Raw genomic sequence first — 144,179 nt, forward strand, 5'->3', positions numbered from 1 at the left:
TGGAGAGGGTCCGAGTCCGACCCTTGTCAATTAACTACAGGGGTCCCTCAGGGCTCTGTTCTTGGTCCCCTCCTCTTCTCCCTGTACACAAACTCGCTCGGATCAGTCATTAGCCCGCATGGTTTTTCATACCACTGCTACGCTGACGACACCCAATTAATTCCGTCCTTTCCCCGCTCAGAGACCCAGGTCGTCGCACGCATCTCTGCTTGTCTAGCTGACATCTTTCAGTGGATGTCTGCTCATCACCTCAAGCTCAACCTTGACAAGACTGAACTGCTTTTCCTTCCGGGAAAAGATTGTCCCACTCTTGACCTAACAATCAACATCGGCACCTCTGTTGTTTCCCCGACTCAGACTGCAAGGAATCTGGGTGTGATCCTAGATAACAAACTGTCCTTCACTGCAAACATCGCTGCTACAACCCGCTGCTGCAGATACACGCTTTACAACATCAGGAGGATACGTCCCCAGCTGACCCAGAAAGCCACGCAGGTTCTGGTCCAGGCTCTCGTCACCTCACGCCTAGACTACTGCAACTCCCTCCTGGCTGGTCTACCTGCATGTGCCATCTGACCTCTGCAGCTCATCCAGAATGCAGCGGCTCGTCTGGTCTTCAACCTTCCTAAATGTTCCCACACCACTCCACTCCTCCGCTCCCTTCACTGGCTTCCGGTAACTGCTAGAATCCACTTCAAGACACTGGTACTTGCATACCATGCTGCGAATGGATCTGGCCCTTCCTACATATTGGACATGGTTAAACTGTACACCCCAGCGCGTGCACTTCGCTCTGCATCAGCCAAACGACTCGCTGCGCCCTCGCTGCGAGGGGGACCCAAGTTCCCATCAGCAAAAACACGTGCGTTTGCTATCCTGGCTCCAAAATGGTGGAATGAGCTCCCCATTGACATCAGGACAGCAGAAAGCCTGCACATCTTCCGGCGCAGACTGAAAACTCATCTCTTTCGACTCCACTTCGAGCGAGAGAATTACTAACAAAGAATTACTAACAAAGCACTTATATACTAATAAAGGACTGGCTTATCTATAGCCAGTTGAGTAGCACTTGAAATGTTTGGCTCTATGAAACCTGATGTACTTATTAGGGCCGGGACTCGATTAAAAAAATTAATCTAATTAATTAGAGGCTTTGTAATTAATTAATCGAAATTAATCGCATTTTTAATCACATATAAATATTTGACCTAAGAACAGTGAGAAGCAATTTTTTTTCACATGGATTTTAGTATACCATTAGGCGCATTCACACCGCAGTACTTTTCCCACAAAGGTTCATGAGAACTTAGTTCATGAGAACTCTTTGAACCTGGGGGTGGATTAGGCAAATGAAGCCGCTGACGTCACTTCTTCTTCTTCTGCTTTGGGTTTACTGGCAGGCCGCAAACCACTTCACGGCGTATACTGCCGCCCAAAGTCCCCGGCCGGAAGTCCCCGGAGTTGGGGACTGGCTTCAGTAGAAGCTGCTGGGAGTCCCAGCAGCCTTCCGAGTAAATCGCCAGAACGCCGACACCTCCTCATCTCCACCGCTCCCATGTTTTATTTTGTGTTGCCATAAGTTAGTCTCTCTTTGTTTCTGCGCTGGGCTAATAATGCTAATGCGAGGATAATAAAATGGCGGCTTCACAAAACTTTTTGGGAGTTTTACGGGGCGTGGTTTGCAATCCGCCCAGCCAATCAGAAATATAGCTCTTTTCTCACAAGAGAGCCGTACGAAAGTCCCTGCTCTCTAGCAGCTCTCTGCTCTCTAGCAGGGACTTTCGTGGGGGTAAAAAGGTTCTCATGAACTAATTTTAGTACCGGCTCTTTTTGGTGTGAACGCGATAAAAGAGGCTAACGTCCACGCTAGCTGCTATATGTTTTGCATTGAGGTGATACTTGAGGCTTGATGTGCTGCGGTGATATGCGAATTCCTTTTTGCATAATTTGCACACAACCGTGCTCTTATCGACGCTTCCATCCGTCCGTTTTTTAAAACAACATTTCCCACTGTTGTTCACTGTGGTTTGTTGTTGTCTGAAGTCATGAACGTTAGTTGGTGCTCCAGTATAATCGGTACGCCTGAAACTCATCCAGTGAGAAACGTTCCGCGGTGCAAAAATAAGTGCGATTAAAATGCGTTCATTTTTTTAACGCGTTGATTTTTGTGTAATTAATTAATCTTAATTAACGCGTTAAAGTCCCGGCCCTAGTACTTATATGATTCTGTTTTCTTCAAGGTTGTGTCTTCCTGGTCGAATGTACTTATTGTAAGTCGCTTTGGATAAAAGCGTCAGCTAAATGCAATGTAATGTAATGTCCAGGACAATCACACCGTCACCAAAATCACACTGGTGTTGCCTGTTCCCCTCTAGTTTATGCTCACCAAAGCATTTTACTCTGGGCCTAGCAGGTGAAAAACTAAAGAGGGGCTTCCAAATCCGGCAGAGAAGGTGTTGGTGCTGCCGGATATTAATCAACTGATTAATAAATAAGAAATTGAAGTCAAAGTTTTAGGCATTTTCATTTGAAGCACGCTGTAAATAAGGACTATGAATGAACACATGCAATGTGGAAACACACAAATAGGTTTATTCTCAATACTCATAACTAGCCAATAACAATAGCAACAATAGCCTTCCCCCTAGCGAATGGGGACACACCCCTGAAAGTCCCGCCCACCTGGGATGTTTGTGTCAAAATCTCAAACAAAAAATGAGGGAGCGCAAACGAGAAGAGCTGCAGCGAGAGCAAAAGTCTGATCATTGAGAAAGAAGAAACAAGAACTGAAAACAAAAACCTATGTTAAAACAAAGAAAAAATACTTATAGTTTACATGATTACACAAATGATTTGTTTGCAATTTATAGTTTTATTTTTGAAATTTATTTTATTTTGCTTGACTGCTTTTTTTTTTTTTTTTAAACTCATAGTTTTGCTTTATTCTGAGAAAGTGTTGCTTTATATTTATGATACAAAACTAATCCCATAGTTATCGAGCCTTCATTGTAACAGTCGCGGGTACACTGTGTATTTGCGTGGGGAGTGTTGCAGTATACAATTCCACTGTAGCGACCGGTACCTTAATGGAAAACCCTACATGTTTGAGCACCCTCTATGAAACGTCAAGCTACCCCACAGCACCCCCAAAATAAATCTCTGGCGCCGCCACTGAGCCTGCAACCCCGTTTTGAAGAAATGTGCTGTGCAAAACAGGCTCATTGCAGCCACTAATGCTGTGATAAGACACACTTTTTTTCCAAATATCAGCATTTTCTATCTTTTCATTTTTTTTGCACAGATTGCAAAGTGGCATAGTATTATAACTTATTGTTCTAGCAAAGGGATTGCACAATTGTATTATGTATTTATTTTTTGACCACACAGACTTATGGAGCATTGTTTTATTATCACTGTTCTGGCAAAGTGATTTTTAAAGGAATGCTCACGTTCATATTGATGTATTTTTAATAAATGTTAACTTGGCCCATTACGTGACTATTTGTGTTGTGGGGGGGCCGACTTTTTTTTTTCTCCAAAGGGACAGAACAAGTTTGAGAACCACTGGTCTAGTGACAACATTTACTACGATATTATAGAGTAAATATATATTATAGTAAGTTATATTCAATTGGAGTAAGCTGTGACAGTACAAACAACTGGAATTCAGGTATCCTTCATGTTATAATTGAATTCAATCTGTGTTTAAATGTTGTGCCAGTCAAAAGAAAAAAACGATTTTTAGGAGTTTTCTTCACAGACTGGAGGTCAGAATCATAGGACATACAATGACAGTCTTAAGACACTTCTGTATGAGGCTACCGCCCTCTAGTGTCTGACTGAAAGGATCGCAGGGCACTAAAGACAAGCAGCCAGCTCCAATCACTAAGGAAGGCGGGAGACCACCTGAAAGGCGATGGTCATGTGACCTCACTACATTGTAAACCCTGTACTGTTTCATATCAAAACTATGTTAAAGACACAGCTCATGGCAGTGGTGGGAAGGGAACTAGTAATAATGTATTACGTGCCCTACAGCTTAGAGGAACAACTTTGAGGTTACTTTTAGTAAGTCTATGTAGTGTATGCTACTTTAAACGTCCACTTTATTCAAGAGACAAATATTTAATCCATGACATTCATATGACAGCAATTGTAGACTAAAATGTTACATAACAACATCATACATAAGATACATTACGACTTTTACGTACATATATGCTATGTAGGCCTTAACCTGTCACAAAAGTATAATTCTCCCTTGTGGCATAATAATATCCTAACAGCATGACATAATGTAACAAATGTTCCTTCATTTCAATTTGGAATTACTTCGTATAGGCCTATCTGTACTTTTTTCAAGTATTCTGAATGCCAGAGATTTACTTGTAATTGAATGTATATTTACTTTCATATTTGCCGTCAGAGGACGTCCTTTACCGTTGGCCATGTACGACAACAGTAAAGGACGTGTGTGCATAATATTGTTTTACATTTTAAAAGTAGCCTAGTATTCACAGTGCAGTGTCTAACCGTGGCCAACTGGAAGTACTACTAACCGGTTAGATCGAGGTTAGCTCCGGTGCTACTTCGGCTACTTCCGTGGACCGGTGTTGCCTTTCCTAGCGACCCAGTTTAACATTTCGGCTGCTACGATTGGTCAGCAATCTGAGAGTCTCCTATCCAATTGGTGGAAAGAAACAGGGAGGGACGGATCTTCTTGGCCGATCTTTCGGCTTACATGTTGGAAAAAAGAAAAGACGAATGGAAAAAATTGTAATCCACAAATCGACCATTGCCTAGTACCTCCACGATAAGGTAACATCTGCACACACGAAGAGACATGCTTGTTTGCTTAGCCATATGAACTATACGCCGTTTGAACAACTTCAGGCATTTAACATGAAAAGCAGCCAACAGCAGGATGAGCGATTCTAACGTTAGCCTGCTGCTAGCTAACATAGCTGGCTAACAAGGTAGCTTTTTAGTTTTAAGGTTACCGGGGCAAAACCAGAGCCCACAGTGTGGGCAATGTGACCGAGCAGGTATCGCGTTTGGTTATTTTGACACAGGCAGTCGAAAAGTCGTTTTTTAAAGTGCCCATAAAGATGGTATTTGATAAGCTTCGAAACAGTTGTTGTCGAGCAGTTCTGTCATGTTATTAACCATATAACGGTAAACAAAAGATCTAAAACAATGTATTGTTTGTTATAGTCATTTGTATTCATAATGGTATCCATTTTATTCACACCATTTGGTAAACTGTCTGGTTGCTTGGTACTACTAGCAGCGCTCCATTAGTCTGTTTATGTCCCCGCGCCGCCCCTAAAGGGTTAACACTGGTATGCTCTTATTGTTGTAGCAGTCGTGCATGTTTCATATAGGGAAGGCAATTGTTCTGACTTTAAACCTTAATTAAATATTAGATATGACTGCTACTGCAGTTAATTAATCTCCAATCTTAACATTATTTTAGGTTATAGTTAAAATGAGCTCCCAGCAATTCCCCCGACACGGGCTGCCTGCTTCCGGCGGGGGAGCCCCTCAGATCCCTGCGGCTGGAAACCTGGTGTCCATCAATCAGCAGTCAAATGCAGCAGGTAACTAATCCTCACAGCAATGACCCACCAGTTGCTTAATTTCTGGCAAGGGAAATGCCTATTTAATCTATCATGTTTTCTTAGCAGGTCCAGATGCTGACAGCAGTCGGGATGCTGATAGACAGCAGGATCATCCACCTGCTGGGGGCGGGGGGGCCTTGGCGTTTAGAGATGAGAAGCAGGAGACCATGGTGGTCAGACCCTACCCACAAGTACAGACACACGGCCAGCCACAAGCTGCCCCCCAAACTATGTCCATCCAGCCTGGCACTCCTGTGACTGCGCCTGCCCCCCCTGTGCACCTCCCTCAGGGCCAGCCTGCAGTCCTCACAGAGGGGCAGATGAAGGTGATGTTTACATCTGTAACTGTTCAAAGCTGTAGTATACATGTGAATAGGAAAGTATGTACCACCCTTATTGGGAGATGAAATATAAAAAAATAACCAGATTCGTAGGATTGTTTTTCTTTTATAAACCTACTACTCTATTTTTACTAAATCCGAACGAAGGTCTCAAACTGAGGAACTTTGCAAGCTTATCTTTTAGCTTAATATCACCAATTCATTTAATTTAAAAGGGGCCATGTGCAAACTCTAGCCTTTAAACAATGTTTTAAATAAAAATGTAACATTCTTCTCCTTCAAGATGTTGTTTGATATTCCTTTTATTGATTTCACTCAACATGTTCTAATAATGTTCTTAACACCCTTCAGTGTTAGAATATACCAATTCTTTTTTGTGTCTTTAGGCTGTCCTGAAATCACCAATGCCAAGTCGTCTTATTGCCCCAGCACCAGCTTCAAACCAGGGTCATATCCCCATCCCCCCCAAAGTGCCTGGTCATTTAACTGTCACCATGGAAAGCGGTATGCCTCCATCCCAATCTATTCCTGTGGCAACTATCAGCGGTCAGCAGGTGAGTTCACTGTCCGCAGACTGTGGTGTCTTCATTGTCTCTTTCTTGCTGATGACTAAAGCTGTATGCTTCTTTTATTGTTTTTCAGGGTCACCCTAGCAACTTACACCACCTGATGCCAGCAAGCATTCAAATCATACGGGGCAGTGCCCCTGCTCTGCAGATCGGGACCCCTTCAGTCCCCCCCCAGACGTTCACATCCCATTTACCCCGAGGTATGCATCATTTAATAAAAACGGAATGCCAGGCCTGTTTGTTTATTATACATTTGACATCTTTCTTCATGTCGGTTTAGTTGTAAAAGGTTATGTTAGCATTACGTTTCTTCAAAGATGTACATTCCCAGCTTTAAGGGTATATTTGTGGTAAATCAAATCACAAATGACCTGGCACCTTTTATTCAAGAGGTGAACAAACTTTCAAATAATAAAACAGAACGGCAGATTGAAAAAAATCTTTCCTCATATATTTTTTTATTGCACAGCTCATTGTTACTAAGCATAAAAGTTCCCTCAAAAAATCAACTCCCAGCCATCAACCACACTTTCTTTACTATGTAGATATACACATCATTAAAAGAAATATGTAACATGTTGCCCTATATTGCCAATAGAGTAAAAGGTGGTGGAATGGTGTTCTGATGGGAGTATCCCTTTTCATTTTGTTATACGGTAATACAATACCTCAAAAATCCCAAAACATACCGATATAAATTCTTATATATAGTCTTATTTTGCACCCCTTACATTAAATACATTAGTTGTCCTTTAACTGTTTGTTTCTAGCACTGCATATCCCTTCAATAGTCTCCCTCCTCCCTGTAGGGGCTGCTGCAGCAGCTGTTATGTCCAGTTCCAAAACAGTCCTGCGGCCGGCCACAGGAGCCAGCGCGGGCCCCGGGCCCACAGTGCAACACATCATACACCAGACTATTCAGGTACCTGAACATGTTTGGATTTTATGTTGAAACCCTTTTAGTACATGTTGTGTAATCATATACTTTTCCCACAGTCCCGCCCTGCTGTCACCACATCTACAGCTGTGCTTCCAACTGTGGTGGCCCCCATTTCAGCTACCAGAACCCAGTCACCGGTCATCAGCGCGACAGTCACACACTCCGCAGAGGTGGCCCATGGGTAAGTAGCAGTCCAACAATGTATTGGGGAGGACCTGAGTACAAGTGATGGCGAGATGAAGCCTTATGAAGCTTTGAAGCTTTCCAACCAATTGGTTTGCAAAAGGGCTCATCTCATGAGGCTTAATTTGAACACCAACGTTGGTCAAAGAGTGTAAAACAGGCAGATATGACATCTCAACAGTGTGATCTTTCGTGTACTGTTATCCCAATGAGTAAAGCCTTAGAATAACTCTAAACAATGAACATGAAATCATATTTTCATGTAATCAATTTGTATCAGTATTGTATATATTCCTGTTGAATGATTGTGATTGAAAAGCCTAAGGAGGCTGGTAAACATTATTACTAGGGCTGTCAAACGATTAACATTTTTAATCAGATTAATCACAGCTTAAAAATTAATTAATCATGATTAATCACCATTCGAACTATGTCCAAAATATGCCATTTCTTTATGTATATTGTTGTGGGAATGGAAAGATAAATGAAAGAAGGCGGATATATCCATTTCACATACAGTATCTATGTTTATTATAACATTTTTCTGTGTGTCAAAATGAAAGACAACCCACACACCTATCAATCATCTTGATTTCTATCAACGGGGGAGTACTTCAGGAAAGTCGACAGAGGGGGGGGGGCTAGTGGAGTACTTCGTGACCACAGAGTGTGAACGTTGTGATCAGCTGTTTTAGCGCCGTTCTCCAGTGAAGGGGGGGAGTCTCCCTCCGCAGCCGGTTGGCGTAGTTTTTGCTAGGGGTGGGCGATATGACGATATATATCGTCGTGACGATATATATCGTCGTGACGATATTAGGTCTCCACGATATGCTTTTTCAGAGATATCGTATCTATCGTGATAAAAAAAAATAATAAAAAAAATAAACTGATGTGAAAGACATGCTCTAAAGCTGTCTAGTCAGGATTCAGACAGTATTGCACTTCATTTATTGTCTTGGTTGATTCTGTTGGCTTATATTTTATTTTATTTGCGTGCATATGAAACGCTAACCATTGAGATCATTAAAACTCATTTGAACGCCGATCAAGCCTGAAGCCACAGAGACGGACACCATCCCCTGTCCGGCTAGGGTTAGGGTTAGCCAACACACTCTCACTCCATAATCGTCCAGGAGCGACGTTTGGTCAGTGTCCGTGGCGTCCAGTTGTGACGCTCCTAGGCTCCTTCAGCGTCATAAAGGGACGCAAATAGCTTTCAACTGATTGCAATGTATTCCCATCTGCGGCGGGATTTGACGCTCATGGAAGCACGGCATTCGTTTGTGTCGGCTGCCCTTAAAGGCAATGTGAGCGTCCATTCTCATTGGATAACGGAGAATTGTACACCCGGAAGTAAGTATTCCTCTTACTGTCGATTGATTTTACAGTGATATCTGCATTACTCATTGACTAAAAAACACCAGATTATCCTTGATAATTACACAACATTGATGGTTTAAATTGTGTGCAATGCTTTTGTATTTTTCCCCTTCGATTCGGAGAAACAAATATTTTTTGCGAGTAAAGAGCCGCATTCACACCGCAGGACTTTCCCTGGTACTTTGGTTCTTTAGTTCCGTTAGTACCAATAATGTCGCGTTCACACCGCCGGGACTACTCAGTGCCGGGAACTCTTTTGGCCATTTTCAGTCCCTGCTAGAGAGGTGGTACGAACCTGGTGATAAAAGAGTGCCAATTTCTATTCTATTTCTATTGGCTGGGCGAATTGCAAACCACGCCCCGTTAGACTCTGAATTTGTTTTGTTAGGCAGCCATTTTTTTCCTCGCTACAAAACCACATCCACACCTGAGCGAGTAGTTTCTTTGTACTTTAAAGCAGTTATGACCACACGTACTACAACACCGGAGCGGTGGAATGATGAGGAAGTGTCGGCGCTTCTGGCAATTTACTCAGAGGACGGGATGCAGCAGCTTCTACAGAAAGCAGTTCCCAACTCCAAATGTTTTGAGCGATGTTCGCAAAAGCTACTTGAGCTGGGAATCGTGCACAGTGCACACGGATGCCGGGTAAAAATTAAAAAACTCAGGCAGGACTATAAAAAAATTAAAGACCACAATAATAAGAGTGGTAACGATTTTCTATTGTTATTATATATATATATTAGGGCCGGGACTTTAACGCGTTAATTAAGATTAATTAATTACACAAAAATTAACGCGTTAAAAAAATTAACGCATTTTAATCGCACTTATTTTTGCACCGCGGAACGTTTCTCACTGGATGAGTTTCAGGCGTACCGATTATACTGGAGCACCAACTAACGTTCATGACTTCAGACAACAATAAACCAGTGGGAAATGTTGTTTTAAAAAACGGACGGATGGAAGCGTCGATAAGAGCACGGTTGTGTGCAAATTATGCAAAAAGGAATTCGCATATCACCGCAGCACATCAAGCCTCAAGTATCACCTCAATGCAAAACATATAGCAGCTAGCGTGGAAGCTAGCGTGGACGTTAGCCTCTTTTATCGCGTTCACACCAAAAAGAGCCGGTACTAAAATTAGTTCATGAGAACCTTTTTACCCCCACGAAAGTCCCTGCTAGAGAGCAGAGAGCTGCTAGAGAGCAGGGACTTTCGTACGGCTCTCTTGTGAGAAAAGAGCTATATGTCTGATTGGCTGGGCGGATTGCAAACCACGCCCCGTAAAACTCCCAAAAAGTTTTGTGAAGCCGCCATTTTATTATCCTCGCATTAGCATTATTAGCATTAGCATTAGCCCAGCGCAGAAACGCAGAGAGACTAACTTATGGCAACACAAAATAAAACATGGGAGCGGTGGAGATGAGGAGGTGTTGGCGTTCTGGCGATTTACTCGGAAGGCTTCAGTAGAAGCTGCTGGGAGTCCCAGCAGCTTCTACTGAAGCCAGTCCCCAACTCCGGGGACTTCCGGCCGGGGACTCTGGGCGGCAGTATACGCCGTGAAGTGGTTTGCGGCCTGCCAGTAAACCCAAAGCAGAAGAAGAAGAAGTGACGTCAGCGGCTTCATTTGCCTAATCCACCCCCAGGTTCAAAGAGTTCTCATGAACTAAATTCTCATGAACCTTTGTGGGAAAAGTACTGCGGTGTGAATGCGCCTAATGCCTGGTATACTAAAATCCATGTGAAAAAAATTGCTTCTCACTGTTCTCAGGTCAAATATTTATATGTGATTAAAAATGCGATTAATTTCGATTAATTAATTACAAAGCCTCTAATTAATTAGATTAATTTTTTTAATCGAGTCCCAGCCCTAATATATATATATATATATATATATATATATTGCCACTGTTTTTTAATACTGACACCTAACTTGCACTAAGGTGTGTCTGCTGCTATATATATTGCCACTGTTACATTGTTTTGAAACTACTTACACTTTATTTTACATTTCACACTTTTATTTAACTTCAATGTACATGCATACGACACACCTGGAACAGCGTGATGCCGTTATTGTTATGTCTTGACTATGCAATAAAACAAACAAACTGGCGAAGCTTTATTTATTGTGTCCCACCCCAAATGTGCAGAATAGAAGAATGTGAGAGCAGACAGGTGTCGGTGGTTGAATTTATCTACAATGTTGCAACCTTGTGCAGCAATGGCACGGGCAGAAACACAAGTCTTACACACATAAACACAAGTCATTTATCATGTCATTTGTTTTAGATAAATAAGGGGAAAACACCAAACAAGGGTTAATGTCCTTTTCCAAAATCAGCCTGAGGGGGTAATATATAATAAATACATAAAGATAAAGTCCATTGTTATAATGGGGTATTTTATTTGTAAATTACCCTTATGAACTCCATCATGTCTGAGGTCGGAAAGTAAACAAACGCCTCATACAGCGGGTGGGCTTTATACCCCCTCCCCCCCGTGTAGTTCTTCTTCTCTCGTTTTTTTTTATACTCGCCGTGAAGTGGTTTTGCGGCCTGCCAGTAAACCCAGAGAAGAAGAAGACGAAGTGACGTCAGCGTAATCTTGCCTCAGGGAAAGTACTGCGGTGTGAATGCGATTGGCACTAGCCCCCTGGCGGATTCAGTGCCGTGGTACTTTAGTGCCGGCACTAAAGTACGGCAAGTCCTGCGGTGTGAAAGCGGCTAAGGATGGCAGAAGACACTACACTACCCAGAATCCCCAGCTATCGTTTGGACTACACCATGTGCTCTGTGCTTGTACTGTTAAGTAACTTGAAAAATAACCATAATAACCGACATGAAAAAATATCGTGATATATATCGTCTATCGTGATACTGCTTGAAAAATATCGTGATAATATATTTTTTAATATCGCCCACCCCTAGTTTTGGCACAATTCCGTTGTACAGACCGACGTTAACAGCAGCCTGTCTGTGCACACGGAGACCGACTCTGTCGTTCGGTGATCTAACCGCCTTCTGGAAAAGCTTCACAAGTACGTACGTACGTACGTACGCAAATGCACTTTGTGACACGAGTGACAGACATTACGCATTTCAGATTACGCACAACGCCTGCGTACCAGTTAGTGTACCCCTGTACTACAGCAAAACTATTCTCCGTCGGGACTTCCTACAACAACACCACGCCGTTATCTTGATTCTGATTGGCCAGAAGACATTATCAAAGATGTTCTATTGAGAAGACGATCACTACGTGACAAAAGTTTTCAAAACCGTTTCTGGTCTTCGGTATTTCCAGACAAGTGGCTACTGAAATCAATCTTACTAACTGCTGTCTGTGCAATTCTCGGCGCGAGTTGGCAGACTTTATTTTGCTTACTTTAACATCATTTTTCATGGTGGGGCTAAGCCATTTCTTGGAATGGGTGTAGCCTACCCCAGCCATACCCTGGCGCTGCCACTGGTGGCACGTATGGGGCGGGCCATTCTGCACATGCGTTAAATATTTTAACGCAATTAATTCAAAAAATTAATTACCGCCGTTAACGCGATAATTTTGACAGCATTAATTATTACATTTAGCTGATGCTTTTATAAACAAAAATATATTGACCAGTTGTTGAACCAGGGACCCTGTGGTTGAAAGTCAAAAGCCTTCCAGCTTAGCAACAGCCCATATGCTGGTTCTACCTGAAAACACTGAAGCATTACTTTACACTTAATATACTTTGTCTTACTCTTTGCCAATCAACACGTTCCTGCATTTCTGTTTCTCACTGGTCTTCTCCCTTCTGTCTGTAGTCTCTTTAATTGGGATGTGTAATTTGGTGCCAAACTTGTATTTAAAACCTCGAAACCAATCTAAGTGATGTGTTGACAAACAAACAAACAATCTTCAGGGTGGGTATAAGTGAGGGTCTGAGCTCTCTTAATCCCATTGTGGCACCGGGCCCGGGTACAGGAGGGGTAATATGAGTGTTGTAAAACTGTGAGGTGTCAGTGGTTCAACCGATCTGAAGCAGTCACGCTGTATTGTTGGGCAGCGAGGCTTCTTTTGTCATCGATGACGTCACTGGCCTAAAACGATACAAGCCTCGATACACGCTTCACCAAAATCCTGGATTACTCGAACCACGCTCCGAAGTTTCGGCGCAGTACGTAATATCACTAATGAGTACAGATTATGTTTGTGTAAACACTGTATAAGAGGTTTGTCTGTATTTAATCTGATGACAAAGGGTTGCACAGTATAGTAAGACAACACAGAGATACTTGTGACTTAATGGAAACTTCTATTTTTCTATTGTTCTTTCAATTCTTTAATATCAGCCATGTGTGCTATATTTAGTCTCAATATGGCTCGAGAACTTTATCCAGTGCAGCTTAAAGCATTTTATAAAATAGTATGAATTCAACCTTAATAACTTGCGTATTCATATTGTGTTAATGGGGCAGTAGGTTATTACCTCTGTATACATTTTCTACAAAAAAATGTTTTACCTCAAAACAATGGGTCTTTGTGTGAATCTAACCATTTGAACCACTTCACTTTAAAACTTTATTATATCCTAAACTAACCAACATGTTACTGGCTGTAATAGTGGCAACATAATGTAAAGTCATCATAAGAACAACAGAGCGATGGAGTGTGAAGGGGCACATCTTGAAGGAAATGAAAAGGAACACACTCTGTTCAGTGAGTCCTGGAATGGTGAAAGTGTTCAGTTTATAGCTAAACAGAAGAAAAGTCATTCAAACTGATGACTGTTTGTTTAACATAGAGATCTTTTATCTGACCATGTCTTCATCACTTTTATTGAAAGGTGCCTGAGCCTCAATCTATGCTCTAAAGGGGCTGTCATTTTTTCCCCAGGCGTCCAGGGCTGTCCATTCACCCCCCTCCCCCCACGGTCAGCATTCAGAGGTCTCAGGCATCCCGGGACAACGCCACACGGATCACGCTGCCGTCTCACCCGGCCATTGGATCTCAAAAGCCTCAGCCTCCGCACATGACACAGGTTACTGCTTCTTGATGGCTGTCTGCAAAATATGAATATAAATAATGAAAAGTCATTCAAAACACTGACTGAACTAAAACGTTTGTGTTTCCTACAGAAGCCCATGTTCAGTCCTGTGACACCGGTAGCTGCAGCTACTGTGGCTCCAATAGTTGCCACTAACACTGTGCCATCAACAACCACAATAGGTATTTTATATATGAATTAATACCAGCTATAAAATGTTTTACAAGAAGAACACAATGAAACTTAAATCTGTGCAGTTATTCTTCCACATTTATTAAATAATATTGTCGTCCTAATTTTTTTAGGCTCTGTTCCGCATTCACAAATGAACAGTAACACTATTGTCACCATGACGATGGCATCGCACTCCTCTCATGCTACAGCTGTGACCACCTCGGCCATCCCTGTTGGTAAGAGGATTGTTTGGTATGTGGCGCAGTGGGTTGTGTGTTGATGTTGGGATTAGGGGAGCACAGGTTCAAACCCCACTGCAGTCAGCATGTCGTTGTGTCCCTGAGACACTTCACCCCAAATTGCTCCTGTGGTGATTGTCCTCAGTATTGAGTATGTAAGTCGCTTTGGATAAAAGCATCTAACAAGTGACATGTACTGTAACGTAATGTTTGGTGTCTTGGAATGGAACCCGGCTGTGTGCTTCACAGGCATTATCTTAACGTAAATGAATGAATCGGGTTTTAAACTCATCTTTCTGCTACCTATTCCAGCTAAAGTGGTCCCTCAGCCCATCGCCCACTCTTCATCTCGTGTGCAGCCCGACTACCCCGGAGACAGAGCCAACCTCATCCCCATCCCTGGCCATCGGCCGTCTCCTAACCCCGTCACCATGGAGGCCAGAAGTGACATCAGGTGAGCACACAATGTTGAGCAATTGACACGGTTATACCAGGAAAAATAGACAACCATAACATGGTAGTAGACATCTGATATCCACTTGTTATGTTTGAAAACCTAATGTAAAAAAAAGCTGATTCGAGCCACCACCAGTACTAGAGACGTTTATCCATTAAAAGAGCTCTTTCATCCTTTTTTTGCCATTATTTTATACTGCCATAAGCCACAAATTGTGCTTCTTTTAAGTATTTGGGTCTGGACCAACATGGTCAACCACTCCACTGACGCTGCAATCCCTAGATCCACGCAGATAGAGCGGCTCGGGTAGGTGTGGACAGGAAGAGCAGGTAATGGTGGAAAAAAAACCTAACCATACAACATTTTAGATTGGAAATCAAACTAAGCAAAGATGACAAAAGGATATCAACAGATCATAACTTTGTTAAAGCGACATAGTGAGGGTTCCAATGACATATGCCCCTTTCACACCAACGCGGTTCCAGGGCCGGTTCGGAGCTGGAGCTTGAAAAGCACTGGTTTTTCCTGTTCACACCGCAGCGGAGCCGCCTCTAAGCTCCGGAATCCGGTTAGTTTCAAGCACCAAAAAGTTGTCCGTCTAGAAAACAAGCACCGCTTACGTCGGAGGCAGGGGCAGGGGCAGGGGCAGGGGCATCAGTTTTAATGTTATACCATAGTAATTAATGCTGCAAAGCTGGATATTTTGAGCTTGGCGCATGCAGAGGCTAACAACAGCTAGCTCTAACGCCATCGAATAGGACGTATATTTACCTTCTTTCTCCTACAGAATCGTCGTTGATGATGATGATGATGATTGTAAAGAACTTTTGAATGTAGCATGTAACGACTGTAAAGTTGGTAGTAAAGTCGTCCCATTTCTTCCATTTCGTTTCGACAGAGCAAAACCAAAACGAGTAGCGCTTCAATACAATCGGTCATTGTTGTTGTTGTCGATGTGAGGGGTTTCCGCGCGGTTTGGCTTTATGAAGCAGGCACGCAACGGTTACGTCATGACGCAAACGATGACGCAATGACGCAAACGATGACGCAATGACGCAGCACCAGTCGGGCTCTGAGCGGTGTGAACAGAACGGGAGCTGAACCGGTTCCGAACCAGAAAAACTCTACCACGGAGCTAGAACGGGAAAAGCCTTGGTGTGAAAGGGGCATATAGTGACACTGCCTCCTTTCCCTAACTGCAGGATTATAAATACAATTCTGGCGAGTCTATAGTAAATTGCAGGGGAGAGAAGACACATCGTTTACTTTCTCCGTCTTTATATGTAGATATGACTTTTCTCCGTTAATCTCCGTGACATTGTTTCCATAGCAACAACAACTTCCTGTCAACAGCGCTACCTCTCCTTCAAAATAAAAGCATGTCCACAAATAAGAAGCCAAGCCAAATTACACTTAAGACATATACAACTACAACGAAAGTAACAAACACAATGCGATATCCTTTTCAATTTCAAAGAACACAAATTGGGTTACATTAACAAATAACTATAAAAAAACAATACTGTAGAATAACAAAAAAAATGCCGTGAAGAAACCGAAATACACGTGTTGAAACGGTTCGCTGCTGATTACTACTTAGTTTCCATTATGGATTGTGTGTATGGATTCAGATTGCATTCACTAAAGATTTTTTTTTAAAGTTGTTTTCTTATTATAACTTCTGTATTTAAATATGTGGATTTAGATATATGGAGATTAGTTATAATGAGATTGTAAGTAATTAAGTATTTAAGAGAAAAAATTAAATGTGATAAATATGCATTTACCTGAGTAATAGAGATTCATTCTGCTTGTCTGAATCATTGTGTATGTTTACTTTGAAGGCCGCCTGTGCCCGTGCAGTTCCAGTATTTCCTACCGGCATACTCCTCTTCGTACCCTCTGGCACACACCTACACGCCCATCAGCAGCTCTGTTTCTACCATCCGCCAGTACCCTGGTAAGCTCTGCTAACAATGCTGTTCTACTGGTAACATACACTTTATTATTTGACTTGCCATTTAAATCTTGGACTGTAGCTAAGATGTTGACACAATATTCTGAACTCAGTACTTTAAATGTGGAATGTTTAACATGAGGGTTAAACATGTCACACAAACATCTCACATGACTTCTCCCTCTCAACATAGTTACCCCTCAAGCTCCTAGTTCAGCACTGCCTACCCAGGCTGGAGTAGGCGTGGCGACTACCGTCCATCTGAACCACATGCAGCTGATGGCAGTGGATCGCATCGGTCTCCCATCCGCACAAATCGGCACCCAAGGGATCCAGCCAGCACCAATCACTGCACAGGGCATTCAGCCTACACCTATAGGAGTCCAGGGCCTGCACACGTCCACCCCCATCGGCACGCAGGGACTACAGCAGGGCCCCATGGTCACTCAGCAACAGCAAGCACAGTCTGAAGCAAAACCTGGTGATTACTAAACACACATTGTGGTGCAGGGATGAGTCCTAAACCACAGAATGAGTCAGGATTTTAACACTCCTGGTTCGAATGTCTCAAAGTCAACAGTTCATTTTTACTTGTTTTTTTATGGGTTCCTAAAGTAATGTCTGCCGTTAAAACAAGCTAAGAGATTTGAATGTGTTGTTGCACGTCAGTAAATACCCCACTCTTAAATGTCAACATTAGCAGCCTTTAGCTTAGCGGAAGTCACATGACGTGAAGTGGACTTTGCATTTAAGCTTCAACAATTATAAAAGTGGTGTAAATATCTGCAGTTTATTTCGCTGATCAAAACGTGTAATTATCTTAAACAGATGTTTGCCATGGAGCTTATTTGGGAAATATTCCCAAATCCGATAGAAAATCCCATTGGCTTTTGGAGAGGGAGCACTTGCGATGCTAACTTCCGGGTCAGCCTACAACAATAGGTCATCACTGCACCTCTCTTTACTGCCTCAGTGAAACATCATGGTGTTGATGAGTGCTACACTTGAGATGTTGGCTGCATGTAACGCATGTTTGATTTTCTTCAGGGGTTGTTTTGGCCGATGGCTTTGTAGCCAGCCCCATCAGCAGCACATTCAGCTCCACCCAGCCAGTTGCCACCATGGTGCAGGCACACGCCCAGGCAGGGGTAGGAGGAGCCCCCACCCTGGTCTCCTCCCCGAGACCCAGCATCCTCCGCAAGAAGCCCACTAATGAAGGGTGAGTAGAAGAACAGTACATGAGACGTGTTCAAATCCTAAACCTCTTAACTTTTATTCCCACAGTTCTGTCAGTGCTTATACACTGCATAAAAAACACTTTGTCCATTTTGAATTCAGGCTCCATAATTGTTTGAAGTTAGATGCTTACAAATAATATGTCACATAATGCGTATCTCTTGCCTATTTGCTGAGTCATTACAGACTGTGGTCACCCTAACCCTGACCTAATTATATACCTTTAGATTGCTCTGTATATACTAAACAAGGCTGACCAGTGGCAAACAGTAATTTCATAGCAGGTTGTCGTCAGCATTCAATTATATAAATGACATTTGACAGAAAGTAAAAAAGGATGGCTAAATGTTTTTCTCTTTTACCAAACCACCCCTGCTCATCTTTGTTTCAGGTGTGTTCGTAAGAACCTGATCCCCGCCCAGTCCAGTGACCCAAGTGGAGGCAGAATGGAGAGTGGTGTGAGGGGAGCAGGATCTCCCCGACCTGCAGGGTGAGCCCCCATCACATGTATCCATATTCATGTCCTGTCATTATAAGTTCTGATACGAGTCTAAAACCTTTCTCTCTCAGGTTGAAAGCCAAAGGTGAGGTTCACATGGGGGTGGCCCCCCCTGTCATGGCTACAGTAGAGGCCCTGTCTTCCCAGGGAGGAGAGCAGCATGCTCTGTCCTCCAACGCTCAGCACCTGGCCCAAGCTATCCCCACCCTGCTGGCCCAGCCGGGGCCCGCCCCCCCCCTGCAGCCCTCCACTGTGCTCTCAGCGCTGCCGGCAGCCATGGCTGTGACCCCCCCCGTCGCAGCTTCAATGGCCAACACTGTGGCCTCCCCCACCCAGCCTGCGGCCAGCAGCACTGCAGCCTGTGCTGCTAGCTCCACCTGCCCAGACCTAAAAATCAAGCAGGAGATGGAGAGCATGGACACCTCGCAGCCAGGTGAGCAGCGCACCAGTCTCCGGGGAATGTTTCTCATGGTCCTGTGTTTTTGTAACTGATTGTTTTTATTGAATATTTAAAAAATAATTATGTTATCACTCTTTTATTACACCTTTTTGTAACTTACTTACTTTCAATATATTGTGCAAGTTTATAAATACAAACTGTAAAATAAAAATGACATACGCTACACAGGACAAGGACAAATGAACATGATTTCATAAAAAAATAAAACTTGGTAAGCACATAATTGATTTCTTTTCGATGACAGTGGAAAGGAGGTAATCCATTTTTGCATGCTAAAAATTGCATGAAATAAAAATAATCAAAAAATGAATTCCAGTAAAACTATAAGAAATCCATAAACATAAAACAATCAAAATGTACACAAATAATGGATGTGTTTATCTCTTCCTCTCAGATCCCAATGCAAACTTGTCATCAGCCCCTGGCCTCACCCAGGCCTCCTCCCTCAGTGCTCCTGCCTCCGCTGATCTGATCCCTGGAGCCTCCCCCAGGAAAAAGCCCCGCAAGCAGCAGCATGTCATCTCCACGGAGGAGAGCGAGATGGTGGAGACCAACAGCACCGACGAGGAGAAGGCTCCCGGCAGGCCCATCACCGGCCGGGCGGAGCGGCGCGAGTCTCCTCCCAGAGAATATGTTGGTATGTAACCCCCATGATGACATCACTGATGAAAATGATGATGTGTTATCGGCTCTTGTTCAACACTCGTTTGTCTTGCAGATGAGGAAGGAGTGCGTTATGTTCCAGTGAAGCCCCGCCCTCCTGTCACTCTGCTGCGGCACTACAGGAACCCCTGGAAAGCTGCCTACCACCACTTCCAGAGGTACAGCGACATCCGTGTCAAAGGTCAGTAACTTCCTAGAAAAATGCTTGTGCTCTCGGTTTGTGCAAAGTGTTGAAAGTTCATTATAAACATATAAACTTTAAGAAGTTGTGTTTTTTAAAGTTAGGAATATTCAAAAATACTTACTGTCAATACTCGATTCTCTTATCTTCACAATCACTCATGCAAAGGGGAAATCTTTCATATCTGAAATAAAACCATCTTGTCCTCATATGTGTTAGCTATGTACTTCTGATTGAAGAGAAGAAGAGAAGAAGGCGTTTTTTATTAATCCCCTTGAGGACATTCAGCTTTAAATCTGTTGTTGATATAGAGCAGGGGTCGGCAACCTTTTTGATATGAAGTGCCATTCAAAAAAAATTCTTATCAGCGTGCCGACGATCGTGTATTATCAGCGGGGAAGCAGTGTGTGGACTAGTGTTAATTTCATTGACTAAAACAATGACGAAATATGTTCGTCAACAACCTTTTTTTCCATGACGAAAACGAGACGATGACGAGACGGCACCGACGGCAGTAAACAATAACTGCAACGAAATCATCATCATGCAATATCGTTGACGAAAAGTGACGAGACGAAAATGTAGTTCACTAAATAAAAACTATGCCAAAATCTCTCTTTACTTTCGTTGACGAAAAATGAGGAGACGAAATATTATCAAAGATAACGTTACATCTCTGATAGTCAGTTTTTCTCCCAGCAGTTCCATTTCCGGTGCTGCGGCAGGGCAGCAGCTGTGTGTCCGTGCTGCGCGCGGCGGTACATTTGAATTACACCGGGCAGCGGCACACTGAACTGTCAGGAAGACTCGGGTCTAACTCATGGTCTAACTAACCTTATTTAACAGAAAATAAAATGGCAACAACAGGGCTTGGGAGCAGTGGTCGCACTCGCGTTAACCGAATACCCCCCCGTCAGCGCGAGTGAGTGATAAATTGTGCACTCGACGGGTAATAATGGATTTTGACGGAAATGTTACAATCCTGTCCGTCAAAATGACTGACAACGAACAAGTCTAAAGCCACCACTGCTTGGGAGAAAGAAACGATGTGATATTTGGGCCCATTTTCGCTACAATGAGGCGGAGAAAAAAAGCGAATGCATTGTTTCATCAGAAGGGAAGCAATGTGGCCATAACACAGGTAAAAACACCACAAACCTGAGCAGATACTCTGCAAAGCTTCTTAATCATTCAACCTGTGTTTTTCATCAAATAAGGACAAGATATAATCTTATTTATTTATATTTGCTAAAATGACAAATTATTGGTTTTGGCTAGACTAGTTTGACTGAAATGTTCTATATAATCTGATGACTAAAAAAGACTCAACAGTTTTCATTGACAAAATAATTATTTTTAGTCGACTAAAACTTGACTAAATAAAAACAGGATGAAGGTGACTAAATATGACTAAAACTAAAAAGGAAATTTAACACAGGACTAAGACTAAAACTAAATTAAAACATAGCTGACGAAATTAACACTAGTGTGGACCTGTGCAACTTACATGATGCCGAATTTAACAAACAAATTTAAATAATTAGTTTAAACGGCATAATAATAAGGACGATCATCCGTTCTGTGATTCTCCAGAACACACAGATGGCCAGTCCGCCCCTTTGTAGCATATTATTTCGATGAGAGATGAGCAGATCGCCACTGGGCTTTCAACTAAAGACACAGCCACGCAAAAACTGCGGCATTTGTACAGCTCCTTATGGGTACTGCAATTTGTGAAGTGCGTTCCTCCGTGGTGAAACGATCAGCACTGCACCACGGAGGAAAGCGGCAGAAAGTCACCTGGAGTTAAAGAGAGCGGGGCTGCGCTGCGTGCATGGCTTCCTTCTGCAGGTAACGGGGAGACGCGCTCTGGCGGCGGTCTCGTTCAGGATCCGAAAATACAATTGAAATATTTTGCACACTTATTCCACTTATTCCTAGTGTGCCACTGGTTACGGTGCCGCGTGCCAGGGGTTGCCGACCCCTGATATAGAGTAACAGTTCAATGTGAAAAAAGACACACTTCCTGTGGCTATAAAGGAACTCTCTTTACTTTGTTTTTTGGCAATTGCATTATTAGTGACACTTTAGATATCATGATAAAGGCCCTGGAGAGTCTGTGTGGTTCAGGTACGTGGGACAGTGACACAAGAAAGGTTATATTTTCCTATTAAAAATATGTACACTTCATATCAACAATCCTTTGCTCTTCTAACAGAAGAGAAGAAGGGCAGCCTGCAGGATATGGGCCAACCAGAGAGGAGTGGACATGCCGAGCACAAGGCTGGAAAATCCACCTGTGTGCTGCACAGCTCAGGCAGCTGGTGGAGTGCTGACCCCAGACCTGCAACAACAGAACACTACTGTGCTTGTTGATCCCTCTGGGCACTAATGTCTTTCTCCTCTCTCTGCAGTCGAGTTTGGGAGCATGATGTGTACAGCCGCCTCTCCACCGCTGCAGGAGGGCCTGATCCCACAAAGAAGAGGGCGGGCTCTGATGATGATACTGCACCGGATCAACGAGCTCATACCAGGTAGGGTTGGTTGTTCCTGCAGACATTATCTGCTCAGGGTTGTTGCAGCACATTGCTCATCAAACGGTATCTTTATCAATTAAATGCGAACAAGTTTTAGTTAAACTAAGGTGTGTGTTGTGTGATGTGGGTGTTTGTGTGTTGTGTGGTGTGGTGTGGTGTGTGTGTGGGTGTGTATGTGTAGTGTGTGTGTGTGTGTGTCGTGTGGTGGTGTGTGTGTGTGTGTGTGTGTGTGTGTGGTGTGTGTGTGTGTGTGTTGTGTGGTGTGTGTGTGATGTGTGTGTGGTGTGTGTGTGTGGTGTGTGTGTGTGTGTGTGTGGTGTGTGTGATGTGGTGTGTGTGTGTGGTGTGTGTTGTGTGTGTGTGTGTGTGTGTGTGTGTGTGTGTGTGTGTGTGTGTGTTGTGTGTGTGTTGTGTTGTGTTGTGTGTGTGTGTGTGTGTGTTCAGGGTAACATGCAGGCGCTGTAAGCTGGTGATGGACCAGGTTGACCGAGGCCAGAGACACCATGATGGAAGGTTCTGGACCCACAAGGAGAAAGTGCTGAAGCTGCTCAACAAGAACGGTGCGGCGAAGAAGTCCTCCAAACTGAAGCGCAAAGAGCGGGCGGTAAGCTTGGACCCTCTCCTCTGTCCACAACCATCAGCACCCCCCATCTCTGAAGGGGGGGTGGCCTAACAATTTGGTGCTATGATTTGCTGCATACAATCGCACGCAGCCTCCGATCTGCCTGAGCAGACAGTGACAGGAGGGCGGGAGGAAGCAGACGAGCGCCATCAACAACTGGTTCTCATTCAAGCTCCACACACATGTTGATTGGGGAAGCATTGTAGGCTACATTAGAGTGGCCAACTGGTCCTTTTTTATTTTGTTAAATATTGAAGACCCCCAGAGACCATTTTTACTAACCTAATTCCTGCCTCTCCTTTAAGACAATGTCAGAACAGGCACACCGTGTGTCTTTTAATATATGTCACTTAATGGAGTTGCGGTTTAAAAACAAACAAATTAAAAAGTGATGTAAGTATTTCAGTTAGAGGACCAGCTGAGAGTTATTGAATGGGTCAAATCATTTGGAAAGGAGTCCTCTCATTAGCTGTGTATACAGACTAATCTCACACATGCTCTTTTCATTAAACTGTGCCTTCATTTAGTCAGCTTTCACTGCTTCGCCTATTCTCTGAAAATAGGTTAGTTCATATACTGTGGGTAAACACACTTGAGATTTAAAAAGTACTAGATGTGGCAAATTGAATTGATTTAATGTCCAAAAAATGCTGTTATAGGTTCAAAGAACAAAAGAGTCCTATTATGATTATCTGAATGCTAAAACACAATGCCAACTTAACTTCACATTTTAAACGGCCATGAATCTACTAAGTGGTAAAAACTATATTTTTGATTTGGTGTCAGAGTGAAGTGCTTGAAAGAGAGTGAGTATCCTCGTGTGATCATACTGGTGGATTGAGTTTATGTAAATCACTGTAAATGTGCTTTTGGTTCTTCATTGACATCTTTTCAAATTTTGTACTGAATAAGCATTTTGTGCAGTGTGGCGTGTGCCGCTTCATTTTGTGTAACGATAATGACGTTATGAGATGAAGCACCCTGAAACATCCAGCTATTGTACATTGTTTTTGTCTGTGTAATTATAGTAAAGATACTTAAACAATATGAAAACCAGTGTTAAGTCTTTACCTGTTTTTAACCCCTGTTTATAAAAGTTGCTCTGATGTCAAAAAACAGCCTTCAAATATTTTGTCTTAATATTATTTTCCACTTTTATAATGAAATCTTTTAACCATCTTCAGTCCTGATCATCACGACCAAATATTCATTATTTTCCAGTTTGTTAAAAAAAAAAGGCCTGTTGTTGTTTTTCATTTGAAAATGTGAAGTATCTTCTCAATATGAAATGCCATGTGTTCGAATGTTTCAATGTGGACACTTTCCTCCTTCAGAGTGAGGGTATTTGGGCTGCACACTTTATTCTTCACGTATTAGGAGCCAAGGATCAATTCCCAACATGTGAATGCTTTATGCATTCCCATTTTTCCAAGAAACGATTTAAAAAGCCCAAAATGTCCCCATTGAGACCAAGGGTTAATATTGTACATGTTAAAAAGAGTGGATAAACAGACCACACCTGAGGACCTTAAACCAGTGTTATCAGGGGCATCTTGATGAGCATGCTCACTAACTGGTCTTCACAAGTTATTATATTCTACTGTCATCACATATGAGACAAATGACAAATATAGATTAGTTTGATAGTTATGGGTGTTTATGAGACAATGGGCCACCAACTTTTCCACAGAGAGCACACACACTTAAGTTTAGGCTCTTTGATCCTTTTGTGTCTCAATGGTTGTTTTCATTTGTCATAGTCCTTGTGATTTGGTCTCTGTAGTCTTTTTTGGCTCTTTGTTGTTTTAAGTTTCTGTTTATTTTGAGTCTCTTCCTGGATGGTATTTTCCTAATTGAGGCAAATCTGTATATTTAATGTCTGATTGGTAAATGCTGTCCCATGTGTTTGAGTAGAAGGTATGAGCTGTTTTATGATCACATCCTCCTATCTCCAACGTAATCGCTGTGATAAACAGGAAGTGCATTGGCGGTATCCTGAGGTTCTGTATCAGGAAAAGTGACTTTACTGGTATTTGTGTAATCCACTCTCCCCTTTTAGCGGGAGTTTTTGCACTGTCAACAGAATACACTTATGTCTGGTGTCAGTCATTTCAATATTTCTTAGACAATTAGCAAATCAATCCTTTTTGTCATGTCTAACATTTCATTTTTTGGAAAAATTCTTAATCTTTTAGCCATTTATTCAAAGACAGATATCGTGTTTATTTGATTTATAGTAAATGGCATTACTACTGTAGCATCGTTTTTTTTCCATTGTGAGTGCAGACATGAAATTATCCAGATTAAATAAATGAAGGGGAAGGAACCTGTTTTCTCTTCACGTTATCATCAGATATCTAGATGTGAATGACAGTACCGGTGATAACATCAATTGCTGAGGGTGCTCTGTGATGATATCATGAAGTGAGTCGGCTGGTTGGTGACACTGGTGGCTCTACCTTCTGCAGGTGCAAAGTCAAAAAGCCATAAAGAGGTGTATGCTGGGAAACTGCCTGCTTCCTGCTTCACAGTCATTCAAGGAACAGCTGTCCTCAGATCCGACACTTATTGTTTCGAACAAGGTAACACGGTTATGATGTGTATTTATTTTTGTACTTTTCCATTGTGATCTTTAGAGTGTTAAAATGATAGATCTATGGAAACCGAAAATCGCATTTAAATTGGGTATAATTGGGTTTCTCATGTTCAAGTGTCATGTCCAAATGACAATCGGAGAACCTCCAAACTGCCTTCTAAAAATACAGTTTCGTTGCTATTGTATGTTATCTATGGCTAGTTCTTGTGTTACTGTCACTGGGCTGAATCTTAATAAAGAAGATGACATTTTCACATTCCTTTGCAGTCTTATCCAGGGTTTGCTATGCTGCATTTGAGTAAGGTAAGAACAAGTATCTATGTAATATTTATACATGATCCTAAAATTACTCAGACATTTTGATTGAGAACTAGTAGTCTTTGTCAGCACCAAAATAATTGTTTGTTGCCCCAACTAGGGTGATTTTGTGTGGGTGGACTCCAGTATCGGGGTGCCGATTGGGGCGGAGGTGAAGGTGTCCGACACCGGACAGCTCCGGCTGATCGATGATGAGGGAAAGGTACAAAACCCACTTTTTTTCACTTCCAGAAAATTGAGTTCATGACTTATTATATAATGTAAACCCTTTTGTAACTTTCATACAGGAGCACAAGGTGAGCAAGAAGACGGAGGGCACCGTGCGGCCCATGCACCCCACCTCTGTGAAGGGTGTGGATGACATGATAAGGCTGGGGGACCTGCACGAGGCCGGGCTCCTCAGGAACCTCCTGGTGCGACACAAAGAAGGCACCATCTATGTAGGTTTCTGTTCCCTCTGCACCACCTAGTTTTATGATGTCCATAACCTGCTGTGAAATGCTTACTTGCTGTTATTGGCTCCTCTATTTCAGACTTTGGCCTGTGCTTTATCACAGTGCTGTTTGTCTCCATAGAGACAAATGAGCCTCTGTTGAAAGAGAACATCCCAGTGTTTCTGTTTCCACAAAGCTCAGCAGTGTGTGTTCAGTTATGAATCATTGTGTTGAATAAAAATACTATTGCTAAATCCTGGGGGCAAAATGTACAAAGGCTTTCATCTCTTTGTGTTATAACCCGCGGCGCTTAACACAGCGTTCATGATTTGAATCCGTCCATGAAATTGTTAGATCATATTTAGAACATGCAGATGATGCATTGCGGCCATGACCAAACTGGGGTCCCTGGCTTAATGCTGTGCCTACAACACAGTAACTGGTTTATGCGCATGTACACAAACATATTCCTCTACTGTGTCTAACTTAACCCCCCTCTGTTCTAAGACATACACAGGCTCCATTCTGGTGGCAGTCAACCCTTACCAGCTGCTGCCCATCTACACCACGGAGCAAGTGCACATGTACACAGACCGCCGGCTGGGTGAACTGCCACCACACGTCTTCGCCATCGCAGACAGCTGCTTCTTCAACATGCGCCGCAACAAGAAGAACCAGTGCTGCGTCATCAGGTGGGCTTCAGTCAGACGCTGGTCCTGATCACTAGTTCTGCTTCAAATCATCCATTCATCAAATAAGCCTTCATTTTTAGAAGGGAGACTCACTGAGAGCAGACTCTCTTTTGCAGTGCCCCGTTTACAATACACAAGAAGATAGTGTGAAAATGTATACTTACCTATTATAGACAACATTGTAAAGCGGCCCCATTTGTGAGTCAAATGATGTGGCTGCAATACAAATATGTATTATCACTGATTTCTAAGAGTAAACTGATTGTCTGACAGTTTATGGAACAAACAATTATTGTTTTTTAGAGAAAAGGTATGGTGGATGAATTGATGATACAGATACTCATGTTCACAGCCAACATGACCATGAGATACCATAGAAAAGCTACTGGAGACAAATACAGGATGGCAAGAGCCAAAAAAGCAAGAAAGACATTCACATTAAGATTAAAATGTCAAATGGGCAAAATTCAAATGTAAAATATTCATATTTAACTGTAATTGATAAACGTATTAATGTGAAATGTCCAAAAGTATTTAGAAGATTATTCCATTTGTAAGGTGCAAAGAAATGAAAACTGATTTTCCGAGGGTACCATACATAGTAGGGATATGTAAGAGCACTGCATTGTAGGGTTATTAAGGCTCCTGAAGGCAGGATGGATGTGAAGATTCATTCTTAATTTCAACAGGTAAAGCTTTAGTTGTTGGAGGCAACTTTTAAAGAATTGCAACCATGCCACTGAGCATAAAGTGCTTGCTCATGTGTGTCTGCATATACATTGATTCAACCATTAAAAGCATACAGGGGGGGAAGACAACTTAAATTGATGTTGATAATTTTCAAACAATGTTGACAGGGGTTTAAAACAGACATTTAGCTTGGAAACAGTGAAAGGCATTTTAAAGACGGTAAATAATTTAAATATTGAATAATATTGTTGCCCCAGACTGAGGCCCTGAATAAGCCCTGTTCAATAGCTTCTTCATATTTCCTCTTTGCAATTCATTGCATCTTGTTTGTCGTTCATGTATTCATGTGTATTTTTAAGTACTTGATATGAATGAATCCTATTGTTTTTACTCTAAATATCATTATAAAGTAACGTTTATTTTTCAAAACCTACCTTATTAAATGAATTTCCTCTGCATGTGTCACTTCTGTCTCCCCATCAGTGGAGAGTCAGGAGCAGGGAAGACGGAGAGCACCAAGCTCATGCTGCAGTTCCTGGCTGCAGTGAGCGGACAGCACTCCTGGATCGAGCAGCAGATCCTGGAAGCTAACCCCATCCTGGAGGGTATGGGCAAAAAGTCTGAAACTATAAAACAGTCTTCATAATCTGCTGTTTCGCTTAATCTGCTGTGTTGTTTTCTTCTCAGCCTTTGGTAATGCCAAAACCGTTCGTAACGATAACTCCAGTCGATTTGGAAAGTACATTGACATCAACTTCACCAAGGGGGGGGCCATTGAAGGGGCCCGCGTTGAGCAGTACCTTCTGGAGAAGTCGCGAGTTTGTCGTCAGGTGGAAAAATGTGTTATGAGCAGAATATTTGCAAGAGCAGTAAATTGGGACAGTTCAAATGTTCTTGTGATAAACATGTTGGTCCACATGCAGGCGCCGGAGGAGAGGAACTACCACATATTTTACTACATGCTGATTGGAATGCCAGCCGAGCAGAAGAAGATTCTTTCCCTTGGGAACGCTGCGGAGTACAACTATCTGACCATGGTACTAGAATACTTTGGCAAACTGTGAAATGTTTATATAATTGTGATGGATAGTGAAGATACAAAAGAGCCAGTTAATCTCATATTACAAGATCAAGGTTCAAATCAATCAGTAATTAAGCTGTAAACCATGTGATCATATCCCCAGGGTAAATGCACCAGCTGTGAAGGACGTGATGATGTAAAGGAATACGCCCACTTCCGCTCAGCTCTGAAGATCCTCATGTTCACAGACAATGACTCCTGGGAAGTCTCCAGGCTGCTCGCTGCTATCCTTCACCTCGGCAATGTGGACTACGAGGGTAAAGACAGCACCATACGAGGGGATTAGCACACCAACACACATACTGTATATAGTTGCATTTTTTAGCCATTACTTATATTTGTTTTGCATTCTTTCAGCCACCATAGTAAATAACCTAGAGGGCTGTGACATCCTCCAATCATCCCATTTCAAAATGGCCAGCCAACTTTTGGAGGTATGATTTTTTTTTTATTACAAATCTTAACTAAGGTGCTGAGATGAACTGTTCTTACTGTGATTGCCTCTTACCTCAGGTGGATCCCAAAGCGCTGGAGAAGAGTCTGACTCAGCGCTCCTTCTTGACAGCCAAAGAGAGTGTGACCAAACCTCTGGCCTCGGCCCAGGCGGTGGACTGCAGGGACGCCTTCGTCAAGGTCACATCACTCTTCATCCATGATTTGCAGCAAATTCAGCTTATTTGAACAAAAACTAAACCAACCTTGTGATGATATAATGCTCATACACATTAGAGAACAAAAGTGATGGATGATAAAACTGAGAAACTTTTTAATTCTGTACCACCCTTAGGCAACAATTTAAACCTAATGTGGCCGTTTGAGGACTTCTTATAATAATAATAATAATAATAATAATAATACATGGGACTTTTATAGCGCTTTGACAGAGAATTAAGAGGAGAAAAAAAGACAAGAGAAAAAAAGTAGATAACAAAGAAATACAAAAAGAGATAAACAGAACAAAAAATAGGGGGGAGGGGGGTGGTCAGTGGTTGAATGCAGTGTTGAACAGGTGAGTTTTGAGTGATGTTTTGAATGCTGTGAGGGAGGAAGAATCTCTGATGGATTGGGGTAGTGAGTTCCAGAGGGTGGGTGCAGCAACGGAGAAGGCTCTGCCGCCCCAGGACTTGAGGGTGGTCCGGGTGGGGGGGGACAGGAGGTTGGCAGAGCGGAGTGGGAGTGTGTCTGTGGAGGAGGTCAGTCAGGTAGGATGGGGCCAGGTTATGGAGGGCTTTGTATGTTATCAGGAGGATCTTGTACTGAATTCTCTGGGGGATGGGGAGCCAGTGGAGATGAGAAGCTGGATGTTGTCGGCAAAGCAGTGGAATTGAAGTCCATAACGGCAGATGAAGTGACCAAGGGAAAGCAGGTAGAGGATGAAGAGGAGGGGGCCGAGAACTGAACCTTGAGGGACACCTTGGGGGACACCTTGGGGGAGAGGAGCGGTGGGGGATTTGCAGTTATTGATGTAGATTAACTGGTTTCTGTCAGAGAGGTATGAAGTGAACCAAGAGAGGGCAGTGCCGGTGATGTTGAAAGTGGTTTCAAGACGGGTGAGGAGGATGGAGTGATTGATGGTGTCGAAGGCAGCGCTGAGGTCAAGGAGGATGAGGATGTTGAGGTTACCAGCATCGGAGGAGAGGAGAAGGTCATTTGTAATTTTGAGGAGTGCGGTTTCGGTACTGTGGTTTGAGCGGAAAGATGATGCTTGAGTTGTGACGCTACAGTGCGTTCCAGAACTTTTGACAGAAAGGGTAGGTTCGAGATTGGTCTGAAGTTATTAGGGTTGTCAGGGTTTAGTCCGGGTTTTTTCAGAATAGGGGTGATAGCAGCTATTTTGAGGGATGGTGGGACGGTGCCAGAAGACAGGGAGGAGTTGATTGCTGTAGTGATGAGTGAAGAGAGTGGGAAGGCAGGCCTTAACAAAGCTGGAGGGAATGGGGTCCAGGGTGCAGGTGGCAGTTTTCATTCCTGTGAGGAGATCAGAGAGGTCAGTAGGGGAGACAGGGGAGAACTGGGACAGGGGTTGGCAGGATAAGGGGGGGCAGGTGGCTTGAGGGAGAGCTGGTGTGGTAGTGGTTAAGCTGCTGTAAATGTTGTCTATTTTGCTTTGACATATTTTGAGAAAAGAGCTGCATTTGTCGACTGTGAATGACTGAGAGGTGGTGTCCAGGGGGCTGAGGAGTTTTTTTATTGTGGAGAAGAGTGTTTTGGGGTTTCCGGAGCCAGAGTGGATTAACTGAGAGTAGTAGGTGGTGCGGGCATGGGAGAGGGCATCTTTATATTGCTGTAGGTGGTCTTTGTAGGTTTGAGAATGAATTGTGAGACCTGTTTTATTGCGGAGTCTTTCAAGTTGCCGGGCACGGGTTTTCATCAGACGGAGTTTAGGGGTGAACCAGGGAGCAGAGTGGGTGAAGGAAACTGTTTTGGTTTTTATGGGTGCAAGTTGGTCAAGGCAGGAGGACAGAATGTTGTTGTAGTAGTCAGTGAGATCAGAGGGGCTATAGAGGTCCACAAAGGGAGTGGTGGATATTTTTTCAGAGAGGGAGGATGAGAGCGAGGTAGCTGAAACACAGCTTAATTTACGGAAGTTGATTTTGCGTTTTTGCTTTGGTGGTGGGGTGGGAATGTTGATGGTCATGGTGATGGCTAAGTGGTCGGAGAGGAATAGGTCTGAGCCAGACAGATGGTGAAGGTTTAGTCCAGTCGAGCAAACAAGGTCCAGAATGTGGCCACGGTTATGGGTCGGAAAGTTGACATGTTGAATGAGGTTGAAGCAGTTAAGCATGTCCGTGAAGTCTGTAGTTATTGTAGAGTCAGTGGAGTCCATGTGGATGTTGAAATCACCAAGTAGGAGGACTGAGGTGGAGAAAGAACAGAGCTGGGTCAGAAATTCAGATAAATCAGAGAGGAATGATGGGTTTGGTGTGGGAGGGCGGTAGACAACTGCCAGGAGTGACTGTGTGTGACCAGAGAGTTTAAAAGCCAGGTGTTCAAATGAAGGAGCAGATGAGATGGGGATGAGGCTGGTTTTATTTGAGTATCCATTGGGTGTAGTGAGGTTGAGTGAGAGATAATCCAGAGGTTGTTGCCAGGTTTCTGTCAGACAGAGAAAGTCCAGTTTATTGTCCAGAATGAAGTCGTTGAGAATGTGGCTTTTATTGTTGAGGGACCGGGTATTGAACAGAGTGAGCTTCATATTGCTTTGTGTGGTGAGGATTAACTCAGGTGTCATTGCCAGGGCTTGCAGACAGGGGGAGCGCACGTCTGTATTGTTGTGATGACATAGTCGAAAGGTGGGTGTGCGCTCAGCTGACCAGAGTACAGGGATGGAGTGACCTGTGTGAAAGTAAACAAACTTGCGACCGGAGCCTCTATGGATGTATCTGGTTCGTTTTAGAAGTTCGTGGTTTTTGATGGCAGAGATGCATAACGGTGTGGAATGGTTGTTGAGTTGTAGAAGTCTCGCAGCGGAGTACCTCAATGCCATGCCAGGCAGGAGAGACGGAGCGTTGAGTGGACAGGTGAGCCGGGCAGCCGCTAGCATTAGCAGCTAGCGGGTATCCTGCAGCTTGATGACTGCAGAGATGCAGGCAGCTAGCTCCAGGTAGTCCACGGAAGAGGGGTCCAGGCCAGCCAAAGGCAGGACACGTTTTGAAAAGTCCGGGAATGGGGTGGAGGCAGCGAGAAGCGGCGAGCAAACGACGCCAGCGTCCTCTCACATCCGGGAATTGATGATTACTTCTCAGACTTTACATTCGATATCAGTTATGTTCAGGTCTCTGAAACTCCTTCAATGACAGAAGAGATCATGTCCTCATAGGTGCCTGTAAAATATGTGTTTGTTGGGGTTTTAAACCTTAAGCTTAGTAACTCAACATTACATTATTACATTACATTGCATTTAGCTGACGCTTTTATCCAAAGCGACTTACAATAAGTGCGTTCGACCAACACGATACAAAATCATATAAGTACATCAGGTTTCATAGAGCTAAAACATTTCAAGTGCTACTCAACTGGCTTTTGATAAGCCAGTCCTTTATTAGTATATAAGTGCTTTGTCAGTAATTCTATCGCTCCAAGTGGAGTCGAAAGAGATGAGTTTTCAGTCTCCCCCGAAAGATGTGTAAGCTATCTGCTGTCCTGATTTCAATGGGGAGCTCATTCCACCATTTTGGAGCCAGGATAGCAAACCCACGTGTTTTTGCTGATGAGAACTTGGGTCCCCCTCGCAGTGCGGGTGCAGCGAGCCGTTTGGCCGATGCAGAGTGGAGTGCACGTGCTGGGGTGTAGTTTAACCATGTCCTGGGAGGGCCAGATCCATTCGCAGCATGGTATGCAAGTACCATTGTCTTGAAGTGGATTCTAGCAGTTACCGGAAGCCAGTGAAGGGATACTATGTACATTACATTACATAGCATTTAGCTGAGGCTTCTATCCAAAGCGACTTACAATAAGTGCAATAAAGATTCAAACTAAGGACAACAACATCTGTGCTGACATATTCACTTCAAACAAGCAACATCATTGTAAGTACTGATGCATAAGTAAAACTCTTAAGTGCGTTTTTGTTCCAATTAAGAGCCAGTTAGGATAGCAAAACATCCATCACATTAACAAAAGCAAATGTCCTCAATTTGACTTGTTAATTCATTTACTAACCAGGGGCGGATCTAGACAAATATTCATGGGGTGGCAAGAGGGTGGCAGGAGATTTTGAGGGGTGGCATCCCCTGACAGAAGTATATGCTGATTGAAATCGCAATCATATCAATCAATTAGGGGTGTAACGGTACACGTACCCGTACTGAAATTATCCGGTACGGGCCCTTCGGTTCGGTACACGTGTGTACCGAACGAATATAGCGTTAAACGTAAAAAATTGAGAACAACTTTCTGGAAGTAATCTCAGGTATATATCATAGAGCGACCAAGTCATTTCATTGGACGAGAGGCATACTATGAGAGCTGGTCACAGGGATGAGTTCAAATGTAGTCAGTAATTTGAGGAACTGTCGAAATGGCGAACGCAGATAAAGTTGAGCTGAAAATCCTCCAGCATCATTGAAGTCTCCGGTTTGGGAACATTTTGGTTTCGCAGTTACGTACAAGGATGACGGACAAAGACAGGTGGACCGAACCAAAGCTGTTTGTCGACATTGTTCAACTAACATTGGTTACGCGACTGGCAATACATCACACTCATTTGAAAAGGCATCACCGAACGTGAATATCACCGGTAACAAAAGAAAAAAGACTGAAGTGCAAACCCAACTCCCACTGCATGTAAGCCTCCACCACTCGCAGAGAGTTCAGACCGAGCCAAAGCTATTACAAACGCCAAGTATCCTTATGTTGCCATGTTAGCAAAGCGCTACCTGGCTGTGTCTGCTACCTCTGTCCCTAGAGAGGGTGTTCTCCACAGCAGGAGACATTGTTAGTGCCAGCAGATCTGCCATTTCAGCAAGCAATGTGGACAAGTTCATCTTTCTTTAGAACAACATGAGAATACAATGACAAGCAAGTCCTAATGTCAAGCCGGCTGCTTAGGTACTAGTACAGTTCAAATACAGATTATTTCAGTTCATCGAAATGCTGCACCTTAATGTTTATTTTACTATATTTTGTATTTATTTGAATACATTAGTCAGTTTAATAATAATAAAAACAAAATATTTAATGTTTTGTGATAATTTTTTCTGTTGTACCGAAAACGTACCGAACCGAACCGTGACCTAAAAACGAGGTACGTACCGAACCGAAATGTTTGTGAACCGTTACACCCCTACAATCAATGTTAACTTGGAAAGCCACAATATTAATATTTTAACTCAATCACATAGGTGATATTATTGTGGCACATCAGTAAAGCCTTACTAGGTGGCAAATGTAATTTAATGAATTTTAACTGAACAATAACTGAATGAGTTTGTCTCACTCTTAGACCAGCAGGGGAACCAAAACAGACTGCTGCAATAAGTACATTAATTAACTGTCTCATCGATGTTTGTCTGAATGAATATGATAATATTAACAATCATATTATTCCTATCAGCTGTCAATCACTGTTAATAAATAATAATAATAATAGATTTAATTTGTTAGCGTTTTTACAGGTGCTCAAAGAGGCTTTACAGATATAGTGAAGAACTGTTATGATTCACATATTCATTTATTATTGAATAAACTATATTTTTTGGAGGAGTTAATGATGAATGTTCATCAAGATGCTTGCTCACCCTCCTTCAAATTTGAAAAACAAGTAATTATATCATTATTGATATACAGTTACAACCTTGACTTTACATCAGAAAGAACAAACATTAAAGAAGTGACTAACTGCATCAGTTAGGGTTAAAAAACGTGTATTCAGCTAAAACATAAACATCGCTGCAGTTATTATCCAGTGGAAGGTCCTTACCTACTGGCCTAGTTAAACCAAAGTGGTTACTTTCTGTTGGCTGGGCAGTGTAGTTTTACACACCGTCTTATTTTACTTTCTCAGGACTTAAAACTGTTTTTTGGGGGCAGACCCCCTCAAAGAAAAAATATATATACACGCATACAAGGTCATCATCTTAACAGTTTGTTATTCTCATCGAGTCATCCGTGAGCAGAGCATCAAGTTGGCATGTCTATTACAGCTGAATGCGGCGATTACTATTTTGTTCAGCAAAACGCCTCACAAACGTATTAAGATCAACAGCTGTAGTGCGTTTTGATTCAATGCTCAGTACAGCCAAACTTGACATTCTCTTCTCTGTCATTGTAGACCGCAATTACCTCATTCCTTCAGTGCTTGGGTCCGAAAGGCTTCTTGTTTTGCGCCGTCCCGTTCAAATGAATTCGCCACCAAACATATTTCCACTCTCGCGCCAGGACCGGGGGAGGGGTTACATGACGTGGATCTTGTGCTGCATTCACTTGCACTCGGACATTAGAGACTTTCTCTCATAAATGTCCGATGAGCCACAACTTTTCTTTCAAAACAATGATGCCAACTGGGGTGGCAGCTGGGGTGGCAAGGCTATTATTTAGGGTGGCAGTTGCCACCCCATGCCACCCCGGTAGATCCGCCCCTGTTACTAACCAATGTTAGCATCCTAGTAACATGTAGTATTATTGAATAATGTTAAAACCTGTTAAGCCCCGAGCCTGTTTTTCAGGTGTCAGGCTCGAAAATGACATTCCCAGAACATATGACCATATATTCCCTTCTAAAAGGGTTAAATTAATAATCTTTTTTCTCAAAGCAAGGTTGCATCTGTGAGTTGGATGTAGAAGTGTCAGAATCAATATAGATGTTTTATTTTAAAGTAAATTCAGATTGAACACAGTAAATTGTAAATTATTGTGTCCGTCCAAAAAAAAAAAAAATTACTTATAGTGAAAACCACCCTTGAATGATGGGATGGTAGACTAAAAGCTTTAGGAATCCAAACTACAACATATTGTAACGATCACAAAGGGAGTCAGAAACAGGCTTCAAGTTATTAGGCTTTAATAACTCTTCTTAATCACAGATGCTCACAGGTTCATGCACAGCTTGTGGGTTCAACCTCACACTCATACTAACTCCCACACCTACTCCCATATATAACAGTGTCTACGTCACAACTTCCCCGCCCTCCCCCGTCTGCTCCCCCAACCACAGGCCCGCACCTCGACCAGCATCACTGTGCAGCTCTGTGATTGGCAGAGAGACGGGGGATGCCTGAGTGACACCCTCAGCATCCTATAGGATGCTGAGGGTCGCTACACTATAATAAGTACCCTGTATCAAGATTGATGCAAAACAAGTGAAATTTGACCTTTTTAGAGAGATTTAGCAAAAAAACCCACTTCTGGGGTCATTTGGGTGGATTTTCCATATCTCTGGCCCCCCTTGGTCGATCTTGATGATTGACATCTCTTTCTAACCGTCAGAGCCAATGGAATCGAGGGGAACTCCCACATACACGCACACATTACCAAATAAGGAGTGAGAGTGACGCATAGCCAAAACCGGAAGCTGCGATAACTCTGGTGGCTACCATTAGCAGCTAACTTTTTGTTTACATAAAAATGGAATTATGGATTATACATTTTTTTTTCAAAGCTATAGACACATTATCAACCTATGGATTAACCGATTCAGCCGCGTTTTTTCTCGTTTTAATGCCATTGAACACGTCTTTTGATCAGATTGACAGCTACGGTGAGACGATCTCCCGTAAAACCTCCGTAAAGGTAGTGTTGTGATGTCTGTGTTTGCTTCCCCTGTCGCGAGTTCGGATCTCTCAGTGATGATACTATACCTATATTATCTGTGGAACCTCAGCTTTAATCGGATATCTTGTATGTGCAGCTACGATAAGTAATAAGGGTATCTTTATCTTGACTTCTGTGCCAAAGTGCGTTAGCATTTTTTCGCTCAGGGGTCATTTAGATGCTTCTTATGAGACTTGTGTTTTGTTTTGGTAAAAATGGTTTGTATCGTCAGTTAGCTGAGATTCTTCCCGTTAATCTGGTATAACACATTAATAGGTTCTTAAATATTAAGATGCCCTGAGACCAGAGATGGAGTGTCGATTTTCGGGACTCGTGATCGACTCGGACTCGCGCACTGATTGACGTGACTTGGACTTGGACTCGTGAATTCTCGCGCACGATGACTTGGACTTGGACTCGGACTTGGACTCGTGAATTCTCGCGCACGATGACTTGGACTCGGACTCGTGAATTATCGCGTACGCTGACTTGGACTCGGACTCGTGAATTTCCCCCCCCACGATGACTCGGACTCGACTTGTACATTGACGCTCCGACTCGGACTCAAGCTAATTTTCTCTGGAGTCTGATGTCCTCTATCCTGGCGTGTGCACCTGCGAGGCGAGTTCACGTACTGGGCCCCGCTATTCCAGTCTAAATATGTCTAGAGACACACCCCGCATCGTGCTGTATGCTTTCACACATTCTGCTTCCACATTGGAAAAGAGCAGCGCAAAATGCTCGTTAAGTGGAAACAATATTGAAGAGAAGGCTCCATAACACATTACTCTAAAGGATCCAGTTCAGACATATAGGCTGTCTTGAACACTATCATCAGAGTAACTTGATCTAATCAATAAAGATTCAGCTGATAACACGAAAGCACATGGCTACTTAATGACGTCATTTTGCATGCTAAGTAGCCATGTGCTTTCTGAGGCTAAATCTTTATTAGTAAACCGATTTAACCGGTAAAAGTTCCTTCAAAATAAGATTCCCGATCTTATTACTATCAAAATAAAAGTGCACTATGAAAACTTTACCATAGGAAAATATTGGCATACAAATATAATCACTTCTCTTATTTATATATAATAATAATAATATTAATATTAGTAATAAGCTTTATATTTGTATAGTACTATTACAAGAATTGTAGCCAAACTGGCTTCACTGCAGTTCAATAGACAGATTAGTATAACATGACAGGATAAAAGCAATGTAGAGGAGCAGCTACATTTCAAAACATCAGCGTCAATGTACAAGTCGAGTCCGAGTCATCGTGGGGGAAAAAAATCACGAGTCCGAGTCCAAGTCAGTGTACGCGATAATTCACGAGTCCAAGTCCGAGTCGCGTCAATCAGTGCGTGAGTCCGAGTCGAGTCACGAGTCCCGAAAATTGGCACTCGAGTAGGCCTACTCAATCTCTGGGTTCTTGCCATAATATGGATTACAACAGTAGTCAAATAGGGCTTTCCACTGTGCACTAACTCTACCTCTGCTCAACACAACTGATGGTCTCAAACACATTCAGAAGGCAAGTCATTCCACAAATTGTCATGGACTCTTGACGAGGCACATGTGTTAATTAAAAACCATTCCAGGTTACACCTCATGACGCTGACTGAGAGAAGCCAAGAGTATGCAAAGCTGTCATCAAGGCAAAACGGGGCTACTTTGAAGAATATCAAATAAAAATCGTATTCTGGATTTTGTTTTTACACTTTTTTGTTAACTAGATAATTCCATATATGTTCTGTCATAGTTTTGATGTCTTCAGTATTAATCTACGAAGTAGAATCAAATTAAAATAAACAAAAACCATTGAATGAGAAGGTGTGTCCAAACGTTTGACTGCTGCTGTATATGTTACATATGTGAGGATTTATGCTAATGCTAAATTCATCCTTTTATGTACCTTTGGCAGTCACGACTAGTATTGTATTATCTGTTAGGGTACATGCTACACTAGCTAATATACATTTAGCATTGTAGCAACGTTCAGCATTAAATCATGTTAACATGATAAAGATACATGCTAATATATTGGAATTAATCTACTGTACAATATGCAAATATTTTTGACCAGCTTCTGAGCATGATTTTTAAATAGCCTACCCAAGTTTGGCCTCCTCTTTTCATGGCAGACCTGGCCAAGACAGCAGCTTAAAAAGTCTGGCAACAAGTACTAGAAACCGATAAGCCAGAAATAAAGCTAAAATCCGGCAAAGAGCAGAGTCATTTACCATAGCCTGAAAGCAATAACATAGGAGTTTGAGTCAACATTTATGACATTTCCATATTTTGTGTTGTTTTTTATTAAAGTGATTGTTGTTACGTAAAATATGTAGGTAACATATTCTCTATATTATTTGTCCAGGCTATTTATGGAAGACTTTTCCTTTGGGTTGTGGGCAAAATCAACGCTGCCGTTTACAAGCCAGCTGAGGATTCCAAAGAGGTCCGACAGTCGATAGGCCTGCTCGACATCTTCGGCTTTGAGAACTTCGCCAAAAACAGGTTCACAACAACTCCCATGACATTAGAGTGAGGCTGCATTGTTGAGACAAATTGACTAAATTCCCCCATCGTTCTTTCCTCTTGTGCTGTTTTTTGGACTGTTGGCAGCTTTGAGCAGCTGTGCATCAACTTTGCTAACGAGCAGTTGCAGCAGTTCTTCGTCAGGCACGTTTTCAAGCTGGAGCAGGACGAGTATTCCCGTGAAAACATTGTTTGGCAGCACATCCAATACCAAGACAACCAAAGCACCCTGGACGTGTTGGCCAACAAGTCTCTGAACATGATGGCGCTTATCGATGAGGAGAGTAACTTCCCCAAGGTCTGTATCCTCCTCGTACCTCATCAGATTTTAAAACAGAGCAAATCAGGTTTTACCTTTAATTTGTTGTTATTTTGTAGGGCACAGATGCCACACTGCTCCAAAAGATGAATCAGGTCCATGGTAAAGGGGTCATCTATATTCCCCCCAAGAACAACTATGAGACACAGTTTGGAATCAAACATTTTGCTGGAGAAGTCTTCTATGATTCAAAAGGTACTTTTAGAGCTTTTAGAAGCAGCAAGTCATTCAAGTGCAAGTCCTATGTGATGTTTTTATTGTGTCTGTCTTGCTTTGAGGTTTTCTTGAGAAAAACCGCGACGCCCTCAGCTCAGATCTGATCCAGCTGGTTGAAACCTCCACCAACAAACTCCTCAAACAGGCCTTTCACGATGTGCTGTCTTCCAGTACCATCAAGAGCAGTGTGAACCCCAGGATGATCATCACCTCGGCCAGCAGCAGCCTCCGGGTCAGAGAAGCTTTGAGCTTCAGCAATAGATAAAGTAGTACATTAGTTGATGTAATTACCAACACTATCTGACATTTGTTTGTGTCTGGCAGCAAGCGAGTGATGGCAAGAAGCGTGTGCCGACCCTGACCGGCCAGTTCCGTCAGTCTCTGGATTCCCTCATGAAAACGCTGACTGTGTGCCAGCCATATTTCATACGCTGCATCAAACCCAACGACTTCAAGAGACCCATGGTGAGAAAAGAAGCTGCATTCACTCCAACCAAACCAACATATTTAATTATCTACCAACAGTGAATGAGATGTGCTTCCTGTGTCTCAGCTGTTCGACAGAGAGCTGTGCATGCGCCAGCTCCGTTACTCTGGTATGATGGAGACCATCAGGATCCGGAAAGCTGGATATCCCGTACGATACACATTCGAGGAGTTTTTAATTCGCTACCGTGTGCTTCTCAGAACTTCCCTCTGTGATCCCAAAAAAGTATGTTGGAGGTTTGATCATTTTTATCATCACTTCCTTACACCTTTGCTTATCCTCTCTCTCTGGTTTGAATTATGGATATTTTTGCTCTCACAGGAAAGTAAACAGAAATGCTGTGAAAGCATTTGTGAATCTGTGCTGAGTGGAGAGGGCGACTGGAAGACTGGCAAGACCAAGATATTCCTCAAGGTGCTTATTGTACAGTCTGCTGTTACTGATATGTGTGTGTTGTATGCAACCCAAAACTAATTGCAAAATCTGACCAATGCTGATACCTTATGTTGAATATTTGTAATACATGCTGTGTAGTGTACTGTTTAAGTAATTACAGTTCAGAACAACTAATCCAGCTTTACAAATTCAAATAGATTTTTATTTATATTATTAGAGAAAGCCAAATATAACTTTTAGCTTGGTGTGGCTCCTAAAATGTCAGTGTTTGTATCACAATCATCCAAGACTGGAATGTTTTCCTCAAAACACCTGTTCTTTGTGTTACTAAGTGCAATGTCTAAACAACAAGCAGACGGACATTGAGTGCACATATTCATATCCTGGGGAACAACACAACTTTGCTTTATTTCAGTCCGACAGGTTTATCAAAATATCCGCAAAACTATGTCCCCCACCCCAGCTTCAACTGTTTATTGTTAATTAGCTAATGTTAGAATGTTTGAATCCTACTTACCTAACGGGAACTTATGTATATATATATAGTATATATATTGTAGGAAATAAATATCTCCACCAACAAAAAAATAAAAAAACGTGCTACTGTTTTCTTTCAGGACTTCCATGACACTATACTGGAACTGGAGCGGATGAAAGAACTTAATGAGAAAGCACTTCTGATCCAGAAAGTCCTGAGAGGATACAGATACAGGTTTGGGGAAAAAAGCTTGGAAATGACATTTATATTTTGCTTATGTGACTTGCATCCTCATGTCTGAATGACTCTTTCCCTCTAAAGGAGGGAATACCTGAGGAAAAAGGCAGCTGCTCTTGTCATTCAGAAGCACTGGAGAGGACACAAAGGCCGAAAGCTGTACAAAGTGGTGAGTCACTGTTTCACACATTGCCATCTATTAATAGGAAATGCAGGGAATCATGCGATATCCCCCTTCAATGCTGTTCCAACTCTAGGTCCAGCACGGCTTTGCCAGGCTGCAGGCTCAGGTCCGATCCCGCCAACTTCACTTCCTGTACAAGAAGAAGCGCGAGGCGGCCGTCGTGCTGCAGGCCCGAGTCAGAGGATACCTGGCCAAGAAGGAATGGAAACGCAAGAGAGACGCTGTGATCCTCCTGCAGGCGCACACCAGAGGGGGGCTGGCCAGAAAAGCAGTCAGAAAGATGAAAACAGATGTAAGTTTAACCAGAAGAACTGTGAAGACCCCTCTCTAAGTGACACCTGATGGTGGTCAAAGTCCCTGCTGGTTATCTGTTACAGTTCTCTGATGTCACCCAGCCTCCCTATCAGAGGAGTTCATGTAACCTTTCATCAACACCACGTCATGCTCCAGATGTCCTTCGGCTTATTTTACCACATATTTATTTACATTTAGTAAATGTCAGTATAACAACAATTTGAATTTAAATATGATATGAATATAAAAAATCTACTGGAGTGTAATTATGTATGTACGGTAATATTAATTCCTTAAAGCCATGGATGTGAGTGGCACCTCTGGTACTTTGGTTACTTTGACTGAGCAGGAAGCTTTATCCCTGATCTTCTTTTGTATTCTTTCAGATGTACCTCTCTGCCAAAGAGAAAGAAGAAGAACGGCGGGTAATTTTGGAGAGACAGAAACATTTGGAGGAAGTGCTGAGGCGGAAGAAGGAGATGGAGGCCAAAGCTCAGAATGAGGCCATCACAGACCAGGAGATGGTGGACAGCATTTTTGATTTCCTGCCTGTAGTGGTTGGAGGGCAGGAGGGGCAAGCCCCTGTAGGATTTGAGGTTTGAATAAAAAAAAAAAGGCTTTGCACATTTGGATTTCCTTGTGAAGTCAGTCACTGCATGTCTGTTCTGTTTTCAGAAATTTGAGCTGAAAAAGACAATTACTGAGGAGATAGACATCGACGACGTCCCCATGGAGGAAGATCTTCCCAGAGGCGACGATGATGACGACGACCTGGATGAGTACTCCTTCTCCAAATTTGCCTCTATGTACTTCCAGGGTGCAGCCACCCACACCCACATCCGCCAGAGGCTGCTGCAGCCCCTGCTCTACCACGAAGATCAAGGAGATGTCCTGGTGCTTCCCTTAGACTACGTTAATTCATAATTTCTCTGGTTCTTATACGAGGAACGTCTTTGTTGGCCATCAACTTACCATTGTGTTTCTGTGATGTTACCTTCAGGCTTCCATGACAGTGTGGTGGATCATCCTGAGGTTTTTGGGAGACTTCCCTGAGCCCAAGAAGCAGGTTCGAGGAAGCTCTACGCAGGAGCGCTTCATGCCGCAGGAGCTCATCTCCAGAAAGGACCGACGCCTCAGCCACATGGTCGGCCTGGATCAGGTAGATATCCTGACAGAGAGCAGTATTATGATTTACATTGTGTAAAATCATGTTGTATTAGGGCCATTGTAGGTCAAACTGTTGTTTAAAATGTACAGAACAGTTGGAGGGGGTTAGTTAGAGTCGTTCATTTAGGAGAAAAAAACGTGGATAAAAAAGACCAACTCTGAGATCAAAGGAAGAAATTCACGAGAAAACAATCACACTGACTGCAAAGTTCAATGTGCTTAGGTCCTCCACTGCAAGTGTTTCCTGATCCATTCTTGCACAGTGAATCGGTGTGGTTCCTTGAAACCCTTTTCTTCTTGCAAGTGTTGGCTTTCTTCCTGGAAAGTCTGTGAAATAGTTTTATCTCAGAGTAAATCCACTTTTTCTCTGGAAAATCTATGACTATCACATATATCTTTTTTAATATAACCCTAATGCCCAAATACAAAAATATGAATCTACAATGACTTTCATATACATTGTACAGTTATCATATATTTAAAATGTATTTCCTGTTGAATGTTTTAGAGGGTGCTGAGGAATAAAAATGAAAGGAAGCCTTCCACATTACCCGAGGAACCAGGACAGAACAGGAAGGGCTCCATGTTCACAGACCTGCTGGCCAGGAACAGGAAGCCTTCTGCTATGCCTGCAGAGGCAGCAAACCCCAAGGTGTACACTGTGCCAGAGGGGAGCCCTCGAACCAGGAAGGGTTCCACATTCACTGACCTACTGACCAGAAACAAAAAAGCTTCCACTGCTACAGAAAGTGCACCCCCCACCTCAAGCCTCAGGAAACCTTCCATCATCATGGAGGAGGTGAGGTGTAGGACGAAGAAATATTCTGACTTGCTGTGAAGTTTTATTCTGTCACTTATATACTGAGGGATGTCTTCTTTCTTTCAGTCCGACGATCTGACGGAAGTGTCCAAGCCTCCCACCCTGCAGAGTGTGAAGGAGGACGGGGACCTCATGGAGGGGGAGGGAGAGGGACCCACCCTGGACCGGCCGCTGACCTCACTGGAAAAACTCCACATCATCGTGGGATATGCCATCGTCAGACGTGACCTTAGGTAACAGAAGATCCATTTAAAAGTCACATAAATCCAATATCACCAATAAACTTATATATGGACAATGATTTTCTTTTATTACACATTTACTGAATTGTTAAGTTTGAATGAAGTATTTCCTTATTAAATATGGGCAATCACTTCCAGAACAGTAGTCTGCACATTGAATCACGCCAGGTTCAAAAGTCAAGTTTCATTTTGCTGTCTTTTTTACTAAGGGGGATATATTTGTATTAAAACATAAATAAAAAAACATAGTCAACAGTCATAGAATAGCCATGTTTTTAGGAATACAATGTTGTATAGGCCTGGCTATGAATGATTTATGAACAACTGTTCAAACCTTTAGAATATAGATAGGAGTGACAGTTTGGTGTATGCAAGTGATACTCAAGTGCAGATTGTTGAATCAGCATAGTTTTAGAAAAAAAGTAATTAGAACAGGTTTAAAATAATCTCATTTAGCTTATTAAAAGAGAAATCTACAGAAACAAAGATACAAAGTTGGCAACATAAAGCCCTTGGATGCCTTCTTTCTGCTAGTCTGAAAAAAAGGCATGTAATGAATTCAAAATAGCCCAAACTTACCAGTGATTACAAATGTATGTGCCTAGTGTCTTACCGTAAACTCTCTACTATTACAGTATGTGTTCTGTTGTCTGTCCAGGGATGAGATTTACTGTCAGATCTGCAAGCAGCTTCAAGACAACAACAATCGCAACAGCTACTTCCGCGGCTGGATCCTGCTGTCCCTCTGCCTGGGAGTCTTCCCCCCCAGTGATCGCTTCATTAGGGTAAACACAGATCTCTGATCAGTGTGTAGCATGCTGTGGGATGACTCTCACCTCTTCTCATCTCTTGCCTCGGCAGTATCTGCAGAGCTTCATCCGGTTCGCTCCAGGAGGCTACGCCCCGTACTGTGCAGAGAGGCTGCGGCGCACCTTGCTGAACGGAGTGCGGGGGGAGCCTCCAGCCTGGCTGGAGCTGCAGGTACTGCCACTCCCATAATATGCTCATGCTATTATTTTAAATGTGTTCATATGCATTGCATTTATAGAAATTGTAGAATTAAAATTCACAGCTACAGCAGCCTAGTGTTCTGATCCATTCTCTGAACAGAAGGATTATTCTGAAAAAGTCTTAAATTCCTACGTTTTTTATAAACCAAAAGGTGTTTTAACTAGGATGGTTTTCAAAGTGAGTGGCTTTTTCTAAACACAAATGGCAAAAGTTTCAAAATATGAAATTAAATAAAATTATTTATTTCGCTAGATAACTTTCTGAGAAAAAAAGAAATTAGCCGGGGAATTGTTATGTCTTTGGTCTGGATAGTATTTCAAATCATATACCTTATTTTTACATTTAGTACGTACAGCAGCTGCCCTTACACAGCAAGACTTTGACCCTTTTGCTCATGTGTTTGCTGTGCAAAGGGTTGTGGGTCTGAACAGCCAGAAAACCATTCTAGGTTTCATTCTGCAAACTGCGACTGGATGCAGAAGCAAATTGGAGTGGACCTACGACATGTTTTAAGGGATAAGACATAGTGTGGTTTTATGGGTATTGGACATGCTGAAGGTTTTGTTGTTGTAATGCTTCTTTCGGCCACAAGAGGATGAACTGCACAGCTACCCCTGTTCTAATGTTCCCATTGTAAACCTCGCTGTCAACAGAATGAACTTCACACGCACAGTTTATATCAATGCTGTTTAATCAACATGATTTGTTTGGCTGCTCTGTGATAGGCAACCAAGACAAAGAAGCCCATGATCGTGTCTGTGAACCTGATGGACGGACGCTCCATCAACCTGCCGGTGGACTCCTCCTCCACCTCCAGAGAGATCTGCCAACTGCTCTCCAACAAAATCAAACTCAAAGACACATTTGGCTTTTCTGTCTACGTCGCCTTGTATGAAAAGGTGCGCAGTTCCATCCTCGGGTGTAAATATCCCTGTAGTAGGCGATAAGGAGATCTGCTATTGATGATCTCACCGATTCTTTGTACTTTGTTCTTTACAAGATATTTTATTTATATTTTTTATTTGCCTTTGATAAGGCTCATGTCAGCATAAGACTCATGTCAGCATTAAGTCAAAGTAGCTTATGTAGCGTATGCCCCATAGCTGCTATTCATCCCTTTTCTGCATGTAAATACACTTTACAATGTAAACAGATGGGGTCCATTTGTATTGTAATAAATAATAAAATGACTGGGCCATGGTAGGTGACTAATATTCAGATGAAAAACTCTCTCAGATTAAAGGGGTAATTTTACAAGGAACAACTCATACGTATTTTCTCATTCATTATAATTATTCATTGTAATAAGGTTGATTTAGCCCTTGCAAAGCGAGGACGGTCTTTTGCACTTTCATCTCAGAGAATATTACATTTTTGTGAGTTTTTACTTTTAGATGTAGCTATCAGAGAATATCCAATATTCTTTTGGATATTAAAAATCATTTGGTTTTGAACTTTTTTTCCCCCTTAGAAAGGTCCTACTATGCCACTTCATGTTTTAGTGATTTTAAAATACCTACCAATCCATACCTTAACACGCTGACCTGTCCTGAAGGTGTGGGCTCTGGGCAGCGGCCGGGAGCACGTGATGGACGCCATCTCCCAGTGTGAGCAGGAAGTGAAGAGGAGGGGGGGGCAGGAGCAACACGCTCCCTGGCGGCTCTTCTTCCGCAAGGAGGTTTTCACCCCCTGGCACGACTGCAAAGAGGACAAGATCAGCACAGAGCTCATCTACAAACAGATCATCCACGGCCTCAAGTTCGGAGAGTACCAGAGTAAAAAGGTTGGGGGTTTTATTGATAAGGACTTATTCTGCACATTTTCAGATTCATATCAGTATGTAGTGTCTCTACTGGGACATGTCTCCATGCTTTAATGTTCAAAAAGCTCTTTATTATTCTCATACTGCCTGTGCTGCATCACCTCTTTTCACCCTCTGTCTGAAACCAGAGCCCAGTCTGCTCTGATTGGTTAGCTGCCTGGCTCTGGCAGTTTCAGGCAGGGGGGGAAGAGGGATGATTGCCTTTGTTGTACATTTACATGCGCAAAAACCTATATCACACTCTATAGGAAAGGGAAAACCCCAAAAAGCAGAATAGGGCCTCTTTAAAGTAAGGTCTTCTTCCGGCCTGTACTTTTATTGTGAGATATACATTGGCCTTCAGTAGCGGGCCGTGAATTTCACACCTTGGCCTTCAATAGTGTCCTACCTGAATCATCCACTTTTTAATACCATCATTATTACGTCACTATAGAAACCATCAATATTATACAGAAACGCAGTATAACAGTCTGCATCACAGACAGGTATCTTATGTAGCGAGAATGAATGCCATTACTAAAGCAAGAAACCCATAGCAGAACTGCATCAATATTTACTTAATAAAATGACAAGAAAATATGAAAACATTTCAATTAAAGTCATGATAACAATACGTTTTATTATTTGTACTCAAAATACATCCTCCTTTCTTTCCTCAAGAAGAGTTCAATGATTATCTGAGCATTGACCTGATTGGTCAATACAACAGTTTCATTTCCATTTGTTTTGACTCACTCACAGCACTGTTGATTCTGAAGGCCTCAGTGCAGATCTATTTGACCTAGCAACACATTCTGAGTTAAATAGGATTGGATAAAAGCTCCAACATTAACAACCATTACTGGACTCAGAGAAAGCTATAAAATGAAGAGAATAGACTATTGGAAATAATTTAATACGTGTTAATGAAAATATATTAAAAGGTTATTCAGGGGTTCTGATAGTGTTTAGGCCAGCAGAGAAGTGGCCTAACCACCGATTGACTTGTTTCCCTACATTTCACTTCCACAGGAGGATGATTTGGTTCAGCTCACTGCAAAACATGTGTACATCCAGCATGGCTCTGAGAGCAGTGCAGAACATGTGAAGGAAGCTGTGCAGGACTGCATCAACAGCTCTCTGCTGGAGGCCAAGTCTGAGGCCAAGTGGGTGCAGATGGTCAGCTCTGCTCACGCTCAGGTCAGTCCCTCACAGCACCGGACACACAGTGAGCCTCGCAGCTCTGAGGAGATTTAAAGTTCCAGTCTGCTTTTCTCAACACCCTAGGGTCCTTATGTGAGTTCAAGACAGAAGGCGGACTCTGTGAAGGCGGAGATGGTGGACTACGCCCGGGAGAAGTGGCCCATGTTCTTCTCCCGCTTCTTCGAAGTTGTCAAGCTGTCAGGTAGGAATCATCTCGCTCTTGTTATTGTTGTTCGACAAGCAATGGATAATGTGCAGCCAGCCAGCCTAATAAATATCTTATTTTCTTATTATCCCTTAAGGCGTTTCTTTAGTGTTTCTTTAGTGTTTACTTCCTGTCTCTCTTCTTCTGCTGATTTCTCTGTCCTCTAGCTCGCTGTGTCTTTTTCATTCCTCCTCTTGTGCTGTTTTCCTGTTCTTCTTCTCCTATTCATTTTTTTAATATTCAAATAGTATCAGATGTAAAATAAGTGATTTTAGGCCACTGCTGAAGGTGTTCAATTTACCAGACTTCTTTCTGCTTGAACGTTGATCAGAGCATCCTTAGCAACAGTGTGCTATCCTAGCATAGCATCTGGATAGCAGACCGCAGGATGTCCAAACTGACATAATCGGGTATTCTGTATTGTAATGACTAATAACAGTCTTTTTACTTCATTAATAAAGTAATATGAGTAATAATGTGTCATTGCCTGAAAGCATAGCACTTGCTATCTGTTTCTATCAGGTAAAATACTTTTTTACATTTTCAGGCATTATTATATTTTTACTTCAAGAAATGATTCCAAAGCATTTTCCAACCTGAATCCTGTGTGCCTCTTTGACAGCAGCACATGTGATCATTACTTTGACTGCTTCTGTTGCTTCTCCAGTCATTACACTGAACTTTGAACAAGACTAAGAGTTCAGCTTTATTTTAACCATACTTTATCAAAAACTCTATTTGTTGTTATCTACAAATTACCTTTATTAGTATCTAATGGGGTAAGACTTGCATTCAAAGCTTGTATCAAAAAAGTGTTGGTTGATTTCCTCCATAAAATGTTGAATATGAAAATGTGCAGCTACAGCACATAGTAGCCTCTGTTCGTTCATTATTTTTATTTTGTTATACTGTTGATTGTCATTTTTGTATCTGTTTGTTCATTTATGACAAATAACAAGTAACAAAATAACTTTGCAGTGATACAAAAATTAAATTATGATTCTTCAGAAGGAATGTCACAAAGACACAAAGAGAGTTGTATTTGTTAGTTTTATGTTTTATTACAGTAGAACATTAAAACAGTATAAGTTCCGCACTTTCCTCAGGACCAAGCCACAACACTTTTAATGATCCGCAGTGAAGCTGTTTACCCAGCATGCTCTGAGCAAATGAGCTGTTGTTGTGTTTTGTATCTATGTCAGACTGAAATATAAGAGGATATTGATAATAATAATAGTTACACTCCACCCATGCCCGGCGCCGTGGGAGGGCCAGGCCCTCCCATTTGACATTCTTGCCCTCCCCCAATAAACACGATTTTTATTATTTATAAAAATGTAAAAAAATGTTTTTAATTTTTTTTTGTTATAAATTAACTGTGAACTTTTATGCTGCGATGTATCTGATGTCAGATAGTAACTAAAACAAAAAAATCGCAGGCTACGTCAAATCAATTCATGTGTCTGTTGTGATTTGTGATTCGTCCACATTTAGACCAATCACAGCGTCACACTCTGCCGCCTATTCTGGATTTGTTTATTGTTTATTGTGCATTCTGTAGACTCCCATTTCTGTTTGAATTACAAAATGGACATCAGAAATTGGCTTAAAAGGTCTAAGGATTTATTAAAACGAAATAGCGATGAAAGAACTGCAGCCGATGGTGCTGCTGGCGACCCTGCACCTGCCGTTGCAGCAGCACGCCTTAATGTCACAAGCTTGACCTCGGCAAACCCCGGGGCTGAGTTAGCGAGCCCAAGCCTTGACTCATCAAGGCGGCCGCCACCAACGCTGTCCTCCGAGGCACAGCTCCTTGTGCCCCTACCATCACCACCTGCGTTGCCACACCCTGTACCACACCCGCCAGCATCCTCCTCCTCCGTGCCGGTGCCTCCACTACAGACGCTACCTTGCAGCACATCAACAGGTACTATTGGGCCAGCAACCGCTCAAAGACCAACAGCCCCAGATGATCTTGGGGTTAATAAACCCAAGCAGGTGAAACTGGATCGTTATCCATGGAGATTGTTTTCAGGAAATAAGCCACTTTTGCCGCTGCATGGTACAACAACAGACCACGGCTTGAAGATTCGTTAAAAGCAGACTCAGCCTTTTGTTTCCCCTGTAGACAGTTTAAAGTAAATACGTCTTCATCTGATGCGGCTTTTACTGTCAAAGGTTTTTGCGACTGGAAACACGCATTGCAGACTGATACAGGACTGCTAAGGCATGCCGCATCAAAAGAACACATTTCATGTGTGAGTTTGTGGAGAGGGAGACAGATACGCGATGAAACAAATAAGGAAATGAGTACTTTGGTGCAGATCAGCTGCACGGAGCCTTATTACGAGTCAGCTGTCGTTGATATTCTAGCTTTTTCAGCTGTCAACCAACTCCCTCTCAGAGGTGACCACGATTCACTCCACAGCATGTCCGAGTCAGGCAGTGGGCTCTTCCTATCGCTGTTTGAGTATACGCTGCACAAAGATGCAGAGTTGGCCAAAATAATGGAAAGCATTCCCCACACAGCAACACACACCTCTCACGACATGCACAATGCCATAATAGAGCTAACAGCAGTTCATCGTCTCCGTCTCTACTATTTCTCTCCGAGTGCAACGATGAGGAAGCTCCCATCCTTAACCAGTGTGCCTTGCTCGTGATTTACCAGTGTTTGTGCTGCCACGCACACAATGTTTCAAAAGTAGTTTATTTGTGTATGTATTTGCGATAAGTGTGCGTCTTTGCGCAATGCTGTTGGCCTTGCTGTTTGATATATATATTGTGCCGCAGGCCCGCAGCACGTGACGGTGTTGTGTGCGCTCCCATGAAAATCATATGCCCTCCCTTTAGATTTGTTCTGGCGCCGGGTCTGACTCCACCATTGGGGGTAAGACTCCAATAAAACAGTGGATAAAGAAGGATTGTGAGTCAGGAAGAACATTTCATAGATTTCAGATGTTCTGCTTGTGAACAGCACTTTACACAACAATACATCCCAGCTGTCTTCACGATGAGCTCAGACTCACTGACAAGCTCATATTTATCTCATATAAAATAAACTGTTAGACTTCCAAGACTCAATTCCTTAACATAACTCATCTAGTGGAGTTTCCAGTTTACACCTGTTTGTTTCAGTCTTCACCATGTGGTGCCCCTGAAGCCATGACCTGTCAAATCTAATCACATTTTGTTTCTCCTCACATCAACAAGAGCATTTCCATGTGGCCTGTCTTTTTTGTATAATTTGATTTGGGTGTAGGTATAGTTACATTACATTCAAGATTTCAACATGACACAAGAAATTAATTAGCACCAAAAAATACTTAAATGAGATAATACCAAAGCCCTCAGGATTACAAAAGACCCTCATCACCCCAGCCACAAACTGTTCTGTCTGCTGCCGTCTGGCAGGCGTTACCGCAGCATCCGGCCTAAAACCACCAGACTCTGAGACAGTTTCATCCCACAGGCCAGAAGACTGTTAAACACCTGAACTCTGTAAATAACATCCATAACATTCATCTGGCTGCAACTTATATATACAGTGGGGCAAAAAAGTATTTAGTCAGCCACCAATTGTGCAAGTTCTCCCACTTAAAAAGATGAGAGAGGCCTGTAATTTTCATCCTAGGTATACCTCAACTATGAGAGACAAAATGAGGAAAAAAATCCAGAAAATCACATTGTCTGATTTTTAAAGAATTTATTTGCAAATTATGGTGGAAAATAAGTATTTGGTCAATAAGAAAAGTTCATCTCAATACTTTGTTATATACCCTTTGTTGGCAATGACAGAGGTCAAACATTTTCTGTAAGTCTTCACAAGGTTTTCACACACTGTTGCTGGTATTTTGGCCCATTCCTCCATGCAGATCTCCTCTAGAGCAGTGATGTTTTGGGGCTGTCGCTGGGCAACACGGACTTTCAACTCCCTCCAAAGATTTTCTATGGGGTTGAGATCTGGAGACTGGCTAGGCCACTCCAGGACCTTGAAATGCTTCTTACGAAGCCACTCCTTCGTTGCCCGGGCGGTGTGTTTGGGATCATTGTCATGCTGAAAGACCCAGCCACGTTTCATCTTCAATGCCCTTGCTGATGGAAGGAGGTTGTCACTCAAAATCTCACGATACATGGCCCCATTCATTCTTTCCTTTACACGGATCAGTCGTCCTGGTCCCTTTGCAGAAAAACAGCCCCAAAGCATGATGTTTCCACCCCCATGTTTCACAGTAGGTATGGTGTTCGTTGGATACAACTCAGCATTCTTTCTCCTCCAAACACGTCTAGTTGAGTTTTTACCAAAAAGTTCTATTTTGGTTTCATCTGACCATATGACATTCTCCCAATCCTCTTCTGGATCATCTAAATGCTCTCTAGCAAACTTCAGACGGGCCTGGACATGTACTGGCTTAAGCAGGGGGACACGTCTGGCACTGCAGGATTTGAGTCCCTGGCGGCGTAGTGTGTTACTGATGGTAGCCTTTGTTACTTTGGTCCCAGCTCTCTGCAGGTCATTGACTAGGTCCCCCCGTGTGGTTCTGGGATTTTTGCTCACCGTTCTTGTGATCATTTTGACCCCACGGGGTGAGATCTTGCATGGAGCCCCAGATTGAGGGAGATTATCAGTGGTCTTGTATGTCTTCCATTTTCTAATAATTGCTCCCACAGTTGATTTCTTCACACCAAGCTGCTTACCTATTGCAGATTCAGTCTTCCCAGCCTGGTGCAGGTCTACCATTGTGTTTCTGGTGTCCTTTGACAGCTCTTTGGTCTTGGCCATAGTGGAGTTTGGAGTGTGACTGTTTGAGGTTGTGGACAGGTGTCTTTTATACTGATAACGAGTTCAAACAGGTGCCATTAATACAGTTAACGAGTGGAGGACAGAGGAGGCTCTTAAAGAAGAAGTTACAGGTCTGTGAGAGCCAGAAATCTTGTTTGTTTGTAGGTGACCAAATACTTATTTTACCGAGGAATTTACCAATTAATTCATTAAAAATCCTACAATGTGATTTCCTGGATTCTTTCCCCCCATTCTGTCTCTCATAGTTGAAGTGTACATAGGATGAAAATTACAGGCCTCTCTCATCTTTTTAAGTGGGAGAACATGCACAATTGGTGGCTGACTAAATACTTTTTTGCCCCACCGTATCAATATTCCAATTACTGTATATAGACTAATCTGAACAGTTTCTATCATATTCTGTTTCTATTATATTATATTTTATTTTATTTACTTGTACTATTTTATCTGTGTTATTGTGTTGCACTGTTGGAGGAGCCTGGAACATCAGATTTTCATTGTCATAACTACTAACTAAAAAAAAAGGATATATGAAAAAAAAGATAAATATGTAAGAGAGAAACAGAGTTAATGAAATAGTTGTCATTAAGTTATATTTTATCCCCACTCATGCCCCCCCCCCAGTCCCTACTGTAAAATACATATACAAAGTAGCTTTGATGGCCTAAGAGGACAACAAATATGTGTCAACAAGTTGCCAAGAAATTCAAATCTTAATGTCCTAAAAAGTCTGACTGTCTGTCGTTTCTTATACACTTACTATACGAGCTAGTATGTCAAGCTTTCAGATCATTAAAAACCTAATCTTTGCCAACATTGTTGCTATATGCTTTAACCCAGCCAACATTATAAAAAGTTAAAATGCTGATCTTTCTGATGCTTATCTGTGAAAATGTTTTACTTTTTAGTGTTTTGTTTGATTTTTAGTCAAATATCTTCATGGACTGTTGGTTAGACAAAAGGAATAACTAACCCTGTGCCTGCTGCTTCTCTGGTGAAGGTCCTGCGCTGCCGAAGAGCAAGTTCATTGTGGCCATAAACTGGACTGGTATCACTTTCCTGGACGAGAGAGAGAAGAGGCTGCTGGAGCTCTCCTTCCCCGAAGTCACCGGAGTCCACAGCGTGAGGTAGGGACTGATCAGAGGAGCAGGGAGCTCTCTCCAGATTGTTGAGTCAGTTAAACTGAGCTGTTCCTTGTGTTGTGAATCAGGGAGGGTAAAGCATCCAGCCAGGCCGTGAGTCTGCTGACTCTGAAAGGAGACTTCACCCTGAGCGGAGGCACGGCCGAGGACATGTCCGAGCTGCTCACCATGTTCCTGAGCGGCCTGACCTCGAGGTCTCAGTACGCTGTGACTCTGAAGGAAGCCGACACGCAAGGTCAGAGGTGCACCTTTCTGTCTGTCATGGCCACAACTGAAGTATCCCTTTTAAGGGTCCTTTTAATCAGGAGAGAAGCATTCTGTCAAAGAATATTTGTTCAAATGTGCATTCCTTCTCAATTACTTATTCACTTATTGGTATTTAGTGTTTTCAGGTGGTCCCTTGAGGACTTCAATTTAACATAACACCGTGATATTCTGCTAACTCAAATGTAAATTGTAAAGTGTATATTGTGAGAACAAGCATAATGTAAACTGCCTTCTATTCCGTATACTTATATATTTATATTGTGTATTCAATATACGCTGTGTGTACAATTATTAGGCAAGTGATTATTTTGACCACATCATAATTATATATTGCATATTTTCCAACTCCAAGCTGTAAAAACTTGAATGCTTATTAGATTTAAGATTTGTTTAATGAGGGAGGGTGTGGCCTAAGGAGATCAACACCCTATATATCAATGTGTGCATAATTATTAGGCAGCTTCTTTTCCTCAGGCAAAATGGGCGAAAAATAGATTCAACTGACTTTTGAAAAGTCAAACATTTTAAAAGTATTTCAGAGGGATGCAGCTTGAAATATCTAAGATGTTGGGGCGTGATCACAAAACAATCAACTGTTTTGTTGAAAATAGTCAACAGGGTGGCAAGAAACGTGTTGAGACAAAAAGACTCAAATGAACTGCCAAAGATCTGAGAAGAATCAAACGTGAAGCCACCAGGAAGCCATTATCCTCCAGTGTGGTCATACTCCAGAACTGTGACCTACCTGAGGGCCCAGAAGTCTCAGGTGTTCAGAGACATGGCCAAGGTGAGGGAGGCTGAAACCCCCACTGAACAAGACACATGAGATCAAGACTGGGCCAAGACATATCTGAAGACAGATTTGTCAAAGGTTTTCTGGACTGATGAGATGAGGGTGACTCTGCATGGACCAGATGGATGGGCGGCTGGATCAGTACCGGGCCCAGAGCTCCACTTCCACTCAGACCCCAGCAAGGTGGAGGTGGTGCATGTATTACTAAAGAGGAGCTAGTTTGACCTTTTCAGGTTGAAGAGGTGAGTGTTGACTCAAAATCAACTCCCAACCCTACTGCCAGTTTTTAGAACACACTTTCTTCCATCAGTGGAACAGGAAAAGGTCTGTATCTTTCAGGAAGACCATGATTTTATGAAGGATAATGCTCCATCGCATGCATCAAAGTACTCCACTGTGTGGTTAACCAGTAAGGGCCTTAAAGAGGAATGAATAATTACATGGCCCCCTTCCTCACCTGACCTAAACCCTTCCTCACCTGACCTTAACCCTTCCTCACCTGACCTAAACCCTTACTCACCTGACCTAAACCCTTCCTCACCTGACCTAAACCCTTCCTCACCTGACCTAAACCCTTCCTCACCTGACCTTAACCCTTCCTCATCTGACCTTAACCCTTCCTCACCTGACCTTAACCCTTCCTCACCTGACCTAAACCCTTCCTCACCTGACCTTAACCCTTCCTCACCTGACCTTAACCCTTCCTCACCTGACCTAAACCCTTCCTCACCTGACCTTAACCCTTCCTCACCTGACCTAAACCCTTCCTCACCTGACCTAAACCCTTACTCACCTGACCTAAACCCTTCCTCACCTGACCTTAACCCTTCCTCACCTGACCTAAACCCTTCCTCACCTGACCTAAACCCATCCTCACCTGACCTTAACCCTTCCTCACCTGACCTTAACCCTTCCTCACCTGACCTAAACCCTTCCTCACCTGATCTAAACCCTTCCTCACCTGGCCTAAACCCTTCCTCACCTGACCTCAACCCTTCCTCACCTGACCTAAACCCTTCCTCACCTGACCTAAACCCTTCCTCACCTGACCTAAACCCTTCCTCACCTGGCCTAAACCCCTTCCTCACCTGGCCTAAACCCTTCCTCACCTGACCTAAACCCTTCCTCACCTGACCTAAACCCTTCCTCACCTGACCTAAACCCTTCCTCACCTGACCTAAACCCTTCCTCACCTGACCTAAACCCTTCCTCACCTGACCTAAACCCTTCCTCACCTGACCTTAACCCTTCCTCACCTGACCTAAACCCTTCCTCACCTGACCTAAACCCTTCCTCACCTGACCTAAACCCTTCCTCACCTGACCTAAACCCTTACCTGACCTAAACCCTTCCTCACCTAACCTAAACCCTTACCTGACCTAAACCCTTCCTCACCTGACCTAAACCCTTCCTCACCTGACCTAAACCCTTCCTCACCTGACCTAAACCCTTCCTCACCTGGCCTAAACCCTTCCTCATCTGACCTAAACCCTTCCTCACCTGACCTAAACCCTTCCTCACCTGACCTAAACCCTATTGAGAACGTGTGGGCCCTTCATAAAGGGAGATTTACAGTGAAGGAAACTCCTCTCTGAACAGAGTCTAGGAGGCTGTGGTTGATCGTCAACACAGATCCAGAAACTGACCGACTCCATCAATGGAAGGCTTGTGACTGTCATTGAAGAGAAGAGTGGATATGGGTTCATGTTTTATCTCAGGAAAATGAATTTGTATATGTTGGGTTGTTTGTTTATTATTCTCACTTTAACAGTTGAATACAAACAAGTGAGATGGGAACATTTTCTGTTTTTCCTTTAGTTGCATAATAGTTCTGCACAAAAATAGCTGCCCAATAATTGTGCACACAGTGTATATATACTCTATAGATATATATCCTTCATTATTTAAATGTATATATTCACTATTTTGCATATTTAGTTTATCTTCTACTGCTGATATGTATATCTTAATAGTTTTTTTTAAAGGTATTTATTTATTTACTATTTTATTTATTTATTTTAATTCATGTGCAATGTCTTATCTATGCTGCTGTCACGAAAAATTAATTAAAATCTTATATTATCTTATTAGATATCAAATTGACATATTCTTTGGACTATAATACCACATCTGGATCTTAGGGGGAAGTGTAGGTAGAACAGGAGTCGCAGTAGCATCATTTGTGGCAAAATCTAGTTCACTGAAGAGTGGACGTTTAGAATCAGCTGATAAGAGGCAGCTGGAGGAAAGAGAGAGAGAGAGAGAGAGAATGTAGAATGATAAAACAAAAAGGTAGTTTTCCTGATCAAAGTTATGCTCAGCTTTAATTTTGCTCTTTTGCTAATTGATTCCCGACTTCCATTCTTCTACAGACGACCCCATGTTACTGAGCTTCAAGAAAGGAGAGCTCATTATCATAATCAAAGACGACGAGTTTGCCCAGGAACGTGGCTGGATAAAGGGCCAGAATGAGAGCACAAAACATACCGGCGCCGTCCCCACCGAGGCCATCATAATCCTGCCAACGCTCAGCAAACCCACCAATCAGGTCATGGTATGGAGATGTCAACCTCACTTCCCTGTCAGATGAGTTATTGTCCTCAGATTGTTGTTAAAGTTCTCCTTTGTTTCAGAGCCTCATCAACCTGTCTCCAAACCAAAGGAAAAACATAATGCAGGCAAACCAGAAGGAAACAGGAACCATGGAGAGATTAGCTCCCGCCACGCTGAAAGAGTTCTCCCTGGAGTACTTCAGGTATCTGGAGAAGCCCTCTTTGTTTTGCACACTGGAACAGGAGTGTTTACCCATACTGTACCTTGATCCCACAGGCAGCCCACTAAGGATGTGAACCGTCAGGTGATGTCCAGGAACGCTGCTCCTGAGAGGCTGTGGGCCAACACGAGGGAGCCAATCAGACAGCCCCTCCTCCAGAAGCTGGTGGGCAACCCGGAGCTCAGCCACAAAGCCTGCCTGGCCTTCACTGATATCCTCCACACATATATGAAAAGTAGCATTTCTTACTACGTGTTTTTTTGACCAGTGCACCTTTTGGCATGCAAGTTAAATTGATGAATGTACTATAAGCCTATTTCAGGGCATGGTTCAATTTGTCTACTACCTGACACATGTGTGCCTGAATCCTGCCCACACAGGGAGCAGATCCCCACGGTTTAATCAGGCCTTACAAAGTATCTTCTTTGTATCTGCTTAACCCTAACCACACTCACTTTCGCTCAGTTTTCCAGCCTTCAACAAAATACAGATTTGTTTGTTTTCATTGATTGGGATACGATTTAACATCTAATACATATCATCCAACTGCTATGTTGCACAAAGAGTTTCTAGCTATTGCTAATTTCAACTTTTTTCCTTAGTTGGGATTTAGCATGTACATTACAATATCTTTCAGTATTATATAACCAATGAAGTGCAAACACACTAATAAACACATAATGCAATAAACATACAAATATACCTTGAAATTATACACTAGCCTACATAATATGTATAGCTCTGGTTTGCTTTGGAGCCAACCCTTATCTTCTTGTGTATGATTTTATATCTAAAGATAATTGAATTCATAATTAATGTGGTCCCCCCTGATGGAAAGGCTGTCCAAATGTAGATGTATGATGTGTTATCTTACAGTTTCCATTCGCAATGATCATGCAGTCTTGTTATCTAGACATTGACGAGTTATCTCACTGGTCAATGTCTCGTCTCTGTCTTAAACAAATGATTCAGTTAAGTCAGAGTGTAAAGTGTAGGGGTTCAGGTTGGCCTATAGCACAGGGCCATTCAAACCTAGCTACACTAACTAATATACTAAGCAAAGACCCTACAGCCAAACAATCCCTTCTACTACCTAACAAGCAACAATCTGTAGCATCAGTACCTCACAATATCGTTGAAGTTAACGAAATAGGATGGTTGTTCCTCCTTGACTGCTGTGTACCGATCCTGAAATATATGGGAGATTATCCCACCAAGCAGATGCAGAGTCCCCTGGAGCACACAGACCTGATCTTCAGCCCCGCCACTCAGAACGAGGCCCTGAGGGACGAGATCTACTGCCAGATCATGAAGCAGATGAGCAGCAACAACAACCGGTACGTGTTCCCCCGCTGTCATGGCTCTCTGATTCTTTAAGTGTTCCAAGAAAAGGCTGCATCAGAATTCCTTTATTATTATTATTATTTAAAATGTGTTTGTTACATGGTCGGTCTGTATATGTATTCAGAGCTAGTGAGAAACTGACTTTCAAAATAATAATAATAATTTCTTCTTTTTTTTTCAAATATTTGTATTGCAAACAAGTCATAAACCGGCAAATGACAAGAAGTAAGAACAGTAATAATCAATACAAAACAGTACAGATGTTACAAATAGCAAATGAAGACAATGGGGATCATTACAAAGGACCTCTTTGAAAATAAAATAAAGTGATGTATTGCTCCATATTCACGTCAGGGTTCGTAGAGAGTCCTTGTTTACAGTTTGTTGTTTTTTTTAACCCCCCCACCCACAGGTATGGATGGCCCCAAATAGTAAAATAACTGAATAAGTCAGATAAAATCATAAGTAAAACATAAATAATAATAATAATAATAATAATAATAATAATGAAAAAGAAAGTCGAGAGTCTGTAAGAATCCGGTATAAGGGAAGAAAATAATAGTAAACATTGTCGTCTTGGTGAGGAAAAAAGGTTTCATTAAGAGGGAAAAGGAAATATAGATGAGTGGTCAAGGGCAAAAGACAAAGGGTCATGGTGGAAGAGCAGTAATATGAATGGTCACTTTTATTTAATTGATTTCCTTTCAGAGAGCTACCTGCGACTCAGCGTCAGAAGTGATAGGGAGTTATTTGATAGGGTTATATAGTACGGAAGGATTTCAGAGATCCTTTCAATGAGAATCTTAACTTCTCCATCTGAAGGCATTGTAAGACATCACGTATCCACTGATCATGTGTTGGTGGGGAAGCATGTATCCATTTGAAGAGAATAGAGCGTCTAGCTAATAGAGTGGTGAAGGCAATGACACGGCGTATAGTAATGGGCATATTCTCAGATGGAGGAAGGCCGAACAGTGCAGTCATAGGATTAGGGTCTATCTTTGTGTTAAAGGCCCGCTCAATGGTTCCAAATATGTCAGACCAAAATGTGTCCAACCTCGGGCAAGTCCAGAACATGTGCAGATGGTCAGCTGGGGATTGATTGCATCTGTTGCAGGCATCACTCCGATCCGGGAACATTTTAGCCAGCTTAGCATTAGTAAAGTGAGCTCTGTGGAGCACCTTACACTGGAGTAGGCCATGTCTAGCACAGATAGATGATGTATGGACTAGGATGAGAATGTCACTCCATTGATCCTCGGAAATGTTGCTACCTAGATCACGCTCCCAGAGCTCCTTAAGAGGCACCATAGGGTCCGGACTCAGGGAACCAATCTGACCATAGAGAACTGAAACCAGGCGCTTTTGATCAGGGTCGACTGTGAGAAATGTATCAATTGGCGATTCGGGGGGGCGGTTAGGAAAATGTGGAAATTGCTTTTGGATGAAGTGCCTGATTTGGAAAAAACGGAAGAGATGACTGTTGGGCAAGTTGAATTTGACTGACAGGGACTCAAAGGATGAAAAGACTCCATCCTCGTAAAGGTCATTAAGCGTTGCGAGACCGTTGCGAGACCATTGTTCGACCAAACGCGGAAGGCCATGTCAGTACACGATGGGGGGAATAGGTGATTGTTTGAAATTGGGGCATGAACCGAAGCTCTATGGCTGCTTCTCAGGTCGATTAAATGAAATCCTTGCTTCCCTCACTTGCGTCGTTTCCCTGCGACTAGTCCCTCCCACCAGGGAAGCATGTAGGGACTCAAGGAAACCACGAGAAGCAGGGAAATGAGTTTTAAGAGCAATGGGACGTCCTTTCCTCCGGAGCGTCACGTGAAGCGACGTCCGTTTGTGATGACGCTGCACAGCTGATCGTCTGACAGCAGCTCTGTCCCCGTTATTTCCACACACCCCCCCGCCTCTGTTAGTATATCCAGTCTATGGTTAGTACACATTTACTGACACAAACATTTGTATCATCTGTTGTAGACCCAAATAAATAAAATAAAATAAGAACTAATTCTCAAAAAAGATAAACGCCATTCTTAAAATGTATAAACGAACAATAGTTTGATGCATATTGATTAGAGTGCACAAAATAAATAAAATAATTGAGAGAAGAAAAAGAGATATGTTATCTATCAAAACCCAGTTAGATTAACATTCATTGGATTGCACACTTTGTGTGGATATGTAGCACATTAACATTTTAATAGCACTTAATGACTGACTGAATGGAAATGACAATAAATGAAAATGTAAAACCAAAAAAGCGATCATGAAAATGTTTCCAAAAAATGAAGTAAATGATTTTTGACCACTTTGTTGTTCAGATATATCACATATTTGTAACTAAATGAAACATGAATTGAAACAAAACACGGTATAAACTGAGGAGTGACTCCCGTGAGGTTCATGTATTTTCTTCACTCTGCTCTCATGTCAAGAAGCATCAGATCAGTGCATGCACTGCCTCGTCCAATCAGTGAGCGATACACAGTAAGGGGGCGGGGTGAGTATCTGAGGATTTCATCGAAGGATGGTCTGGTGGTTCCTCGATTATCGCTCCTCCATTATCGCTCCTCGCTCCTCGCTCCTCGCTCCTCCGGCAGAAATAAGAGCCATGGGACGCTACTCAAGATGGCGCAGGCAAATCAACTTCCGGTGAGACCGAGGACCGAGGAGCGAGGAAATGAAAATAGTCGACCTGAGAAGCAGCCTATGTAACCCGTGCTGTTTCCTGAATTGGAGCCAAATGCTTAAGGTGCTAGTAACAATTGGGTTACTCAAATGTTTATGGGTAGCTACAGGGAGCTGAGAACAGATTATAGAGTGCAAAGGAGCAAAAGATGACAGCTCGATATTTACCCATATATATTTTATAGTTAGCCCAATAGAGGAGTTTGTTAATATTAGAGGCCCAGTAATAGTGGCGAAAGTTGGGGAGCGCCAGGTCCTCTTCTGATTTAGGGAGTTGGAGACACAACTTTCTAATATGCGCAGGCTTGTTGTTCCAGATGAACGCATTCAACTGCTTATCAAGATCAGTGAAAAAATATGTATTGATGCTTACTGGGATGTGTTGGAAAAGGTAAAGAAACTTTGGCAGGATGACCATCTTTATAAGGTTTACGCGACCCGCAAGAGACAGGGGGAGGGGGGCCCACCTAGACATATTGGCTTTGCATTTATCTAGTAGAGGCTGAAAGTCTTTAGGGAACAGGTCTTTAAAAGAGTTTGCAACAAACACCCCCAAGTATTTGAACCCCTCCACAGCCCTTTTAAAGGGGAATAGGGATTGGGGAAGTGCCTCTGCCATTTTATTTACAAAAAATACTTTGCTCTTTTGAATGTTTAGTTTGTAACCTGATACACGGCCAAATTGATCTCAAATCGACAGTATGGGGGGGAGAGAGGATAATGGGTTCGAGATCATAAGAAGAAGGTAATCTGCATAGAGAGACAGTTTATGAACCATGCCATGACGCGTAATGCCCTCAAACCTATCATGGCTTCTGAGCCAGATAGCGAGAGGTTCAATGGCTATATTGAACAACAGCGGCAAAAGAGGACACCCCTGGCGAGTACCACGTTGGAGAGAGAAAGGGGGAGATCGAATGCCATTAGTGTGTACAGAGGCAGATGGAGAGGCATATTGGAGTTTAATCCAGGAAATAAATTGCGAATCGAAACCAAATGTATCAAGACTAGAAAATAGGAAACCCCACTCAACCCTATCGAAGGCCTTCTCTGCGTCAAGTGTCACTATGACTTCGGGGGTGTTAGAGGAAGGAGAGAAAATTATATTGAGAATTTAAAAAAGAGTGTCTCCCCACCATAAATCATTTATTTTTTAAATGAAATGTAAATGAGCGATACAATGATTTTCGGCGTTAATGAATCCTAGGATCTGTATTATGATGAAGATCTTTGCCAATCAATGCCTTTACTCATGATTTAAGTAAATAAAGCCTCATGTGACCATTGATTTATTTCATTAATGTTTATTTGAAAGGCAGTTGATCAAAGTGTTAGGACCATGTTAGGACCCATTCTGTTACTATGGCGATTGTTTTGTTATTGACAATATTTTTTATTTATTTTTTATATATTAAAATGATCATAACAGCAAGAATATTTGACATGAAATATCTGACAGATGAATTGATCATTAAAGTACCTAAAGGCTTTTCCATCCCTAGCAAACTTGAATAAGATTAAACCAAGATTATAGAAAATACAATCGTGACTGGTGAATGAAAGAAACTTAAACTTGTATTCCTTTGTGTATTTTTATTTATTAAGAAAGAAGGAAGTAAAAACAGTAACAAATTCCAGGAGTAGAACCCTCCAATGTTTCAGTGTTTGTGAATGGTGTTGAATGGCAACCCACTGGTCCTCCGCTCCACAGTGTCCCACATGTTTTCATCCTGTTGCTTGCTCCCCCCCCCCAGGTTCAGCATGGAGCAGGGCTGGCAGCTGCTGTGGCTCTGCTGCGGGATGTTCCCCCCCTCCCAGGCCCTTCTGAGGCACACTCAGAGGTTCCTGGAGTCGCGGCGCAGAGAGGCCCTGGCCCCCGACTGCCTGCAGCGGCTGCAGAGCTCCCTCAGGTCAGCAGCGCTAACACACTCACAGCAACATGTCTTCACGAGTCTCAGAGCAGTGTGTACACTATGAAGGGTGTGTGATGTCAGGCAGCATGCAAACAGTTACAGGATGGAGGATTGTACAGCTAGTGTGCTTGTAGAAAAGAGGCAGTTGCAACATGCCAGCCCTCGTTAGCAGCCACCATGAAGTGCATATCACCACGCTGAGAACAAGGAAATGTCAAGCTGACCGCATGTTCCTAATCTCTCATGAGTTATTGGTACGGAAGCCTTGAGAGGCAAGTGACTGAAAAAATCTTGTCTGAGTCTGATCTACGTACTTTCCTCTTCTGTGCCTACTACTTAAGAACAGTTGGGGAAAAAATGTCCATGATAGTCTTTCCAAGTTATTGAGCACTTTGTATCTATAAACAGGTTAGGGTTTTACCAGGTTAGGCTTTTCTTAATTGTCTTAAGATACTTTTCATCTGTGAAAACAGTTATTCTAAATAGGGCTGAAGCCGTCATGTTTTTGAACTTTTACATGCACAAAAGTTTTTTTCACCGAGCAAAAAACCTTTTTTTTGCTAGTTTTCTCAAATAAGAAATTAAAGTAATGTTTCACAGACAAAAGACAATAATTAAGGAATTTATAAGGATTGTCCTAGAAGTATCCTTTTTATACCTATAAAAATCATGCAAAATGCACTTTTTGATGTCTTTTATACATAAATATGTGTCCCCGCCCGGTGTGTCAGGGAACTCACAAAGGGTCAGAAAACAAAACCCTCTCTCTTTTCCTCCGTACCCACATCTCTAAAAACGGGGGTACAACGGAGCTGATCCAGATTTGCTGCCGATATGACGTAATATCAGAAATGTGGGCTGGCTTTTCGCCCACGGCCAAATCAGAAACATCGCTATCAGAAACAATGCCCGACTGTTTTGGACGTACTATTGTTTACATTAGTAAGCATCGCTCACACTCAGAGCCAACCTGTACTGGAGAGAGTATGTGTAAAAAAGCAGGAAATAAAAAGCTACTCTCCTTGTGGTAAACCCGCAAGAAAAGAAGCATTTGAGCTCCATACTGTTTCAGAAATAATCCTTGAAGTGGTTTGGAACATGATGTGGCGTTTAATCACGGCAGCTTTTAGCTGCATCTGAGCAGAGCAGACAGCTCGTCACATAACTCAGTGTGCCTGCTGCTCAAAAGGGGGCGGGCCTGCAGAGTATCAGCCATTCTCTAACAGGGCTGAAATAGAGGGATGAATAAAATGCATGATCTGTTTGGTATTTTGAGCAAAACACATCACAGATATGTTTTTAATATATCTGAAACCCATAAAATATGCCTAAAAATAGCATGATAGGAGATCTTAAAGTTATAACCAAAGAAGAGAAAACCATTTAGATCAGACTCACCTGCCTCTCAGGGCTTCCATGTAGAGGTACTCCTAGGACTTCATGTATGTGAATATATACAGACCACTTTTGTCTTGTTTTGTTTGAATGCATGTTGCGGTTTAAGAATTTTCATGCATTGATGTTCACATTCAACGTTAAATGCCACTGTGTGTTGCATGGCCTCTATAATACATTTGATTCAAATTCTTTATAATGTTCATCATCTCAACAGGCTCTAAGAGAAATACCAAAGAGCAGCACATTTGAATGATCAAGTGTGTGCTCTGTGGCTACACAATGATAAAGTTAATTCAATAGTAAATTAGTAAATAAACAGTGTGTGTCTGTTGTCCTTGTATAGGATGGAGCCGAGGAAGCTCCCACCACACCAGGTGGAGGTAGATGCCGTCCAACAAAACAGCACTCAGATCTTCCACAAAATCCACTTCCCCAACGACACAGAGGAGGTAACACACCTCTCGTGCAAAGTTACAAGGGAATATCCTGGTCAAATATTCCATCAGTAACATCTTGACTCCTGTCATCTCTCTCCAGATATTTGAGGTAGCCACCAACACCAGGATCAGGGATCTGATCCAGAACATTACCAAGAAGCTCAGTCTGGCTTCTGCGGACGGCTTCAGCATATTTGTCAAAACACATGACAAGGTTCATCTGTCATTTCTCAGCCCTGATCGTGATATTTTGTCTCTTTTACAAAATGCTATGCCATCTTTCATGACCTGTTTTATTTAACAAAGTCTGAAATTGTGTTCATTTCAGGTTCTCAGTTTGAATGACACAGACTACTTCTTTGACAGTCTGAGACAAATCACTGACTGGTCCAAGAAAGCCAAGACGATCAAAGAGGGTATACACATGTTCAGATGGGAGTGCCTTTAGACTTGTGATGGTTCTTTGTATTTACCTGTGAAAACCTCTTTGTGTGTGTGCCTGTGTGTGTCCTGCAGGTGGGCCTGTCAACATACCCTACCTTGTGTTCTTCATGAGGAAGTTGTGGTTTAATATAATCCCTGGCAGAGACACAGAGGCTGATGTTATCTTCCATTTCCCTCAGGTAATTTGAATGATGCGGCTCAACCTGCCACCATCACATTTTCCGGATTAGTTTTTCCACCTAATATGAAAGCCAAATATTTCCAATTGGACCGTACGATATATACGTAGGATCTTTATTTTGAAGAGTGTGAATGGAATACAGTAATACAGCAAAAACACCTATAATTGTTTTAATTAAATGCGCCGGACATACAAGGCATATCTAAAGGCGTCATGCTACTACGTTTTACAAGATACATTTCTTTTATTTAAAGCTCCTTGGATACAAACAATCAGTCATCGATCAGTGTATCAAAGAACCAAAGCAGGCAACGCTAGTCCATGGCCACAACCAACAAAAATGCTGGTTGCAAAAATAAATGCTGAGTCAGTGGTATTGAAATACAAGCTACAGAAAAAATTATGTGAGCGGGCACTTTATTGATTTCTGGTGAAAATTCCTCCGTTTTTTCTTTTGAAATATATAGCAGAATAACAAAAATATGTCCCCTATTTGTTAATATCGTTCAGCTGTACTTCCATGTAGACAATTCTATCAGACCGATACATGAGATGGTATCAATATTAGTACCAGACCACCCTGGTTTCTGACCTCTATAAACCTTACAGATTCAAAGTTATCAATTGTACAATGTTGTGAATAGTCTGTGGTTGTGAGTAGCAACTTGGCTGAAGGTGAAACTTGGGCCCAGATCTGTGGTGAAATATTTTAAAACCGACTTTTTATCCTCCAGGAGCTACCAAAGTACCTGAGAGGTTACCATGTTAGCACCAAAGAGGAAATGCTCAACGTTGCCGCTCTGCTCTTCAGGATAAAGTTCAGCAACGACAAGAGCCAGTTTGTCTCCATCCCAAAGGTCCTGAAGGAGCTGGTCCCTGCAGACCAGCTGAAGGCCATGTCCGAAAATGAGTGGAAGAAGGTATGAGGAGCCTCTGCTGTACAGTTTAAAGGACTTTCTTCTTTATTGTTGTTTACATTGACTGACCAAAACTAACAACTACAAATCCACACGACCAGGCTAGTGGCTTATTGTGTCTTTAGTTCATAATCTGAGTGGAAGACAGCGAACTCATTGCCAATGCTAACATGCACATGTCCTTAGAGGGCAAACATATACGTACAAATACTGCCATATCATTATATATTATACAGTACGATTTACACTTTATTAAGGAAAATCTTTAACCATCTTAAATTTAAAAATGTCAAGTTTTTGGACCCAGTTTAAATGCCAGTTTGTTTGCATAATGCCAATGTTGTTTTCTAATAACCAAAATCAACATAAAACTGTTAAGGTTTACTTACATCTCCAGGGTTTTTTCCGTCCGAGCTATGCTGATGAGCAACAACATTTATCTTGAGGCATGTTATTTTTTATGTGCATACAACCAGGAGAAAAGCCAACGTTTGAAAATGCATAGTAAAAAAAAAAAGAATAGAATGTATTATTTTATGCTGTAATGGCCGTGGGATCCAAATATTTGGTTTTAATGGATTTCAATGAGGACAGTTTTGTCCTTGTCTGTAGTTTTTGGAAAACAATGGAGCTCTATGTTACAGAGAAAGATGATATATACAGGCTTGGGATACTCAGACAGTTATATAGAGCATCACCAAACCTGTTCTTAACATGTATCATCTGAACAATAACACCATTATGCCATGCCTGTGACCCCCCCCCCCCCCCCCCCGGGCGTTGTAAAATCATTAACCTCATTCAAAGTAGTTCAACTACTTCTACTAAATGAGTGTTTTTTCACACTGCGATGTAAGTAATTTGTATTTATTTTCAGAGTATTGTCGCATCTTTTAACAAACAAGTGGGTTTGACTGCTGAAGAAGCGAAGGTGGCGTTCCTGAAGGCGGTCTGCCGCTGGCCCACCTTCGGCTGTGCCTTCTTTGATGTGAAGGTAAGGCAGTGAAGGCAGCGCATGGAGCTTTTATTTAGCTATCTGTAGTTCTTTTGGTTGAGTGGGTGGTTTGTTTATCTGGTGCTCTCGCTCTCAGTCCTTCCCTCCCTCTGTCACCATCTCATTTGCTTTTTGAACTTTATTTTCAGCAAACATCTGAACCAAGCTTCCCAGATATTGTGCGAATAGCCATCAGCAAGCAGGGACTCACCATCATCCACCCTAAAACCAAGGTGAAACAGAAAAAAACCAGTATTTTCTTTAACATCTTGCTGTTATTATTCATTATTAACAATTATCATCTTTTGTAAAGGATGTACTGGCTAATCACCCATTCAACCGCATCGCTAACTGGTGCAGTGGAAGCACCTACTTCCACATGACTATTGGCAGTTTAGTCAAGGGGAGCAAATTCCTGTGTGAAACTTCACTGGTAAGATCTATCTATCGTTAGACATGTGCACCTTAAAGAGCCTGTGACACGAGTTTCCCCCATCATCCAAACCCATCAATTTGAGTAAATATTGTCCCCTTGAAAACCGTTACTGAACTGATTTTGGATATTTGTACTTTGATAACCATTAATCTGCCCTTCAATGTTGACCATTTTCTGGATCTTCTCGGGAATTCTTCAAGTCCCGCCAAATTATGTGTGACGTCATTGCGGGCACAGCGCTCCAGCTGCACTGTTCAGGATCCCAGCATCTGCATGTAAACGCACGATGGTGCACACAGCAGCAAGCTCAGACAGCGATGACAGTTTAATTTTGAACGTGTCTGAGAGCTCATATGAGGCTGAAGGATCGGTTTATGTTGTATCTGTTAGAAGTTTAGGAATTAGGTGCGTCAATATGGGCGATCATACGGTCATGTAGCCAGTGGTGGACTGGGACTAAAAATCATCACGGGACTCTCGACCGGCCCACTTCGGTACCGCTAGTAAATTGTCAACGTGGGGGAGTGGGGGATGTGCTAGTGACTTATCCGACCGGCCCACTTCGGTACCGGCCCATCGGGATTCGTCCCGATGGCCAGTCCGCCACTGCACCCAGCCCAGCCCACGTAAACTGTCAACGGGGGGAGCCTCGCTGCGGGGAAACGGTGGACCTAGTGTCCCGATCGGAGTGGGAATAATAATAATAATAATAATAATCCGTGCATTTTATCCATTAATTTCCCCAACATTGTGGTAAAAAAAACCACACGTTTAATCCATGTTGGTGTACTACAACTACAAAAAGCATCGGTTTGTTTTCTCATCAGGAAATGCAGACCGGCTCAAACAAACGATTTTTAATCATCATCCTCACGATCATTTAATGTATCATATGTTCGCCGAATTGACATGAAAGCACTAATAAATGTAGTTTCATCCACTTGAGTTTACAACTACAAAAATAATCGATTTGTTTTTATATCGCATCCGACGGGAGGAAATTCAGCAGCTAACACTACCGATTTGTAATCCTAATGTAATCATGATCTTCACCACGATCATTTATGTTTATGTTCGCCGAATTGACATGAAAGCACTGACAAATATGAATATACTGTAGTCAACTTCATTAAAACGTTATTAACGTGCCTAAACTCAGTAATTCACCATTTCTACGCATGACAACACACTTTGTCCGTGTTTGGCTCTCTCGCCGCACAGTGAAGCGTTCCCGCATTGACGTCACTTCCGGCTTCCCCCAAAACATCAAAATGAGTCGAAGGAATTTCCCCACGATGTTCGAAATTATTGATATTTATCGGAACGGTATCGCACCTTCTTTTATAAGCTGACGGTTCGAGATTACTAGTAGCCCAATATTTCATTGCACAGCAGTTGTTGGGAGGCTGTCACAGGCTCTTTAAATAATGACTAGTGTGTCCATTATTTTGTCTTTACCTCTCTGTCTTCCTCTTAATAGGGTTACAAGATGGATGATCTTATAACCTCCTACGTAAACATGTACCTCCAAGAGAGGAAGGCGGGGCAAACCAGGAACCAGCGCTTCAACTGAGCTGAAGTAGCACCAGTGTGTCGCAACTTTGAAACACACACACACACTAAAAGGCGGAGCAGCAAAAAGTTCATTTGGAATCCATTTAATTTGACATTAAGAAAGTTGTTTTAGATTTCTCACATTTTATTTTAAGCTAATCTTTCTTTGCCATGTATTCAAGTAACATATTTCTAATTGAATACCTTACGTTTTAAGTAATATAATTTAATAATAATATCCATCCATATGGTTTCCTTATGCTTCTTTCTATTTTTAAATACCACACAGGTTTAATTATCGTTAAACACATTTACTATAAATACTTTTTGAGTATATTAGTCTCTAATAATATTCCCAAAAGGGTTTCATCTGCATTTGGTAAACACTTTTAAATGCACAGGAAGCATTGTTTTGCATATGTTTTCTTTCTCTTTGTTTAGTGGCATGTGTTTTGGAAATTCATTGTGAACACCATGATTTAAACACAATTAGCCATATACATATGAAACCTTGTTGTTATTTGTATTCTTCACAATTGGTATCTCCTCTCCATATAAATCTGCCTGCCTTATAAACATTAAAGGAGCACTGTGGAGTTTTTGAAAACAATCACTTGATTTATTACCTCAGTAAACATGTTCCTAATGAGTTTATGGTCTCAAGCTAGTTTGAAGTCTTTCAGCAGCATGATGTTCATTATGTGAACCACGGTCCTATTCAGAGTGAAACAAGGTATTATAGGCGGGGCTACTTTGTGAATGACAAGTTGCTGTCCGACAATATGTTGTACATTAAGACTCTAAAAGGTCTGCTGTTTTGTTTTAGTATGTTTTGTGCTAGATAAACTTAGCATCTTCGGACAAGCTAGCGTTAGCTGGTTAGTTATTACACCATTTAACTTCATGGCCCTGCGTGGCTGCTCCTCCCCAGCGCCTCCAAAGGCCTCAAAGCTGTAGGCCTAACACCAAAGGGAGACGTCACACTGTCTACGTTCCCTTTTTATAGATATATATATATATATTATTACAGTATGTATAACATCTATGGTCAAAACATTGCTAAGTTGTGCTAAAAGGTATTCAAAAACTCCATCGGGATACCTTCTTAAAAGTCCCTCTTCAGAAAATATTTTAAATGATTATGATCCCAATAAACATTTAGGCCTGAGTGAAAGCCTGTTGGTGAGTGTTAAAAATGATAGAAAATGTTTATTTTCCCTGAGCAGCCGGGAGTCTGATAGTCTGCAGTCTTCAGAGAGAAGAGTGGTATATTTATGGTAGCAGGATCTTACACAAAGCGATGTTTTGCTTCGGGTTGCGAGACGCAGAACAGACAGAGCCGAAGTGGCGAACAAAAGCTGGGGCCATCCCAATTAGTAGTTGGCAGTAGATTAACAGTGTAGTGGTGTCTGAGCCACCCCCCCAGCCCTGCACAGATAGCGCCTCTATTCAAGTCTACAAAGCATTTGCATATCGATGATCCAGAGGAGAGAAAGGGCCGATGTGTCTGACACACAGCTGTGATCTCCCTGTATGAAAGAAATATTATCCCCAACCAGCGGGTCCCCCCTCCACATCTGTCTGAGGGCTATGTGACTGATTATTTTGGGCATTCCAATTCAGGATGCCCCTAGGAGGCTAGAGACCAACAAGGGCCTCTGTTTCTTCCAAGCGCTGACCCCCCTCCCCACTCTTGTTTTCACCCGCTCTCCTATAGGGAAGGGGGCCCTCTAGAACTAAACAGACTATCGACAAAAGATCATTTCTGAGACTTCAGTCATAAACTTCTAAATTAACAACACAGTCCATCTTCTATCTATCAGTGGGGGGGTGGGAGTTCATAGTAAAGGCACTTGGTGGACCACTAGTCCTCGTTGTCATGGTGTCATACCCGACATCTCATTGGCACTGAGGCATGCCATTCTTCTCCCCGCTGCTAAAATGTGCTGCCTATTCTGACTCAGGCTATTGTGGGGCGCACAAGTAGCTCTCTGAGGAGAAGGGGATGGAGAAAGAAAGGGCGGGGTCAAGGTTCAAACGAAAGGCTCTTATTGGGACTCCGTTTCTGTTATCAAATTTGTTGAGACACAAAAAGAGCTACAGTCTCATTCCCAAGGACATCTTGAGGGAGAGAAAAGGGGGGTAGGACAGCATTCTTTGTGTCAGCGTCAGAGCTCCAGAGCTCGCGGTCGGACTCCAGTCTCCACTCAGCTCCTGCAGAGTGTTCAGCAGCTCAATTGTTCCTAAAGCAGCCACACTTCTTTCAAGACGTCCAGTTACTGTAAAGCTCCAAAGCTCAGGTAAGTCTTATTTTACCTCAGATTTTTAGAAAGTAATAGAAATGTGTAATTATAATTGTTTTCTTTGATTACTTCATAACAATTCTGGCTCTGCAAGAAAGATTATTTCTATTGTTTGTATAGTACACACTATATTTAATTGCCATACATGGTTACAGTAAAGCAATATATCCTTATTTTAGAGCCACTGTGCAATAGTAAAAAGTATTTAATCCGTATCACTCAGCATCACTTTGGAAATCTAATATTTACTTTTTAAGAACTATATCCTTCCGGTCAGTGAATATCATGTGCATTTAATCCAATAACCAGATTTCACAGTTACTTAATTCTATAGGTTTCTTTGATGATTTTAACAAAATGTACACATAACAGCTGTCACAGATTTGTCACAACAAATTGTTACTGACTAATCTCCTAAAAACGACCAATGCCAGGATGCTCAGTGTCCTCTATGGCAGTGGTTCCCAAACTTTTTGTGCACCAAAGGACAAGTAAAAATCTCAAGGCACACCTATTGTGCAGAATAGCCCTTATAACACGTGTTATCACTCATATTATGTAAAATATCTGTAAATGTGCATAATTATTTACTAATGCCAAATAAAATGTGACAAAGACAACTATATTACTCATGAAATATTTATTAACGAAGTATTTCAGAAATGAATTTGAAACTTTATCAAATTAGGCTTCATCAAAGCAGCAACACACTCATTTAAACCAGACAGGTCACACAATTAAAAATGGAAACGCAGCAGAAATTCAGCACAGAGAACTGTCAATGCAAGGAAGCTGCATTGTCCATGGTCCTGAACTACAAATTATAAATGTAACATTTCAGCAATCAGCATTGAAACATGTGCTATTGTAAATATTTTTGCCGACTTACAAATTAGTGAGATACATGTGCCTGTCGGGGCACGCATAATTTGTAATCCTTGGTGGCACTGAGGAGTGGGCCACTCGCAAGTCCTGTCCAACAGAGAGCCGTGACCTCCTGTTGTTCTTCATGTAAATCAGAGTAGAGAACGCCAACTCCAGAGATGGGGTCGTTACTAAAAAAACTACACTACTTCGTTACTATCTACATAAAGTAACTCGTTACTTTACTCGTTACTTTACTCATTACTTTACTCGCCGAGCACGTACGAACTGCGCATGCGTGAGTGGCAATAACTTTCCTTACTTTTCCTCAGCAGGCGGCGGTAGTGTGTATTTGTCATTCAAAACAGGCAACAACCGGAAGACAGAGAAGAAGAACAGACTACGTGATATAAACAAACAACAAATAGCGTGTGCGGTAGCTTCACCTTAGCATGTGTTCTTTGCAGGTGTGTGTGTTGAGGTTTGACGTGGTGTTTACAGCAGTGGATAACAGCTTCTGGCCTGGACACAGTTTGCACCTCACCGTCACATTCCTGTCTATTCTTCGGACGAACTCAAAATAATGGGCATACCTCCACCCCTCGAAAGTTATCGCTGACTCAGCCATGTTTATGCAGCACTGCACGTGGAGATGTGGACGCGCAAGTCGCGCAGATTACGTACATATAAACCTACAAAGTACTGATATAGTAAATTAAATAATTATTTTTGTGTAGTTGTATATTGCAATAATAACATATGGTTGTCACAAAATCCCACGGCACACCCGGACTTGTCTCACGGCACACCAGTGTGCCGCGGCACACCGTTTGGGAACCACTGCTCTATGGCAACGCTCCTCCACAGATCTGTTTACCAAGATCATTGTGATGAAGGCATATTTCAGGATTGCCTCTCTTTAGGATTATCCCTCGGGATCCGTATTTAGGGGAGCTTTTTCATTGAGCTGTGCTGCTCCTGGTTTGTTATCCCTGCTGGGACTGAAACCCTTTTCTTTAAGGCTCCTGAATTCCCAGGCTGAGAAATACCCTCGGTTATTGGTCTCACAGCTCCAGTCGGTGCAGGAGCAGATCACACAATGAAGAGAGTCACGCTGCTACATCTGACTGCTTCTTAATGGGTCAAATACAGTCTATGGTCAAAAGACAGTGGCTGGTCAAACGGATAGCCCAGTCAGATAAAAAGATATATTGTTATAAAGCCATGCGCTGCAGCATTATTTAATCACGTTTAATACATTTGAATAATAATACATTTAATTTATATAGCGCTTCTCATCTGCCAAGACAAATCCCGAAGACGTTTCACTGTCTGGGCAGATTTTTGCATCGTATATTTGAGAACTTCCATCAGCTAAAGAAACATCTGTGGATGTCAAGTTCATCTCTGCTAGCTGCACATGTTTTGATGATGTTTTTGGATCCTCCACAAAGCGAAAATAAGCCTTTTCTCACATTCATTATTTGTGTTCACGCCCAATGGAGTGGGCAGATGGAGCTTGCCTGAGGGATAGAGGAGTGGGTGGTCATTTTGTAAGGTGTGTCGAATGGTTCTCATAGAGAGAAAATACAAAAATGTGGAGAGTATATCGATCACAAGTTATACTTTAAACTCACGAAGGAATAACCCCAGAAATTTGAAAATCATATCATATATCATTCAAATATATCTTTGATAAAAGTATATTTCCACCAACAGGTTACTTTATGTAGCCGTAACACATAAAGAACATTTGGAAAATACTGAATAAGAAATGGAGCTAAATGAGAAGATACAACTAGCTTAGTTTAGACTGAAAACGGGCAAACAGCTAGCCTGGCTCTGCGCATAAAATCTGCCAACTGTCACAAAAAACCCTTGAAACTATAACTTGTCATCTTAATATTAAATGTTAGATACAAATCAAACAGAGGTGTTAATACGTTTGCTTTTAAGCTAACAGGCGGCTGGCGCAAGCTTATTATTAGCTTACAAACACGAGAGTGGTGTCTGTCAGGTGAAGAGATACAAACTTTGGAGACACATTTACAGACTTATTGATGCTATGCTAGCTTTAGGTTTAAAATTGCTCACACTATATAATTGTTACAGTTCACCATTCAGTCTAGATTAAAGAATTGTATGCTGACAAATCAAACTAGGGGGCCAGATGAACTGTAAAAAAGAGGAGTGAAGATCTAATGACTCACACTTCCTGAACTTAATAGTGTGCAGAGGGAGTCTCATACTTGTAGTGGTCAGAATGAAGTAATTATCTGCTCTGAGGGAATGTGGACATTAACCGGGTACACTGACATCCATTGTTACCTTGTGAGACTGTCACTGAGACAAACTCTCCCTGCCTTGTGTGTGTGTGTGTGTGTGTGTGTGTGTGTGTGTGTGTGTGTGTGTGTGTGTGTGTGTGTGTGTGTGTGTGTGTGTGTGTGTGTGTGTGTGTGTGTGTGTGTGTGTGTGTGTGTGTGTGTGTGTGTGTGTGTGTGTGTGTGTGTGTGTGTGTGTGTGTGTGTGTGTGTGTGTGTGTGTGTGTGTGTGTTGTGTGTGTGTGTGTGTGTGTGTGTGTGTGTGTGTGTGTGTGTGTGTGTGTGGAGAGGGGTTGGGTTTCCTGTCACTGCAGTAGTTTGCTGTTTGCATACTGCATTTTTTTTTTTTTTCGAAATGAAAAGCACGTGTTTAGAAAAGTCATGACTCAAATGGTCAGCGATCTGGAACTGTCAATGAGATACTTTATCTATCCTACAAACAAAAATACTAAACTAGAAATGTGCTGTATAAATACCTGTACATATTTTTGCTATATTAAAATTAGACGTTTCTAGTTTTCTAAATTAATTGTTTAGATACATTTTAAATGTCAGTTTTGTTGTCTCCTCAGCAAGCAAAATGGAGTCTGCTACCATGGATCTGTCCTCCGTGCTATCCAATCAGTCATCAGAGAGCTGTGCGCCGGTGGATACCACAGTGGAGAACACACTGTTTGGATGCTTCTACATCCTGGTTTTTTTCCTGGCGCTGAACGGTAACAGCCTTGCCCTCTGGATCTTCTCTCACCAGCGTGGCGCTTCATCTCCAGCAAACGTCTTCTTGGTTCATCTGGCTGTGGCAGACTTATCGTATGTGATCATTCTCCCCCTGAGGGCCACCTACCACCTCACAGGAGGCCACTGGCCCTTTGGCGAGGTGCCCTGCAGGTTGGCAGGCTTTTTATTTTTTGTCAACATGTACGCCAGCCTATACTTCCTGGCCTGTGTGGCAGGGGATCGCTACCTTGCTGTGGTTCATGCTGTGAGGTCGCTGAAGGTTCGTCGTGCCCGCTACGCTCACATCATCAGCTTCTCTCTATGGGCCCTGGTTACTGTTTCCATGGCGCCACTGCTCATCACCAACCAGACTGCAGAGGTAGACGGCATGACGGTGTGTTTGCAGCTGTACAGAGAGAAGGCCTCGCGCAATGCTCTGATCTCCCTGGCTGTGGCCTTTACCCCGCCTTTCCTCACCACCCTGTCCTGTTACCTGCTCATCATTTATAACCTGCATCGGGGCTCCAGGTTAGAGCCGTCCCTCAAGCTGAGGGCCCTGCGCACCATTGGTCTGGTCATGCTCATCTATGTAGTCTGTTTTCTGCCTTATCATGTGAGCAGGGCCACTTTTATCCTGGGCTACAACCACCCTGACGTCTCCTGCCAGACGCGCAGAGGCTTGAGCTTGGCCAACCGCCTCACCTCATCCCTCACCTGCCTGAACGGTGCCCTGGACCCGCTGATCTACCTGTTTGGAGCGGAGAAGTTCCGCGGAACACTTATGCGATTGTTTTGCAAAGATCAGGCCGGGGTGTCAGCAGCCACCAGTGGAGAGTTAAAGGGAACACATGAGAGCTCTGTCAGTGCCAAGTCTGAGTTTTGAGGAAAATACATTTGATCTGGAACATTGTTTGACATAGTTGAATTTCCTTATTCAGGCCCATTTCACAATGTGGTTGATGTGCTTCTCTAGTCACCATGTCTCAGTTATAGTCTCCACCCTACGCCCAATGCACCCTCAGAGACTGTAAGTGAATCCTGTGTACTAGCAGGAGCATGTGAGGACTCCCTATAAGGACTTGGGAAACGCAGTGTGAACTCATGTTACCTGGACAGGGCCAACCTGTGCTCAGCTAAATGTGAGAGATGTTGAAGAGAATTATTCAGTTTTAAAGAAAACAAGTAGTTAGTTTATAGTTCCAGGAGCATTTCTTCTTGCCATCTTCTACCACCAGGTGATCCCACAACCAAAGTCTGCAGCCTTGCTGACTTAATGAAAGTGCCTTTAAGGTCAACGGGAGCCCCCTAAACACTAGCCCTCACTCTCAGACCATCATGGTCTGTGAGACTATGAGGATCCACCCACCTGTGATCTCAACACGTTGTTGAATCTACTATTTCCACAAGCTTCCAATTTTTGTGTTAAACACCAAATGTTCAAATGTGTACACTACATAGTCAACTCTTAATGTATATTTTTTGGAACTGTTTTATATCCTATGCCAAATGTGACTTGTTACTTCCTAATGCCTTTATATATAAGGTGTTTTTAGCCATGCTAGCATTGTGGCACTGGGCATGGCTTGTTGGTCAGTTAAGTATTGGAGGAATTGCCACACAATTACAGATATCCATGATCAATGGAGGAAGTATTGGAACAACTTTTCCTGTCACCGGTAGGTATAAAATGTTGATTTGTGCAATACTTTGATTTATGACCAACAGGTTTAGTCTAAGTGTTAATCTAAGTTGAATCTAAGTGCTAACACACCAAACTGAGATGGTGGGAATAGTATATAACTCCTTCATCTTTAAAGTTATAATATGATTGTATTGCTGTAATGATAGATTGTTTGTAGTCACCCAAGCAGCAAAGCCCCAGATATGGTCTGCCAGGTTATTGTGGTGATGACCGTTATTCATCAAACCAATCAGTCTGAAAATGTTTCATTGGACTGAAATCACATTTTTTCATGATGATGTCATCTGACCTTCTCTGACACAATGTTTTTTCCTTCTATGGCAAAGTCATGACACGCCCTACTCTGCCTCTAATTGGCTTAGCCTGATATCTTAGCACTAACCACTCCCAACCCTCATGGCTAAACCTTACCAACCCAATCAACAAAGCTGGGAATTTCTAGCCAATCAGAGGCTGTAAAGTAAAGTAAAAAAAAAATGGTTTGGGCTCTCACTTCCATGGTTCATCGGGTTTCAGAATAATGGGCCGTAAGAACTATTTTAAGTTCCCAAAAAGAGAGCTAAAGTTAGTCGTTGGCCACAATTTGGTCCAGACTAAACTATCTTTTGGCACTGACTTTCATGTTCCACTGAGAATGAATAACTGTTTGACCAATGCAAAACATGTGACATCCCCAATAGCCTTGGGTTTGCTAATTGGCAACATTCAGAATGCCAAAACCCCCAAACAGGATGATAAACAAGGTAGAGATGTACCTCTCTGTCAGGCATGCTAGTACCATCATTGTGAGTATGTTAGCAGCTCAAAGCACCCCAATGCCGGCGCAGTGTCTCAGAGTTGCTAGCATGGCTATAGACTCTTGGTCTTATTTTAATGAGGTATACTTTAATAGACTTTTCTTGCTTTCTTACTTTGTTTTTGCTAGACACATCTTCATTGTACACATGCGGAGTCATTATCCAACTTCCTAACTTGCTATGCTATGCATTTATTGTAATTGGTACACATTGTTATTGCATGAAAAACTATTAACCCTGTTTTACTGTGTCAGTCTGGCTTGACGTCATCTGCAGAAGAGGTGAAATACATGATTTATTTACCCAGATTAGTTCAATGTGAATTATAAATGTACTTTGTAACATTAAGTTGTAAATAATAACTAACTAAACATGTGTTTTCAAGTGCTCTGTGCTGTGCATGAGATTATGTGTATTCTCTAAACTGTCATATATCTGAGGATTTGAGCTGCTCTCTGTGAAAGTGAGAAATCTATTTCTAGCTTAGGACAGAAACCTCCGAGCTGCAGTGACTTGTCACTGTGTAGTTCTCTTTTTGTGTCATGTGACCCATGTTGTGGTTTGTGAGCAGCTTACTTTCCTCCTCTTATTTCTGCAACACTTCCTGTCCATCACATGAACATGGCAAGCCACTCTAAACTTGTATTTCCTGAATGTACACATTTTCATAAAACCCCTTGCTCTTCTAGTTCATATTTAAAGATCAAACTATTATCATTCAGACACAATTTGGTGTGAATATGAGCACTTGTTTAACTTTAAGTAAAATGTGATTCAGCCATTAAAAACACATCAGGGAACCAATTAAAGCTCCTTATAGATTGAATTTATTTTCCAACACAATTGTCAAGAAATGTTTGGATTATAACAAATGGAGTCGTGTTTGATACATTTTTGTTACTTCCCTTTTTCATTTTTAGTTTTAACAAATGTTTTGACTATTTCCTGCATGGTTCACATTAACAAGCAGCTCTACAGAAACTAAAGAGGGAATGCTGGTTAATCATTAACACAATGTAACAAAGATTTCTACTTAGAGAGTGAAAGTATATATTTCCAGTTAGAGCTGTGGAGATCTGTCGTATAACAGGCAGGGCAGAACCAGGGCCCTCCTCTCTTTACCTCTCGAATAAGGAAGTTCAGAGCCTAGCTAGTAGCAGCTTCCTTTTACAGTGTTCAGGGGCAGAGGATGAACAAGCAAACAAAAATACTTTTGAAGTACGCACCATGAAAAGATGAAAATATCTACTTCGGTTTGCTAGCATACTGTTGGAGAGCAGAGGCAAAACTCTTGAGCTCAGGCTCCCCGGGGAGAAACAGGATGCAGAGTTATCAACCATGGTGCCATGGTACAATAAGTCGATCCAAAGCTGAGGATCTACTTTCCAAAGCAGCAAGAGATGGAAGCTTCCTTATCCGGGCTAGTGAGTCCATACAGGGAGCGTATGCCCTCTGTGTTCTGTAAGTTGACATTTTTGGTTTTCTTGACAGTTTATCTTAAATGCAATTTCACAGTGGACAATGAATTGTTTGAAAAATGATCCTTACTATTTAAAGATAAACACTCATTTTTGAATGTGTTTGGAATCAGGTTTAAGAAGAAATGACTCTTATCATAGTTAATATAACATGATTAAAAGTAGTTACATTTCCCCCTTCTATTTGTCAATGTGTCATATTAGATGTTCTGCATGTACTCTCGTAAGGCAAGTCTAATTCCCCTTTATTTGCATACTGTGCTACCACGCCGCAACACCCTTTGCCATCTCCAACTCATAACTTTGAAATAGAAATATCCATTTGAAATGCTTTACAATCTGTTTAGATCGCATGCTGAACTCAATAAAACACAATCAGCCAGTATTCAGTTTCTTTGACCTACAATGTCATATTCCAATGACATACATTTGCATTTTATTATCTCTATTAACCACAGATACCAGAACTGTGTGTACACATACAGAATCCTGCCAAATGTGGATAAGAAGCTCTCTGTCCAGGTGGGTTGACAGTTTCACAAAAGCCTCCATTATTTTGTACCAAAATCTGTTGAATTATTATGGTTATAGACTGATAAGTATTAACAGTATATACATGGATGTATGTCTATATGAATGTGAAGATAAAGGGCTTCTTATATCAGAACTAAAGGTTGGTATGCTCTGGCCTGTGGCATCATTTTACATTTCGCCGTGCTAAGGACATGACTTTTAGGATAGCAATGTTTGTCGGTTGTCCACCATTTTGGACTTAAACATCTCAACATACTGAAAGGATTGCCCTGAGATTGTGTTCATACATTCCGGTATGAATGTCAATATTTTGGTGATCACATGATCTTTCATCCAGCACTATCATGAAGGCATCATTTCACTTTGTTTCACACTGGCCAAGTCCTATCTGCCTCAGCTGCACTTTGGCTTTAGTTCTAATTGGGAAATGTTAGCATGCTAACAATCTCAAATAAAACAGTAACACAAAACATGCTTAGCATCAGCATGTTTACATTGTTGTTGTGAGCATTTGAGCATGCTGTCTTAACGTTTAGCTCAAAACCTCCACTGTGAATAACAATGCCTCACAGAGCCACTCGCATCTATTTAGACCCTTATTTTTCTCTCAAAATGAATCACATTTGTATCTAAACAGCTGAGAACTGCTGTGTTTGTTGAACACAATGACATGACAGCCACCAGGAGGAAGTGAAAGCCCTCTGCATGTCATGGAGTATCATCTGCATAGAAACAAAGATATCAAAAGTGTTATCGTATTGGAACATGCACATTGACCAAAAAAAGCCTATCCTAGGGTACTTAGTAGCAAACATGTGTAGTTTGTACCATCAAAAGAATAGACCTGTGACCCCGCATGCAGGCTGGCAGTTTAAATAGTAGTGGCACCAGTTTTTCCAGTTCCAGCAGGCACTGTCTGTGATGCAAACATGGTGACAACAACAGTTTTGGATCATTTAATGTGGAATGGCAGTCTGCGGTTTTAGAATAACATCTTGAAAGAGGTTAGAGTCGGTTTGCTGTAAAACAGGTCAAACAATTGTGTGTGTGAAGCAAGATGAAAACAAATGGTCAGAAGAAGAATACATAAATGTTATAGAGTGACTGCAATGACCGTTCAATCTTTGAAAGTCTTTGAACTGCACACACAGCTGCTTAAGGAACTTAGCTGATGACATGAGTGCAGATCTAGTATGCTGGAGGAAGCCACAGACGGCACCATTGACGTCACTTGGGAAGTAAAACTAAAAGATTGTGTCACCTGGTCTGGGAACAAAAGAAACAAAGGTCTTCCAGAAAACAACAGCCCACCATGTAATGTCTGTTCTTCTGAGCAATGAGGTGAATGATGCTGTGATCTGCTCTTCAGGCATCTGAAGGAGTTCCTATCAGGTTCTTCTCTGTGCTCACTGAGCTGGTGGAGGCATATTACAGTCCCAACATGGGTCTGGTCACTCATCTGCAGTACCCTGTCCATAGGGAGGAGGAGGTAGACGAGGAGCAAGGTCAAACAACTTCTTATTCATTTGATTGGTGGATATTATGTGAAACATTTTAAGATTTAAGATTTGAAAACTCCTAAACATCCTTTACATCTCTGTCCTGCAGAATCCCAGATTCTTCCACCGCAGCTTCCACCCAGGAACTTCGCTGGCAACGATTTGAGAGAAAGTGACTCCATGTCCCTATCAGAAACCTACCTGATGAGACTGCAGCATATGGACTTGTCCACGTATGGACACATTTACAGAATTTGCAGTGATGCATATAGCCAGATAATGAATCATGCAAAATGTCTGATAATACACTGGCAGTATACGAAGTGTACAATGAGTCATATGTTTGTGAGCAGTGATTTAACACTGTTAAAGGTCCCCTATCATGCAAAATGCACTTTCTGATGTCTTTTATACATAAATATGTGTCCCCGGTGAGTAAGGAGACTCACAAAGTGTCAGAAATACAACCCTCTCTCTTTTCCGCCTTATCCACATCTCTAAAAACGGGGGAACACCGGAGCTGATTCAGATTTGCTGCGTCATGACGACATTACCAGAGGGGCTGGCTCTACGCTCACAGTCCTCCAAAGGGGTGTGGCCAGCAGCAGCTCAAAATGGGCGTGGTCAGCAGCAGCTCCAAAGGGGCGTAGCCAGCAGCAGCTTGGTTACATTTAAAGGGGCAGACCCAGAATCAGCACTTTAGTAACAGGGCTGAAATAGAGGGGTATGAGGCATGCTACAATGGGTGATCTGTTTGGTATTTTGAGTAGAACACTTCAGAGACATGTTTTGTATATATGTGGCCCTATAATATATTGTTCAAATATAGTACAATAGGTGAGCTTTAAGTGATTAAACTAGGTTAACGGAGGTTTGAATAATTAAACAGTTTTTAAATTGTTACTGTGTTTTACATTTACAGAATACCAGAGGAGCATCAACTGGCTATCCAAGAATACTTCCGGACCTCAGTCAGCCTGGATGCTGAACAAGTGCACAATGGTTTCCCTAACCTCCCTGGGCTAAATAAGCTAACAATGGCAATCTGCAAGAATCTAAACAGGTACAGTTACCAGTCAACAGAATGGCCTAGGCCTATGTCCCCACTCGGCCCCAGGCCCTGGACCTTCAGGGAGGAGTTGACGTCTCCTGGTATGTGCTTGATCGCAAGAAGCTGAAAGAGACTCAAAATTATTAGGAGGATACACCACTTTTAAAAGTAAAAGCTTATAACTTATTCCGACCGTATTTAATGTACTACTATGGGTTTGGATCTTTTAATTTACATATTTTATTATTTTTTTCCTTTGGAGAACATACAATGGCCCTACGCAAAAGTAAAGGTACGAAAGGCCATTTCTAGAGCCAGAGTCTGGTTCTTCTCTTGTGTGCTACTGTAGAAACATGGCGTTTTGTTACATTAATCCCAATATTGATCTGTAATTATTCATGATTAATAACAAGTTTGAATACTAGTATAAACTTGTATCTTGGGTTGAGATCAAACAAATACACATGTGGTGTTTTAATAAAGAAATGCATGACAAACTGGTGAGAGAAATCAGTTAGCTAAAGCATGGACAAAGCTGCTGTGATTGCCCTCTGTATAATGTGTGCTACACAGGACATGTTCTCTCTGCTGCTATCGTACTGCAGCTGTTCCTACAGTGGTGACCCTGTCTGCTATCTCACACTCCTGTGTAGGTCCGTGTGGACATGGGTTTGGCAAATACATTATATAGATTACAAAGAATAAGGCTGATTTTCTGCCCTTTATTGTGAGACAGTGAAATATCCCGCATCCTGCCAGTTTTGGAGATCTTTCATAGAATGTTGGACCAACAGCTCTCCCCGGGGATTGGACTAAAACAAGTGAGTTGTACCTTAACCGTCTGTAAGAAAAACAACACACAGAAAAACATCCTTGTCATGATATATTATTTCCTTGATTTTCAGATCTCCGGCGATTTAGGTCAATCGGTACCCTTTAGGCTTGAGCAACTGACAAAACTGCTCTACTCAATAGAAGATAAGGTACTGTGGATCATTTTGCCAACTGACCTTGAACCATCTTGTTTATTGACCAACCGACAGTTGGTGTGAGTTACAGATGACAAAGGACTTCTCTATTCTCTCTTCAGGCTAAAAGCTCTATGTTTGAATCTGTTGGGTGTGAAGGAGGTCACAGGAAATCTCTCATACCGCTTGTTACGTTTGAGGTGCTTCTCTAAACTACTTTATTAACAATATTGCAGTAAGCTAATGATGTGCAATGTCTGAAGGTTTCTTGTTAATTTTTCCCATTTCCTCTTTCACTTGCAGGTCAAGCAAGAATCTCTGGGTATTTCCATGAAGATGTTCCTGAAAGTAGATGTTGAAAATGGGAAGCTCTACTTAAAGAAGTCAAAAGATGGGCCTGAAGACAAGTTTTTTATGCACAACAAAAGTAAGAAATCCCATCGCGCTCTACCCTCATTCCTTTGTATTATTAGCCCTGCAAGCAATGTGGCTCCAGCAATGGCCCGTCTGTCAGTCGGCCACCGCTTTAGACCAAACTTGACACATTTGTGCTGTCTGTACACCTTTACATGGCCGTAACTCTTATCTTGTTTACAATCTGCAGTTAAGCATCAACACGACTCATTTATTAAGAGTGCTATGATTCTTCTTTAGTCCTGCAGTTGGTGAAATCTCAGAAAATGCATGCCAAACTGGTGATCGTGGCGGAGAAGGAGAAAGAGAAGATTCTGCGGAGAGAGTTTGTTTTTGATGACACAAAGGTAACAAACATCTGATCCATTAGCTTGTTCCTGGTCTATTTTAAGTCCCCTAGATTTGTTTAAATATCAATCATTTATAACATATTCATTGACAGATTTGATTGGCATGACAACATTAGGGTGGGTTTCATAAGCATAACACCCTGTCAGCACATTGAGAAGTTGTGTTTTTTTTTTTTTTTTTTAAATGAACAATTAAGACAAGCACAAAAACATGAACAGAAATGAGATTTGATATAACCAACACGGGTTTGACATAGTTTGTTCATGTAGAAGCCCTTTGGTAAGCTAATAGTAAGAAGCTGATTACAATATTTTCAGGGCCTAAAGTTAACTCATCAGATATAATGTTTAATTGTGTTCATTTTAAGAAATCACATTTTCATTTTTGTATGTGTCTCGCCAGAAAAGGGAAGGATTTTGCCAACTTCTTCAACAAATGAAGAACAAGCACTCTGAAAAGCCTGAACCAGACATGATCACAGTGTTTGTTGGCACCTGGAACATGGGTAACAATCTTACATGTTAATGATTTGAATTCATGATTAAATGTAACAACAAAGTAAGATACTTCACTGTAAACCTGCAGGAAATGCTGGTCCTCCCCACAACATCGACTCCTGGTTTCAGTGCAAGGGCCAAGGGAAGACCCGAGACGACACTGCAGACCACATTCCGCATGATTTCTACGTTATCGGAACACAGGAGGATCCTCTGGGCGAGAGGGAGTGGGCAGACACAGTGAAAAGCGTCCTGAGGAAAATCACAAACATCACTTTTAAACAAGTAGGTGACTAACAAGTAGTAAGAAAGAAACAACTGAATGCAGAAGCAGAGCAGTAATGCTTTACTTCATCTTCTCACATCCAGGTGGCGACCCACACTCTGTGGAACATTCGGATTGTGGTCCTGGCCAAGCCTGAGCACGAAAACAGGATCTCCCACGTTTTCTCAGACAGCGTGAAGACGGGGATTGCCAACACTCTGGGTGAGCAATCCAACTCTACTACAAGCAATTTAATGTCCTCTTATAAAAGTGAATTCCACAAATCACTGATGTTTTGATATTTTGTAGGAAACAAGGGAGCAGTGGGAGTTTCCTTCATGTTCAACCGTTCATCGTTTGGCTTTGTCAACAGTCACCTGACCTCGGGAAGTGAGAAGAAGCTCAGGTTGGTAACAGAGAACAAAGCCAGCTAGTCTACATGTATCAGTAACACTATAAACTAACTGTAATGTCAGTGTCTTTACTATTTTCTTTAGTAGCAGTTGCAAGTTCTTTCTGGACTTGTTTTGCCTCTCCGGCGTCATACATACAAACTGCCTAGGCACTCAAATTGGTGGATGTTGTTGTAGTCAGAAGGTACAGGAAAGGAGCTCTGCAGAGGCTTCTACTGAAATTGACAACATCTAGAAAAGGGTTATCAAACACTTACTGAATACATCCTAATACTATGTTTAGTTAAATCATTGTGGGTAGGTAAAATAGCTCGCTATCTTAGCCTTCAATCACTATTCAATAAACAGTTAAAGAATGGTTTATTTCACTAGTAGTGTCAATTGATTCAAAATGGTCTTAATCACAATAATAATCCTGTGATTAATCATGATTTATCACATGGTCAAAATACTAGTATGGACTTGCATCTAGGAAGGACATAACACAAATATGTGTTTGGTGTTGTAATAAAGGAATGTATGACAAACTAGTAAGTGGAATCAGTTTAATTGTTAGCATGAAGTTGGACATTTTGCTCAAGGTATGGACAAAGCCGCTGGCATGGAGAGCCGGTGTAATGTATGGGCATATTATCGTATGCTAACAATGAAAGTGCAAAATACATTAGCAAAATAAAAATTTGAGCTAACAGAAAATCCTCCATATTAGTTGAATACACACAGTTAAGCTAGCACACACTATTGTATGAACATATAGGTTCACCTGCTGAATTAAAAACAGAACACATGAAGCAAAGAAAGTGAAAACCATGAAGCAGGTTCAGGCAGTAGGCGTATGGATTCACACTGAAAGTATTATCCTACAGAACAGAACAGCTTCCAGAGAAGAGATAACAGCTGATCCTTTACAACAAACACTATATGCTCTTTTTAGCTTGTTACTAACACTTTATTCCTGCTAGTAGGCTAATCCCCATTTTTTCAAAATGAAACAGTCTGATTACATCATTTTTAAGTAACTAAGGGATTACAGTTACCTTTTTTTGTATCCTGATTACATAATCCCATTACAACATTACCGTTAAACCCAGGTGGTGAGGGTCCGTACTGATGTCCAGTGGTCTCCAGTCAGAGCCAAATATTAGCTTGTGCCACTTCCTCTGCTTTCTTTGGCATTGGCACAAATGTATTAATAAACATTTCCCTATGTAGATACACGAGGAAGATACAGATTATGTTATGAGTATGTGTCATTTAAAGACAAGCATGCTGTTTGTGGACCTCCCAGTAGCGCTAACGAGCTCACGGTGACTTTGTGGCATTAGCACACTGGTTTAACTGCTTTAGTCACTGTTACAAGAGTTGAGACAGTGATGCTTGAAATATTAACTTATTATGCCCTTGGTGGTGTATTTGTACAACAATAGTCACTACTGCTTTTAGTTTACCTATCTAACGGTTACAGAGTTGTCGAGGACTTAAGCTTTTTCACTTACTGGAGGTTAAAGGAAACATATACGCTTTATTTTGTTTAACACATTCAAGCAATAATATTATTTATTGCCGACATGCAATACATTTGAATTTATTTGCAGACGAAATCAAAACTACACAAACATCCTGCGATTTGTGAATCTGGGGGATAAGAAGCTCAATCCGTTTGACATCACACATCGCTTCACACACCTCTTCTGGCTTGGGGATTTGAACTACCGCGTTGAATTCCCATCCACAGTAAGTTGTGTTGGATTGTAGTTTGCTGTATAGAAGCAACACAAACACAAAATAATGTAGTTTGATGCAAAATAACGTTTTTGCTGTTTACGTTTGTGTTGATATCTTAATAACAAAATGCTAATTATATAATCTATCTCTGTTTTATAAATACATGTTTGCATTGCTGTAGTTTAGTGGTATATAAAAGAGCATGCTGGATGTCAGGTGTCTAAATGATCAGCTGCTAACGCTGTTAGGCAGAAAAGTCACTTCTCTACACTGTTTCCCTTCACAGGAAGCTGAAAACATTGTGACAAAGATCAGACAGCAGCAGTACCAGGAACTCCTCAGTCGAGACCAGCTCAACACGGAGAGGAATGATGGAAAGGTCTTCTTGCATTTTGGTGAGCCTTGGATCATATTCATTCATAAAGAAATGCAGCGTGTGAGACCTGTATGTGCTTTTCAAATTCCTAAGGAAGGCAAGTGAGAAACATATTCTGTTGATAACATGTTGTAAATTTAATCAAAATGATTATATGTCTTACTTAATCCCTGGTTAGAAAACAATGTTTTGCTACGTTTATTTTCCCAGGTTCCTTTTTTTTATCTGTGAGTTTTGGTAGATTCTTTTTTTTTCTGTAAGAACATTTTTCCCAGGTGTTGTTTTGTAATACTCTTTTTAGCCACAAGAGGCAGACAAGTTGTCCGTTTACAGTACATCAGGGGTGTCCAAACCTTTTCACGAGGGCCACATACAGAATAATATAAGAAGGACTGGGGGCCACTTATAGAGGTGAGGTATATTGCCTCGTAAATGAAGTTATAAGTTAGCAAAATGTAGGTAAATTAGGCTTGATACATGAATACACTTTAAGAAAAAAGCCGCCTACATCACAGCTCTCTATAGGGTTTCATTTCTCTGGTTGGCAGCTCATCGCTTAAAACAGAAGCCTCAGAGTGATTATAATAAGATGAAATATGAAGGGTCTATTTCAAGCTTGTTATGTACATAACTTATTGGGTTTTTTCTTTATCAACTAAGATTTGTTGGCTTTCAAAAGTTGGCTTATTAACACATGAATACTACTGTGTTATATATTTGTACATATACATTAATAAGTACAATATAAGAAAAGCACAAGTTTCATTTGTGGGCCATATTTCATTATACTTTTTAATTTGCTGAGGGCCGATTCAAAATGGCCCGCGGGCCGCATTTGGCCCCGGGACCGTAGTTTGGACACCCCTGGTGTAGATACAAAATAAAACACGTCTTCTTAACAATGATTTCATTATGTCTGTAGATGAAGAGGAAATTACGTTTCCACCAACTTATCGCTTTGAAAGAGACACGCGAGAGAAGTACGCCTACACGAAGGCCAAAGCCACAGGGGTAAGCTTGTGTCAGACGTCTTGCCCCACAGTGCAGAAACTGTGAAACTACACCACTGAACATAACTCTCATTTGACACAGAACATGGTTTTCGCTTTTAGCCATCTAGGTCAAAAACTCCATGTGAAGATATATTCTCATCTACAGGCTCCAGGATAAATTTCACACACTTTTAGATTATTGACCTCACACATTTTGATCTCTTGAATTGATCCATACCAGCAAGAATGTTTGATCATAGTTTATACCAGAAAGAACATAGCCTCCCTGCTGCTTTTTAATACTTCAAATGTTTTAAAGCTGTGTCTGGCAAAAGCTTGTAATGAGTCTTTATGTATGTATCATGACTTTAACCCTACAGACAAAGTACAACTTGCCCTCATGGTGTGATCGGGTCCTTTGGAAGTCATACCCCCTGGTTCATGTTGTCTGCCAAGCATATGGTGAGTCATTGGAGAACATTTATGGAACTGATTTATTCTACAGGGTCTGTCAGTTCTGCATAATGGTTCTTAAAAAGCTCTCTAATATCTTAAGTTTTCAAGAAAAAGGAGACTATTTTCAGTTTTTTTAAATCCTATGAAATTGTTCCAATGAATGGTCTTTTAGTTGTAGTTCAGGTGAACATTATAAGGGGAGGTTCTTGTTTGAAGGCCAGGGTCTCTGACAGGCATATGTTGCATGCTTTGTCCCCGGACAGCACTGGACATTGTTTTATATTGTAAAATGTTCCACTCAGCATAGAGCTTTGTCCAAATTCATAACAATTTTAAATATCAACATTAGATCAGCCTCAAAGATCCATCATTGGTCAGGCAATAGCAGAAGTATGACATCTAAAGGCCAGATTACATTTCAATAAATATGAAAAGTAAATGTTTCATTAAATAAAAAATCTGATTTACTCCGTTTTTAAAACATACTAATTTCACCGACAATGTTTCTTCCTGGAAAATACCAAGGAAAATGATTAAAAGATTATTTGTAAAAGATGAACCTGTCACCGAATGTACACAATAAGTTTAGATAACTTGTCAGTAGGAACACTTAACCCCTGAACACATTTGTATTATGCTCTCTGCAGCTCTAAACTAAACTAACTAAAGGGGGGGTTTAACAAAAGAAGACAGCTGTAGGGACTAAAGTCATGTTATCTCAGCGCCTGCTGCACACTTTCACCATTCTTTGTTTAATATTTCTCTTCTGAGTGCACACACAGGTCTCCTCACAAAGTGTGAGAAAATAAAACCCTCTCTCTTTTCCTCCTTACCCAAATCTCTAAAAACGGGGGAACAACGGAGCTGATCCAGATTTTCTGCCAATATGACGTAATATCGGAAATGTGGGCTGGCTTTAAAACGTTGCTATCATAAACAATGCACGTTGTGTTTTGGAAGTAATATGGTCTTGCTTTACATTAGCAAGTATCGCTAACACTCAGAGCTGCAGAGAGTATGTGTAAAGAAGCAGGAAATACAAGGAACTCACCTTGTGGTAAACCTGAGAGTGAAAAAGCATTTTAGCTCCATACTGTTCCAGAAATAATTATTGATATGGTTTTGAACATGATATGGCGTTTACTCATGGCAGCATTTAGCTGAGGTTCTGGGTAGAATTCCCAGGCACAAGCTACGGACCCAGAATCAGCACTTCTTTAACAGGGCTGAAATAGAGGGGTATGAGGCTAGAATGGGTGATCTGTTTGGTTTTTGGAGCAAAACACTTCATAGACATGTTTTTTATATATTTGTATTAGGGCTGTGTGTGTGTGTGTGTGTGTGTGTGTGTGTGTGTGTGTGTGTGTGTGTGGTGTGTGTGTGTGTGTGTGTGTGTGTGTGTGTGTGTGTGTGTGTGTGTGTGTGTGTGTGTGTGGTGTGTGTGTGTGTGTGTGTGTGTGTGTGTGTGTGTGTGTGTGTGTGTGTGTGTGTGTGTGTGTGTGTGTGTGTGTGTGTGTGTGTGTGTGTGTGTGTGTGTTCGAGCTATGTGCAACTCAAGGCATATGCTCGAACGGGAGCTGCCTGGACGCTGCGATCATGTTGCGCACTATCCGTGCTGAGTGTGCTGACTTTTCGTACATTGTCCCACTGTCTGGCTTCCTGCATAAAGTCAAGTGCTCGGCGCAGTTGTCGGCGAAATGTCGCTCCTCTGTTTTCATTTAAACAGCTCCTTATATCCGTTAGCGCTGCTAGCTAGCACCAGATGCTAACAACAACAATACACGTAAGGTCTCTCTCTCGCTCGCTCGGGCCACACATACACACACCCTCCCGGTCCTCCCGATGGCCAGTCGGTGCCTGCCGGTGAGCGTGGAAGTGTGGTCTGCCACAAGCGGGCGGCAGGAGCGGGGCTGGCAGCATCAGCTTGTAGATGGTATTTTAAACTCGATGCGCTCTGAAACTACGTGGCGGCCGAGGACAAAAAATACACATGCGTTAATCGCGTTAAAATAATTAGTGGTGTTCTTTTTTTTTCGTTAACGCGCTATTAACGTGTTAACTTGACAGCCCTAATTTGTATATATCTCAGACCTATAATATATGCCTACAAATAGTATAATAGGAGACCTTTAATAAAAGAGCCCTGTTAATGATATTTAGTGAGACAGACTCATTGTGCCAAACTTTCCAACCTACAGGTTGCACTAATGACATCATGACCAGTGACCACTCACCATTATTTGCCTCATTCGAGGTGGGAGTAGCCTCACAGTTCGTCTCCAAGCAAGGTAAGACCACCATCTCTGGCTCCCTGCAGTAATGATTTCCTTTCCGGGGTTACAGGGTGATGTCACTTTTACATTTTCAGACATGAACAGTGCACCTCAAGGTGGGATACAGATCAGGAACTGTATAGCCACCTTGATGACCAAATCAAAGACCAAGTTCTTCATCGAATACCATTCCAGCTGCTTGGAGAGTAAGTCTGTTTGACTGACCCTATCACTTTGGATTCTGCTGTAAACCGCTTCAATGATGAAAACTAATATTTCTTTAATTGTCTACAGAAAAAGTCAAGACTATAGAAGGAGAGAACATGGAGAAATCGGATGGGTCAATAAAAGTTTCCTTTAGAAACCAAGTTGAGGTAAATAAGAAAGGAGCTTTCAGTGTGTGCTTGTTGTGGTAAGAAATCATAATTATTTTGTCTTCTTCCTCTTTTCAGCTCACCCCTATCATCTCTGACCCAGAATACCTGTTGGACCAGCACATCCTCATCTGCGTGAAGTCCACAGACTGCGACGAGTCCTATGGTGACTGACTCACATGCAGTTTGTAATATGCAATAATCTGAGCAGGATTTACAGTTTGCTGGTGTCTTATTCCCAAAGGTGAGGGCTGTGTTGCCCTGAGAGCAGCTCAGTTCTCCTACAGAGAGTTTCAGGTCACACTGACTCACCACGGAGAGAAGACAGGCATTCTGACAGGCGGCATCCAGTTACCCACCTCGGAGTGCAAGCCCACTGAGAAGTTATACGGTCAGCAAATCTCATCAGGACTTCACATATTCAACTCTTCTTACTTCAGTTCTTTAGGCATTAATTCCTCTTTTTATACGCTTGCAGATTTCATCAAAATCGAAAGCTCTGATGACACTGGCTCCTCAAAAGGAAAAGGCGTTGACGCCAACAAGTAAGACATTTTTTCACCTGTGATTACTGTCAAATAACTTAGACATGACTTCAGTTTGTGATGATTTCTGTCTTCTGTTGACAGGTTTTCTGTCACACAATCACATGATATTTCTAACCCCAATTACATGGGAATTTCCTTCAGAAGTGGCAATGTGGTAGATAAAGGTTGGAGTTACAGCCTGCCACAGAAAAGTCTTCCAATCGCTGGCCAAGGGAGCAAAGACACCAAGAAGGGGGGCTATGATGTGGGCTCACGAAGCCCCACAGGAAAACATCTCAATCCCATGTGAGTGCCTGTTGTTTACGCATTTCATATCATCTCAGTGACCAAACTAAAAAAATACATTATTTACATACACTCTTTTAATACAGAGCGAGTGGAGAGGTTTGATATTCTGAGAAAAAAAGTTGAAAATTCACGGGAAAAATAGTCTCTCTGATTGAAGAGGTAAATATATATGGAAAATGTTTACAAATATTCACATTTGTATTGTGAATTTAGGCCTTATTTTCTCAGAATATCTCCTGAATCTCCGTAATAATTGTTTTTTAACTACAATGACCCTGATGCACTGTCGTAGATATGGCTCAGGAGAAGCAGAAACTGAATGTGACCCCTTCTGTAGGGGGGAGGAGGAAAAGGTGTCAGGGATGTTTGACAATCCGTTATACGGTTCAATGGGGAAATCAAGGGGCAAGGACCAAGACCATCAGCAGAAGGACCTCCTCACACCTCCAGATCCCAACTTTACAACCTCCAATGCAGCAGACGGAGACCCTGATCGCCCCCCGCTGCCCACCCCACGCATCCGGTCCTTCACCTGCTCCGAGACAAAACCCCAGCCTTCCACCCCCGTCTCCTCGCATCCCTCAACATTCAAGAAACCAGTGGCGCCATCGCGCTCCGAAGGGGGGATGGCACAGAGCCGGCCCCCTCTGCCTTCCAAGTCCCGGCCGGGCCTGCCGGAGCCCCAGAACGCCCGAGACTACAGGGACAGCTCCGAACTCCCCAGCAAACACAGATTGCCTGCAAAACCTGGCCAGCCGCAGCCTCACAAAGACTGTAAGTACAAATGTGTTTCTCTTATTGCAAGACTCTTAAATCATACATTTCCCAGCAAATACAATACATTTAATGATGCAGAAACTGTCATCACATAGTGCACCCTGAAGTCACCAAGATGGGCCGTTCTGTGAAGTGAGGCCGGACCACAGCGACTGCACAGCTTCCGGCTCTGCATCATGGGAGCCAGGCCTTCCCCCTGCTATATGTATCACATACTGTATGAGTGACTATTATTTAGTAACTACGGAATATTTCTACATTTGTATGGTGTGCCTTTTTACTTTCTTGCTAAAGAGAGCAATACCACTTTAATGTCAGTATGCTAAATATTACGCTATAGCAAGTTAGCTAACCTAGCATGCAATCTTGTAGTCTAATAAAAAGTGCTGAGCAACACATTTTCAGACTTAATTTCTGCTAAGCTTTCATAAAAAAAATAAAAAAAGTTTGGAAATAGACTGCTTATAAACAATTGTGTTACTTTGGATGTGGAGTTTCACACTATAGTAGCTAACGAATGTTACGGCACAGTATTATCTGCATACACATTAACATGTTTGCCCTTGAGATGTAACATATATGCTCAAATAATTTCAAAATCTCAGCTAAACTGTGTTATTTAAGATCTTTTTTTAAACCTGAACTCATAATCATTGCCTGTGACACTTTTAATAAAAACCTCAGTGAGACCAATGTGGTGCTGCAAAACTCAATGCTTCCATCTGCTGTTGTGTACAAGAATTTCATGCAGAGTGAAAATCAAGCCATCCAAGCTGCACAATCAAGAAGACTTACCTTTAAATTAATTTAAGATTTGCTGTTTGCCATGTGAATTGCTGGATAATTCTACCTCTTATAGCCTAAGAAAATTTATTTTTGGTCCCAAGATAAATTACATATGTTAACATGTACAATGTTTGGAAGAGTATAAGGGCCAGGCATGAGGGGAAATATATTTTTGAGGAGGAAGATATTTAGTATTCTGCATCTTCAGAATAAAATCAATGTCTAGAGTCTAGACCAGGGATGGGCAAATGGCGGCCCTCAGATTAATTTATGAACAACGTATTTTTTTACTTACTTAACCGTCCACTAGACTCCTAGTTACGTCGCGAGCTGCGTACATGATTTCGTTCGGCAGCCAAATACCGCGAAATAATCTGTGACGCGTTTGTGTGTATTGTGTTTGTTTCCCGGGGAAATATGGAAGCAAACAAGAGATAGAAATATTTGAATTGTATCAGACACCGAATGTATAGCATTGAAAATAATTACTTTGAAAATCATGTATCTGAATGTTTTTGCTCGGAATTTACCTATGTGAAATAAAAATGTAACAATTCAAGTGAAAAAAATTCGAATGTTCAAATTCAGATCCCAAAAATTGAAGTGAAAAAAATTCGAATGCACAATTTCGGTGTTTAAAATCCTACGTCAAAAATATCGGTGTTTAAAATTCGATGTCCAAAATTGCGATGCAGCATCATCCGGGCTACTCAGACAGGATAAGCAATCGAGCCCAAATGCAATCAAACCGACTTCTGGCCTATCAGAGCACGGCGTTGTCAGTCATGTGATCACAACAACCCGGGAGAAAAATTACGGAGAACAGTGGGGCTCGGGTAAGTAGTCAGTTTGTGCTATTTATTTTACAAGCAGTGAGGGCTCGACAGCAGTGTATGGGATTAGTTTTGTATCATAAAGATAAAGCAACACTTTTTCAGAATAAAGCAAAACTATGAGTTTAAAAGAAAAAAAAACTGAGTCAAGCAAAATAAAATAAATTTCAAAAATAAAACTATAAGTTGCAAACAAATCATTTGTGTAATCATGTAAACTATAAGTCTTTTTTCTTTATTTTAACATAGGTTTTTGTTTGCAGTTCTTGTTTCTTCTTTCTCAATGATCAGACTTTTGCTCTCGCTGCAGCTTTCTCTTTTGCGCTCCCTCATTTTTTGTTTGAGATTCTGACATAAACCTCCCAGGGGGGCGGGACTTTCAGGGGTGCGTCCCCATTGGCTACTTAGTTTTTGAGTGACAGCCCAGTCCTCCAGCGATTGTACAGTGCAGGTAGCTGCGGTGCGGTTCTAGCTGAGCGTGGACAGAAGACCCCCAGCCAGAAGAACCAGCATTTCAATTATTATAATACTACAAGTGAAAATATATGTAAGTATTGATCATTTGTGTTGTTTGTGCTATACGGTCTGTTTCTTTATTGTGTTAAGTGAGAAGTAAAGCTGTGCTATGAAAGTTAGCTTTTGCTACCTTTAGATCCATAACAATGCAAGCTAAGTAGCCTAACAGTTAGCTACATAGCTAGCAGTGAGTGAGCGTTCAGACACCGGCGTACACACTCAAACGGACTCGTGTGCCTGACTCTGCCAACAGGTTTTCATGATTCTGTTTAGATATGCAAGTATAAGCCATGATAGCTTATTTTATTAACACGCTAATTTGAAATGAAAATCAATGGAGGCTGAGTTAACTTTGTAGGAAAAGCTACCTTCCATGAGCTGTGTTTTATTTGTTAACTTCATATTTTTCATTTCCCAAAACATTTATTTTCCTCTCATATTTAATTAACAGTGTGGATCATTGAGACAGCGTGGCGTCCAGAGTCTTATCCCGTTTTCCCCACTTCCTGTGAGGGGACAGTACGGAGGGGGGGCATGAAGAAAGAACTGCACCAGCTTCATCCACACTGGCTCAGTGTCATTTCATTTGACCAAATGTCTTTACATATACATTTAATAGATTTTATTATTATCCACCTTTTTTTGTATGTCCTTTTATTTAAAACATTCTTTGAGACTTCTTCTTCTGGTTCACATTTCAATAAATGTAATTTGTATATTCACTCTTTTGTCTTTATTCTACATGAAAATGTTAGAGATTCCATTCAAATCTGTTGATTATTCATATCTTCCTCAGGCTAGGAATAGTATGTCGAATTTTTAATGCTAAATGTATATAATTTTCTCACAGGATATAGAATGAAACAACACCGGTTTTATCCATTGTGTATGAATGCTTCAGCTCTTCAGACCAACACAGTAATGGCGCATTTCCACTGCAGCGGGGTAGCCCCATTTAAGCGTCCCTAAGCGTCCTCGCTCTGGCCTCGGGCTGCCTCACTGGCCGTCCGAGGCCGTGGCGTATTGCATTACAGTTTAGGACCTGTGGTAGCAACGCAGTGTAGGCGGGGCGATCGGCTTTGTTTTTTTTCACATTTCGAGTTGTTCCGTCGAGCTCCCGCTGGATTTTATCATCCCCAATGAGATGTAGGAACGTCGTCACCTCCTCGGTGGACCACGGTGTGCTTTTCTTAGAAGTAGCCATTTTTGTAGCTCCTCCGTTTACAAAATGCTGTTTATAAAAATGCTGCAAGCTTGCTTCTAGATATATATGCGACGCTAGGGATGAACTTGCGCGCAATCTTGTGACGATTCTCTCTGACCAATCAGCGGTCGAGAGTGTTGACGTCACTAGTTCAGCCCTGGCCCTGGTCTGAGGGAACCACGATTTTATGAGGCCGGAAAAAGAGGGAAAAAGTACCCGCTGGCCGGTACTAGGCTATATGGAAACGCCACCAAAAACCGGCCTGGCCGCTTGAGGACGGTTAAGGACGCTTAAACGGGGCTACCCGCTGCAGTGGAAACGCGCCATAAGATGTGAGCATGTTCCTAATTGTGTTGGTATGCAGCCTAGGTCTCGTCTGTTTAATAAAGAAAATCTGCCACTTTTATATTGCAGAATTTGTTCAATTAAAGCAGTCTTTAATTGTTTGTCCTAAACATAGCACTATATGCTTTTGAAATGTAACATGTCTCATGGACTCCGGAGTTTGCTGCATGAGTTGCACTGTATGATCTGTGGTGTAGTGGGCTGTCACTCAAAAGATGAGTAGCCAATGGGGACACACCCCTGAAAGTCCCGCCCACCTGGGATGTTTGTGTCAAAATCTCAAACAAAAAAAGAGAAGAGCTACAGCGAGAGCAAAAGTCTGATCATTGAGAAAGAAGAAACAAGAACTGCAAACAAAAACCTATGTTAAAACAAAGAAAAAATACTTATAGTTTACATGATTACAAAAAAGGTTTGTTTGCAACTTATAGTTTTATTTTTGAAATTTATTTTATTTTACTCAGTTTATTTTTCTTTTAAACTCATAGATTTGCTTTATTCTGAGAAAGTGTTGCTTTATATTTATGATACAAAACTAATCCCATACATTTGTATCTTACATTAGCTAAATGAGTGAGCCTTTTGCCTTGCTGTTAGCAAGCTCCGTAGTTATCATTAATTGAAGTGAATCACGTTACCGTGTCCTTTTGTGTGTGTGTGGGGGGGTGACGGTTTGCAAAGTAACGTTACGATCACTTCGGTTAGATAAGTCAAGTAGACCATGCTACACTATACAAATACTCTCTTACAAAAGCCCTGCATTTAAACATGTTAATGTTACTTTAGTAAAAGTATGCTAGTATAATTAGGAAAGTGTTGTTAAAGTATTTAAAGTAGACACAAGTTATACTATTATATTATATCATTTATTTTATTGTTATTACCGATGCAAGAGTTGACTTAACTGTTGTAGTTGGAGCTCATTTTGAACAATGAGCTAACTAATGATTACTTTCATAATGGTTTAATGTGCTGACTATTTTCTACATTAATAGATGGTCTGGTTTGTTCAAACTCTCAAAACAGTAGGACGACATGCTGGCATAATTACCCAGAGTCCGAAGTGACACCTTTACAAAGTTAAAGCTGTTAGATAAATGTAGTGATGTAAAAACTAAAATATTCAAGATAGTGTAGTGGAAAAGAGATAATGTTTTAAAAACATGTTACTAAAACAAAATCTCTTGTTTTGGACTGACAGTAATGATTCAAGAAATAGTAGATCAATAAATACACACATCAATCTGTGTGCATTTGTTGTGGATGGAACAACAAATGGTGCTCTTACCTGTGATGCCTCCTCCAAACATTATAACCAGACTGTATCATTCAAACTATAAGTAACAGTTCTAGCTACTTGACTTTAGACAAACAATTCAAAAGACAAAATCAACACAATTTATTGAAAGACCAATCTTTATTTTATGGTGCCTCTCCTTTTGTTTGTATTATTAAACCCTGTCAATCTAAAAAACTGAGCAACTCAACAGTTAACTTTATATTTCTTATTGTCCAAAGCATCTATTACACTATTGTTTTTCCTCTCATATTCACAGGATGGATGATAGAGACTTTGGGGGAAACCTCAGCTTTATGAACGTCCTGTCTGTTGGTTTGGCCAGAGAGGGCTGAGGGTCTTAGGGTCCTCCTGCGAGGAGGACCAGGCCTGAGGGAGGAGGACCAGGCCTGAGGGAAGAGGACCAGGCCTGAGGGAGGAGGGCCAGGCCTGAGGGAAGAGGACCAGGCCTGAGGGAGGAGGACCAGGCCTGAGGGAGGAGGACCAGGCCTGAGGGAGGAGGGCCAGGCTTGATGGAGGAGGACCAGGCCTGAGGGAGGAGGGCCAGGCTTGATGGAGGAGGACCAGGCCTGAGGGAGGAGGACCAGGCCTGAGGGAGGAGGACCAGGCCTGAGGGAGGAGAACCAGGCCTGATGGAGGAGAACCAGGCCTGATGGAGGAGGACCAGGCCTGAGGGAGGAGGACCAGGCCTGAGGGAGGAGGACCAGGCCTGAGGGAGGAGGACCAGGCCTGAGGGAGGAGGACCAGGCCTGAGGGAGGAGGACCTGCACCAGCTGCACCTACAGAACTTAGCCCATGCTGGGCATAGCTGTTACTACCTGCACAGGCCTGTCAATTAACAGATTAACATTTAGTGTAATTTATGTATATTATTTGGTTTTTATTTTTAAAAAATGGTGATGGTTAGGGTGAACTTTTAGTTCACATTTCAATAAATTGTATTTGCACTCCTTTTGTCCGTTATTCTTACTGAAAATGTTACATTACACATTCACATCTGACTGAAGATTGGCCCCATTTATTTGTGACGTTGCAAACTCTGCAGTCCAAGGCACAAGTATTGTGAAGCTCATAAAGTGAGGCAAATGCATTTGATCAGCTGACTTTTTTTTTGTGCCAAACTTTATAGGCCTGACAATAATCACACTGTCTCTGAGGTGCAACGTAAAACCAGAGTTGGATGTAACGCGTTACAAAGTAACGCGTTACTTTACTAATATTATTTTGTTGGTAACGGAGTAGTGTAACGCGTTACTTTTATAATTCAGTAATCACACTACAGTTACTAACATTGCCCCGGCACGCGTTACTTCGTTACTTTTATAAAATAATCACACTCACTGACAGACAAGAGGGGTTTCCGCCGCAGGTTTATATACATGTAGGCCTATGTAATCTGTGCGATTTGCGAGACCACATCTCCACGTGCAGTGCTGCATAAACATGGCTGAGTCTTTTAATCTGTAAACTCCCTCAACGGGGCCGCTCGCTCTCTTTTCTTGATCGCCCTCTCACGGGTGAACAGTTCAATGCCCCGCTTCATTGTAGGAATTCTGCCATGTCTCTACCACTTTAGTTTGACCATCTCTGTTACTAAGTTATGGAATACTAAATAAATAAGTAATTAGATACCTTACCGTTATGCGCTCATAAAGAATGATAAGAATAATGCGTCTTGAACTGGTTTCATTAATTAGTGTCTTGACGTTTCACAGACTGTTAGCTTGTTGTGGTAGGCTGGTAGCCTATTTTAGAGCATATAAAAAGAAAGACTTGTGTTATGTCTTCCTTAATGCAATAGTAATTGGGGGTGCAAGTGGAGTGTGGCAGAGGCAAAACTGTGGCGCGCTTACACTGTAGGTGCGCCGCAGTCTGCGTGATCTGCCTGTAGGGAGGGGCGGGCCGGCCCTGCGAGTAAAGTAACGAGTAAAGTAACGAGTTACTTTATGTAGAGAGTAACGAAGTAGTGTAATATATAACTTTTTTTTAAAGTAATATGTAATATATTACTTTTTTTTAGTAACGACCCCATCTCTGCGTAAAACACAAAACAATTAAGTTCCTGTTAGACTACAAAACTAGCCAGTGTGCAGGTCTTTGTGTTACAATATAAGTGTCTCTTAGTAAATGTCCTGTACTGCTCTTAAATCTCATCACATCAGTTTTTCCTTTCCCTCTTGGATGTTCTTCTGGACCCTCAGAGAAAGAGAACATGGTGAAGCAGTCCTGTCTCAGGCGTGTCCTTTCCTAACAGAAATATCAAAAAACATATTATTGCAGAGCAAGTGTGTTATTTAAGAAAGAGGTGTGTTTGTTTGTTCAGGGGCTGATTTTTCTTTATTTGAATGTGTTTTTTAAATCCAACAGTGTACTACAAAAATAATCAGATTATGAATAAACCGTTCTAAATTCATCAACATTGAAATAAATGTATTATTAAAATAATATTTGAGTTATGACCAAAAATATGATAATTTCGGTGTGTATTTTTGTCCTTACCCTTAATGTTAAAGGAAAGAAGGGAGGAAAATGTTGACAATAATTTATATATCTGGCTACCTTTCTCATGTTTTTAAGGTTTCCCAAAACCGGAGAGAGGAGGAGGCAGTGGGAACTCGCCCTAAGAAGGGACGGTTTTGTTTCTTCTGGCAGGACGCTGCTCTGCAGTGAGTACTTCAGGAGTGAGGACTTTGACAGGACGGGGCAGACTGTCCGGCTTAAAGATGGTGTTGTGCCAACAATATTCAACTTCCCAGCTCATCTTCAAAGGGTATGTGTATCATTGGCCAACAAGAATTCAAGGTGTATAAGATTGATATATAAATATGTGATTAAATGTCACACTTTAGTTTTTCTTTCTGCAAGTTTAGGAATAAATAATGTGATGTGTATTACAGCACATTTTAAACACTCAACATGTCTTTAATGTTTATTGTCAGGGCAGCAGAGTGGGTAATTCGCCAGGCATCAGCAGATTCTAGACGATCACAGCCCATCAAACTGCTAGAGGTCCTCTACATTGTGCGGAAGAGGATAGGTCCAGAGGATGTGTTTTTGCTCGGGGAGCACATTGTCGACACACAGTATGGCATTGACAGTCACCACCATACGCTGTTGACATTAGTTGTGTCCCTGTTTTTAAGCTAAGGCTGCATCACATTGCAAAAACAACTACTCTGAGCTTACAGAGTGGCAGCATGAGACAGAAGCTCACAAAAACAGTCCTTTTCAAAGGGCATTAGCTCCAACTGTGTGTGCACATGTGTTACGTGTCGTAGTGGGTGCTTGTGTGTCTCCCTCTCTTTCCCCCTGATGTTTCTTCTTCTTCTTTGTTTAATGGCGAATCGCTACCACTAGGAGCATATATACCTACTATGTATTTATTAAATCTTCATGTTCCATGAGACGCAGCACTATGTTCCCCACATATGTTTATGTTTGCTCAGTCTAATAAACCCATAACATGGTTGTGAAAGAATACCAAAGCTGAGGCTGGACGATGATTGATTGTTGGTGTGCCATGTGTCACTGTGTGTCTTATTGGTTTTGTGTTATACTGTATTTTATTGTGTGCAGCTGGTCCTTATCTCCAAGACACATTTAAAACAAATAACCTTGAAGCCCCATCTCTACCCACCTGCTCCTGCTTCCTATATCCCCTCCACACCACACCAAGTTGTTCTTCTTAATAATAATAATACATTTATTTTGGGAGGCCGCCTTTCATAACACCCAAGGACACCTTACAGGGGCATAGGGGCAATATAGGGAACAATTTAAACAGTGGATTTTGTGATATATCAGCCGGGGTGAGACAAGACAAACCACAAATGGACTACAGAAGGACACAAAAGGACACATGGTACAGTTTATATTATTCTTGGTCTTTTTTCAATAACATATTTCAAAGGTTCTGGATTTGTTTACAAATCTAGAAACTAAATACAAAACTAGGATGATATGAAGATCTCATGTCAAAAATAATTGTGATAAATGAGACAGAACTGGCCTGTCTGTGAGCACATTTTATGTTGGTTTGGTTCTTCTGATAAAGGTGTAAATATCTAAATAATATACCACCATATGCTATTGTCATTAGTTGTGTCCCTGTTCTTCAAGGCATTGCTAAATGAACAACTCTTGGCTTACAGAGTGGTAACATGAGACCGATTTTTATATATAAAATATAAATGTATTTTAATTTTATAATTTATTTATAATTTATTTTAAATATTAACAATATAATAAAATAAATGGAAATATATACACCGGCAAATATTTAATATAAATAGCCTACCGTGTGTGTGTGTGTGTGTGTATAGCTATTGCTTTATCTGATTAATGTTATTGTCATACGAAAGTCCATGATTATAAGTATGCAGTATCATAACTACATCTTTGATGTTTATAAAAAAACAAACCGTTTGAAAATTGGTTGAAAATTGAGCAAGCTATGGTTATTTAAATAGTAAACCATAATGTTATGAATGAGAGAACTGCCTGTGGCAAGATGGCAGCCATGTGGCAACGTCGGTCTCCATTGGCCAGCAGCGCGGGTGAGTCATCTAGTGTTTATATATATATGTTTATATATATATCTATGCCTACACCGGCCCTGGCTGCAGCGCTGGGCCCTTTCTCATTTCATCAAATCCCCCTCCTCGACTCCTCGGTCCTCCGGTAGTGACCCGGAAATACATTTTAGCGCGCCATGTTGAAGGACATCTCATTTCTCTAAATGCACTTCGAGGACTGAGCATCGAGGAGGCTCTCTGGAGGAGCTATAACCGAGGATACACTGATGGGTCCTCCACGGTCCTCCACGGCTCCTTTGTGGATGCATTTCCGGCAACAGAGATGTTTCAAAGAGTCGTGACGCACGGCCGGACTTATCTCAGCCAATGACAGCTCTGCATGCATCCCCTGGATATTATTTTACTAACTGCTCTCATTGCGACGTGATGTTTCCAGAGAGAACAGCTGTGAGGTCCGTTCAGAAAGCAGAGAAGTGTGTATAATATATATCACTCAGTATAACAGGCCTACTCTCTTTATTTGCTGTAGTTTAGTAGATAACTACAAACAAAGAGTCCATATTTTTCTAAAACCATTCAGTGCTTCACATAATAAAATACACAACGGCTGTAGCCTGATTATGTGTAGGTGTGTGTGGTATAGTCAGTACTCAAGTTGTAAAAATAAATCAGGGGGGATGGTGGATTGTATCATATGGGGATATAATTTATTCTGATAACCCGCCGAGGGTGGGAGACCAACCAGCATAAAGATAATTATTATACTGCTAAAACAACATGCATGTTATGGATGTTCAGATACTCCTGTCATTGCTCTTGACCAAGGCACCTCAGAATTAGAGTCGGTCCCCGGGCCGCCATAGGGTCAAATGCAGAGGACAATTAGTGCAAAATCTTTTTTTCACTTTAATTTAAAGGGGAGGGGATACAAAAATGTGGTTATAATGGAAGTATATGGTACAAATCTTGTAGGTTAACAGTCCCTCATTTATTATTCAGATGGACCAACTGATTATACTAATAATAAAGTCAAAATAGCTTTTAGAATATTGAATTATAGTGTATTTTTTCAAAAAAGCAGTTACTGGTATACGATCAAAACTGGTATCTAAAGGGTTTCATTTGTATCGTAATCAATTAAATCATTATGTAAATTAAACACTTCATGAAAAATTTGAGGGAAAAAAATTGATCCGTCATCATTTTATTGCAGTTCAAATAAAAATATGTTATGTTAACATTCCCAATGTTACTTTTTTTAACAGGGCATTAAGTGCAAATTGAAATTGTTTACAAAATATGAAAATATATTAAAAGATTATACAGATAATACAAAATAGGAACAATGTTGTCAATGGCTGCCTACTCCACTCTCCCCATCTCATAGAAGTTTCCAAAGATGTTCATAATCATGCTTTTTGGTCTCAATTTTTCTGGCTCTTGCTTTCGGATTGTTAGCTAAGCAATGGCTTTGAAGCCAAGTCTTGACATATACCTCTGGTCTGAACTTGTTCAGTGGAGGGCCAACACACTTGATGAAAAGCAAGGCTGACATGCTTTTTACCTCTAGGGAGCTTCTAGTTGTGGTTAAAATGTTCATCTGACTAAACCCACGTTCACACTCAGCTGTGGAGATGACCAGAGTGTTCACTGCTTGAAGGAGGGGTTTCAGCTCTTCTGGTGCTGGTGGTATCATTTCATCAACAGTTTTGAGTCTTACCAGCGAGCTAACACGAGAGAAAAACGTAGCTAAACTCCAAACTAAGTTGTTATTGCTGCTTATGTCCATAGATTCCACCTTTGGTGAGTAAAGTAATGAGTAAAGATTACTGACTCTTGACTTACCTGAAATGTTATTTTTAGTACTTTTAAATATGAAGTCCCTCAGATCGCGTTGTCCTCCATGGTCGCTTGGCCATTGTGATGACCGTTACCTGCGCTTCTGGCATCGATCAAACAGGCGCATCACGGCGCTCTGGCGCCCTCTAGGGCACTCGCATAGTATAGCGTCAGTGACTTGGTAAAAATGTCATTGCGTGTGTGCGTGCTCCCTCGCCCACAGTATTTTACTCAAAATGCGCAAAATTAATGTTGAAATAGCAGTAATACCAGTGCCACGTTCATTGATAAAATGACATAAGGGATGGAAAGGGGGAATGGCAGTTTTAGAAGGGGGATGATTTTGACCGTTTTTATTTCAGGGGGGATGCCATCCCCCCTCATCCCCCCTCAACTCGAGTACTATGTGTGTGCGTAGATGCAGCGGACAGACAGGTCTCAGTTGGTTTGGTGTCCTCTGCTTACTTTAAATACTTGTAAATAAAACTTTTGGCCCCTAATTTATTTTCCTCATTGTAGCGACCAGAGAGGGGAGAGGTGGGGGGGGGGATATATATCCAGTCTCTGATAGTGTTACGTTATTATGAGAGTGCTCTGTTTGATTCTGAAATTGTATATATTTATATATATGTGTGTGTGTGTGTGTGTGTGTGTGTGTGTGTGTGTGTGTGTGTGTGTGTGTGTGTGTGTGTGTGTGTGTGTCCGCATCTGTAGCCTGTTATTGTCTCATTATACCGCACTGTGAATGAATCAAAGTAAATATATAAGTGGTCATGAACACATCTGTCCATCAGACAGAGGGCTGCTGTGCCTCCTGTCATCATTAATGGACGTCTCTTTAAAATGACCGCTCAGAGGAGAGGAGTTCTCATTTCTCTAACCGCCTGCTGCTTCCCCTCCTCTCTCCTCGGCTCCCCTCCTCGGCTCCTCTGCTCGCATCTCCTGTGGGCGGGACTAAGTCTCGAGGATAGGAGTCGAGGAGGGGAGTTAGAGAAATGAGAAAGGGCCCTGCTGTCTAAAGAACAGGTACAGGAAGTGATCCAACAGCCATCTCCCTGTACAGCACCCCCCCCCCCCCCCTCTCTGGCTGTTAGCGTGTTCAGGTTCTCCCTCTCATGAACACTTTGCACATACTGAACATCCATATCCATATCCATATCTCTCTCTCTCTCTCTCTCTCTCTCTCTCTCTCTCTCTCTCTCTCTCTCTCTCTCTCTCTCTCTCTCTCTCTCTCTCTCTCTCTCTCTCTCTCTCTCTCTCTCTCTCTCTCTCTCTCTCTCTCTCTCTCTCTCTCTCTCTCTCTCTCTCTCTCTCTCAGAGCGCACATCTGGCGCCCTCGCGCGGCGCTCACCCTCCTCCGTAGTAGCAATATCACGCGGGGTGAAACGTCATCAACACCAGACGCACATCCAGAACACACCAATAGCAATAATGGCAAGTATACCAATGTAAACGTATGAATGTGTTTCCAGTTTTTCAAAATGTTTTGTGTAAATGCTCAGTGCAGTACTCACGACTCTATTCTCGCTTATTTAGTGTTTTTCGCTAAATATGGGCAGCCTTCGTCGTGCTCGACAGTTAGCTCGATGCTAACATTAGCTGCATGTCTTTGTGTTTGCAGCTCTTCTACTCGTTCTTCAAGTCGCTGGTGGGGAAGGATGTGGTTGTGGAGCTAAAAAACGACCTGAGGTTAGTTCTGTTCGGTTAGGCCGAAAAACGGAGTAACACTGTTTGAATTTGCCTCCACTGTATGAAGCTGACTGCTGTACAATGTGGAAACTAATTCAGTTCTAGATTGACCTAATATCAGGGGACCGAGTGTGACCATTATTCTTACTTGTCATTTAAGTGAGGTTATTGTAAACATCAGTAGAAACAGCTAACACTCAAATGCAGTGGGGTTATGGATGTAAGCAGAATTGCACGAGTATTGTACTTGAGTAAAAGTAGAAGTACTCAGATCTTGTACTTGAGTAACCAGAGTGTAGGAATACTCTTTTACGAGTAAAAGTACTGCATTCAAAATGTCACTCAAGTAAAAGTAGAAAATTATTAGCATAAAAATATGTAAGTACCAAAAGTAGTCGTTGTGCAGATTGGTCCATTTCAGAATAATATATATGATATGTTTTATAATGATTGATCATTAAAGTGTTCTCAAAGCTGGTGAAGGTGCAGCTAGTTTGAATGGCTTTGTATTAGGCAGGGTAGCTGGTGGATTTACTCCAGGTGGAACTAAAGTCTGATTTAACACTTGGTTATATTTCACATCATATCGTAACAATTACTTTTCTAACATCTCTCTTTGCAGTATCTGCGGAACACTTCATTCCGTTGACCAGGTTTGGAAATGATCAATTATTTTCTAATATGAAAACAAAGCCATTCCAGCTGCTCCAATGTTTATCTGACTGCATAGACTTGTAATCTTCTGATGTCACATTTCTCTGTTTGTGTGTTTTAGTACTTGAACATTAAGCTCACAGACATCAGCGTCACTGATCCAGAGAAATATCCACACATGGTGAGTGTATCCGATCATTCAGTGTCATTTCAGCTTTGAAGACACGTCAGTCCTAAAACTCTACTGTTTACTTTGAGACCCTGGATGTTCGTGCCCTATTTACCAGCTCGAAAAAATGTAAATTATATATATTTAAGGTGGGGTATGTAATTTATTTCAGAAACACTTTTTGTTATATTCCATGGAATGCTCTTAACATCCCGATGGCAATGAATATATTAAATGCTTTGACGATAAATACATTAAAAAAATTCATCTCCGGAAGCCGTAGCGCTTTAAAAAGCACGACCAATCATCTGAGCCGGCCCGGCTAAAGTAACTGGATGGCCTACCTGCCTGTCAGCCCTCCATCTGTGCACAAACTTATCTCGTGCCCTCATTGGTCATGTGCGCGTTCGTGTGTGTTGGAGGAGGGGCTCTGTAAGGAAGAGGCAGATTTCTTCCGGCTGTGTATTTTCAAATTCACTCGAGCTGGTTTCTCCAAAATTACCGTCCCCTCCTTTAATACATTCATAATAAACGTAAAATTGTTTTGTCGCCTCGGTAATTCATAACTTACCCAACCTCTATAAGAATTTCTTATTAACATCCTCAAGTCAGAATAAAAGGATGATTTTTGTTACTATAATTAATATTGTTGTTTTTTATTATACCTCAATAAATGTGAATGTAAAGCCAATTTTAACAAAACACCAATACAACTTGTGTTTTATTAATAAAATGAGTGATGGAAAAATAATAACAAATACAATCTGATCAGTCAGCGTCTGTGTCTCTTTGAAAGACAACCATGTTCAAACTGCTGTGTTCGGTTTGTGCTCTTCTCAGCTGTCAGTGAAAAACTGTTTCATCCGTGGGTCTGTGGTCCGGTACGTGCAGCTGCCCGCTGATGAGGTGGACACGCAGCTCCTGCAGGACGCGGCGCGGAAAGAAGCCATGCAGCAGAAGCAATGAGTGACCTAAGGGGGGGGGGGAGGGGGCGGGGCTGAATAATGAGTAGTTTTGAGTTCAGGTCATTTTAAAGATGATCCCGTTTGTGCAGCTCTTGTAAACGGAGCATTATTGGTAATTTTCCTGTATTTTCAAATGGAACTTAATAGTGTTTGACACGGATAATTCATCATTTGTAAACAGTCATTTTTGGATTGGTCTTTGTTTTGTTTAAAAGAAAGATAATTAAATAATGTTGAGTCCAGTAGAGGTAAAGATCTGAAGTCTTTCTGTTGCATACAAGCTCTGTTTATCTTACCTTAAATGATGACTTTGTTTTTTTATGCCACTTCGAAATAAAAAAGCTATTTTATTTACATATTGAAATTATTGTCGTTAATTCTACATGTAACAAGTGATACACATGTTGGTTATGGGCTCTTAAGGATTACAGCCAGAATGTTCCTTGAGCTGCGATCATGCGAGAAAGTTACTTAGTAAATGACTGCATTTATGGGAAATAAATATGAAAATCCCATGACCTCATTGCTAGTTATCCAAATCAGTGTATATACATGTTTAATATTTGTCCTGAAGTTATGTCTCAGTTATTGTAGCTACCTAACCATGTCCCTGAACAGATAGTCCCTGTATACCCAGTCCTTTCTCCTTGTAATATGACTAAATCAGTCTGTGGTGAGTACATAGAAATCCAATACCTTTATTTTACATTCATACATCTATAACATTGTACAATAAGTTTAATGCAGTTAAAAAAGCCCAATCCAAAAACAAATCCTGAAGATTAACAATGATGCATTTATGTTTTACGATTGGTGACAAGCATTTAAAAATATACACAAACACACACACGGGGTATGAGGACGAGTGGCGTCCTTGAGTTGTACCTTTATAGAGCTGTGCTGAACAGAGAGGGATTCAGACAGAGAGAAAGGCACATTGAATACACAGTGTACAAAACAGAAATGTTGACACGTAACAGCCTACTCTAGGATCTAGAACAATGACCAAAAACTGTAAACCTTCACTTATGGAAAACTAATGAACAAAAACTAAAGTCACATCTATACAAATACATTTAAAGCAAAATATTTTCTTGGTCATAACAAAGCAGAACCTTGAAATGCATTTCAACACCTAGATTGGCTCTGCCAGCAGAGAGCAATCCCACAGATATAATTACACAATATGTCACAATATTTATGCAGTTGCCCACTTCATGTGCTCCGACAACTGGTAGGAGAACCTCATGCAGAACCTCATCAGACGGCAGCTTCAGCTGATATGTTTTAGATTCAATCTAATTACAATATCTCCCCCCTCTTTACATGAAAATGGCAACTTGAAATGGTGCAACATGTACGTACATCTACATACAAATGTATAGACAACCCTATACAGCCGCAAATCTCGTATGTACCGTCAATCAAAAATGTTCAATACTTTCAGAAAAGTAAGTTCTCTGATATAAAATACTGTATTTTAAAAAGCAAATTGTTTACATTCCATCCAACAAAATAAAGCTTTATATACGTACCTTCAAAGCTTAGAAACACTCCCAACATACATATATGTATTTATATATATATATTCTATATAGAAACAATAAAGTGACTAAGATGCCATAAGTGGCTCTACGTTCACATGTAGTGGAAACCCGTTTAGAATGGCGTACAAAGCCAATGTATTTGTCTAATGAACACAGTGTGGCACTACAATTGTGGATGATTGTACGAGTTGGGGTCTCAATGCCAAGGTCAAGATTGCCTCCTCTGAAAGGGGCCTCTTCTTCCCGCTCAGCACGCCTTGGTCAGGTCAGTGGGCATGTTGGGCGTGGTCATGCGGTACTGGATCTTCGTGTTAGTGATGGCGCCGTGCTTCTGTCTGAGATGCAACCGTAGCTGACTCTTGTGGCGGAAGTGCAAGTTGCATTTCTCACACTGAAAAGGGAAGCGGCGTAACGTTATTTAGGATGTTTTTACGGAGGCAATATTACTGTTTGATTTAGTCACTTTAAAGTAGTGAAAAGAGTGCGTGGACCTACATGATAGGGCTTTTCTCCTGTGTGAATGCGCAGGTGGCTCTTCAGCGTCTGCAGGTGACGGAAGCGTGTTCCACAGATCTCACAGGGATATGGCTTCTCCCCCGTGTGGATCAACACATGGGCACGGAGATGAGCAACCTGAAACACAAACAAAACACATGAGGATTGCAACGAACAAGTCATTTGCTAGATTATTTGTATGGTTCATAAAAAGTCAGAACATGGACAATAAAATTGTCCATCCCAGTTCCTCAAAGTTCAGAGCAAATAATGTCCACATTTGAAAGGCTAAAACAGCGTTAAGCACAATAAATGTATTATCAAAATACTTGACCATTATTTTGTTGGCGATCGACTACTTGTTACAGGTCTAACGTCAAAGCAAGTTTCATTTATATAGCCCCTTCCAGCTGGAACACAAAGTGCTTCAAAACACATCCATTCACAAATAGAAACAAGATTACCTCCCCAGTCAGTGTAACACATAGCTTTGCAATTAAAACATTAATCTATCTATATATATATATATATATATATATATATATATGCATGCATATACACTTCATATACATACATACAAATAAAAATACAACTCAGTAAAAAGCTCAATTAAAAAAGGTGGGTCTTTAGTTTGCTCTTATACGTACGAACACTGCTGAAGCTCATCAATCAAACTGACTGATCACAACAATGCAAACTATTATCGGGGAATGAGTCAGACTTTGATGAAACTTTTCAGACAGTCAACGTATTTGAATCAATTGTAAAAAATAAAAAAACCACACTTAAGGTAATTATGGGTATTTTTGTAAAGCTGAAAATGACTAAACCCTCCCTGCTATTAGACAAACACAAGAGAGAGAACATGTTTTATATAGAGTCGTTTTTACCTGTACGAAACGAGCTCCACACGTCTCACATTTGTATGGCTTCTCTCCTGAGTGGATGCGAGTGTGAGTCTTGAGGTTTGCTGGTCTGTTAAACTGAGCACCGCAGATATTACAGCGATACGGCTTCTCTCCTGAGGACAAGAAATCAGAGGGTGGAGATGCTCAGCATTCAGCAGCAGGGGAGCGTGGACTTTGCCAGACAATAGAAGATCTGTGACGTACCGGTGTGGACGGTCTTGTGGCTGGCGAGGTTGCCCTTGTAGCGGAAGGCGGCCTGGCAGCGGTCACACTTGTAGGGCTTGTCGCTGTGCACCTGGAGCATGTGTTGCTTCAGCGCCCCGTCTTCAGCGAACTTGGAGTCGCACTCGTTACAGAAGAATGTGCCGTTTTCTGTCCGGGGGAAACCGTAGCAAAGGTTACCTCTAGTCAGGTTTGGGGAGTAACGGACTACATGTAACAGCATTACGTAATCAGGATACAAAAAAAGTAACCGATGCCCTTACGGTTACATTAAGAAAAGACATGATCACATTACTGTTAACATCTTTTTTGAATGGGGATTAGAATGCATCAATGAATTATAGGTAGACATCCTGCCGGAATGTTCTTTTTGGTTTTCATTTCGGCTACTTTCATTCCTTTTTTAAAGCACCTGATTTATTCAAAACAAAAATGCTGCTTGCTTTTCATTCATAAATTAAACTAAAACACTTTTTGAAAGCTCTACCATTCTGTAGGTCTAGCCTCAGTTTAAGAGGACACATCTGTACTAAATATCTTGGTTAGGTTGTAGCCTATTGTTCTGTTGTCTCGAATACACTGAAGTCAAAACATATTATTCATATTTCCTCTTTTTATTTATTTGCATTGCATTTGATGTTGAGGTAATCCAACAGTAATGGAAAGTAATTAGGTTACATTGCTTTTATATTCTGATACTAAGAACATGTTTAAAATGTTTTACAGGTAACTATTCATTGTAAACATTTGTCAAGTAACCTTCCCAACCCGGCCTCTAGTCCTTCAAAAGTGATTGGTTTACAACGCTTGTCACTGTATTAAATTGGATGTGTGTATCTCACCACAGCTGGAGTCGGAGTACTCTGAGTGCAGCTCTGCCATGTCCTCAGCTAGCCGGGACCTGGGGGTGTTGGGACAGACCTTCGAGTGCTGCGGGGAGGGGGTGCCGCAGGTCGAGCAGTTCAGGCGGCTCAAGTAGTGCGGAGCGTGGCTGTCCCCGTTCCTCAGCGACCCCTCCAGTGCACTAACACACAAAACAAGTACTTCATGTCAGGCATAACAAAAAAAGACCGTAAAAATCATATATTACAATATATTCAAATCAAATGTACTTGCAAAATAAAGTTTCTAAAAGATCTTAGTGAATGCTCAAACACAGCAAATAACAATTAATGGATCATAAAACTCGTATCAAATATATACACAAACTTGACCTATAAATCCTCCCAGCATGCCATAGAACTTGATTAACATGTTCTTGTTGTACTGCAGCACACATGCAGCTGTGTGTCTGAGCGCTCACCTGCTGATGATGTTGTTGAGGCGGCTGGCCTGCGGCACAGGAAGCTCCTCGCTGTGGTCGCTGCTCCTGCTCGTGGCTTGAGGGTCCAGGTTCTCTGAGTCGCTGGGGTGGAGGTAGGGTAGCAGACCAGGACGCTGAGGGGACCGGAGCCCCACCTCGTCTTCCTTGGCGCTCTGATTCTGCACGATGAACTTGTACTTCTTCCAGTTGCGGGATTTGGTCTCCTGCGCGCCTTGCGGAGCCTGCACTGCGGCAGCCTGGGAGAGCGTGGCGTTCTTGCTGCTGCTGGACTCTGTTGGGGAGTTGGGCTGGCAGTCTGATTTGAGGGGGCTCTGCGGGCTGCTCATGAGGCTCTTGCGCCCAGTGGAGGAGATTCCAAGCGGGTAGTGCTGATGGATCAGGTCTTCCTCTGCCTGAGGAGCGTGATCTTTCCCTGACTCTCTGTGGTGCTCGAGGGTCAACACAGGAAACGCGCGCTTCCTTGCACCGTGGGTGATAGACTGGCTGACCCCCTCGTGGCTCTCCTTCCGCATCTCGTCGTCTCTGCCTACCTCCCTGGAAGCGTAGGTGGTGGAGTGAATAATGCTGGAGGAGCTGGTGCCAAGTGCTCGACTGTATTCTGCCCTGATGATGTTGGCGCTGTCATGCGGAGAACAATGCTTATGGTGGATACCACTCTTAGAGAGGTCAGCAAAAGCGTTTTTGGCATCAGTCAGCTTGCAGAGAGGGAAAGGGAATCCTGGCATGGGAAACTGCCCGTAGAGATGGTAGTTGCTGGGGGTGCTGACCCCGCTGAACATGTTTGAACCGTAGGGCCTCCCATCCCTGAACGGATTTACCCGGCTGTGCAAACTGTCAACAACATCATGGGGCCGGTAAGCATGGACATCCTGAGGCAGCACCAAGGGACTGATCAGAAAGTCATCTCTCGGCAGCTTGGCGGAGGGATCACTGAGAAAAGAACGAGAAGGGGAATAAACACAACACATGCTGATAACGAGGAATTGTACCTACGTAAAGCACCCTTGTTCTGCCAACCTGGATTTGATGAATCTGTGGCAGGTGTCCACCACATGGTCCATCTGCAGGTAGATGGCTGTGTTCATGATGGCCATGATCAGACTCTCCTTTAGTGTGAGACGGGAGGTGTACATGAACTCCAGCAGGATGGCGAAGCCCTCTGGGTCCACCTTGGGATCCAGACTGATGGCGTTAAGGTTGCACTTGTGGGAGTCAGTAAAGATGGTGTAAAACAACCCACTGTAGCCATGAAAAAAGAGAAATACACACAATATCAGTCAAGATCACAGGATCAGTCATTTCATCTTTAAAGTGCAGAAGAAAAATGTGCCTCACTTGGCCCAAATAACACACCTGCAAGCCATGAGAACCGTCTTGTGCGCACGAAACTGCTGCCTGTTCACCAGGATGGTGACGTCTGTGAGGATATCTCTGCTGCGCAGCCGGTTCAGGTTCAGCAGGACGTCGCTTGCATGGCGTGTGAATTGTATGCAGCTGTCTGCTGCACAAGCCATTTTGTCAAATTCTGCAAAAAACAAACAGATATTTTCAGATTAAATTCGTGCCTCAAATTCACAACTCACCCAGCTGTCTCAATAAGGACACATAGGTTACTTTAAGTGAATTCAATGGGCTAAAGTTATTTATGATGTTCATCATGAGGTCTGTCAGACTGAAACAGTTACAGCCCTTCCTCCAGAAGGCGGCGCCATTTATTAAATAAGCCAGGTCTCGAGGTCTCTCCTCTTCCCTGTGTCTCTTCTTAAACCACTGGTTGACAAGTTAATATATAACCGATAAAGATGAAAAGCATGCATCATATTCTGACAGAGTAAACAGAAGATGTATGATATAAAACAGTAATAACTTGTTTTACTATTACAACTTTTGGTAAATACAAAAGTAATGACCGCGTTGATTTAACTTAAATAGGCCTAGTTCATATTTCAGAAAATAAACAGAATTTAATGCAATGATTTAAAAAAAGTCATTGGCAGTTTTATGAATCAAAAATCCAATAAGCACAATCGTGATCGGTCCATAGTTGTGGAGTGCTTTCTGACGGGGGAAAGTTTTCCGCGCGGCGGTGTGGGGTCTCGTCTCACTCAGTCCATTAACAAGCTGGTGATATTTTATAAAATAGTTCAAGGAACCACTTTAGATATACGGTCATTCAAAACTTTTTTTACACACAAAAATAACACGCAAATGTTTCATTGTTTAAACGCAATGTTCTCACCATGGCTGCATTTAAAAGCGCTCCGGTCAGACCTCAGTGCTCTCTCCCATTAACATGCTGTTATGCATTTCTAGGTCAATTACTTTGAGGGTGTAAAAACTATTTATTAACTCAATAGGGCAGAATTGGCTCTATAGAAAGCACGCGGTTTCATGACGGTATGTTCAACTCAATGTGACTTCTGTAACTGGACCCGTCCGAAAATAGGAGCAGAACAGCACAGCCTAAATTTCATTTGATCAAAAGATAGAGAACTATGACCTCCAGCCAGTGGTAAACAATTAACTACGTTTCCAAGGAAGTTATTAGGAGGGAATGCAGCTTTAACTGCCGTCAATATGCCCCATCAGTTTGTTAATTCATATAACATCGTTTTTCAGCAAAGAAGTAAGACCCCACTTGAATTTCATTTTATTTTAAGAGCCAAACTTTGACTAATTGTAACTGTTCCTTAGACTTAAAACTATAAACCGAAACTCTGAGTCCGTGACAGACATGAGGCAACACTGCAGGAAAGTTGAAGCCCACTCTGAAACATGTCACTGTATTCTGAGGACTGCGTGCCAAGCAGCGCAGGGTCTCAGTGGAAACACAAGTTAGCGCGACTGCGTGTATCGTATCCTCTACTACCGTGGAAAACACACACCCATCAACACTTATGTTTCCGCTAAGAAGTGACGGTAACAGAAGCACTTGTTCGGCGCAGCCTTTGCGCTTCACTAAAGTGAAACTGTGTTGAACCTGAGGCTGCCATGCTGCCGGCAGAGAGAGTCTGACAGCGCCGTGTTGACACTTGAGAGTAAAGTATCGTTAAAGCACGCGCATTAACAGCTGAGGCTGACACCGCTAACTGTCCACTCGAGAACCATGCAGCCTAAGCCTACTACACCCCGGGCAATGGGTAGCATATCCACCGCTCTATATCCCATTTGTAGTTATCTAAACTAAGCGTTATGACAGCCTAACAACATGACTGTGTTGGAGCGGCATGGGGAGCTCCCGCGGAGGGACACACTGCTGTCTACCCCGCCGGTTCAACCCCGGTCAGCCTGATCTGTCAGAGCCGTGCTGTCACTGCACGAGCCTCTCAGAGTTTCCTCCGCTCTGTTCAAACTGCCAGCGGACACAGTCACACAGCGCAGGCTTCACAAGCACATAACACAAACACAAACAGCACAAATTGACAAATAGCTCTGTCTAAAGCACCAGCATTATACAGTTGTAAAACCACTTCGCGCCAAATTAGAGGGAAAAAGGAATTAAAAAAATCACCTGGTAGCGCTTTCCTAGAAACTTCTTGCATCACCACTTCTAAGAACCCCAGTTCTAAGAATCAGACGAGCTCAATTCTCGGAATTTGAGCCCGAGACCGTACCACTTTTTCGTGGCAGGGGTGGGACGCCCTTTTCTCTTGTGGTAAAAACAACGTATTTCCAAAGCCGTTATTTCAACGCTTTTAGCAAATTATGCTTTTTACAGTAGACACGAGTTAGATGCAATGTTACAATGAGCATACAAATCTGACTTATTTTGTAAAATAAGGCAACGAATTGTTTCATAGTGATCAAACTCCCCCTGCTCTTGGTTGAGTCCACAGTTACAGGACGTCGAGCCGGCGACGTCACGAGTTTCTTAAACCCAGCCCCCGAAATTCTCAGAACTAATTCATATTCCATGATTTAAGCAATGTGTCGTTCGGTGGCCTTTCTTCGCATTTAACACAAAGACAGCCCCTACTATACATTGAGCGCACTGACAGACATCTTCATTAGACCCACGCGGACAGGTCGATGTAACAAGCGTGCTGTTCTTCTTTTCTTTTTTAGCCAGATTTCCTGCAGGTATGCTGACTTTATATATGGAGAATGCTGCAAAGCACCGGGGTTTGTTGTAAAAGGAACGATTTCATATGTTTAATTTGTAAAAGTGTCCTTTGGGTGTGTGGATTTGATTGTTAAGCGGTTTGGTGTTTCAGTAAATGTTAGAATGCATCGTCAGATTGGCACTTACAAGTGTTATTATATTCTCAGTTTCGCATATTAACAGTGCGTGTCATTAGGATAAAGATTACATCGTACATGTAGGTGCGATATTCAGGTATATATTAACTTAATTATATAGAAAACTTGTTGCATCACCAATATACGTTGAATGAAATCGTGCCTTGATTATTATATTGAATCAGCCATACGCGCTTGACTGTTACTTCCATGGCTTAATAAATAGTCCTGTTGTGACATTTTCTTGGTCTTTTTTGTATATGCTTTTGAAAATTGGACTACTAAACATAGTTTAGAAAGCCTCGTGCTGTGTCGACTGCTGTCCGTTGTTGTGGAAATGTTTGAAATTATTATTAAGATTGGAATTTGAAATTGGCCGGCCAAAAAAATGCCAACGCAAAGTGAACGTTTCCTGGGAAATGAATTAAATGCATTGCTGTGATTTCCCCCACAATTGAATTAAAAAGTGTTCTCCCTGTTGCATAATTTCTCAGAGTTGAGGGAGAATAAACAGCCTTTATTTTTCAGCTTACTGGTGTTGTGTTTTACTTCATGCTTCTTAGTGTGAAAAGTAGAAGGCAGGATTGTTTCTATTAAATGATGGCATGGTCAAGAAGTTGAACTATTTTTCTTTCCTGCGTTGGAATGAAAACTGTGTGTAACTGGTGTGAAGTATTGTTTTGACCAGTTTATATGGTGCATTGTTAGGGGATGCAAGCATCTGACATGTTGTAGTAATTTCATGATTCGTGTCAGTGGCTCACCTTGGAAACTTTGTTTGTGGTGATTCCAAACCTCTCCGTCTTTTCTCATCCCGTTCACCCCTTGGCACAGAAGGAGCATCTGCTGAGCTGATGGTACATAACAAAAACACATTTATACAATACATGAAAAAACATATAGGTTGCAGTGTACACTCAATCATGTATTACTCTCCTTTCTAAATGTATCAATTATCTTCAGCAATGTTACAAAATAACACAGGTGGTTGGATCAAAACTCTCTGGTGGCATTATATCAATTCTATATTTATAGGATAAAGTCAATATTCATATCATTGTACAGAACAGCATGCAAAGACTGAAGCGTATTAATGATAATAAGTTGCACATCTCTTACTCGAACATAACCTTGTCATCTGTATTGGATTTGTATTTCATTTGGTAAATATCCACAGTGGTCCTTTAAATACCTCCTTGTCAACATTATATATTTGATCAAGTCTTTGAGGATTATTATGTAAATCATGGTCTAATACTTTTGTTTTGATGAAGACAAGATGAAGTTTTTAACTATGTAAAAATGCTTTTCTTTTTCGACACACATTTTTCTGAGTAATTTAAATATATACTTTATAACAGTGGCATTACATGAGGTTAAATGCACATGAGTGAGAGTTGTGCAGTCAGTCACTGTGTTTCAGACTATTTTTATTTTGTGTTTAACCCTTTATGTGACGCCACACTCCTGTAATGTAACCGACATTTCCCTGTGGATCGCCGAGCATCCGCCCATCTGGATCCGGCATCCCACTAAAAACACTCCAGGTGTTTACAAACCATTGGAAGGGAGGGGGGGAAAGTCTCCAAAATAATTAAGACGCACGCTTTCACAGCAACCTCCGATTCAGCACTGCCAAATAAAGACTGTGTTGAGCTGCAAACAAAGAGCAGCGTCAACTTTATTTCAATCCACTTGGGGGATGTTTAAGGCGCTCCAGCACAGTTATGCATAATGCACGGCCGTAAAGCATCCAGGAGTTAGGAGAGAGATGTGTAATTTACCAGAGCCCCATGCTGTGCCCGGCTATAGAAGGATGAGATAATTACTGCAAATCCTTGGCAAACTTTAACTCAACCAGAAAATAAATGACCCACTTACAGAGGACAGAGAAAGAGTGCACGGTAGCTGATCAATATCTAAACTGATAGGAACGACACACACATTGTCACATTATGAACAGGGTATCTCCATAATGAGACAGCGGGTCATGATGTTGGGGTCTCTTTGTTGAGGCGGCTCAGAAACGAAGGGATCAGAGCAGGTTGTGACAGCGAGCCCAGGCCAGTAACAGCTGCACATAGAAAAACAGCTTGTGACACAGTGTGAAACATCTCTGAGCCGTATCATTGCGTACACTCGGCGCATGATAGGTCACTGAATAGAAATGCCCACTGACAAAAGCCCGAGGCCCGGAGGTTGCCTCACTTTCTTTTTTCTCATAAACTGCACACTTTTGTCTCGTTTCACAGCACATTTCTGCCAACTTCAGTGTTCATTGTCAGCAAAGATGTGAGCGTGTGGAGTTTTGTTCTGAGAGGCATGATGCAACCCAGCTGTAACACCAAACAGATAATGCTGTTAGCTACAGAGCTCCTTTTTTTGTTCCCTTTCTTTAAAATAATTTCTTTTTTATATTGTTAAGTTTCACTTTTTTAACTCTGTGCATCCCAGAAGAATTGTGTTCTTCTTTTGTCCATGACAAAGTCCCCCCCCCCCCCCCCCTCTCATTGTCACATGTGATTCCTACTGCAGGTCTGGATTGAGACACGGCTGCACATCAATTCTTTACTAACATGTGTTCCAATAGGCTGTGTTCTGACACATGTTCCTTAATCGTCTATTCTGTCTATCATTGATAACAAATTACATGCATCATTGATAGAGTAAAGAACACACTTTGTAATAAATAGACCCACTTCAACAAGATTTCCTGTGCCATTACGATGAGCACACTTTACTTGGAAGCTTTCCTCTTGCTTTTTAATTAACAGACAAACTGGTGAGTTGTTGACATGAAATCTTGTCTGTTTGCAACAATGCTGCTGCGGTGTGTGTCTGCACTCACACACTCCCCCTGAAAGACAGCTTTCATCCCACTTGACAAGGTTAAAGCAAACACACCCAGTCAGATTATCAGCAGCAGTGCGTAATTGAAATAGGAAGCTCACTCAAAGGACTCCCTTGATTGTATATAATATGTTGATATACTTGTGAGTTTTTGGACTTTATATGAAATAGTTTCCCTCTTCCTGAATGCACAAAGTGTGATCAAAGCACCGGTGATCAATGGAGAGGCTTGCTGCATGGCTTTGTTAAAAGACTCTTTTTATTCTGCTTTATCCCTTATTTGAAAATGAACTTAGTAAAAACTTTGGAGAATGTTTCTGTAGGATAACCTTGAGTTCAGCAGCCTGCCTCTGCGAGCTACATGCTAAGGTTGTAGTCGAAGCATACAACCTTTGTGGGCTAGAATTTCTATTTTGTTGTCAAATAAAAGCATGTAGATTCAGGACATTCTCAAGGCCAGCTGAGAGCGGCCAGGAATGCAGCCTGCAGAGCCCAACTTGATGGAATTTTCCACGCATACCAGAAACAGTCCGTCACCAGTGTGCCATCTGCTTGAGGATGGGTCAGTTACTTGCATTAACTCAAAGAGCTGCAAAGCAAAAGTGCTCAATAGCTACCATTTTTACAAATCAGATGTTGTTCTCTCACATGCCCAAACACACGGGAGTTTTAAGAGCAGGTGAGGAGGAGTTGTTAAGACTAACTTCAGCACAGATTGGTTTCAGAGCTGTGTCTGTGCTTGGTATTTAACAGAGGTATCCCTCGCAATGATAGGGAGCTTTAGTGCAGAGATTGAAAACGGTAAACAAGTGGCTCTTATTTCTTTGCACCACCCTCCGTAATGATCCAATACAAATCCTCTCTGTGAATCAACCCCTTTCTGCTCTGAGTCACAACACCTTTCAGAACCGCGCTGCAGCTCTGCAGCTCCTCCTCCATCACTGCATGATTTGGTTTTTCTACAACTTTAGGGACGTACGTACTCCTGCGTGCTAATACACCCAAACTGTACAGGAGGGATTACTTTATTCATTTGCATGATAACAGAGTCAAAAGAATGGACAAATGGTTTTAATAGTTAGTTCAGTTTGAAATGAATAAACAGTTTTTATAAGGATCTACAATTAAGTCAAAAACAGACCTAGCTATATCACTTACATAATGTACATTTACTTGCATACTATACTCAAGCAAAGGTGGATAAAGTACTCAGATGTTTTGCTTTAGTAAAAGTATAAAAAAACAGCAACTGAATATACTTAAAGTACCCAAAGTCATTTTTTATTCTGCAAAATGGCACATTTCTGAATTCTTCTAAATTAATTACAGTTATTTATGTATTAATTGTCACTTTTTAGTTGCAGCTGGTAAAGGTGAAGCTTATTTTATACTTGATATGCTGCTGATGGCTTGTGAATTTCCCTAAGGTATCAATCAAGGTTATTCTAACCTTAAATACATGATCAATTATTACATTTTGTATTATTATTCTGAAAGTAAAAACCTTTTTAATCCAAGATGTTTTATTGTAGCATTAGAGTATTTCTTCATGGGGATATTGAAAATGTTACTCTAGTAAAAGAGCTCAGTAGTTATTTCACCTCTGTCTTAAAGTTATGCACAAATAATCAAATTGATATTTAATATGAAAAGAGAAACAGTTGAAATGATTAGCTTAAATTCATGAATAAATGGATAAAAGATTCAGCTTCTGACACTTTGCTGGATGCTCAAAGAACGTGTCAAAGATATTCTCCTAACGCTGTGATCACTCTGACCGAGACAATGTCCAGCACTTTGGTGACGAAGAAAGAAAACGTCATTCCCACTCTGTGTGAAAACGGCCTCCAGTGGTTTTAAGGGTCTCAGATTACCAGAGTTATACGTACATAAATAAAACGCAGCACGCACACTGCGGAGATTTCATTTCAAGCTTGCAATTTGCCGTTTAGTCAATAAAGGCAGCATTTCTTCTGTATTTCCACTGTCGCGCTGGAATATTTCAATGTCAACATGTTGATGGTGACTTAAAGGCCACTAACCAGTTTAATGTTGTGTGTGGCAGTATGTGAAGGACCGACACATGTCTCTGCAATACAAACACACTTCAAATAGTTAATATCTGCTTGTAGCACTGTATACTTATAGTTCTCAGCACACATACATATTCATCATGCTTCATAACGTTAATAATACATTTTAAAGCATTTTATAATGACATAAGGTCTGGTATCATGCTCATACTTAAACTGATCCTTTGTTTTTTGCATTTATTTGAGATGGAATTTTACATTTCAGTTACGTAATGTTTACCCCCCCAAAAACTGACTTCAAAAACGACTTCTACCATACAAACGTCAAATTGAGAGTTTATGTGACTTTGGAGGAAGCTTTACATAAGGGAAATGTTTATGTCCATCATACAGCTGTGTCAAATTAGTTTTTAGTTTACTGTCTGATATTATCCGTTTAAGATTGTATTAAATGATTCCCTCACGTTCAGCTGTATCATGTTCTCTGTGTTACATTGCCCTCCCTGCCAGGTCAGAGGAGTCTCTGGTCTACAGGTGTGTTAAACAGACTCACACACACATAGCTCTGGGCCATGCTTCAACAAGGAAACATGAAGAATTTAGCACATCCACCACCTCGGAAACTTCCTAAATGCATATATGTATTTCCTCACATTAAAACATGAGAGGTCAAGTCCAAAAGATGTTAAACAGGCATTGGTTGAGTTTTTCATGAGAGGAATCTCAGTGCCAGAGATCCTCATCAAACAGCCTCCAGCCTATAGGTGTATTTTCATGTCAGCTTTTTTGCTTTCCTCCAACCAGAGCAGTACATGGATTTAATCCATCATGGAAACATGCGATTGGGAAGATGAAAGCCATCCCACCGAGCTCCACAACTCAGCTGCTTCACGAAAAAAAAAAAAAAAAAAAAAACGTAAACTCTATGTACTGACATGGATTCAGGAAGAGATACCTCAAACATTTACTAATGAAATATCAAGGAAAACATGTGCATAATGCAGTAATGAAATGCACATGTCCATTTCGATTTATAATTGTTCTCTTTTCCCTTTGTTATCCAATTTATGAATAATATTTGTTACTTTGTTAGCTATTATTTTTGATCAAAAATCTTTTTATTGCGTTTCAACAATGCATAAACACTGTTTGTCATTTAGAGATGGAAAGCAAAATATATGCATACAACTCTGTACTGATTGTATGTACAAAGAGAACAAATAATTAGAAAGAACACAAACAAACAATAACAACGACTAAAGTATTCCCTACATTCACTGCGAGTGAGCCTCATACACACGATTTCTCATCCACACGATTTCTCATACACACGATTTCTCATACACACGATTTCTCATCCACACGATTTCTCATCCACACGATTTCTCATACACACACGATTTCTCATCCACACGATTATTTACCAGGAACATTGTTAGATGAATATATATGTGTGTAATACGTATGCACAAACATGCAGCAAATACCTATACTCATACACATCTACATCTATCATACATACATACACACACACACACATACACACATACATACATACACACATACATACATACATACATACACACATACACACACACACACACACACACACACACATACATACATACATACACACATACATACACACATACATACACACATACATACACACATACATACACACATACATACATACATACATACATACATACATACATACATATTACAGATACTGCAGATAGGCTATACCAATAGCAGATTGTTTTATGGAGTGTGGAATGCATTTAAAAAAGGTTAGCTATTATTTTTGATAAATAATAATGTTTTACATTTTTGATCAGAGCCCATAACCTTTTATTGAAGCCAAACAATGATTTCTCCTTCTAAATTCTCTAAAGCCTCCCACTCTTTATTTTAGCTAGAAACATATCCACCGATATTACCATCAGACCTCATTAATGTGCATTTATTAAACACGTTTGTGATGATACAATTGACATATTGTATTTGTACTAATGTATGATAGTTAACAGCTGCTCTCTCTCTCAGTGCTTTTTTAAAATGAACTCTGAAGCCCAGGAAATACCGGGTGGAAGTGTTGATGCAAAAACTAAGCAGAGTGACACCTCCTGCACATTGGCATAATTGTTATCTGTACACACACATACATACACACATACATACACACACACACACACACACACACACACACACACACACACACACACACACACACACACACACACACACACACACACACACACACACACACACACACACACACACACACACACACACACACACACACACACACACACACACACACACACACACACACACACACACACACAATTAATTATCTGTACACACGTTTGTTCGCCCTTTTTTACCTACTTTAACATGTCATTCTAGAATGGTAAACGTCACATGAAAAAATCGAAAGAGAATCTCGAATCGATCAGATCCTTTCTTGTCTCACATTAAATGCCTACTTTACATGATTGTACATACTGTAGATAGACCCGTGAGGACACTATCTGTTGCAGTCGGTACTCCCGTTTGCTGATGTCAGTTGTTTTATCGTCACCCCTTTAGAAGACACTTTGCATGCTTGCTCTTGCTATTGTTGTGCAAGCGATTGAGCAGTATTGATCTGATGTGTGAGATTAGCTGACCGTCATAAAGCAGTATGGAAATAAAGATCTACCTCTTATTATAGTGCAGGGGTAAGCAAGCCAGTGTTTGTGTTCTTTTGGTATAATGTTTGTTGATATAAGACAAAAGAATGCGAAAATACCAATGAATAATACAATATTACATTTCAGTTGTAGGATGCTTTTATCCAAAGCGACTTACATACTCAGTTCTGAGGGCAATCCCCACAGGAGCAATCTGGGGTAAAGTGTCTTCAGGAACACAACGACATGCTGACTGCAGGGGGGATTGAACCAGTGCACTATCCCACTGAGCCACAGTCTATGTATATATTGTAGTGTTGGATATATCTAAATTATATATATAAGAAAAAGTCAATATGATTTTTGGCATGAAAAAACTATATATTTCTCAAATTAAGAATTGTTTTGCAATATAATTTGTTCATGCACAAACCTTGTAAACTGATAACAATATATGACAAACAATGGTAATATAGAAAATCCTACATTTGTCACCAGTCTTTTAAAGAATGTCACATTTCCATAAATATTTATATCAATTTCAACGTTTTAAAATTAAAGATTAAAATGTCATTATTTTCCACATTCATTATCCAGCCAGTTTTGATTGTAAGTTGTGCAGGTGTTAAGAAACAGAAAAAGAAAGAAGTCTCACCTTTTTTCTGCTGGAAGGAGTGAGGCATGATGGGATCTGTAGTGGGAAATCAGGAGGAAGTGAATTCAAAGTGCAGTTCAGGAAGCAAAGCGCGGCCTCTTGTGCTGCTCCAAAAGTCTTTCAGTGCTGCCCGTCAACTTTCTACCTGACTGTGGTACGATCCAGAGCACCAAACACAACCCGCCTTGAGTCTTATTTTTCTGGCAAGTAGCTAGATGTTCCAGGATGCAGTGTCTGACTGGTGGCAAGCCGCCCCCCCCCCCCCTGAGTGGCAGCTAAAGCTGGAGGGATGGAGCTTCTGTTCAGAGCAGGAGGGCAGCGGGGGAGCTCTGGTGAAGCCTCATGTCTGTCAGTTTTCAGCCGGACGAGTGGGAGCTTCTGGAAGGCGGCACGGCGGCGGGCTGAAGTGAGTCAAGTGGAGTGAGCACGCTTCATGTTAGTGAACCAGTCCACAGGGCATCCCGCTCTCTGAGCTGATGGGCCGCCTGCACTCTAGCGTTCATTGATTGTAGCGCTCAGTTGCTCCACTTTTTCCACGAATGCTAAAACCATGGAGCAGGCTCAGTTTTGGAAAAAAAAATAGAAGAGATTAAACAGCCTATAAAATAATCCCAGTTTTCCTATGTATAATTCATTTGAATGAAGAGTCTAAAATCCCATTAAGCCACAGGAGCACAGACTAGCAGTGCCTTTACCGTGCAGGAACTCTGGAGCTCAGGCCATCTGCCAGATTACACTTTTTCATATACGACTACAACACATTGTTTTATAAACAGAGCTTTTATACCACAAACATTTCAGTGTCCCGGAGCATTAATCTACCTAAGCTTATCTCAATCCAGGGAACTAGATATTGCTCTTTATAACTTGTCAGTGGAGGGGGGGTTATTACATCACACCAGCTGTCACTTCAACGTGGCACAGCCAATAGGAAGGTCAGCAACGTGTGACAGAGAGAAAATTAGGGAGGGAAATCCTGAAAACAGTAACAAAATATATTCAGTGGAGAACTGCTAAATTCAAATACTTTGAGTGGAGCTGTTTGTGATCTTGTTTTCATATTTGGTTGCAGACTCTGATAAAGCACTTTTGTAAGCATAAATCCACAGTGTTCATGTCAAAGCACGAGTATCAGTGGTAATCGCTGTCGACACCTGATGTTGAAGTCAGATTAAATGAACACACATGCTGTCTGTGCAGATAAGCTCACCTCAGCGGGTATGAACTCCCAAAGCTATGCTATTAACAGCCTTACATGCTGCACAGCTTTACTTATGAATGCTGCCATCATTACAGAAAAAAAGAGATGAATGCATCAGAAAGTGAAGAAGAACCTAAAAATGAGATACATGCGGGTGTGTGACAGATCTGTACAGTGTGTTCATCGCAGCCATGGGATAATCCATTTGGATGAGTGGACTAATATTCAGCCAATGCTGCTAAAGCCAAATTAGTCCAACACATTTCCATCATATTTCTGAATAAAGCAGCCCCAACAATCCGAGCTCTCGGGATAGTGACGGCAAATGACCGGTGAGCCCTCTGAATCCCTGTGATCCAGGGATAAACTCCTCATGAAGAAGCTTAAACCTCTGAACTGACACACAAATGAGAGCCAACAACAGGTCACAGCGCCTCAGAGGGAAACTGTGAATACTGTCCTACTGTCACCGGAGCCACGGTGAGGCAGGGGGAACCTGGCCCCGAGAGGGATGACAATAAAGACATCAAGTCACCGGAGCCCCCCCCCCCCCCCCTGCTCTGTGGAGCTTATAGGAGGATGGCTTGTGCAGAGCAGCGTAAGAGTGACCTTAATCATCAGAGGGATATTTGGGTTTTATTCTGCACGCCGGTCAACGCTCTGTTTGACTGGCAGGCATAACAAATTAGAGAGGGGCAAGGTCGGTTTGAAAGTGTAATCCATATCATCCCGTTACAGAGGCTGGGCTGCCGTCGGGCCCCGGGGCCAAACAGCGGCAAGCCGCGCCAAGCACATTTTGATGTTGATAATGATGTCGGATTATGCTGTCATCTGATGTAATTTCGGCCTGGATCAAATTAACAAAACAGGGATCAACACAATTCTTTAGAAAGGGACCGTTTTGTTTTGTTGCAACCTTCTAGATGCAAAGTGGATTTCATGAAGTTTAAAGCCCAGATAGACTTTAGACATTTCTGCCGTTGGCCTTTCCCTGGTAAATATAAGATTCACAGCATCCTCGCTTTCTAAAGCATGCCTTGCAGTTATTCATATCAGGCTGCGAATAAATAGTCTGGAAGAAAAAACGGTGACCCTGGCTGCATGCCGAATAGTCAAAAAATCAGCTCCTAACGTCTAACCCTATCGTCTATTCCTTGACCTCTGAGTGAAACGTCACGGGGTTAAGGGATAGTGGATAGGAGAATTCAAAAGGACTTAGGAGAAGAGACTGCGGTACTTTAGAGAAGCCGAATGCACTTTCACTATCCGACGTGTTTATGATGCGCCAGCGGACGTCATGAATGTGCGTCTGCTGCTGTGGGGAAACTATGGAAACTACAGTTTTCTATACAGCGGACTACAACATGGATGTTCAATAAGAACGAGGGACTACTGTAAACTCATCTAGAGACTCTGCACCGTGCTCTGATGCTGTTGCGTTATGCTTTATGAACGTGGACAACAGAGAAACATATTCTTCATGACCAAAGTTGGAATTGAAATAAAGAAGGAAAGTGAAACTTATGCTCGTCACCCTCTCCCTCCGGTCTACATTAGTACAAATGATCCCAATACGTATGATTGTATGAAAAGATCTTAAAATCATAAATGTATTTATTATAAACGTTAGTCCTTACCATCTATCACTGTGTATATCACCATTCAAACATCTTTTAAAAGTTGAACAAACCCCACACAGCTCAGTAAAGACTGTGAGATGTTGACTTTATTTGATCATTTCAGTAAAAACTAATGTTCATATTTCTCTTTTTGATTATAATACTGATGAACGTTCAGAACAAAGCACTTTGGCAACTTACCACATACGTTTTAAAATGCTTAATAAGCACCGTAACTTTCATGATATAATTTCTCGCTCATAATCGGTTGTTTCCGTGAACGGCCGACTGTTGTGTGACGGCAAATGCTGCGCCGCAAGGCATTGTGGGGCAGCATTTTCTCCTCTCCTTTCGTCACGGGAGGTCCAGTGGTTCCTAAGCTAAAGGAGGTTATAAAGGAAGTTTGAAACCTCCTTTCCTATCACCTAGAGCAGGGGTTCCCAACCTTTTTCCCCAAGAGCCCCCCCAACTGACTCCTGTTGGAAGTTGCGCCCCCCCCCACACACAAGGGGGGGAGGGAGCGCAACAGCGGTAATTAAAGTTTAAAAGTCTCAAAAATGCTACAACTACTGTCACAAACTGGATGAATGTGAAGTATTTTGTTAAAGGAGGATGAAAGCGTAATTAAGGAGCACTATTGGAGTGACTTTGATGATTATTGGACTCAGGATTAATTCATTTAGATTCCTGCTGTATGAACAAATTAAGTGGAAGTGGAAGTGGAAACAATTCACAAAGGGATTAAACAGTTTAAAACACATGCTCAAAGTAAGCCGGATTTTGCCGATGTGTTTATGTGGATTCAAAAGTCGTAAATAATCTACAAAATGGAGGAGACCGATCTGATCGGAGCAACTGTGACAAATAATCCAACTGAAACCGGCATGGACAATGACTATGTTTTAAAAATGCGCTTATCCAGAAAAGCCTGATTTGGACGCTTTACGGGCAGAAGAAACATTTATATTAAAGAAAAAATGATACGTTTCTGTCTTTGTATGCCTATATTAGCTACAGTACTAACTTCAATTTTTATAAAATGAATTAATCAATTATATTTTATTGGCTTTTAGTGACAATCATGTATTACGTTACTTATCATGGCTGCCACTGAGGGACTTCCGGGTCATTTCACTCCGTTAGGAAGGTTCCTAAGCTAAATGGACTATTCGACTGCAGCCCAGGGCTGTCTGCGGAGGAATTTACACCTAATTTCTTTTCCAAGAAAAACATTTAATGAAACGTAACCCTCAGTGAGTGATGCAGCCTTTAATTTGTGGATTATTAATCAATCATTCTATAAATTGTGTCGACATCACCTGGATTTGAAACCTCCCATATCCACACTGCTGTATTGCATTGGTGCAGTTCCCTGGAACGTTTCCTGGTCCTCTGTGTGTGATAACCTTTGTGAGGCTGTTGACTGCAGGTCATTATCATGTCAGAAAAGGATCATGCTTGCTAGTCATTTTCACTTACCTGAAATCCTGTAGATCTGTGATCTAGCTGCACTGCGACACTTTGTTGTGCCAACATGTGCCACCCCGGTATCCATGGCGGCAGCTATCAGCTCTAATAAAGGTCACAAGTGCCAAATCTCGTGCTTTGCATTAGCTGCCATTTATAGATTGAAGAGAAAATATAGTTCTGAGAGAGACATACACCAGAGGATCCAAAGTGACAGCTTTTTCATCGACATTCTAGGATTGTCTTTCTTCAGCAAAGACATTATTGAATGTCCATAGGCTACCTGTAAGAACAAATGTTCAAAGGATCAGAAATCAGTGTTCAAAGGAATTGTATGCTCTTGTTTCTCCATTTTTATAAATGTATTCATTCAATACAACTGTGGCTGCCAGGTAGTGCGGTCGTCCTTCCATCGCAAGGTTGTGGGTTCGATCCCAGTCCTTGCAGTCAACATGTCGATGTGTCCTTGGGCAGGGCTGCCAACACTCACGCATTGAGCGTGAGAGTCACGCAATTAACCCATATCTCACGCACTCACGCCACACTTGCCTTTCCTCACGCTAAGTTTTCGTTCAAAAATAAATGTATATAAAAATAAAGTAAAGGGACAGCAAACCGAGCGGTCTACGAAATGAGACGGTCTTCTGGCTTGGTTCAGTAAAGTTGGAACGATATTGGGAGATTCTGATTTCACGGATCAATAACTCATGAACGAAACGTTATTCAGACACAAATGACGTCTCCTAAGTACCGTGGTAAGGTTGACAACGAACTACAATCACATTTTGATTAAAAAAAGCCAATACGCGCCGTCCTCCGAGCTGGACACATTACATTGGTCTCTATCCGCAGCCGGAGAAGAAACGAGTGCTCAGGGACAGTCTGCAAAGTGCAACTCCGAAAAAAGAGAATACAATAATATTCAATCATTATAGAGAACTGCAGTGACGCATCCTAAAACCCGGATGTAAACTCCTTCCGGTTCCTTCGTCAAAAACGCAATGCAATTTCTCCATAGGATTTTGGAAAATAGCTAGAAATAAGGTCTGTGGTTGAAACACATTTAAGAGACGGATCACGTTTTGTTCAGCCGGATAATATCCACATGTCTATCCTACTTTTATAATTTTCGAAGCATAAATCTAGTCGCAAGAAGCAAAATGCTAATGTTATGCTATAAAGGAACTACAGCAGGGTCGCTGCTTCAACGTCACGCCAACTTAAGATCCATATTCAAACATACAGATTGTAAATAGTACGAGTTGAAGTGTTTGTTTGAACAGTTTGCAGGAGGCAGGTACTTGCTTTCAAGCAGAACAGGGCAAACAAACTTAGCGGGAGTGTTTTACGTGTTCGGTGTAATTACGCAAAACGGCCTGGACAACTTCTGTAGTCCTATTCAGCCACTTGTTAACAACCATCGTTTTTCAGACACGTCAACTCTTCAAAAATCACCAGTGGGGTCACTGCTGATGTATTTAATGTCGTAGAACAAAACGTGATCTGTCTCTTCAATTTGTGTCAAACACAGACCTTATTTGGAGCTATTTTCCAAAATACTCTGGAGAAATTGCATTGCTTTTTATCGAAGGAACCGGACGTGGTAAAAATGCTAACTTATTTCCGGGTTTTAGGACGCGTCACTGCGGTTCTCTATTATACAGCTTATTACTACCGAACTCACCACACACATCAATAGTCTCCTGGTGGTCATACTACAGCAAGGAGTTTGGAAGAATATGCTTTTGAATAATTTTGGGGAATATTTATAATGTAAAATCATCTTAAATAACTTTACTATTATACAGTATATTCATACCAAACTCACTATTTGCATTGTTGTTGTTAGCATCTGGTTAGCTAGCTGCGCTAACTATTAAAAGCTGTTTCTAAAACAACGAGAGGGAGAGCTGTGTCCTGTCAGACTGAGAGATAACTACAGCTCAGTGAGGTAAGGGACTCTCTGTTTAGATAGTTAACTTTAGTCTAGTTATCTCAGTGGCTCTCAAACGTTTTGGTCACCATTTATGAGGATTTGTAAAATATCCATAAAGAAAAAGAAAATCTGTTTACAGGTCTGTTTCATATGGGTGTTGAGAGATCCATAAATTCATTTTGCTCTCAAAGTGCACCAGGTTGATGCATTTAATTTCAATATTTAAAAACAAATACTTCCCGGGGGAGCATGCCCCCGGACCCCCCTCCCGAATGTCCCATTGCTCTGTGTGAATGCGGTAACCCCCAAGGTCCCCGTCTGCGGTTATTTTTTATTTTTTTTCACGACACTGTGTCTTAGGGGATCTTAATATATAGAACCCATTAATGTGTTATACCAGATTAACGGGAATAATCCCAGCTAACTGACGATACAAACCATGTTTACCAAAACAAAACACAAGTCTCATAAGAAGAATCTAAATGACCCCTGAGCGAAAAATGCTAACCTATTACTGCACCGATAATAACTCCTAGCTCCGTTATTACTTATCCTAGGTGCACATCCAACACATCGTTTATGATCGCAATGAGACACATAATCTAACGGTGCCCACCTCAACACTGAAAGATACAAACTCGCGACGTTATCAACAAAAACGTACATCAAAACAAGTGGCGCTAGGTAGCCCACAACGCTAACATGGCTTACCTTCGTCTTTGTCTGGTCTAAACTGGTCTTCAATGACATTAAAACGATAAAAAAAACGATGCTGTAGTTAATCCATAGGTTAATATCCAATGTGACTGCGTCCCCTTTGAAATGTTCTGATAATCCATAAGCAATAAAACAGCTTTTCCGTTGCTTGATATCAGAGCAGGATATGTATCCCCTCTGCTGCAAGCTAGCATGCGCAGAGACAACCCAGTCTCATAAAAAAACGTGTAATAACTACGTTGGTCCACAACGTAGGACGTAGTATTTCTACAAAAACGCCTCTGAAATTGTAAGATCCCTACGTTTTTTTTCACCATTCATTCCAATGGCTGGCGTCTATGTCACGTGATCTTCACATTTCTCCCTGCAGAAAAAAGAACATGGCCGAACTTCGTTTTATTCTCGGTGTAAAATGCCTATTTTAATGCGTTTTGATGTCATTTGATGCGAGAAATATGAGTTGTTATTTCAGATTATGTGTGCAGTGGATGTACATGATCTTTAGTTTGCTAGTTATTACGAGATTACTTCAGGAAATTGTGTCTATACAACGTTTTCATTGTCACCAAGGTGGTTGCTAGGGATGCTGCTATCGATATTATTTCTGTTATGTTGTGTAACTGTTTAATGGTGTTATCTTTATTGCTACCCCCTTCCCCGTCAATGTATAGTGTTGGTCCACAGCGTAAACTTATTAGTTTAACAAAATCCGCAACACAAGTTGGAGTCCGTCAGGACCGAGGGTCGGAGCAGCTCATTTGCTTTACAGAATATTACACCCGGAAGTAAGTATTCTCTCCGCTTCGCTTGACAAACCCCGTGATAGTCCTCAAGCTCTGTGATTGGAGAGTGTGCCGAGCGTCGAACAGCATGTGAAATGGGATGGAACCACGGCAGACTGTCCAAAACTGGATTTGAACGGGTCCACCCCGTCCCCCACTCCCCCACCCCGTCCCCAGAACTACACATGCTGGCTATTGTGTTTCGCAACATGTTCGATGGCACGTCTCTACTGGGAGTTGTAGTTTTAAAAGACGTTTTCGTATTTCCCATAATAAGAAGTTGCCAGTATTAAACTGTGTACATCTCTGGAGGTTTAGGGGATAGGAAACACTCAAATGTAAAACATATAATTAATAACTGGGTGAAAATTGCTTGTGCCCATAATGGGCAGCATTAATATATATACCCACATGCCAGCTAAGGTCAGAAGAGCTTTATTTAACAGCGGGTCTTACGTTTGTGACCCCTCCTGTTGTTAATTGATAATGCCTGAAACATGCACTTGTCAAGGTTCAGAGGCACATTTTGCAAATATGGCAGTATAGCCATCGATCATCTTAAGATAAGATATACTTTATTGATCCCAAGTTGGAAACATTTGCGTTACATCAGCATGTGTAACAGTTGTACATATGCAGTGGTGTTTATTTGTAAATCATTTAAGTTGGAAACATTTGCGTTACATCAGCATGTGTAACAGTTGTAAATATGCAGTGGTGTTTATTTGTAAATAATTTAGTATAATCACACAAATTCTGTGTTTTATATTTAATAATTCTGTGTTCTTTATTTATTGATTGTTCAATACCTGACAAGGCCGGAGATGATGAAAAAACAGTGCATTACAAGACATCTATCAATATGTGTGTATACCTCCACCATTAAACTGTCGTATTCTGCACATTTCGTATACTATCTACATACATCTTATATAAGAGTATAATACATGTGTATAATATGAGTTAAAATAAGTGCTTCAACATAGTTAACATTGCTGGAGGTATACACAAAGTTTTTCATTCATTGCATAACTACACCGTTTGTGTATATGATATGTCAATAAACCTTAGAAAATCTTGAAATCTTGAAAGGGATGTGCAAAATAGTCATTATATACAGTCTTTAATTAACTATTAGTAGAGAATAACGAGTAATGAATATACTTTATAGGGATCCTATTAATATCTAATAATAAAAATAATGAAATTCAATAACATGCTTTAACCACTAGGTGTCCCTTTATATCAGCTGTGCACCTTTATGGTGTAAGTATAGCCTATCTACCAATTGGATCAAATATAAAAGTCAGCCGAATTAGTGTTGATACTGCAAGGAGACGTATTGTGTGAAAAGAAATGTAAGATGTTGTTTAATGGCTGATATATTTATGATCCATGTCACGTTTTCAGTGTTGGCGGCAGTTCCTCATGTTTGTCTAGAAGTCTTCTCATCAGGGCTCTATAAATAGAGAACTACGGCATATATGTAATATTTAATGTAGCCGAACCGTGTATTACAATGCCGTTATGGGATGATTTTCAAAGAGAAAAGCAAGCACACCCGGAATAAAGTATTTTCGGCCTGTTTCCGGTATTTGTTTATACCGATGTGCTGTGAGATGTGAGACTGGAATTGCACAGGGGAAAATAACATATCTATGCCACAATTTTAGATGCGGGTGTTGTTAAACTAATACGTTTACATTATACATTGACGGGGAAGGGGGTAGCAATAAAGATTACACCATTAAACTGTTACACAACATAACAGAAATAATATCGATAGCAGCGTCACTAGCAACCACCTTGGTAACAATGAAAACGTTGTATCGACACAATTTCCTGAAGTAATCTTCGTAATAACTAGCAAACTAAAGATCATGTACATCCACTGCACACATAATCTGAAATAACAACTCATATTTCTCGCATCAAATGACATCAAAACACATTTTAATGGCCAAACTAACTTTAAAATAGGCATTTTACACCGAGAATAAAACGAAGTTCGGCCATTTTTTTTTTTCTGCAGGGAGAAATGTGAAGATCACGTGACATAGACGCCAGCCATTGGAATGAATGGTGAAAAAAAACGTAGGGATCTTACAATTTCAGAGGCGTTTTTGTAGAAATACTACGTCCTACGTTGTGGACCAACGTAGTTATTACACGTTTTTTTATGAGACTGGGTTGGCAGAGACGGCACCTTTTTTTTTAGCATGAGTGTGTGCGGGACGGTTTCCCTTGGATTCTATTGGCTCTAACGGTCAGAAAGAGATGTCACATGTCAAAATCAAACAAGGGGGGCCAGAGATATGGAAAATCCACCCAAATGGCCCCAGAAGAGGTTTTTTTGCTAAATCTGTCTAAAAAGGTCAAATATCACTTGTTTTGCATCAATCTTGATACAGGGTACTTATTATATGTTGTACTTTGGATTCCTAAATCTTTTTGTCTACTAACCCATCATCCAAGGTTAGTTTTCACTATAAGTACAACATATTTTTTGGATGGACAGTTTTTTACCATGTTCAATCTGAATTTTCTTTAAAATAAAAAACATCTATATTGATTCTGACTTTTCTACATCCAACTCACAGGTTTATCATTACTTTGAGAAAAAAGATTATTAATTTAACCCTTTTAGAAGTGAAGTTATGGTCATTTGTTCTGGGAATGTCATTTTCGAGCCTGAAACCAGAAAAACAGGCTTGGGGCCTAACAGGTTTTAATGGGTGAATGTAAACTCTTTGAGGGGTTGTAAAGACCGGATAAAGCGCTATATAAATACAATCCATTTACAATACAGAATATCCATACACAAGCCTTTCTTAAGAGCACATCAGTTGTGTTTCCATTTAATTGTAATCTTTTAATTGCTAAAAATAAATTAGATGCATTAACTGTTGAGCATTGAAAGCCCGCCCTTAAGGGATCTTTGGGAGATGGAATTTGGCAGACTTAGCTTCATCATCAGATCCACCTACGATGTTCTTCCCACTCCCAAGAACCTAAACTGGATCTGGAGAAGATCCAGTTTAGGTTTAGTTTTAACACTGCAGCATATGTATGGCTGCAAAACCAGTCTGTCCAAGACCTCTACACCTGGAGGGACATTACATTACATGTTACTTGTTAGACGCTTTTATCCAAAGCGACTTACTTACTCAATACTGCGGGCAATCCCCACAGGAGCAAATTGGGGTGAAGTGTCTCAGGGACACAACGACATGCTGACTGCAGAGGGGTTTGAACCTGTGACCATCTGATCCCCAGACCAAGGCTCTATCCACTGCGCCACACGCCACCACAACAAGTTTCTCTGAAAACTAATGATCATCCTGGAAGGAAGGAGAGCTACCTCCAATGTCCTCTCTCCACCAACATCTGGGTGCTCAAACATCGCCTTTGTTTCAGCGGAACACATTCCAAATCAGTGTTCTGTAAGAGGGGAATCAAACCTCCTGGACTCAGCTCGGGCTAGTGAATGCAGGTTGACCTGGAGCAGAAGCTCACCTTTCCACCGGAGATCACCACAACCAATCTCATGCCAGATCTGATCATGAGTTCAACATGACAACACTCCCTGTACTTCATGGAATTGACTGTACCATGGGAAGCTGAAGTTGATTAACCTTACAACAGCAAATGGCTGAAGGACTCAGATATTGTTGCTGAGGCAGGACAACAGGGCTGGAAAATGTGGGTACTACTGGTGGAGGTCGGCTGTGGTGTAGCCACATCCACCACCAGCCAACTGAAGCGTCAAGAGGACAGATACCCCCGACAAGATGTCAAGATGTGCAGAGGCTGTCGACTGAAGCAACGACTGGCTGCGGCTGAAAAGGAAGGATCCCAGCTGGACTGAAGGTAATCAACAGGAGGGGTAAGAGTGGAGGGGGGCATCTGGGACGCCAGGTGTAGCAGCTGAGCCCTCTGGAGGTGACGTGACCCTTGTCTGTCCTTACCTATCTAGAGCACCACATCCTGACACACTGCACTGAGAAGCCCCCACTTCCCACTATGCATTTTTTGACAAACTCTTGCTGGGAGGAAGCTGTACATAATGTTTGAAAACAGAAGAAAAAAAGTCCATTAACACTAAAACAAGCTGCTGTTTCTGCCTCTTTATTTGGAAAGGCCTTTCTTTTACATGTACACTTTACATGCTGATTTCTTGTTCATCAAACTGTTGTCTTTCAAAAGAAAAGATCATTTACACTCAAAGCCTTTAAAAAGGGTACATAATGCTTCGGATTTGGTATAGTATCGTCTCAGTTTTTAGCATATTACTTGATTTTACATACTTCCTCTGCAATTATTTTACTGTAAACTAACAGTGTGTGAATAATTAATGATGTTTGTTGCTGGGAGGAAAATATCACATTTTGCAGGCTTTCTAACCAAACACGATAAACAAACGGGGACATATAGCGTTCTCCTGCTTATCCTTTAAAGGTGATAACAATCTCTAAGTTACTTCAATATTATTTTGTACTCATTTTTCTAGCCTGTGTGCATGAATTCCTCTTCTGTTTCCCTGATATAAGAACAAACAGACAGCAGTAAGGATCTCCACGTCCTGAGCAAAGTCCACACCATACACTGAATTCAAAGCCTTAGTTAGGGCGAGAGAAGATTAACCAGGAGTGGTTTTTAAACGAGTTGATCTTTGACTATGGCTGTGCAACTCTCTGCTCTGTTCTAGTGCACATTTCATGAACATACACAGGATACCTCTATTCCTCAAGAAGCTAGTCCTGGGATCCACATTTCCTTTACATGGACTGTTTACCTGCATGCAACCAAAGATAGCTCAAACGTGGTTGGTCAATATGGACTGTAAAAGAGAACCAGAAAGCTCTTAAACCAACATCTGGTCCTCTGCCTGAAGATTCTGCGTCCATCGGCACAAACGGCGAGCTTCAAATCTCCAAATCTTCTTACAATGCCTGGTTTAAACAGATTTAACACCGTAGAATGCTAATTGTTTTTTATTTCAAGAAAGATTGTTGACCCCCTGCATCCAATCGGCTTCCTACAGTACATATCAAAACAGAAACATGAAACCTTCTGAAAGTAACCACTTAAGGTGAGCTAATTTACTAGATTTGGTTTAGAAAGATAAAGTGGTTAATTTTAATATTTGCTTTAATGAAACCACGCTGTCATGATTGCTGTATGTCCAGGTTGATAACCTCCAGCAGACAGCGTGCTTACTCTCTTGTTAAGAATATTCTTGTTGCTGAGGAACAGAGGCAGCTGGATACAATTTGTTCTCAGAGATAAGAAAGTTGATCATTTTCATTGAAGAAAAAGTAAAGGCTGTGTTTGCCCCAAGTAAAAGCAATCTGATTTCAGGATACAACAACTAAATCCTGCTTTAAAAACACTTGAAGCAGCATGAAGCTCACCATACAGATCACTGCTCAAACCTCTGCTGTAGGCAGGGATTGTCTCTGTCTGCCATTTTAATACATATTTACATGCTAAAACACAATAATTAGAATTCATTAGTGTAATCTGAGGTCTACATCTAGATTGGGAGTTGTTTGATTAGTAGCTTTGGGACATTGTTTTTGTACTGAGTCTGCCTCTCTCCTACTTTTGTTTCTCCTTATTTGGCATGACTTTCTGTAATATGGCTGTGCTTGAAGACTAATCTCTGCTATCTCAGCTCTAATTAACAGAGCACACACAGTTGCCACATTTGTTGTTTTTGTGATTTTTTTCTTCTAAGATCTCTGTGTTGTTTTTGTGCAAAGCACCTGAACTTGTCTGCCTGCTGACGATGATTCAAATCATACACCAAAAGGACACTTTCACCTCTCCCCCCGTCATGGCTTCATATGTCAGGATGTAACCTGAAAACGGGGCCTTCTTTGAAACTAAGAGCCGCACTAAATAAACAATTGGTTTTCTTATTGGACGTGTAGGTGCAAAAACACGTGCCTTCATGAGGAAGTTCACAGCACGGTGCAGCTGCTGTGTGTCGTGTTTGAGGTTTACCTACTTCAGAGGAAGTGTTGTGGGGGAGAAGACAGTGTTACAACCTATGGTTACAACCAGCAAAAAAAACAGGATATCCGATGGAACAAAATGAAACACTTAGATATGAAAAACGAGGTTGTTTTCTCCGACTCTTCTTAATTGACCGTTTGTAATGCAATGTTAAATACCCTAAAGTTAGATCCAACATCAAGCGTATATCCAGAGTGGATTATCTGCTGTGGTGGACCCTGTGAGCACATTTCAGTTCGTATGTTTTGGTAGAGTGAGGATCAAATTGAGAGCCCATCATATCAATGATATGCGTAGCTACTCTGCTAACTGCCGCACTTCAAAGAGCCCTTGATTTCCTCTAGCCGAGCATGTTAATTGGCGCTTGATTGATAACTCGAGTTCACAGGCGATGTCATGTGTCGTCTAAACTGTTCCAGGGTGTCTTTGTGAAATCAGCGGAAGAAGAAGAATCACTGGCGGGCCAATTAAAACAAATGTGCCAGAGTACACATTTGCGAATAAGCTGTCACACATTACAAATTAGATTACCTTTTTGCAGTGTGCCCTGGAACTTGGTAAGCACGGGTAAGACACTAAAATAGCTCAAATCGTTTTTTGTTTTTTTATCAGCGTGCTCGATCTGCAAGCGCTGTTTATGCTTTCCTCATGCACAGTAAAAAAAGAAATTCACAGCTTGGAGCAAAATGTAATCAGTTGCAGTAAAGGAAGAATTAGCAGGTTAAAGAGAGAAACAAGCTCAGAGTGCTTGCTTTATATATATTTATATATATCGTTTATTTTACATGTGGCATCTAAAAAGAATGACAGTTTTCAATTCTCATAAATGTTTTAATTAAACTCAGTCATAGAAACTGGTCATAAATGATATCATTCATCCCAGAGATAGAAGCAACACTATCTGGTTTTATTTGCATGTACACACACATGACACACACAATGCCAGTGTTATGAATGGCAACACTGTGATACAGAAATGTCAATCGGGTGAGAAAGCTGTTCTTGTATTTGCATGCAATCACAAGCTCTCATTCTAATTGTCTAGTTTGCATGGCACAGATCACTGAGGCCAGGTGAAGCCCTATGAAGGTGGCTCTGTTGGACATCTGACAGCGTCTCGCACGCATCGAGCATCGGAAGCTTTGACAAAACAGAGGCAACTAAATTCAAGTTATGACTGAGCGCCATCATTATAAACTGGAACAAGTTCAGCGGTTGTTTGAAGAAATAGGTTTCAGGGGAACAGAAATAAATTGTGAAATGCCTTTAGTTACAAAATATTGATTAAAGATGCTTTCCCAGCTTTTTCCCAGCAGAGATCCTGACATGCAGGAGAAGCACAGGTGGAAGGACATTTTCAGAATGCAGTGCAATAAGTACAAATAAGAGAAAGTAAGTATGCAGACAACCAAATGCTTGAGTTTGCTTTTTTGATGTGGATGGAAACCATTGTTCCATAAAGAAATGAAACGCTAAAGGAAATGAAGGATCTACTCACAACTGGAAAAAAAGACAAAGTCACGTTACACAGAAACATGTGGTGCAAAAGTCAATGTTGGGTTGATGGTCGGAGACGTATTCATTTATTTGTAATATTTATTTGTAATATTTGTAATATATATTAGGTTATAATTATTATTTGCACATTTCAAAATAGACAACCCATATCCTATGATGTGCTTTGTCACTAAATACAACACATTGTGTTCTTTCCACATTATGACTTAAAGTAAATAAACAAACCAACGTTAAGAAGCACATGAACATTACACACTAAAGTATTACTGTCTTGTGGATATGCCCATACTCATATAAATACATTGCACTACACTCACACTGACAAGAAAGATACTAAGGTGTGTTTCAAATCTGCAAGGCATGCATGCAAAGAACGCTTTCATAAGTAGAGGAAAACACTATGACTCAAACCATTCAAACAAACAAACAAACAAACCAAGGAATAAATGAATCACTTCCTTGTGTTTTGTCTTAGCTTAATTTGCTCTTTGGTCATGGCATGTCCTCAAAGTTTGCTTAGACTGTGGCACATTAGCCTTCCATGCGTTAACATTTTGTTTTTGTTTTGCTGTGTAATTCTAACATTTAAGACAGAATTACCTTCACTACTGTAAATATATGGCAAGTGATGTTTCAATATCAACTAATCAGCCAGTACATTCAGGATTTAGTTAACGAAGGAGTGTCCACTTACTAATGGTTCGCTGCTTTTGGTGTATTTTGTGGCAGCAGCAGCGCCACTTACAGGCCCGGCATATGTACTACAGCGTTTCCAGCATTTCCAGCGGTCTCGTGTGAACGGACACGTTAATTGAGCCGAATGCGTTTGAACCATAGGTTTGAACGGAAGACTTTTTTGAAAATGCAAACGGTGCGTAAACGCAAACGTTCCCGTGTAAATTGGGTCCTAACCTGTTCAAATGAAAGCATGTGCTCTGTCAACCGTCACAGACTTGCTGAGCAACTCGTAGCCAGCACCTTGCATTTCCAACTTCCTTTGTCCAGTTATCAAGAAAACAAAAAACAAATCACAAATTCTTAAAACTATTCTTAAACTATCCATGTAATATTATTAATAAAAACCAAACAAATACAGCAAAACACAACAAAAGAATATGCTCTAGCTGAAAATAATAGCCTAATTAAAATGAGGTGGAATATTAAGAGTGTGCCTTCTTCAGGTGGTGTCTTTTCTGGGTTATAATCCAGTTTATTCCATGAAGGTTCTCATGTACAAGGAATTTGCTTTGGTGTATTGATGCATAACATAAACATAGTAAGAGATAATGAAGAATTACAATAACATGTTTTTAAAAAATACTATAAAATTATATAAATATATCTGTAGACAAAAAAAGAGAATAAATACAAAATATATAATAAATATATCAAAACAATATCAAATGTGTTCGAATAAAATACGTAGATTTTTTTTTAAAACATCACAAAAACCAACACGTGAACATATTCACATGAAGTATTAGAATATGTGATGAACAGATAGTCCTTTATATTCCATATTTATTTTATTATTTGACTTTCATTAGAATAGAATAGAATAGAATGGGAGGGATGAAACCCTCTTTAATGGTCACACATGCAGAGCACACAGCTCACACAGTGACATTTGGCCTCTGCATTTAACCCATCTTAGTACTAGGAGCAGTGGGAAGCTACAGTGCCCGGGGAGCAATGGGAGTGGGGGGGTTATCCGGTGCCTTGCTCAAGGGCACCACGGTCGGCAGGGCCCAGGAGGTGAACTGGGACCTCTCCAAGTAGCAGTCAGGGTCGGCTCATTTACCACGGGGGGGCACACACTGCCGTCAACAACCAACACACAAACACCAACGCAACTTAAATTTCAAAACATGCTGTAAAGTCTCTTGTTTTCACACATTGCAGGGGTGTAGTGCTATTTTCTAGCGCACCTATGACTTGTGCATACATGCACGGTTGTGGCACGACCACCAAAACAGAGACATATGGACATAGGCCACCATATATTAAAAAGTGTGCACATTGATTTAGTATCCTATCCATGTGAACATGTTTTAGGTGGGTGATGGACCTAACATCCTCTAGGGGAAGATTTTTTTTTAAATGTTGAAGTTAAAAGCATCAATCTGGTGCATTTCGAGAGCAAAATGAAGAGATCTATGGATACATCTGTCAACACCCATATGAAACAGAACTGTAAACAGATTTACTTTTTCTTTATTTTCCAAATCACTCCCCTTTTAAACTATATTCTTGTTACTGTCCTATAGTATTTCATACCTGTTTTTCATTTATTCTCTTG

General features: G+C 41.4%; 6 protein-coding genes across 13 annotated transcripts; 5 read left to right on the top strand and 1 right to left on the bottom strand.

The window, feature by feature from the left end:
* Window positions 1–4,641: 4,641 nt before the first annotated feature.
* sap130a (Sin3A-associated protein a) lies at window positions 4,642–24,147 on the top strand. Its single transcript, XM_034235677.1, is given in 25 exon segments — window positions 4,642–4,818; window positions 5,477–5,600; window positions 5,685–5,947; window positions 6,349–6,516; window positions 6,605–6,731; window positions 7,341–7,453; window positions 7,528–7,652; window positions 13,919–14,063; window positions 14,161–14,251; window positions 14,375–14,479; window positions 14,795–14,936; window positions 16,784–16,899; window positions 17,090–17,377; window positions 17,944–18,115; window positions 18,524–18,622; window positions 18,703–19,064; window positions 19,486–19,728; window positions 19,810–19,935; window positions 22,154–22,182; window positions 22,184–22,201; window positions 22,203–22,264; window positions 22,350–22,440; window positions 22,442–22,469; window positions 22,507–22,516; window positions 22,929–24,147. Coding segments are annotated over 24 exon segments (3,252 nt in total). The 5' UTR covers window positions 4,642–4,818; window positions 5,477–5,488; the 3' UTR covers window positions 23,146–24,147.
* Window positions 24,148–24,403: 256 nt separating this feature from the next.
* LOC117559042 (unconventional myosin-VIIa) lies at window positions 24,404–71,463 on the top strand. Of its 2 annotated transcripts, XM_034235668.1 has the most exons (48): window positions 24,404–25,676; window positions 25,958–25,993; window positions 26,109–26,210; window positions 26,296–26,448; window positions 26,950–27,134; window positions 28,308–28,429; window positions 28,512–28,654; window positions 28,748–28,861; window positions 29,009–29,162; window positions 29,263–29,339; window positions 29,419–29,538; window positions 39,536–39,675; window positions 39,784–39,994; window positions 40,075–40,210; window positions 40,294–40,463; window positions 40,556–40,696; window positions 40,785–40,943; window positions 41,040–41,132; window positions 41,732–41,826; window positions 41,914–41,998; window positions 42,087–42,305; window positions 42,694–42,903; window positions 42,983–43,201; window positions 43,308–43,466; window positions 43,983–44,273; window positions 44,361–44,527; window positions 45,195–45,321; window positions 45,398–45,517; window positions 46,273–46,446; window positions 47,103–47,330; window positions 48,381–48,548; window positions 48,636–48,753; window positions 54,561–54,687; window positions 54,771–54,937; window positions 58,135–58,316; window positions 58,396–58,517; window positions 58,592–58,746; window positions 59,719–59,872; window positions 64,334–64,489; window positions 66,234–66,339; window positions 66,428–66,541; window positions 66,656–66,743; window positions 66,844–66,950; window positions 67,687–67,872; window positions 68,747–68,863; window positions 69,013–69,096; window positions 69,177–69,296; window positions 70,780–71,463. In XM_034235668.1, the coding sequence occupies exons 1-48, from the start codon at window positions 25,593–25,595 to the stop codon at window positions 70,870–70,872; spliced, it is 6,798 nt and encodes a 2,265-aa protein (XP_034091559.1). In that variant the 5' UTR covers window positions 24,404–25,592; the 3' UTR covers window positions 70,873–71,463. The 2 variants fall into 2 exon arrangements, with proteins under 2 accessions (XP_034091559.1, XP_034091560.1); XM_034235669.1 differs by lacking the exons at window positions 24,404–25,676; window positions 25,958–25,993; window positions 26,109–26,210; ... (6 more) ...; window positions 29,263–29,339; window positions 29,419–29,538 and adding an exon at window positions 31,610–32,426.
* A 1,484-nt stretch (window positions 71,464–72,947) lies between these two features.
* On the top strand, window positions 72,948–80,361 carry gpr17 (G protein-coupled receptor 17). Its single transcript, XM_034235676.1, has 2 exons — window positions 72,948–73,153; window positions 76,914–80,361. The coding sequence occupies exon 2, from the start codon at window positions 76,922–76,924 to the stop codon at window positions 77,939–77,941; it is 1,020 nt and encodes a 339-aa protein (XP_034091567.1). The 5' UTR covers window positions 72,948–73,153; window positions 76,914–76,921; the 3' UTR covers window positions 77,942–80,361.
* A 200-nt stretch (window positions 80,362–80,561) lies between these two features.
* inpp5d (inositol polyphosphate-5-phosphatase D) lies at window positions 80,562–95,549 on the top strand. 5 transcript variants are annotated; one of them, XM_034235671.1, is made up of 27 exons: window positions 80,562–81,018; window positions 81,494–81,557; window positions 82,939–83,074; window positions 83,178–83,301; window positions 83,991–84,131; window positions 84,856–84,940; window positions 85,025–85,102; window positions 85,210–85,287; window positions 85,391–85,514; window positions 85,742–85,848; window positions 86,255–86,357; window positions 86,438–86,634; window positions 86,719–86,836; window positions 86,924–87,020; window positions 88,623–88,761; window positions 89,039–89,147; window positions 90,051–90,139; window positions 90,501–90,582; window positions 92,775–92,864; window positions 92,945–93,055; window positions 93,144–93,223; window positions 93,302–93,389; window positions 93,468–93,614; window positions 93,702–93,768; window positions 93,853–94,056; window positions 94,352–94,833; window positions 94,915–95,549. In XM_034235671.1, coding segments are annotated over exons 1-27 (3,282 nt in total). In that variant the 5' UTR covers window positions 80,562–80,878; the 3' UTR covers window positions 94,917–95,549. The 5 variants fall into 5 exon arrangements, with proteins under 5 accessions (XP_034091562.1, XP_034091561.1, XP_034091563.1 ...); XM_034235670.1 differs by having other exon boundaries at window positions 94,932–95,549; XM_034235672.1 differs by having other exon boundaries at window positions 94,397–94,833; window positions 94,932–95,549.
* Window positions 95,550–107,509: 11,960 nt separating this feature from the next.
* smx5 lies at window positions 107,510–110,026 on the top strand. The gene is made up of 5 exons (XM_034235678.1): window positions 107,510–107,625; window positions 107,813–107,880; window positions 108,503–108,533; window positions 108,656–108,715; window positions 109,544–110,026. Exons 1-5 carry the CDS (start codon window positions 107,623–107,625, stop codon window positions 109,667–109,669), a joined length of 288 nt encoding a protein of 95 aa, XP_034091569.1. The 5' UTR covers window positions 107,510–107,622; the 3' UTR covers window positions 109,670–110,026.
* Window positions 110,027–110,350: 324 nt separating this feature from the next.
* bcl6aa (BCL6A transcription repressor a) lies at window positions 110,351–126,732 on the bottom strand. 3 transcript variants are annotated; one of them, XM_034235585.1, is made up of 10 exons: window positions 126,620–126,732; window positions 119,168–119,254; window positions 115,518–115,689; window positions 115,182–115,403; window positions 114,144–115,094; window positions 113,683–113,864; window positions 112,823–112,990; window positions 112,601–112,731; window positions 111,711–111,848; window positions 110,351–111,606 (listed from the first exon to the last, which is right to left on the bottom strand). In XM_034235585.1, exons 1-10 carry the CDS (start codon window positions 126,645–126,647, stop codon window positions 111,463–111,465), a joined length of 2,223 nt encoding a protein of 740 aa, XP_034091476.1. In that variant the 5' UTR covers window positions 126,648–126,732; the 3' UTR covers window positions 110,351–111,462. The 3 variants fall into 3 exon arrangements, with proteins under 3 accessions (XP_034091476.1, XP_034091477.1, XP_034091479.1); XM_034235586.1 differs by lacking the exons at window positions 119,168–119,254; window positions 126,620–126,732 and adding an exon at window positions 117,676–117,716; XM_034235588.1 differs by lacking the exons at window positions 119,168–119,254; window positions 126,620–126,732 and adding an exon at window positions 116,404–116,449.
* Between the last annotated feature and the right edge of the window lie 17,447 nt (window positions 126,733–144,179).

Source organism: Gymnodraco acuticeps, unplaced genomic scaffold (genome assembly GCF_902827175.1).
Source record: "Gymnodraco acuticeps unplaced genomic scaffold, fGymAcu1.1, whole genome shotgun sequence".
Taxonomy (NCBI): domain Eukaryota; kingdom Metazoa; phylum Chordata; class Actinopteri; order Perciformes; family Bathydraconidae; genus Gymnodraco; species Gymnodraco acuticeps.

Bases quoted from the DNA above. Each gene is read 5' to 3' on its own strand.
- LOC117559042 (XM_034235668.1), top strand. From the start codon at position 25,593: ATGCTGGGAAACTGCCTGCTTCCTGCTTCACAGTCATTCAAGGAACAG. The intron at 43,202-43,307 runs GTGCTTCCCTTA...TGTTACCTTCAG, and splicing joins AAGATCAAGGAGATGTCCTG to GCTTCCATGACAGTGTGGTG. The intron at 66,951-67,686 runs GTAATTTGAATG...TTTATCCTCCAG, and splicing joins TTATCTTCCATTTCCCTCAG to GAGCTACCAAAGTACCTGAG.
- gpr17 (XM_034235676.1), top strand. From the start codon at position 76,922: ATGGAGTCTGCTACCATGGATCTGTCCTCCGTGCTATCCAATCAGTCA.
- inpp5d (XM_034235670.1), top strand. From the start codon at position 80,879: ATGCAGAGTTATCAACCATGGTGCCATGGTACAATAAGTCGATCCAAA. The intron at 83,075-83,177 runs GTCAAACAACTT...TCTGTCCTGCAG, and splicing joins GGAGGTAGACGAGGAGCAAG to AATCCCAGATTCTTCCACCG. The intron at 85,515-85,741 runs GTAAGAAATCCC...ATTCTTCTTTAG, and splicing joins GTTTTTTATGCACAACAAAA to TCCTGCAGTTGGTGAAATCT.
- smx5 (XM_034235678.1), top strand. The intron at 108,534-108,655 runs GTTTGGAAATGA...TGTGTGTTTTAG, and splicing joins CACTTCATTCCGTTGACCAG to TACTTGAACATTAAGCTCAC. The intron at 108,716-109,543 runs GTGAGTGTATCC...TGCTCTTCTCAG, and splicing joins CAGAGAAATATCCACACATG to CTGTCAGTGAAAAACTGTTT.
- bcl6aa (XM_034235585.1), bottom strand. From the start codon at position 126,647: ATGCCTCACTCCTTCCAGCAGAAAAAAG. The intron at 115,404-115,517 runs GTGTGTTATTTG...TCATGGCTACAG, and splicing joins ACGGTTCTCATGGCTTGCAG to TGGGTTGTTTTACACCATCT. The intron at 115,095-115,181 runs GTTGGCAGAACA...TTCTTTTCTCAG, and splicing joins CACAGATTCATCAAATCCAG to TGATCCCTCCGCCAAGCTGC.